This window comes from Amblyomma mixtum, chromosome 9 (genome assembly GCF_055824585.1).
Source record: "Amblyomma mixtum isolate Tamu chromosome 9, ASM5582458v1, whole genome shotgun sequence".
NCBI classification, from domain to species: Eukaryota; Metazoa; Arthropoda; class Arachnida; order Ixodida; family Ixodidae; genus Amblyomma; species Amblyomma mixtum.
Genome location: NC_143020.1, coordinates 6,409,724 through 6,553,902, shown reverse-complemented (window position 1 = coordinate 6,553,902; position 144,179 = coordinate 6,409,724). Strand labels below are relative to the sequence as shown.

At 46.8% G+C, this 144,179-nt stretch overlaps 2 protein-coding genes and 1 pseudogene across 2 annotated transcripts; 1 reads left to right on the top strand and 2 right to left on the bottom strand.

Moving 5' to 3' along the window:
• Positions 1 to 45,261: 45,261 nt before the first annotated feature.
• Positions 45,262 to 79,371, bottom strand: LOC149328177 (uncharacterized). The gene is made up of 2 exons (XM_089558918.1): positions 79,149 to 79,371; positions 45,262 to 45,983 (listed from the first exon to the last, which is right to left on the bottom strand). The coding sequence occupies exons 1-2, from the start codon at positions 79,369 to 79,371 to the stop codon at positions 45,262 to 45,264; spliced, it is 945 nt and encodes a 314-aa protein (XP_089415044.1).
• A 6,445-nt stretch (positions 79,372 to 85,816) lies between these two features.
• Positions 85,817 to 109,352, top strand: LOC149328176 (uncharacterized). The gene is made up of 9 exons (XM_089558917.1): positions 85,817 to 85,850; positions 96,905 to 96,951; positions 97,656 to 97,703; positions 97,837 to 97,872; positions 98,044 to 98,146; positions 104,077 to 104,231; positions 105,139 to 105,192; positions 107,317 to 107,352; positions 109,171 to 109,352. Exons 1-9 carry the CDS (start codon positions 85,817 to 85,819, stop codon positions 109,225 to 109,227), a joined length of 570 nt encoding a protein of 189 aa, XP_089415043.1. The 3' UTR covers positions 109,228 to 109,352.
• A 1,187-nt stretch (positions 109,353 to 110,539) lies between these two features.
• Positions 110,540 to 123,639, bottom strand: LOC149328175 (uncharacterized; annotated as a pseudogene).
• Positions 123,640 to 144,179: the final 20,540 nt, after the last annotated feature.

Genomic DNA, 144,179 nt, shown 5'->3' with positions numbered 1-144,179 from the left:
CGCAGCATCCAGGTGCCTAGTATCACCACAAGGAAAGGTAACAGTTACAGTAAGAGTAAGCCTGAGTGTAGGCCTAACACAGCGATCAGGAACGGACGCACATGCATGAACAAACTTACCCCTGTTTTCGTTTTCAGCGCGGGATTCGGCTGTAGAGGAAGGCTGTTGCTCTGAAAAAAAAGTGACAAAATGTTGGCATGTGTCGGTACATTTTCGTTGCGCAAAGCAGTCTTTCCATAGAGAGAATTGACAGAGAAAATGCGGGATCGATTATCCCAAATACGAACTGAGGCTTGTGGAGATCCCAGAAAAAAAACATCCTTACAAAGCTGTCTTTCATCATTGTTTACTAGTACGTAAGTAGTCACGTTTTAACGAGGGCCAGGACTAACTGTTCTAGACGGAAAACGTTTTGGGGCTAATTGCTCGAAACAGTAGTGCCACATGATGGCGCTACGACACGCCAAGCAAGAAGGAGGTCTACCGCAAGCGTAATTTTGTACTCGGTTAATTGCGACATCTGTGATGTACGTGCTCATAATTACTCATGCACGCCTCAGTACCTATCTCAAAGATACTTGCTAAGACAACTGTGCGTTCACTAGACGCCGCTTTATTCAGCTGCAAGCGTCGAACCGTCATGGCGCAGTCCGGCAATAAAGAAAAGAAAAACCGTTGTGGTGTAGTGTCATTGTCCCCGTCTCGCACGGTCGATGCCCGGGTACTGTTCCCTTCTAGACCCAACTTTTTTTTCCTTATTTTTCTTCACTGACAGCTCGTGCGTAATTGGATTCTGAATTTTATTACAGATTGGATTGTGTATTATGGTTTAGCTTGTCGGATTTAATAATGAATTGGGTTGTTGGATGGCTACGAATTGGATTGTGAATTGGCTATAGATAGACTAAGGCGTGACGCATCCTGCCCACCTTTTCGCATTAATAAACCCAGGCTGTCATGTTAATAAGAAATGCTTTTGCCTTAATAGGAAGACGTTTCAGTCGCCGCGGGAAAGGAAACGGCGAGTTTTTTGGACGTTTTGCTGATTTCTTCCTAAAACGCCAAAAGTGTGAACTGGAGTTATATCAGCGAGAATATTAGATTAGTTTTCTGTGCTATGCATGCAATAAAGGTGTGTTGAAAATTCTTACGCAATAAAAGAGTAAAAAGAAGAAAATTGCTCTGCGAATTACACTTTAAAACACACCAGCAAGAGATTTCCTAACGTTGAAGTTTAAAATTGCAAATTTGTATTTTGCGGGCATCCCACCGCGGAGAGATGGTTCTATCGAGAAATGACAGAAAATTTCTTGATGATAAATAACGCTATAAACAATCAGCCTTATAACCAATATTTGCGTGCCCTAAACTCGTCTATAGTACACCGCACTGTTGGTTATACGGTAAGATAATCGCTGGAAATTGTATTGCATTATGTAACTATTACGGGTTCACCTCTCGAACAATTCCCAGTGCTCAAGGCACCAGTGGCAGGCAAAGTAAGCAGAATGCCTTGAAACAATGTCGTCGCACTTCAGATCAACAGCGGAAATTCCCGCGCCTAGGACTGCGTTCAACAACGCAGATTACGGTTTTATCTCTTTCTAAGCGGACAAATAATCATAAGAACACCATATACTGAAACGCCTATAATACACGGTGCATGGTTTACCGAAACCTGCTGTTATAGAACTGTTCTCAGGGTCACCTCCCAGGGTCAGTCTCTTCAACGAGAGGCCACTACATTTGAACTGGTTGGGCAACTCACGAAGAGGTTGCGTTTATAATTCCGTAAACATACATGGTACTTAAAGTAAATGAAATAACGTTATGTGCACGGCGTGAAGCACCAAATTCCAAACCTTTACTCAGCCATCAGGCGTGCTTGGATAGCAACATTCGCGTGGAGCTTCTTAAGTTCACACGACACACACACGTCACACGCTGTCCATATTGCTTTTGGGTAACAGGCGACGGCTAGATTGCTCAGCCGTCGTAATGCGTAATCGTAATGCGAGGCCGACGCAGTGTCAGTTGATACAGTAATTAGACCGCGAACGATCGTATGCAACAAACGTTGCACCAGGCGGTCGTCAAAGCCTGTATTTCACACGGTTGATGCCGCCTAGCAGGGTCCCTGGCCCTAGAAAAAGCTCGTCCTGTAATAAAGAAATTTCGAACTCACCCATATTAGCAGGACGGTGCTTGTGAAAGGCAGACCGAAGAGCTCAGCGACTTCCACGGCTTCTTGGTACTTCTTCTTCTGCCCCTGCAAGCCAAAGCGCGTGCTTCCTATTCCTACGCGGCTGCTTGCCACTTCATTACAGGGCAAGTAGGTATGAAACACGGACGTCTTATTTTTAAAATAAGTGGAAAAGTAAGTTTTGAGAACATAAAAAGTATCGTGGAAAACTGGATGTGTAATTCTACGTGCCCATCCTGCTTGAAAAACGATGTAAACGAATCTCCTTTTTTTTTTCGCTGTAAGTGCCGTGCCTTCCACGGCCACCATTGACTCATTTTTATCTCCGGAACAGTACATCTGAGTGGCAAAATTATTAAGGCGGAAGCCTTTAATGCCTCATCGTTGTAAGCAGGAGTTTTCGACAGAAATGTCACGCTTTTCAATTGGTCGAAATGGTCGTGACGTCACAGTGCGCGAATTTCAAACGAGGTGAATTGTACTTTGGGTAGCAATCTTGAAACCAATTAAAGGGATGGTATAGTGATGCCCCAAGTAAGTGGGACTTAGTTTAGTTAATTAGTTCATTAACCAGTTAGCCTAATTAACCTTTCCAGTCAGACCAGATAAATAAATAAAACCGAGTAGGAAATTAGTCGAGTTGGGGAATCGAACCAGGGTCTTCGGAGTGCGAGACGGGCACGCTAACCACTCCGCCATGCCACCTCGATGGTTTGGGAATGAACAAAGGCGCGTCCAGCTAATATGGCGTCTTCGTTCACTCCCATCTTCCTCCCTTCCCTTACGGCGAGGTTCAGGTGACCACCGAGATATGGGAGGCAGATACATTTCCTTTCCTCAAAAACCAACTTGCCGACGAGCAAGGCGTAGAGCCGGACGGGCGATGGCGTTCTGTGGACTTCCTGGCAGCGTTGCAAGACGCTGTCGAGTTCCACTCCTCGAGGCGAATCTAAGCATCTTAACCACACACAGTGACACAAGCTGCAATACCGCTCTTCCGCCTCACCGCAGTTTAGGCCAACAAAGTGCCCCCCTTAATTTTGTTAACCCCTGCAAAGTGTGTCGCAATCTCGGTTTTTTGTTTATTTTTTCGTTTCGTTCTCGCTGCCACCGGACGCGAATGGCATGGAGGACGATGCAAACAATGCTTCTCGGCGGTTTCGTTCTTAAAGCATACCCTACTCAAGGGCAGGAGTGGCAGAAAGGAGGCTGCAATAAATGGGCTGTGGTTTAGCTCTGGTTAAACCTGGAGTGACGCGAGAGCTCCGCCGAGCCGCCTACTTATGCAGCTGCGACACCTCTCCCCCCCCTCCCCCTCCCCACTCGACCCGGCGCATGCGCACAGCTCTTGCAGTTCGGTTTCACCGGAGCGCCGCGCCGCCGGCCGTAGCAGCTGCTCCGCACCACGTGACCAGCCGGCTCAAGGCCACGGCGCCGCCACGGAGCTCAAGGCGCGTCAAACTGAAGTCTCGAAGAGCTGGCGTAGTGTAGCTCTCGCTACAAAAGGAAACTTACAAATCGCTGCCTCTCACCTTTTGTGAAGTCGCTGCTGCGGCTTTCTTGCGGCCTCACAGCGTTTGGTGGTCCTTGAATCATAATAATCGCCTGAAGAAAGTAATACTGAGAAAATTGTGAACACCTGATCATTGCATAATAGATCGTTACATACTAGCACTATTGTAGACGCAATGCCCATGCCTAGCGAGTTCTTTGGCGGATCCACATTTTATGGTAATCTACTAGCATGTGTGAATGAAAAGTTACAAAAGCGTTGTTTTTATTCAGTCGCCCCAGCCCGCTTGTTTTCACAGTTCCGGTCTACGATGTGAAGAAACAGAGATAGCTCTTCCCTATATCACACCCTGCCGGGAATGGTATGCACACTTAGTATTTTTTTCAGCCGCAAATAGTGCTGCGTTTTCCCACGACCTGCTGCTACTGCATCATTATAAATTGTCCCCCCGATACACGACCTCAATGCTAACAGTAAGTTAGTTGGTTAGTTTTTGGGGTTTAACGTCCCAAAGCGAATCAGGCTATGAGAGACGCCGTAGTGAAGGGCTCGGGAAATTTCGACCACCTGGGGTTCTTTAACATGCACTGACATCGCACAGTACACGGATCGCAAGAAATTTGCCTCCATCGAAATTCTGCCACCGCGGCCAGGATCGAACTCGCATCTTTCGAGACAGCAGCCGAGCGCCATAAGCACTGAGCCACCGCGGCGGCTGGAATGAGGAATCCACTCCTATTCCACAAACACGTTTTTTTCAATCGTCGGTGTTGAAAATTGGGCTAATTGATAAAGGTGCATTTTAGGTGGAACTGTATTTTCTGTATTCCTTGTTATTTTTCTGCCCTCCGCGCGTTTGCGTTGTTCCCCTTAAAATGTTTCTTTCAGTTTATACAATATGTGGAATCAATAAAATTTTTGTTTTTGGGCAATTTGAACGAAGTAAACGTTTTGAGGAATATCCCTATTAGCATTTAATGCGAGGCATCAGGAAAATTAAATCCTGTTCTTCTGAGTACCTCATTCTGCGCCTAGCTCTAGAAACTTACATATAAATGCCAGCACAAACCAGCAAGACACACGACGAAGAACGAGGGCACACAAGCGCTGAACTTCCAACTGACGTTTAATGGATGAAAAATGCGCTTAAATACTGATTAAAAACAACAAAAAGAAAATATATTTGCTTGTCACTTCTATCACCAACTAGCCCGCACTTTTACCCTACTAGAAACTTAAACTTAGTTTTATAAATGTATTTGGGTGCTAATAATTAGCCAGATAGCGCTTTTCCTTCTCAGATAGTCAATAAGCTTGAAGTTTGGCTATGGGTCGTTGTCAAAAAAGTGACGTCAGCCCTGTGGTTCAAGCCACCGAATTGATTACCCACAACTGGTTAGCCGCGCACGACTATCCGCGCACGAGATAGAAACGCGATAGAATGCGATAGGAACGCGACGAAACAAAAGATGATAGACGGGCAGTGTTAATGTGCGTTAACACGATCGCATTCACTCCTGTGTGCAGCCTGCCTGTGTGTCGAGCGATGCCACTTCGAAGTCATCAGTACACGCTGGTCGGGATCTGCGCGGAACTCGACTGGAGGCCGCTGCGGTTCGTCGAGCTTCTTCCACAGAACAGTGTGTGCGACACCTGCGGACTGGTGCGGCCCAGGACAGCTTTGCTTCCGTGCGGACACACCTTGTGCGAATGTTGCTACGAGCAGTACGCCTTGGACAGTATGTGCGTCTGCCCTCACGACGGCTGCGAGTGCCAGGATGAGGACGTGGGCTGGAGCGACCTCCCTGTCGAAGAGCTGCTCAACAGAAAGGTGAGCTAGAACGTAAAGAAAGGGCCTAATTGTTTTAGCAGCGACAATAAAAGAATTGCAGTAATCATCACCAGACTAACCATGCGCACTGGAGGACAATGCATCACACATTTGTCTTCAATAGCCCTTTTTATTTCACTCTGATGCCAGCCCGCTTCGGCAACCTGCACTACCTAATCTGCTGATGTCACTGTTTCGCCGTCTTCCACTTTTGCCCTTCCATGAAATCCATTTCGTCACCTCCGTAGACCATCCGTCATCTGCAAATAATCTCAACTGCCAACTAACCTCAATGCTGTGTTTGAAGCGCTAGTAGAAATAACAATCGAGCACGGAGACTCTTCAAGCAACTAGACTATAACACTAGGAACTTTTCTGTGAGTTGCGGTTGTAAGGCAATTTTAAAGGGTTGCGACTAAAAATTGCGAGCACACTTTGGCAACTAAAGTGTTAAGAGGCGTAAGCCGAGGACACTATGCCGTGACAACTTCTGGTGTTTGTGATGTCACACCGTTTCCGTGCCTATATTGATACCCAAATTATACATCTTTGGGGGATCTTAAGTGTTAAGTATGCTTGATGACACATTTTTCCTTCTTAATTCACACAAATTCGCTGTTTTTCGACCGTGGCTATGTAGACGTCTGCGCTATTTCGACGCAATTTTAGCATTTTTGACTATAATTAATTAACTGATTGTTCTACAGTCATCAAACATGGCTTCTAGGTTTATATTTTCCTCCTCTATCCGTAGCAACCATTCTTTTTCTTGTATATTTTTAGTTCCCGAGTTAACGCTGTCAGAGGTGTGACACCCTCTGCTAACGGTCGACAGTATGCGCCAGTAAAGGCTCTCGCCTTAAAATATGTCTGCTAATCTCACTGGGTGCAAAACCATTTTAGTCGCCGGTTCCAGGGCTCAGTAGCAGGTAAGGAGCGTAAACGATAATGACTGGGTTCACTTTGCGTTTGCAAGAAATGGGGCTGGAGATTTCTTTAAAGGCTTCCCCAGCATTCAGTTAGATATACGTTAGATATACGCAGTTAGATATACGCTACCTCCGCCGCGGTGGCTCAGCGGTTATGGTGCTCGGCTGCTGACCCAAAAGACGCGGGTTCGATCCCGGCCGCGGCGGCTAGAATTTCTTTGGAGTAGAAATTCTAGAGGCCCGTGTACTGTGCGATGTCAGTGCACGTTACAGAACCCCAGGTGGTCGAAATTTCCGGAGCCCTCCACTATGGCGTCTCTCTTAGCCTAAGTCGCTCTGGGACGTTAAACCCCATAAACCAACCAAACCAACCAGCATTATGCATATCTTAAACAGAATGCCGTGTCACGCAAGATCCGTGAAAAACGCTTTTGACATGAAGCTCTAAAAACCACGCGTCGATGATGGCGTTGCTGCAAGATAAATGCAAATTTTGCGGTGCATTACTTCACCCAGCAAAATCTGCGCCGCTCATAACAGTGAAATAGGATTAAAGGTGCCGTGCAATGAACACAAACAGTAGTGGAACGCGCGCTTCAGTACAAATTAACCTTGGATCATTCCAAACTCGCCCCTGACACCTTTCCGGTTGCTATAGGCACCAACTGACCGTGGCATATCAAAGTATCGAAACGCCTGGTATACCCTACCGTCACAGGATGGTGGCAGCGCAACAGGTCTCATTGTTGGCACTCTCATACGCAGCAACCCTTCTTCGCATGCTCTGCTCTCTTTCCCTCGATGCACAGTTTCTTTGAGAGGCCAGCAGTGCTACAACTTAGGATATTGATTGTGACCGGTAATGAAAAAGAAATGTGCGTCTACGCTTAGCCTCAGGGGATGAAGCATGAGGGCCAAAAGCAGCTAAGCCATACAAATTAACGCTGATAAAACGCGAGCAGCCGTGAATATTGAAGTCAGATGACTGTACATACAGTCATGAAATTTATGAGCGTGAACACGGCAGCGCGTGGCAGATAGCCTCGAACCCTACTCGTGACGATACGCGACGGCCGCCTTCATAAACAAAGTGGAAATGGAGGTGCGTCCTTCGGCTTGCTGGTAGCAGGGAAGGCGTCATAACCATTTCCACCACGTTGCTAAAAACAGCCGCCGCGTATCGCCAGCAGTAGGGCTCGAGGCTATCTGCCACGCGCTCCAGAGTTCACGCTTATAAATTTCAGGACTGTACACATTCCGTCTCGCCGCTATTGCTATTACAAGCCGGCACGAAATAAATTTATTTCATAAAACAGAGCCTTCTTTACTAGGCAAGGTAGGTGCCCTAGAGAGAGAGAGAAATGGGCGGAAAGGCAGGGAGGTTAACCAGGCGATGCCCAGTTGGCTACCCTACACCTAGGGAGGGGAACAAAGGGGAAAAAAGGAAAAACAGCGGCAATGAAATGAGTTTTCTAAGTGTCCAGCGACTACCATGTCACGGGGACAGAGGGCGCGCCCTGAAAACTTAAAGATTATAGGCGGCAATACAACCCCGCTTCTCTGAAGAATCTCAGGAGCGCTTTCACCGCTTTCCTTTGTGAGGAAGGTTGTGCCCAAGGCCCCAGAACGTTGGACTCTGTTAAAGGACGCGAGTCCAAGCGGTACAGAGTAGCAGTCAGGAAACCGCCACAGTAGCTTTCCTGAGCCTGATTAAAAACCTTGATACCTGATGTGACGCCGTGGTGGCTCAATGGTTATGTCTTTCGGCTGCTGTCCCGAAAGACGCCGGTTCAATCCCTGCGAGGTGGTAGCATTTCCATGGAGGCTAAATACTACATGCATGTTTAGAGTAAGATGCATGTGCACTTTAAAGAACCCCAAGTGGCCGAAATTATCCGGAGCCCTCCACTACTGCCTAACTCATAATATGAGTCGCTTTGGGAAGTTAAACCCCCCTAAACCATCAATTCGTAGCCTCTAACACTATTCCATGAAGTGGCAACACCTTCACCGTATTCTAGAGATATAATTATTATTGCTCTGCAAATGATAGCTGCTTTTTGATTGCAGGTGCAGTGCTGGAACGCGGAAAATGGCTGCCAGCACCTGACGGACGCCTCGATGATCACCCGTCACTTCCGCCTTGAATGTGGACACCACAGCATATCGTGTCCCATGTGCACTGACGAAGTTCCTTGCTCCGGCGTGATCGCGCATGCGAAATCCGGACTGTGCAACCCTGCGTTATCTCCCACACCTGATAACGATAGGCAATCAGAGCGCGACTGCGAGAATGGTTTCCCTGCTTCGTTCAGCGCAACTTTCGAAAGGAAAGTAGATGAGGTGAAGGAATTCCTTGGGCGAATAGTCGCGGATATTGAGGCTTACGGTGATCGGCTAAACGAAATCTGTCATAGCCTGAACAGTTTAAGGGAAACCGTTAGACAAAAATTGTCAGTTGGGGGCAGACGTATTGATGGCACTGTGATGTCAAGTGAGCGCGAAATCACTGCACATATCGAGAGCGCCAACGAGTGTTTGTCCGCAGCCGTCCAAGCAGTTCAAAACCTTTCTGAAAGCTTAACCAGGTTGCAGCGAACGCTGAAATATGAAGGGGCTAATGCAGCTAGGCAAAGTCGAGATAGCTTCAGACAGATAGCATCTGCAATCACAGAATTAAAAGCCGCTGCGGAGAAAAACAGCGGAGAAGCTCTCTATCGCATGAAAACTATCTAGCGACTAATCGAACTAGGAATAGCGAAGTGCGTGTTTTTTGTGGAAAATGTACAATCACTTCACCGAACCGCGATGAGGCATGGCAGCTCTGTGTATGAGAGCGAGAAGGTATACCTGTGTGACTACTCTGTGACGCCTGGCGTCATGATCAGGGAAGAGGATGAAGCTGTGAAACTTCACGCGACATTGCGTTTGCACAGCGGTGAGATGGACGGTGCGGTTGACAGGCCATTCGAGCAAACAATCAAGCTAGCCTAGATTCATCCCAAACAAGGGGAAGAACGGGTGTTTCAAGGGAAAACTACCCGTTCTCTTGGGTATTGCCATAGACCCACTGAAGAAAGCAGGTCGACTGCTTGCCGGAGTAAACAGTCGCTCGACGTAGCAGATCTTAACTACCAAGAATACGTGGAGGATAATAAGCTTCGTATGCCGCCGCGGTGGCTCAGTGGCTACGGTGCTCAGCTGCTGGCCCGAAAGACGCGGGTTCGATCCCGGCCGCGGCGGCTGAGTTTCTTTGGAGGAGAAATTCGAGGCCCGTGTACTGTGCGATGTCAGTGCACGTTAAAGAACCCCAGGTGGTCGAAATTTCCGGAGCCCTCCACTACGGCGTCTCTCATAGCCTTAGTCGCTTTTGGACGTTAAACCCCATAAACCAGCCAACCAAACCAACCTAATAAGTTTCGTATAAAGTATGAGCTGCTTCCATAACGAGCGCATGGAGAAAGCCAGGTTTTATGGCGTTTAAATTCTTGACAGAAGTATTTCAGGGTTGTGTGTTACAGTGCCTCTGTTTGGGAATCATTCTTAGCTTTCAGCCGCTTTTGAGGACGTCAGGGTTTAGTATTTTTCGGTGTGCCACATATTGTCAAATATTTTTATTCTTATAGGTGTGAAGTTCTGTTACGCGACGCGCTCTAGCACCATGAATGAAATGTGCTGTAAAAACCGCCTCGTTCTTTGATTAGCCAATTCGATACCTTCTTTTAATAGCCCCCAACTTCTCCAAACTTGAGCTTCTAGAATTCATACTAGCATCTACCGATTGGGCACTCTATGGTTAGCCCCCTAAATTTTATGGTTCTTCCATTCTTAAGATTTTCCTTTCGGAAATTATAAGCAATTTTGCAGCTGTGAAATAACATTGCAGAACAATAGCCCTCACGGATGCTAGATTCAGAATATTTCCCCGGAAGTCTGTATGTTGACAATGCTTTAAAAATAAAAGGGGCCTATTTGGTACTCCCGGAGTGAATGGAACAAGCTGGCCGTTGTGTTGTGGAATGCCGGTTCAAAGCAATAATCCGAGCTCTGCTGTCGGACTTGTGACATGCTTAGTGCTGAGTTGCTCTTCCCAGCTTTTTCTTGTTTCGTTTATAATTTTTTTTTTGTCGGAACTCTGGCTGGTGTGAATGCACAATCGACTCTCTTTTTTTTCCCCGCCGTTCATTTTGTCTTGTTCAAATCTTTATAGCATGCATTATTTTAGTCTTGTGTGTGTATGTATCCCCCCTGAAGGTATGCCTTCACGGCGCAGCAGGAATTGTAAAAAACAACCGGGGGCACTTCAGTATCCTCACGTGCTACGAATGCAAAAGCATTGTACACTACTGCTGTTTACGTTGGTGCGTTTGAGGAACGGTTGTCTATGGTAATTTGCGCCTTTGTGTAACTAAGATCGCGTTGGCCACCAAAGCGCGTCATTCGGAGTTCCGAGGGTTAATGCCGATATGTGCAGAATTGGCCATTCTCGACTTAGCATTCATAGATTACGCGAGTCTTCATATAGCACTACCAGCGCAGTGGCGCAGCGGTTAAGCGATTCCCCACTGCATTGGCAGGTGCCTGTTCCTGTCGCAGCCACCGGAATGGAGTGTACATGGAGGAAGGAAAGAACTAAGGAGGGGCCCTGACGTCACTTTTTGTGAAGCCGCCCCGCAACCGGAAGTTGGCTCGGCTCTCCTCACTATCTTCTTTCTCCACCGAGCTACGGGGCGGGGATCGCGCGCGGCTCGCAAGCGCTTCGTAAGAGAAAGGTATAAAAAAAACCGCGCCGCTAGCCGCTACACTCCTACACCTCCCTCCCCGTAAACACGCACCTAAACAAAAACCGGAGCACAGGTGCGGTGAACCTTTTCCGACGCCAGGCGAAGAAAGACAGCTCACCATCCTCCTCGGCCTACCTTTTACCCGCCGTGTGGCCTTCGAAACACAGCTCAGCATCGCCGAGAGCGGCTTCATGTTTCTGTACTGTTTGGTGAGGTGCGAAAGTTCGCTGATCAAAACAATCAACGCTTCTTCGCGTGTCGAAGCGCGGTTCCGGAGTGCCACCTTTTCGCGAGATTCATTTCAATACATCGATAGCTCCGCGTAACGACCCCAAGTATGACGACCAAATATCAAATGAGCGGTTATTTGCTGCATTTAAAAGCAATCTTAGATGCGTGCGTAACGTCACGACGCCAGGCATGTAGACTTTAACACGCAAGGCCGAACACACCGTGCCGAAAGCCCGTCCACCGCCACCGAGAAACACTCGGGCCCCTAGCAACAACGACGCTAACGACGCCGTACGCCGTTGCTAGTGGCCCGAGTTTTCTTAGCAACAACGACAACGTTGCTAGTGGCCCGACTTTTTAAGCCTAAATTTTGACGTCACTTCCGCCACATTCTTGCGAATGCATTGGGAATACGAAGGGCCTCTCCTTAGTTTTCCTTCCTCCATGGGAGTCTACAACCCATGTTGCTCTTCCCGAACAACTTCTCGCGCCGCTGGTGCGAAGCTCTTCCCAACTGACCCGAGCTTACTTGAGTTACCAGCTGAGCTTACCCGTGCTTCCTCCCATTGGCTACAGCTTACGAGGCGCTTATGCGCAGTTACTCGAGCTTACTCGAGCTTACCCATGTTACTTTGTGGACAAGAAGTGTGGGCACTTTTATTAGGCCTGCGAATAAATGCACAAATAAAGAAATAAACAGATAAATAAAAATACAAGATTACCTTATGCAGTTCGGTTTCGGTGTCTGTTGGCTTCTGCAACAAATTCTGTGGCCTCAGATCATGAGAGGTCCTAGTTTCAGTTCGGGACAGAAATACCTGAACATCATGCATTTGTTGTGCCTCTAAAGCGATGGCACATATTCTAATCCGCAGTGTCTTCCCAATTATAATCACGGGCCAAGGTTACACAAGACAAATTGAGGAAAAATACTGCCCAGACAAGCACTACCCAACACAAGCCCTACCTATCGCAAGCACTTAAGATTTTTCAACTCTGAGTGCTATCTTAAGAACTTCTTGTGTAGGGTATGGGCAAACTTCGCCCAGAGCCTTCCTTACCACGGACTCCAATTACTATATGAGTACGCATCCACGGCAGCTTCCGACATCTGTGAAGCCGATCATGCCCCAAATGTGAACGAAAGAAGCTACTGCCAGTGAAGCTGACAGCTAAGCGGGATAACAGAGATGGAGAGGTTTAATGGCGTTACTGCAACAATTATTTCGTTCATCCTTCAATCTGTATCAACCACTGAAAGCAGACAGATTACTACGTGCACTTCTGCAAAAACATGTGGCGATTCTTTTTCCCACGGATGAGGCGGATCGATTTTAAAACCTTACGTCAAAGACTGAATTTTAAGTCTATCGCAGTTTGGCAGCATAGATATGGTTATTGTGCTCGAAATTCTTGACGGCATCATAAAGCAACAATATGGTGAAAGCAAGATCATTTGACAATAATAAATAAACCGCCAGAACTTGCAGGGTAGCTCCTTTAAAACAGAATTCCTGCAGATTTAATTAGGGCCCCATTCAAAGACCAATGCGCGTCATTTCAATGCACGGCTGCTAGTCTATAGGCGACAAAGATTCAAACGCATTCCAGTGTAGTGTTTTTGTGAGTTCTTTAAGAAATATTCGTTCAACACTAAGATTCGCATTTGGTTGCTGAATATGGTCAATCAAATGCGACAATAGCTCCATTTTAGCTCGGTTTCATGTGAAATGTTTGCCTTGGGAACCTACTGATAGTCTGTTTACACCGATTGTATAAAATTGTTGCCTGTCCTTGTGCATGCGGGCGCTGTATTCATGTGTTGGGTCATTGCGCATCGACGGAGTTCTATACATAGCACCTAAAAAATACCTGACGCCAAAATTCAGAGTGCGCTGCCCCCCCCCCCCCCCCCCCTAACACACACACGTTTGCTCATCTTTCTTGCTACACAGTCTTAATTGATACATGCGCATGGAAAGGGAACGCAGCGGCGCATAAAAAAATCCCCACATCAATATACATCTCGCGCGGTAGACGTCAAATTGGTCTGCCTAGAGGTGGCGCTCGCGTAAGTCTGGCTTTGCTGGTTCTTAGAAGCCTCAGCCCTGAGAGCTTGGGAGGCACTGGTGAAGTCAGTCCAGCGTCTCGTGGTGTTCACCAAGTGCCACCGAGTCTGGTGTTCAGCTGTCTCTGTCCGGAGACCTGCTGCGTCCTTCTTGAAGTCAGTTGGCGTTTCGGTGCCGTTGTAATACAGCCTCATTGGCTGCTCAGTCAGGCGACGTGGATGCTTCACCTTGCTCTCGCAGACGCCCACGCACTCTTGCATAGTGTCGAATCTGCATTTAATTCATCCAAGAGCAGGCGCTCCAGTTAGTGCTGCGCCAAGGTCTAAAAATACGCAGATGCAAATCAAGCCCTCAAGATGTCGCAAGATGTAAGCATTTTCGGAAAGAGAATCAAAATACCATCATGCGGTAGTTTTGCATTTTCTTTTTCTATTTCACTGTTTGAAACGATCTTACGCAACATGACGTCGCTCCTTTCCTACTGTGTCCAGCCGGGATAAGGCGGGAGGTGTGTCAGCTCCGGTTATATGGGGAGAGAAATGTAGAGCCGCTGTGTTAGTCTTTGCGCATAAAATTTGCTGCTGGAGTGGACACCTTACCGTTGCGGCTTTGAATTGAACTTGGCCGTTGCTTCTATGCTCCAGTTTTGTGCGGGATTCTCGTGGGTGATGGTGTTCGCAGGGTAGAAGTGGAAGGATGGTTGGTGGGTAGGGGCTTCTGGTGAGCGGTGTCAGGTGGATATTGGTGGCCGCGCTTACGTTGAGTGGGGATAGGTTGCTTGGTGGCGGAACGCAACTGCTGGGCGATGTAAGTGCGTGATGGGCAAGGATGGGTGATAAGTGGCAGCCGCTTTTTAGAGGGTCGAAAGGGATCGGAAAAGGGTTGGAGGTGGCCTTGAGGGTAGGGGAATCACGAAAAAACACACGGATATAAATGTAATGCGCCCTGATAGATTGCAATGTTTCCCGTTTCGGGAAACAGTGAGCCTAGCGTGTACGCTAGATGCAATTGCATTCTTTCGCTGAGCATCAATAACGACTTGAGCTGTTATGTGGGTATCGGTCTACTATAAGCCCGAGAGAAACTGCGGAAAAAGCCATTATACATTGATGCTGCTGGAAGAAAACTAGGTATTAGTTGTTTACACTACTGGTGTTTTCAACTCGATTAACTTCAAAAGCAGATGCACATAATAGCTAAAATACAAATCCTAGAGCATACCTTCAGGTGTATTTTCATTGCCGCAAAGTACTACTTTCCACACGTCAATAATTATAGTCGCTAATTTGGGCTATTTAATCAAAGCGAAGTTAAATATTAGTACTCCATTCTAAGAGTGAACAGCGTCCTCATATATCTGTTTTCGTATAGCTGCGTGATGCTTTACGTAAACTGTTTTGCTGCTTCACCTCTTTGCTAATAAAGTGCGCTCATGTAGCATCCCGAAGCCTTTTTTTTACCAACATGGATGTTATGCAGGGAAGTGAGAATTGTGAAACTAAGCAAGTTTTGTTTGGGCTTTATGGTTAATGTGGAAGTAATGTGAAAACGGTGGGACCAACGGGAACGGAAAAGACAAGCAAACGATACGAACAGCGCTGTTCTTATCTTTTGTGTGTCTTTTATGTTCCAGTTAATCGCTTCGTCTTCATATTACGATTGTGGCGCCATCCTTCAAGTTAAAGGAGAATGCAGAAGGCGAAATTTCAGCACCGCTGGAAAGATCTCACAAGGTCCGCACAGGAAGGAACTAATGGGTGAAGGCAGGATCACCAGGAGTACACCTTAACTGCGATCAGGGATGTTTCACGTCGCTACCAAAAACTTCACCGAACTGAAAAAATCTCCTCTTTCGGCCATCTTTCCTTCCCTCGGTTTTTGTAATCACTGAATTTTTGTGGTGTTGTTTTGTGGATTTTTTTAAAATACTTGTTTCATGGTCGTTAATCAAGGAAAACGTGGAGTAATTTGTGAATTCAATTGTGTTTTTGTTTTCTCTGTCTCCGTAATCCATGAATCACGTATTTTAAGCAGAGGTCAGCAGAGATAAAATATCGTGCTCATCAACACTTAGAGCTCATAAAAATAAAGCCGGGAGGAGTCCAATTTCTTACTTTATTGAGACGTGATCTGCTCCTCAGTGAAAGAAAAGAAAATATGCATTTAGTTCACCTGCATGAATTTTTACTTTATACCTGTACTTGCAGAGTCAGCTCGAAACGGCTGCCGTCTTTCCAACTTAAATAGCCCATGTATCTTTATGCCGCCACCATTAATTGAAGAGCAAAGTACGAAGCATCGTTAGTGATGTGTTGCCTACATTTTTTTTCGCACGGTTTGCCATTAAAACATGTCAACCAGCCAGGCCTGCTGTGAAATCCTGCAAGTTTGTTTATTACCGTGGTCCGGCCAATGAAATCATGACATACGAAAATCTGATCCCCCCCCCCCCCCCCCCCCCCCCCCCCCCCACCGTATCGTACATAGCTAGTCTGCGACCTACTGATCGATTCGCGCTAAAAGGCACAGACACACGAAAACACAAGCGGACGAAGCGTGTGCCTGTGCCTTTTAGCGCGAATCGATCAGTATGAAGCACCAACTAGCCCCCGCTCTTGCATTGTTAGTAGCCTGCGACAAGTTGATACACAAGCCCTGGTAGACAACAGGGAATATACTCAGAGCTCTAATGCGCGCAAAACAAATGACTTTAGGATTGCTAAAAAAAAACGAGCAATGAAAGGGTCAGGGTTCGGGCTAGTGGGTAGCCAACATAAGGATCCATAACGCACAAAATTGAAGGGACACAACACAAGCGCTTCTGTTGTGTCCCTTCAATTTTGTGCGCTATGGATCCTCATGTCGAGCAATGAAACCTCCTTTCTATCCCTTTTTTTTCTTTGTAATAAAGTTCGGCAGACAGCCTAAACATCCTCAGCGTCAATGCTGCGGTAAATTCACGGCTGCAATGTCGAGTAACTGAGCGCTTATCGCGCGAACGCAATTTAGATGCCGCAAAAGCACACTGGAGCTCCGCGCAGTTCGTGTCATCGGAGCGATCTTGGAATATTTATTGCGCCTCTCGAAAAAATAACCGGCGCGGTAAACAACGCCGAGATGCAACTGGCTCTGGCTGTCGCGCTCTGGGACGGCGCCAAGTTGAGAGTAAGGAAATTGTGTGTGAGATGCCACCGATAGCGGCATTTTCTCCGTTTCCTGCGCTTGTTCCTTCCTCACCGCCTTGCCCTGGATGATAATAACCGACAGCTGGAAATACTTTTGGGCGTAAAAATTTAACCAACTCGCAGAGAAACTCGTGGCGAACGGGAAGGAAATGCTAACTCGAATATCTCTTCGCCTGATTTAGAAACACCAAGTTTCCAGATAAACTGAATAAAAGATTGGAGAGGACCTTTAAGCTCCGCCTTAAGGGTATGACGCGATACCGTGTTGGGTTAGCCGCCGCTGTGGCTCAGCGGTTATGGTGCTCGGCTGCTGACCCGAAAGACGCGGGTTCGATCCCGGCCGCGGCGGCTAGAATTTCTTTGGAGGAGAAATTCTTGAGGCCCGTGTACTGTGCGATGTCAGTGCACGTTAAAGAACCCCAGGTGGTCGAAATTTCCGGAGCCCTCCACTACGGCGTTTCTCTTAGCCTTTAGTCGCTTTGGGACGTTAAACCCCATAAACCAAACCAAAACCGTATTGGGTTAGGCTATCCATTTTCAGCAGTTTGATACCTTTGAAGGCATTTTTCGCTTTTTATTTTGTTTCAAATAATCACTTCCTTAATTACACACCCTAAGCTTTCCTACATTTCACACCCCGTTCCCATTTTTGTCTTTTTTCGTTCTTTAATTATTGAGTCAATTACAAAGATTTCATTAACTGCTCACCGCCTCTCACATAGCAATCAACATCGATCACTAGAACCACAAATTACCATAGTTCGACTTTTTTTTACGCAGCCCCCAATTATTTCCGACCTGCGGTACAGACCACAACTACGCCGTCAGCTTTCCGACCGAACGAGCTGAATACGCTATCGCGTGTGCGAAGTGGATGTAAAAAATGCGTTTATATGCTTTAAAGTATGGATATCCTTTTTGGCATAGAGCAGCGCTGTGTGTAGAGGAGATATGAAACTACCTTTTGCTTTCGTTGACGCAACGGTGCTCCTTGAGATGCTGGAACTCCGACTTGTGGCACCGCCTCACTCCGTCAGAATGGACGTGCACGAAGTAGGGGTCGTTGAAGATATCATGAGGACAGACTTCGCCGGGCCCTTCTGGAAAGCAGCCCGGTAAGGGTGCGCGGCGGTTCACGCAGTTTGCGATGCACTCGTTCTCATCCCGGTTCTGGTGACGCCCGCTCGGGTTGCTGGGGCATGTGCTGTTCCTGAAGTACCACTCCACGCATTTGGTGCTGGAACGCCGAGAAACGAAGGAAGAGTGAACATTAACACGCTGCCATGCTCGGGTACTTTAGGTCGCTAGAATTTATGCTCCGAAAGACAAAATTCAAGCCTGCCCGTAATGAAACCAGGAAACTGGCATGCCTCTTGATGGAGGTGTAAACTTGTCCTATTCTTGACAGCATGCGGTACCGAAACGTCCCGTGCCAACTGAGTTCAACAGAAGCTGTTATGATATATTCCAGTTTTTGTACTGACAGGTTTCGAATGCGCAGTGTATACCAAATATGGCACTGAACAAAATGAAGCGTGAAGCATATAAATAAGTTCACCACCTCCAGTGCCATCTCGTTGGAATGGGAAGTGAGCAAATTGGCAGGACTACAAGTGAACAGTCAACAAAAGTACGACATAAGAAAAGGAAAAGCCCGAAAAAGTAATTCCAGTGTTTGTGTCCTTATTTTCGGGTTTTGATGCTCCTTCCTTTAGTACAACTATCTGGAAGCACCTTCACGCGAGAAATCATATTCTAGGGCGACTACTTATGTCTCCCTGTTGACGAACCACCACTTCTTGAAGAAGAAAGTACTCTTGCAGGGCGCAAATAGGCGATTCACTGTGCATATGTGTTTATGCCGTGGAATAGGTGCACAGTGTAGCTGGCACTGATTGAGGCTGGGGAACCGATTACCATTGGCGTAGCACACGAAGTGCTCGTCCTCGTGCGTCGAGACACACTTCATTTTCTTGAGGTGATAGATGTACCCGACGTTGCTCTTCTCGCAATAGTGAAAGGGCTCGTACACAGGCCGGCACTGCGGGGAAGCAAGCGAAAATTCTTCGTAGCTGCAACTAGAGCGTAGACGATGGGAGCCAAAATATTTTGCTCGCTGCGCCGTAAACTTCCAAAACTCAATAATAAACTTCCAATATGCAAATCCGACAAGTAACGAGTGCGTTTCGTATTACTCACCGGCATTTTTGGTTTGGTTGTAGTTGTGGTTGTTTTTCTGGTTGTGGTTGTAGTAGTTGTGGTAGTTGTAGATGTAGTTGTGGTAGTTGTAGATGTAGTGGTTCAGGTGGTAGTTGTGCTGGTTGTAGTAGTAATGGATGTAGTAGATGGGGCAGTTTTCGTGGTTGCAGTCGTAGTGGGTGTAGTAGATGTAGTTGTAATGGTTTTGTCGGCACTGGTGACGGCCTTCGCGGCACTGCTTGTTGTAGCAAGAGTGGGACATTCGGATTGTGTGCTCCCTGGTGGCCTGGACACTTTGACCGTCGAAAAGGTAGTGCCGTTCCCTGCGAGTCTTGCCTCCAGGGCGGCCCGTGCAGCCATCGTGCCGATCACGAAGAGCACGAACAGCAATAGGAGCAGTTTGATCAGCAGGCGGATGCAGCAGGACTGCCAGACGCTGGACTGTTGCTCTCCACGGAGCACTGCAAGCGCGAATGAATATATGCAAGTTATATGCAGCATTAAACACAGTGTTCTCATAACAAGTTGTAAGAGCGCATATTACAAAGGCAAGGACGTGAAATTAACTTGTGCCGAATACACGTGAGAACAACGCTGAAGCGATTGAGGCAACTTGGTCGGGAGAATGTGCAATAAACCTGCTTGAAGCTGTGTCTGAGCTTTGAAAGACAATTAATATTTGGGAATGGAGGTTATTTTGAACAGTATTGAATTTTAATTAAGTATTTCACTCATTCGTTTGAAGATTGCCCTCTCATTTCGCTTGCGGCAAAAACAGCTCTCGAGGCCAGGTTACAATTCCATGACGGCTAACAGGAGAACATAGTGCCTTCTTCAGAGGGCAAACTGAACAATTTAAATACAAAGCTCTAAAAAGCTCGCAGGATTAAAATTTGCCGCACAGCATAGCCCTTTTTTGCTCGGCCGCAAAACGATTCAAAACCGAAAAGTGGTTTTATCTTTCGTTCATAGCATCTCTTTACGCGACGCAAACGGGAATGAATTGCAGAAAAACTTTCGAATCTAGAGTATAATAACGGCTGATAAGCTTCTTATTCGAGTCTAACTTAAATCCCTAAATACAAATCATGCAAAGCGCACTCGCGCCACTTTTTCACGCCTTTTCCGACAGAACATTCCTAAAGATATCTATTCACGAGTCTTTGCAAGCTCCAGGAACGTGCTCATTTTCCCCCATTTCTTCGGCGTAGTATATATGCTCCCTGCCCCCCGTCTACACTCCCGTCCCTGACGAAGACTATGTCGCTTGCCCTGTCACCGCTGTGATTCTGCATCGTCAGGTGGTCTTTCCCCACACCGTCGTCCACATCACCAACATCTGCACCAGCCTCCCTGTCCTCAACTTCAGCCTAACTCCTCAGGTACTTTCCGCCGGCATTTCACTTGCTTACCTGTCCCCGTTAACCGATTGCACAGTTCCTGATCTCGCTCCTGGCCCAACGACCGCCATCTCCAACGTCCCTGCATCGCAGCCCTCACGTACGGATCCTATTTACAGGATGATCGCGGCCGATCTGCGCCCTGCTGATTCTGCAGCTCTTCACAGTCTCTTGTCCTCCTACAGCGATATATTTTACTTAGGAGGCCGTCCCTTGGGTCAAACCTCGGTTGTCGCCCACCGCATTGACACCGGCCAGGCCAGTTCTATTCACAGACGGCCCTATAGGGTCTCTCTCTCTGAGCGTCGTGTCATTCAGGCGGAGGTGGACAAGATGTGGGCCTCCAACATCATCGAGTCCTTGGACGTCCCCTGTCATGCTTGTTAAAAAGAAAGATCAAACCTGGAGATTTTGCGTCGATTACCGTCGTTTGAATACCGTGACAAAGAAAGATGTCTACCCTCTGCCTCGACCTGACGACGCGCTTGATTGCTTGCACGGCGCCACCTATTTTTCCTCCATGCATCTTCGCTCAGGATACTGGCAGATCGCTGTCGATGAAAGGGATCCCGAGAAAACCGCATTTCTCACCCAGGGATGGCCTGTATAAATTTAAAGTAAAGCCTTTCCTCCTCTGCAATGCCCCTGCGACCTTCGAGTGTATGATGGACTCCCTGTTGAGAGGCTTAAAATGGACAACCTGCCTACGTTACTTGGATGACGTTATAGTTTTCTCGTCCACATTCCAAAGCCACCTGCACCGCTTTTCTGCCGGATCATCCGCAAATTTACGGAAATCGCCCTTCCTCTTACCACACTCCTCAAGAAGGGCGTCCTGTTCTCTTGGTGGCCCACCCAAGCGCCAAGGAGAGGGGGGGCGGGGGCATGATACGGACGCTGGGAAGACGGCGAAGTGTTTTTGGGAACGAAGACGACGCTGAGGTGAGTGCTTCTATGCTGTGCGACTGTTTCAAGCCGTCGATCCATTGCCTAGCAGATTACCTCTGCTGCCTACAGCTATCACGTAACAATATATATGCCTCAACCTGCTACCTTTGTTGAGCGCACAATTTTCATTACCAACCTATGTAACTCTTCCAGCATACGTTCCAGGAGGGTCTGCAGTGTGTGTAAATAGTAAATATATAAATATCTCAGTATTATTTTTGCCTGGAATGCGAGAAAACGTTTCTGACGCTACTTTTTCATTTTTGTTAGTTTGATTCAAAAATTCTGGTGAGCTGATTGGCTTCTGCTCAGAACAAACCGCGTTGTGGGCGTCAACCGTGATTCATTATAACACCTTGGCTTCCGTTGCCTTTGGCCTATTGGCCATCGCCGTAACCTCTCCACTACAAAGAGGCTACGGCTATGGCCGTAGCCTCTCCAATAAATTGCCTGTGCACGTGTTCGGTTCGTCTTTTAGCGGGAATGCAAGGCTTTTATAGCTATAACTGTTGTAATTGATTGCCACTAGAGTGGGATAGCTGGCATCAAGGTCTTTTATCGAAAATATGGGACAGCTAGAAATTAACATCACATAAAGAAGAAAAATATTCAGAGATTTTATGCATGGACGTGAAATTCAAGGGCCATCCGAATGCAATAAAACATTATATTACTGCGCTTCCTACTCTTTTCTTTCGTCGACTTATTTCGCATAAAAAAAAACGACAAGTTTACGGACATGGCCGACCCGTCTTCAATTTCTCAAAAGCCTCCCTTAGGAGCGCTATACTTTTCAACGAGACAGCAAAAAGACAGGGAAAACATTGGCATAAGAATGTTTAGGCCAGCGGCATGCGTCAATTAGTAAAACACTTATAATCGGTACTGCGGGAAAATCGCCACGCAGGGTGAAAACGATGTTTAAGAACGTTCCGCCGTAGAATTCGGGAACTAGAAAAACTCGTAGAAATGAATTGTTTACGTAATCTGCTTGACAGGTACCTGTCTGTTTCTTGCTGTGCGAAGCTTATGCGAGCCATGCACACTAAATTCAGATTAAACCTTTCAGTAGGACTGACAGATGAGAAACTACTTCCATTTTACGTAACTCAACTTGGAGCATGTGTCGAAGAGAGCTTCGTTTTGCGATTAAACCTCTTCCAGCAGAACGTACAGAGTGCCTAATGAAATATCGTCAGGGTTCTGTTTTGCGAGAATTCTGCTTTGTTTCTTTCCTTCTGTTACTTAAATACATTAATTCAGCCGCCAGTGAAGTCACAGGTAATAGCTTGCAGCAATGTCACTCACCGACTAAGTATGAAAGCTGGACTTGACCAAAGGTATTAGAGAAAGGATAGAAAAAAAAGAAAACTTACGAAATTGACAATTGACCATGACCATGTTGCAGCGAAAGGCACTCGTGCTGTGGGCATGTTGCGTAGATTAAGCAATCCCCGGTCTGGAACGCGGAGAGATGCACTTTTAATGATTTATGTTATGTACGTCCGACCAATGTTAGAATTTGGATCAGTGCTGTTTTCTGGTTGAGCTGCTTACAAAATTTGCCCGCTTGTTCTTTTAGAGCGGGAAGCTCTACGGTTGTGCCTTGGCCTCCCTAAATTTGTAGCTAACGACGTGCTTTACCTTGAAGCTCGAATTCCACCTTTAGTATCTAGATTTAAGTTTCTCACTGTTCAGACGTACCTCACGATATATGACTCAAGTTTACACCGTTCCTCGTATGTGTTTTGTTGACAGCCGACCTTCTTTTTTGGAATCTACTGGCCTCGATTTCATACACCGCAGGTGGTACTGCTACAAACTTTACTCCACCAGTTAAATGTACTCCTGTCTGACATACTTCCGACACAAAACAGTGGGCCTTCCGTGAAAATTGTCTATGATGACATTTTCCCGAAGAATGCAAAGCATTTACCATCAAGCATTTTAAATGGATTATTAGAAGACCATTTACAAAGCCTACCTGTTTCCGTCATGATTGCTACTGACGCCTCCCAATCTGATGAAAAGGCAGGAGTGGGAATATAATGCCCGCTTCTGGATTGGTCTTTTTCTGTGCGTCTTCCGGCTTTCACCCCAATTTTCCAAGCGGAGTTTCTGGCGGTGGTGCTTGCTCTTCGCAATCTAGACCCTTCTTTCTCCGCAGTGGCTGTCATTACAGACTCCTTTTCTTTGTGCTCGTCCCTTGCCTCAGATATGGATTCTCCAATCCTCAACACCTTCTTAACATTACTTCCTCCCCATTTGAGCCTGTTACATATGATATGGGTACCAGGTCATAGCAGCGTGGCAGTCAATGAAGTGGCTAATAACCTGGCAAAAGCGTCCCTCAATGGCCCCGTGCTACCTATTCTCCCGGCTACAGCGTACATCACAGCAGCGAGGTTTCGGAGAAGCATTTTGTTAAGCATGACATCTGATTCAATTTTAAGATCTGATGATTTCCTGCATCTTCAATATCCGTGGAGCAGGAAATCATGCCATTCGCGACAGCGTGAAGTCACTCTAACTAGGCTGCGCTGCCGGATCCCCCCCCCCCCTTAAATTTTTATTTGCACAGGTCTGGTTTGGCGCTTTCTCCCGTCTGCGCATTCTGTGGTGAACAAGAATCAATAGACCATTTTTTGTTGTTTTGTCGACACTTCACCGTGATGAGACGTCGATATTTAGAGCAACCACTGCAACAGCTTGGCCTCAGTTTGAGCAGCCCGATCATATTGTCATTTGGGGCCACCATTCTCGATTACAGCCACAGGTCTGTTTTTACCGTCATTCAAAATTTTTTACTGGAATCTAAACGGTTACCTTGCTAACATTTTATTCTTTATTTATTTATTTAATTTTTACACATCATTACATTTTTTTCTATCCGCCGTTACTATTATTATTATTTTCATTCATTTATTTATTAACTCCTCTGCTAGAGATCTTGCTGAGTCCAGCTCCTGCGTGCGTTGTGCTTGTCCTGTTTCTTTCTGGTCTTTCTCCTTTCTCTTAAAGATTCTCTACCCGAGCATTCTGCTATTTCTACTTGTCACTTAATTTATTTATTTTTCCCCAGAAAACAAAACCAAACAAACAAACAAAAAAATCTAAAAAACTCCCTATGCACCCCTCTTCTTGGCCGAACCCCCTCTGTTGGTATGCGTCATTCTATGAGGTGAACAACAACAACAACAACATAGTCGGGGCGCGAAGAGTAATTTGCGCTGGCTGTACGATGATGGGCATATTTTTTGGTTGAAGTAAATCTGAACAGGCTGCAAACATCGGCGCCTAGGTCTCTGGATAGCTACAGACCTCCCGCATACCTTTCACTCATCTTTCAAGTGAATTGCGCCTCAACCCGCACACCTGAAATTACTTCTGGTCTATGGGACTGGACGGACACACGTGGCGCGCGAACTGCAAGCAATGGCTCAAGTCGTGGAAATAAAAGGCTTTAAGAGGTCCAAGCGAACGCTCACCAAATATGTTGGGGGTGCCTGACGACTGGCTGAAATCCGCTGTCCCAGGGCGTGCGCTATAATCAGCAACTAAGTCGCTCTCCTCGTACTCCACGCTCTACCCCATGCTTTGCCGCCTCTGTCCACCTCCTCTGGCTGGAATAGCGTGGCTGGCCACGTGGCTGGCTACGAACTGCCCGGCTCCGTCCGCGGTGGAAGGGCGGACGAGGTAGGGGTCCTCTCCGTCCCCGTATGAGGGGCATCGGTTGCTCATGTTGAAGCTCCACCCACTGCTGTGCCTTCTCTGTCCGCTTCCTGTGGAGGGTCTGGCGTGGCTGGCCATGAACTGCCCTCCCTGTCCACGTCGGAAGGGCGGCGGAGATAGGGGTCGTCTCCGTCCCCGTAGGAGAGACGCCGGTTGCTCATCTTGGAGCTCCACTGGAAACGTCGACAACGCTGGGAAGAAAGCGTAGACTAGCGGGGTACAATGGTTTGTTGGTGTCCTGTGGTCCCCGTGTGTGTCCTGTGGAACCCGTGTGGTCGTGGCCACGCCACGACCACACGGGTGCTCAGTGAGAAAGAAGAAAACAATTGGAACCAGATTATTGCAGGTCAAGAAAAGCGAGATAAACAGGAGCTGCACAAAGAATCTGGCGTTTAGAGATAATTAGTATAAACTAATGTGTAGGCCCTAGAGGACAGCTCCGGTGATTTTTGGCCGCATTCATTTGATGGCTGATTAATAATGCTGTGAACGTTCTCATCAGATAACCCCAGTTGACGGGTCTAAAATGCGGAAATAATATGTTACCCGTCCAAAACAAAAATTGGCGGGAAACCAAATATCTCACGCGCTATCATTACGGAAGCCCATGGAAAGCGAGCTACCATTGCAAGGTGTTACATATGCGCTGCATAGCGATGCACCAGGAGTGAAAAGGGCCCGGAGGAGGACCTACCAAGACCGATATCAAATTAATGGTGTTTACTCCATTTCCTCCAATACTACAAAAGAAGTTGGCGGAAACGTTACTATAAATATTCGCCCTTTACAAAACACCCAGAACCCAGAGAAACCAAGCCTTACCAGGGTAAATGCCTGCCGGCAGAGCGCGTCCCTTTTTTCTTGTTTTCTTTTTTTGAGAACGGTGCACTGTGCCACTCTGGACACCAACGTTAACGATGCACCAGGAGGTCATCAATCGTCATGTGGCGCATACAGGGCATGTGGCATGGTACAGAACTTAGAAAGGGTGGGTCACTTAATTTGGGTCAGATAGTACATGCACTTATGCAGATTATACATAGCGCACTGATAGCGCATGTGTGCTCCCAGCCACTATAAAAAAAAGGATTAACTTTAACGCGGAAACCTTATATGGCACAACGACTATGAAACCCGGCGTTGGCGTTCAACAGGAGCAGAGGTTCTAAATTTCCATTTGACGCCAACGTGGCAACAAAGAAAAATTGAATTTCTTCCGATGGTGCGGTGAATTCAAATCGGACTTTTAGACCGTGAGTCGAGGGTATCCTTATATTTATATCAACTTCTCAAAGCAGACAGATCAATCAATACACACATTTTTGTGAAAAGAATTGGAGGGCAGATTTTTTTTCTCGTGTTAGAGTGATCAAAGAGCAATGCTGTTTGAGTTTGGTTCGACTAAGTTAACCGTCATTATACTCGCCGTTTAAGTCCCTTGTCGTCCATATTACCCCCCTTCCCCCCTCCCCCATATTAAGATCAACGAACGCTCAGTCATCACTACATGCAAGTTTTTATTTCAGTACCACTCACGGAGGCCGGACACCCTCTGTCGGAGCGGACGACTATACAATATTTGTCGTCCGCTCCCACAGGGGGCGTCAGGCGTCCGTGGGTGACTTAGTTGCTGCGAACACCGCTACCACTGCGCACAACGAAAGAACCTCCGGCTTAAACAGCATCCCTGTTAAAACTTGTGGCACTTCTTCCAAGGGATAAGGCGGATCGATTTTAATATGCTACGGTAAAAAATGAATCCCGCTAAGCGGACTAATTTGGCAGCATAGCTGTGATTACAGATCTCGAAGTTCTTGACACCGTAATAAAGCAAGAATGTAGTGAAAACAGGATCATTTGACAATGCTAAGAACTTGCAGGCTAGCTCCTCTAAGAGAGAATTCTTGCAGGCGTAATTAGGGCCACATTCAAAGGCCAATGCGCGGCATATCAATGCATGGCCGCTAGTCTATAGGCGACAGAGTAAAACGTTTTCCTATCACGCACTTTAATTACAGCTTCTGTCGACTTCTCTAAGAAATATTCAACACTTTAACCTTCGTTGATGAATAACGTCGTTGATGAACCTGGTAAATCTTATGCGACAATAGCTGCCCTTTAGCTCGGTTGCATGTGAAATGTTTCCCTTCGGAACTTACTCATGGTCTGTTTACACCCATCTTGCAAAATTGTTGCATATTCGTAGGCATGCGGGTGCTGTCTTCTGTGCTGGGTCATTGCGCATCACTTGAAACATACACGACGCCAAAATTCAGATTGCGCGGCACCACCCCCTCCCTCCGCCCTTCTCCACCCGGTTTGAAGGTCCATGCGCAGGGAAAGGGAACGCAGCACCGCATAAAAAAATCCCCATATCAATATTCATCTCGCGCGGTCGTCTTGAAATTGGTGGTGGCGTTCGTGTAAGTCCGGCTTCGCCGGTTCTTGGAAGCCTCAGCTCTAAGAGCTTGGGAGGCACTGGTGAAGTCGGTCAAGCTTCTCGTGGCGTTTACCAAGTGCCACCTAGTCTGGTGTTCAGCTGTGTCTGTCTGGAGAACTGCTACGTCCTTCATGAAGTCAGTTGGCGTCTCGGTGCCGTTGTAATACAGCCTCATTGGCTGCTCCTTCAGGCGACGTGTACGCTTCACCTTGCTTTCGCAGACGTCCACGCACTCTTGCATAGTGTCGAACCTGCATTTAATCCATGCAAGAACAACAAAAGGCGCTGCAGTGAGCGCTGCGCACACGCAAATCAAGCCCGCAAGATGTAAGCATTTCTGGGCACCCAATAAAAATACCGCGATTCGGTAACTGCATTGTTGAAGCGAAAAGCTTCACTACGAGGGTAGCAGCCGTGCTTCGCGTAAGGGCCGTTTCACATGCACGCGATTCTCGCCTGCGACGCTGCGAATTCTGTCGGTCTTCGACTGGGGAGGGTCATCGGTGTAGCCGCAGACGGCCTGCGACCAAGACCGTCCGGTTGGAATTCAGTCGCAGCGTCGGTGTGTTCGCTATGCGACCGACCAATGGGCGGTTCCGAGACGGCGCGTGACATCACGTCCCGCGCCGTCTCGGTGGGGGGTCACGTGGGAGCTGTTCCCGTGGCGTAAGCAAAACTGTTTATTCTAATCAAAACATACGAAATATTGCCTTGCATCTAAAAACACGCTGGCCACAACATCATCAACACATTCCGTGCAGCGTTTCTGTCGCGTTTAATCGTGGGTTGCCTATGCGAAAATCGAGCAACCTTGCGTGTCCCTCCGACCGAATTCGCTGGGTACGCGTTGCATGTGAAAGCACTGTGCGAAAATCGCACTGCGGCGTCACCGACTAGGCCGACTATTTTCGTTCTGGTCGCAGCATGTGAAACGGCCGTAATACGTATACCTTATACCGTGACCGCGTGACGTCACGCGCATCGCAGGTGCGGCCGCGCGCTACTGCGCATGTGTGCCGCCTTCTCACAGCCACTACAACTGCGTGCTTCGCCTCCTCGCCCACCGTTTGACCTTTCTTTGGAGCCGCGCGTTGCCCACGTCGAAGACGGCAACCCTGCTCTCGGCATTCCTGCGGTCAGTTTTAACCGCGCCGATTTCCGTCTCCTCCTCCGCCTCCGTACAGGCAGTGTGTGTGGACGGCGGAACGCCGTTACCGTTATCGTGGTGCTCCCAGTGCATTGCGCGCGAAGTGCGACACCAATGACGTCAAAAAACGCATAACCAAAGCTTTCAGCTTGTATATCCAGGCTTAACCAGAGGTAAGCCACTACCCTTATTTTTTTTCTATTTTACTGCTTGAAACAATCCTCAGCAACCGCATACAACTCGTTCCCTACTCTATTCAGCCGGGATAAGGCGGCAGAGTCCCAGCTCAAGATAAAATGACGAGAGAAATCTAGAGCCTTAGCCGCTGTGGAAATATTTGCTGGTGGAGTGATCGCCTTCCCGTTGCGGCTTTGAATTGAACTTCGCCGTTGCGGGCTTCTCGTGGGTGATGGTGTTTGCAGGGTAAAAGTGGGTGGATAGCTTGTGGGTAGGTGGTTAGCTTGTGGGTAGGTGGTTCTGGTGAGTGGAGGTAGGTGGTCATTGGTTATCACGTTTCCGCTGAATGAGAACAGGTCGGATTGTGGTGGCAGGCAACTGCTGGACGGTGAAAGTTGGGGATAGGCAAGAGTGGAGGAATAGTGGCCGGCCATTTCTTGAGGATCGAAAGTGCTGGTGAAAGGGTTGGATGCGGTCTCGAGGGCCGCGGAATCAGGAAAAAAACACATGGATAGAAATGCATTGTGCCCCTAAAATGTGCAATATCTGCAGATTCGCGAAAACAGTAGGCCTAGCCGGTGTGCTAGATGAGATTGCTATGTTTCGCTGATTGCGCTTAACATCTTGAGCTCTAATATGGTTATCGGTCTAGTATAGCCACGTTTATGCAGACGACATATGCGCAAGAGAAACTGTGGAAAAAGCCATTATATATTGGTGCTGCTGCAAGAAAACTGGTCTTTACTTGTTTACACGACTGACGTTATTAACGCGACCAACTCTAAGCTTGCAAGAAGATGCACATAATAGCTCAAATAGAAAGCATAGAGCAGACCATCAGGTGCACTTTCATTACAACGAAGTACTAGTCTTCACATGTCAATAATTCTATTCGCTAATATAGGCTATTTCACCGATTTATGGTTTACTGGAATTTAACGTCCCAAAGCAACTCAGGCTATGAGGGACGCCGTAGTGAAGGGCGCTGGAAATTTCAACCACCTGGGGTTCTTTAAAGTGCACTGACATCGCACAGCACACGGGCCTCTAGAATTTTGCCTTCATAGAAATTCGGCCGCCGCGGCCGGGATCGAACCCGCGTCTTTCGGCACAGCAGAACATCTGAGCCACCGCGGCGGGGCGCTATTTAACCAAAGCGAAATTGAAGATTGGGACTGCATTCTAAGAGTGAACAGCGGCCTCATCTATGTGCTTTTGTACAGCTGCGTGCTACTTTACCTTCTTTGCCGACAAACGAGCACCTAACTGCAAATAAAGTGCGCTCGCGCGGCATCCCGAAGCCTTTATTTATCAACACTGATGATATGCAGGAAATTGAGAATTGTGACACTAAGCAACTTTTGTTTCGATTATTCCAGTCACGGAGAAAGTAAAGTTGACATGGTGGGACGAACGGGAACAGAAAAGATAAGCAAACGACAGGACGAGCGCTCGTCTTATTGTTTGTGTTTCTTTTCTTTCACAATTGAACGCGTTTACTTGCGCGCAGATGCAAGTGTTGAAATAGCAGGTTTAAAGGAATTACTCCGGCACGTTTCACTCTAGCAAATTTGTCTGGTATTGCAGTTATACACTTCTGCGGCTTTAATGTTACTTAAGGCGTTAACAAGCAACCCCGAATCTTCCGTGACTGCGCGGTGACATTTGGGCATGCGCGCTTAAAGACGGAACATGTCTTCACAGGCGCACGCTGCAAAAGTGACGTTCACCGGATTCCTTCTGAACAGCTGCTGCTTCTTACAGAATGACAACACACAAACACGAATGTGCAAAGCAACAGACTGAGGAACTGGCTATCCGGCAACACACGAAATTTGTGCATTGTTGATGCCGCCCGCGATACAGCTTCCGCTATCATGCATATTACCTGCATGGTTGGCGTCATAGAGCTAATATACCAATTGGCGTGGGCAATTTAAATGCAAATTAACATTGTGAGGACCACGTAGACAACGTCAATTAGCTATATCTTATGACGCCGCAAAGCTACTTTCGCGCAGAAGGTATAGTTGATTGGAAACTGGCCATCAGTTGTGACAGTTTTGACTTTCCAGCGCAAGCGAAAAAAAAACCGAAACTGGACGTTGTTGGCTTTTGGTTCCGATGTCGCACTTGGCCGGATCGCAATCCTTGCAGGCTTTGAATTTTATAGCCCGCTTAACTTGTATGTACGACGGTTTATTAGTGCTAATAGTGCGTAAGCACTTAACGGATGGGTGTCAACCCGAGCTAAATCGTCCCTTGTCAGCCTTAGCAACTGGCCTAGCCTGAGCGCTCCGTACCGCGGCACTGCCTGTTCCTCGTCGTCGTTACATCTTGACAGTGCAACGCCGAAACAAGCGTTTCAACTCACAAAGCCTATTTTTAAAAACTTTGCAAAGTCTTAGGTGCAAGACCCTATATATGTCATTTACTTGAACCTGAATAAATAGCTTGACGGCTTATGGGGGTTTAACGTCTAAAAACAGCTAGTCTATGAGGGGCGCGCCGTAGTGAAGCGCTGCAGAAATATCGACCACATGGGATTCTTTAACGCACACTGACATCGAACAGTACACGGGCCTCTAGAATTTAGCCTCCATCAAAATTCGACCTTAGCTGTTGACATAACAGTCAGACAAAACGCTACTCCTCAGGCAAATAGCAAGAGCTTACATTTTACAGTCTTTGAATTAAATGAATCAGACTGGGACCTGTGTCTATGCCTCCTGGTGCTGCCCACAAAGAAGTAGCTGCAAAGGAGCAGGCAGCATATGCAGTGTAACTGCGCTTGAGTTTCACAGAATAAGTGCAAGACATGGGGAGGACTGCATGCACAATGTACAACAAAGAAAAGCGGGGGTTATTTAATTTGAATTCACAGAGAAAGTTCTTCAATATTCTTTATTAGAACGGATGTATGCAATGGCATGTAAATGCATGGTTGTTGAGAAAATGGGAGGTTCAAACTTTTCTACAAATTTTCAACCAACAATACTACCAGACATTGTCGTGCATCTGGTAATGCAATGTCATCACAGAATAACTTTGTTCTGGGGAATAGCCCTGAGTGCTGAAGAGAGTGCCCAGTCAAAAAAAACCATTCAGATTTCCAATTGGAACCAGTTGATTTTTGGGCACTATTGGAACCAATTGGCTAGAAACTATTGGAAAGACCAATTGGTTCCAATGGTGTCTGAAAACCAATTGGTCCCAATGGTTTTTTTGACTAGGTAGTGCCAATCAACATTTTTATACGGAATTGAAATTAACATGCTTTTATGGATATCAAAGCCAACAGACACACATCACACACAATCAACACTGCACATTCAGGCACTAGTAGCATACATTAGCTCATTATGTACATCCAGAGAACACAGTTCTGCTCCAACTTATATACCCAATTTATTAGGCTCTCATGCTGGGGCCGGTGGTGCTTGCCCACTGAGCGCAGTTACTTAATTTAATTTCAGCTCCAGTGGTGGTGTAGGTGATAAGTACAATTTATTAGGCTAAGCTGCTGATAGCTCTTATTGTAAGTACCATATTAGTTCTACCTTTTTCGTCAAACATGCAAACATTCGTTGGATAAATTGGGCGCAGTTCGGCGGACCAATTGGATGCAATGGGTAAGATCAATTGGGCTCACCAATTGGAAACCGAAATGGTCCAATTGGATAGTCCATTTGGACCATCCAATTGGAACACCATTCCAATTGGAAACCCAAACGGTCCAATTGGATAGTCCATTTGGACCGTCCAATTGAAACACCATTCCAATTGGAAACTGAACTCGTCCAATTGGAACCAATTGGAACCCATTGGAAATCCAATTGGTTCCAATGGTTTTTTTTGACTGGGTGATAGAAATTCTTTGCTGAATGCAAGGCATAATCATGTCTGTGGATGCTTCAGGTAAAATTACGGTAAAAAAAAGACCAGTACTTTTTTGAAGAACTGCCCTGATTTTCAATTTTATTGCACGACATTTCAAGAAAGTGAGTCTTACAAATAGTCAGAATGCATTAAACATTTTGCAAAGGCAACTGTAATAAAATACTCATGTGCGCTAAGCAATTTCTCAAAATTAACCAAACTACGAGCTTTACAGTACACTACAAGATAACAATGTTTTTCGCAGGCACCAATCACGGTATTTCTTGTTTCTGTAATCATAAATCTTGCAGCTTATGAACACTCTTAAAGCCTGCAAACTAACACAAGATGCATCATTTTGAGGCTGAACACCTTTTTGTCAACACTCACTCCTGCCACTAACACTGCTGGAATAAGCACACAAAGATAATCACAACAGCACAATTTTCCATCATGTTTTCAATTTCAGGGGTACTGTTATGAATTTGTTAATTTATAATGAACATGGCAGTAGGCTCCCACACTATGTCAGAGCAATTGTTTGTTTGGGCTGTCTATGGGTAAAAGAAGTTCCAGTTTCTGACAAGTTTGTCAAGATGAACAAAACTTACAAATGTAACTAGCATAGGGGTTATGGGATATTCTGCTAGAATCTCGTTCGCTTTTACAGAAAATGGCAGCTAACAAAACATACTGACTGGGGTCATCACGGACCGCTGCTATTCGTTGTCTCTCGTCTCCATGTGGTTTTTCAAAAATTCCCTCCGAGTGAATACCTTTTGGCACAAGTCACATTGGAAGGGCTTTTCAGCCTTATGGGATCTCCCGTGCCTCACAAGACCTAAGCGTCCTGTAAAGGCCACGGAACATAGCTGGCACTTGAATGGTTTCTCGCCCGTGTGGGTACGGATCTGTGCCACTAGGTTACTCTTTAATGGAAAGCTGCTGCCGCTATCTTAACAGCAGTAAGGGTACTCGCCTGTGTGAGTGTGCTGGTGTTTCACTAAGGTGTTTTGTTGTGCAAAGCTACTATCACAATAGTCACAACGGTAAGGACGCTCGTCTGTGTGAGTGCGCTGGTGTTCACTAAGGTGCTCTAGTGTGCAAAGCTACTATCACAATAGTCGCAACGGTAAGGACGTTCACCACTGTGAGTGCCTTGGAGCTACTCCAGGTGGGCCTTTAGTGCACTGCCACAGTCATCAGAATGGTATGGGCGATCACCAGTATGGACTCTGAGATCCACCACTAGCTGGTATTTGTTCTTGAATCCCTTGCTGCAGTGGGTGCATTCATACAGCATCCTTCTTGCAAATTTACCCACGCTTTGACTGGTTGAATCTTGCACAGAAGGTGTGCCATGATCGCTCTGTGTGATGAGCAAAGATGCATTTTAAAGATGAGTATTCTTTCAATAAAATGCGAGAACCTACGATGTACAGTTTCTTAGGAGTAAGGGTAAAATTATGAATGTGGGGGACACACTCAACAGCTCTGGATGCTTTTGGTGGCATGTTCTCTTCTCTATAGTGTTGCGGAATACAATACTATGCATGAATCACCCAGTGGCATTCGCGTACGACCGCTAAGTAATTGATAATAGAATTTTTCTTTCACGCTGTTTCGGTTTCAACAGCCAAACGATGGCGACATCAAAGATACGTTATAGGTGACTTGAGTTCCGGAAAGAATGCGACGTAATCGCTGCTTCTTCGTTTTAATTCACTACAGTACAGATGCCAGCCTTCTTGAGGAGCTGGAATAGCAGTGTATGCAGAAGCACCGATTATATTGCAGTTTTTTTATGCCTGAAGTGGCCTGTAGCCACACACTGATGTCACAATCATTGTTCGGATGCTGAAACAGAAACCAAAAGAGAACGAGCAACAAGTTTGATCAACAATTATTCAGCGGTCGTAAAAGAAAATCATATGGTAATCCAGGTATAATAATGCCTTACGCGTCATTACAAAGACGAAAACACGCACCCAAAAGTTAAATGCGTATACTCATTTAAGCATGCGGCAAGTTACAGATAAAAAAGGAAACTGCGGGCTTTCGCGTCATGATTGATGATCGGCCATCTTGTTCCCATCTGATGCGATATCCGGAGTAGCCCACCAACAGGATTCCGCAAAAAGTCCTAGTCTCGCAGTGTCCAAATGTAACCTGCCCACAGAATAAATGATGGAAAGAGGATGCCTTCGTACTTTTTTCCTAACATTTAGGCACAATCTTCAGAAGAGCAGAAGGAGGAGGTAGAAGAGGAAAGGCAGGGAGATTAACCAAGGGAGGTTAACCGAAAGGAGGGAGGTTAACAATCTTCAGAGGTCCCAACTTCTCTCTTGCTTTGTGACTGCCTGCTAAATAAAAAATTTAGTGGGCACTTTGACTGCCTAAAGTGGGTAGAGGCGGAAGCGTTTTACGCACCACCTTCGCTGTTTCTGTGGCACCGGTGGCGTCACATATAATTGAGTACTAATTACTAAGTGATGACAAATCACTAACTAATGATTAATTACTGATTAATGCATGAATACTAATTAACTGCTAATTAATGAGGCTTAAGCTTCGCCTTTAGGAGTGGAACGCGACAGCGCGTTGTAGCGCTGCCAGGGAGTCCACGGAACACCACCCGTTCAGCGCGATGCCTTGCCCTTTGAACGCAACGCTTTTTGAGTCAAGGAAATGGCGCAGTAATTCTCTGTCATCTCGGTGGACACCTGAACCGCACCGTAGAGGAAGGGAGGAAGTGGGAGTGAAAGAAGATAGATAAAGAGGAGCCGTAATGAAGAAAATGAAAATTGTATTTGAGGAAAGGAAATTACGCAGTAACTGTCTCACAAAATTCAGGGGGGCACTTTTTTGACCTAAAGTGTGGTCACTGATGTGTGGTTAAGATGTTAAGCTTCGCCCCTAAGAGTGGAACGCGACAGCGTCTTGCAACGCTGCTAAGGAGTCCATAGAACGCCATCGCCCATTCGGTTCTACGCCTCGCTCGTCGGTAAATTGGTTTTTAAGGAAAGGAAATGTATCTGTCTCTCATTTGTCGGTGGACACCTAAACCTCGCGGGAAGGGAATGGAGGAGAATGAGAGTGAGTGAAGACACCGTATTCACTAGACGCGCCTTTGTTCATTCCAAACCATCGAGCAGGCATGGCGGAGTGGGTAGCATGCTCGTCTCTCACGCCGAAGGCCGGGGTTCGATTCCTGAGCTCGACCAATTTCTTAATCGGTTTTATTTATTTATATGGCCTGACTAGTGAAGCTAATTAGTCTAATTGGCTAATTAAGCAATTAACTAAGCTCAGTCCCACTTACTTGGAGCATCACTATACGATCCCTTCAATTGGTTGCATGGTTACTAGCCAAAGTACAATTGGCCCGGTTTGAAATTCGCGCACTGTGACGTCACGACTGTTTCCACCAATTGAAAAGCGTGACATTTTCTGTCGACAACTGCTGCTTACAACGATGAGACATTAAAGGCTTCCGCCTTAATATCTGTAAGAATGTCTCGACTGGTATTTATTACTAAAGAATTATTCATTGGTTGATTGACTGATTCATTTATTGACTGTGATTGCTCGGATGTAGTTTTTCTACACCCGTAATAGAAAAAAAAGAGCTATCTTTTTTGCGTCGGTTAGCAATGCCATGATCGACCAGCACAAAGCCTTCCAGTCCCTCCAGCAATTGCATGATTCGCTGCAAAAATACAGCTCTAAACTGCACGGGAAGTCCACTATACAGAGCAATGCCTGCTCATACAGATACAACCAAGCAACGGTGATCCACCAACGCACATTGTCACGATTCAACATACCAACATACCAGAATGCACATCCACTCCAAAACTGCGCCCGTAATCATGTCTCATCTACTTGTGGACTTCACATCAATGATAAATAAAACCTGCCCCATAACTGGTGTCGGGCACAAGTTGATGGCCTTAGACAGCAAAGAAACCGATTTCAACATACATGTAATGCAGCATAAACACCCTCCCACTGTAATAGCCCTGCAAGAAACTAACACTTCGCCGAAGATAGTCGGCTACGACACCATAGTAGATGAAAGATTTAAAAAAGTGGCCATTTTATGTCAGAAGGGGGTGACTACGCACAAGCACACGACACCAGAAGAAGATATAGAACACCTTTTAATAGAGGTAATACCTAAGAAGCGCGGGGAGAAGAGCCTATTCGTACTTAACATATATTCACCACCTCGCAAGAAGAGACCTGACTTCAGAGAAATCATTAGAGCGGTGATCGGCCTGGTAAAACAAAACCACCTTGTGATTGTAGGAGATTTCAATGCTCCGCACAAAGAGTGGGGCTACAAGATGAATACAAAGAAAGGAAAAACCATCCTAGATGGAGTGGACACGCACGGGCTGGAAATCGTTACCGATAGCAGATACCCTACTAGGGTCGGAAACAGCGTTTCAAGAGACACTAGCCCTGATTTGACCATCATAGGAAATATCCTAGACTACGAATGATCTAACACCGGGGAGCAGTTCGGAAGTGACCACTACGTAAATCAAACGCAAATTAAACTTACAAGGTTCAGCACAATCCAGAGAAAGACAAAAATCACAGATTGGAAAAAATTCCGTGAACAGTTGGAGAATGAAGCCGGAAGAACTGCGATAACGGACATCGAAAAGTGGACCAAACGACTACGGGAGGTCCACAGAGACAATACTACAGAGCTAGAGGTCACCGATGAATTTCCACGTGCGGATAAACGATTGCTACATCTTTATGAGGCTCGTAGGGGACTGACGAAAAGATGGAAGAAACAAAAACATAACAGGAAATTGAGACTCAGAATAGCTCAGATCAATAAGGAGATAGAAGACCACACTGCAAACTTACTTAGAGATAATTGGCACTAAATTTTCAATGAACTAAACGGCAACTTGGGTAGCGCTAAAACATGGGCACTGCTCAGGCACCTCATAGACCCGACAAAATCGAAAAGAGAAAACAGCAAAACGATAGAACGTATCACGCACAATTTTCAGGGAACGGACGCCCAGATTACAGATTTTCTTTGGTCCAGGTACGTCGGAAGCACGCAAGTGCCACCCTGCACCATGGTATATTCAGGGACAAGGAACTCGAAGCTGGATGAGCCGATAAAAGACTACGAGGTATACGCGGCTGCCAGGTCATTCACAAGGAACACAACACCGGGAAAAGATCAAGTAACAAATGCAATGATCAGAAACCTCAGTGATGACCAAATCGAAAGCCTGACTGGACTAATCAACGAGCACTGGGAAAGGGGCACGGTCCCGGCGGAGTGGAAACACGCTGAGATTATCGTGATACCTAAACCAGGGAAAACACCCAGTTTGGAGAACCTTAGGCCCATTTCACTAACTTCATGCCTCGGTAAACTATACGAGAAAGTGGTCAAGACTAGACTGAGCATTTACATGGAGGACAACGGTCTGTTTCCGGATACCATGTTCGGGTTCAGAACGGGGCTCTCCACGCAAGACGTGATGCTCCAGTTAAGAGACACGGTACTAAAACAAATATCGGGCACTCGAGAAGGCGTAATCTTGGCCGTAGACCTCAAGGGGGCCTTCGACAACATCGGCCACAATGCCATTCTCACAGAACTCTCGGCAACAAACTGTGGGGAAAGGATCTTCGCATACGTAAAGGCCTTCCTGTCTAACAGAACAGCAACGATCGGCATCAACAACATTAGGTCAGAAAAGAAGACGACGCCAAACAGAGGGACGCCACAAGGATCCATCATCTCACCTTTGCTCTTTAACATAGCAATGATTGGATTAACTAGGAGACTGAAAAACATCAAAGATGTAGAACATTCAGTTTATGCGGACGACATCACAGTGTGGACGACAAAAGGATCGACGGGAAACAAGCAAGAAATACTGCAAAGAGCGGCGGTTGAGATCGGTCAATTTGCTTTATTTAGCGGGATGCAGTGCTCCCCAGAAAAATCAGAATTTATTAGACTTACAAAAAAAAAAAGCACAGGGGAACGATAGAATTAGAGATAGATGGACAACCCGTAAGAAGGACAAATAAGCTTCGCATCTTGGGAATGTGGCTGCAGGAGAAAGGCAAACGGGACCATACCATCCAGCTCTTGGAACACTCCACGAAACAGATATGCAGGATGTTAAGCCGGATTACGAACAAGAGAAAAGGGGTGAAGGAGCGAGATGCGTTACGGATCACTTCTGCGCTCATCATACCGAGGATGACGTACGCGCTTCCGTACCTACAACCTAACAAAGGGGAAAAGAACAAAATGGAAACATGCATCAGAAGGGCGTATCAGCAAGCCTTAGGCGTCATGACCTGCGCCTCGACAGAGAAGCTGATGAACATGGGGGTGTACGGCACCTATGAGGAGCACAGCGAAACCATGCTCAGATTTCAAATGGAAAGACTTAAAAGAACAGCCGCTGGCCGCGCACTACTGCTCAAGCTAGGATACCCGGCAGAAGACGAGGGCGAAGACAAGACAGACATTGACAGCCAAATTAGGAGCACTTTCTTGGTTAAACCAGTGCCCAGAAACATGGACCTGAAGAACCACGAAGGAAGACGGGCGGCGAGATCATTGGAGTTGGACAGGTTCCTAAAGAAGAAACAGATGGTTCTGTATGTTGACGCGTCCAAGTACAGAACGAAGGAAAACGCTAGGGCGGTAGCAGTAGTGAACGCCAATGGGAATATAGTTACTGGTGCATCAGTGCGCACAAGGACAACACAAGCAGCGGAAGAGAGATCGCCATAGCTCTAGCCCTGACTGAAGCCAATCGGCAGGGACTGAGTTACTGGATATCCACGGATTCTCAGGCTGCAGCAAGGGCGTACAGAGATGGAAGGATCGGCCGAAAAGCCGCGAGTATCCTCTTTGAACAAAAACAACACAGATATGGATCAAACAACACAAACACTCAACACACCATCTCATGGCAGACACCGTTGTCCGAGGGTTCACGAACCGGAGGGCGGGTTTGCCGGTGGAACCCTTCAGCACGCCAGAATCTTACGGGGAGGCAATGAAGGCGTTGTTGGGAGCGCGCAAGAAGTACTCGGCTCCGGCGGATATCCTCGACAGAGAGCAGGCCACCACGCTCAGACGACTACAAACAGACACCTGCCCTAGCAGAGCCATGTATCACAAAATGTGGCCGAACAGATACGCGAAAGAGTGCGTGTGGTGTGGGGGCTACGCCACAACGTACCACGCCACCTGGGGCTGCGAAAAAAGCCCTTTACTACCAAAGGTAAATAGCCCTAGTCTAGAGCAGTGGGAGGCCCTCCTGGCTGACTCCGACCCGAGCACTCAGCTTATGCTGGTGACGAGGGCCAAGGCAGCGGTGGAGGCCAACGGTATCCTGGACTAGGGAAGACCGACCACTGTAGCTCCACATCTATCTATCCCCATCCCCCTACTCCCTAACTCTTCCTTTTGAAAAAAAAAATAAATGTTTTTACTACTACTACTACTTGCGCACTATCACACCGCAATATACCACAGCACGCAACTACCATGGTGGTCAGAGGCCGATAGTGAGATCGCTCTCCTTTGGCTCTGTAGTACAAAAAATGTGCTTGTGTGTGTGCGAGCACTCACTCAACATCACCTGTCATGACAAAACATTTCAAGGTTGTGTATTGTACACTGAAAATATTCAGTCCTGCATTGCGCAGAGTCTAAGGTGATTCTTTTGTCCATTTAATTTAAAAAAAACTGCTGGAACCCGCATAAGTGAGAAGCATGACCTTAATGCCTGGCTTACTAGCCCTTTCTTTAATCATGAAATCATGAGCTAGAAATGGAAAACATGCGAATTGCTTTTTTTTTTCAGTCACACAGAAGGCATATTGTATGAAAAAAGTTGGGTATGCAACCGTTACGTGCTTTGTAATAATTTCTTGAGGACACAAGGTACAGTCTTTGTCAAAAATATACAGCCCAAGGGGTTTGCATCCAAGCCATCTAGCAGGGCTCTTTAGCCTATCTGACAGTCCTAAGCTTGGGAGGGTTGAGGGCTTGAATTCCTCCTTCCTTCGTCAGATTACAGTCCCCGAGTAAGCATGACGAGCTCCACTGCAGTGCTCAGAAGCAGACCTCTTAGGCTGTATACTTTTGACAAAGGCTGTACACATTCTCCGAGTGCACAGCTTAACCAGTATGAAGCGAAACTTCAGAAATATGAGAAAATTTGGAAAACAATTTGATATAAAAAGTTTATTGCACTTCACAATTTAGAATCGTGCTTACATTGGCGGCAATAATTTTCTCAACATCAAATCACAAGCTGTCCTACAGTGTAGGATACAAGGCAGACCTGCTACTTGTTAAGTGCGCTAAACCTTCAAACATTTTACATCAACTATAAAATTTCATTTCTCATCACGCGTGGTGGTTCCCTTATGACAATGCAAAAATATTATGTGTTCCTCTTGCAGAATTACAATGTAGTCAATGGGGGTGAACTTCAAAACTGGCCTCCAGAGAAGACAGTGTGATCTTTCAGAATGCATGAAACACACAAGACTCAAGGAACGCAATGCGATCATTGCATAGGAAACGTTTAAAGCCTCTTGACCCTACGTTGGCATGCGCAAGATTTTACAAAATAAACTTTGAGTTTATGCACATAGAAGAGCGGTGTACTACACATAGGACACGAGGCGTACATGGGTTAACTATGCTTGACCTTAAAAGAATGCGAGTGCGAGACATGGAAAGGGTTTCCCAACATGCAACGAAGAAAAGCAAAGGTTATTTAATTAGAATTCACCGAAAAGGTTGTTCAATGTTTCTTATCAGAATGGATGCATGCAACGGCATGTAAATGCACAGTGCCCGAGAAAAAAGAGGTTTAAAGTTTTCTCCAAAGCAACCAAAAAACTACCGCCCATTGTCGTGCCACAGAAAATGCAATGACATCAGACAGGATAGATTTGCTGTGGGGACCAGAACCAAGTGCTGAAGCAAGTGACGGTAAAAATTCTTTCCTGGATGCAAGGCACAATGATGTCCGTGGATGCTGAAAGCATAACGCTAAAAAAAGGAAACGTCAGTTATTTGAAGAGGCAGGATAACACGAGAATTGCACTGCTTTGGAATTTAATGCACAATATGTCAAGTAAAATTTACAAACAGCCAGAAGGTATTCAACATTTTGTAATGGCAACTGTAATAAAATAGTCATGTGCAATTTCACCCAACAAACCTGCATTACGAACATTACAGTACACTACCAAATAACAATGCTTTTCATAGGCACCAATCAAAGCACTTTTTCTTTAAGCTGCCACGACCCTTGCAACTAGTTATCATGAACACCTTACAAACAGCCAGAACGTATTCAACAATGTGTAATGGAAACTGGAATAAAATACTTCTGTGCACTAAGCAACCTCACAAAAATGACCCAAATTATGTGCGTTACAATACACTACAAGATTACAATGTTTGTCTTGTGCACTAATCACAGTATTTTTGTTTCAGCAGCCATGACCCCAGCAGCTTGTTATAAAGAACACCTTATGTAAAAAATAATGCTTCCTCAAGTAACACCAACACAACAATGAAGCTAGCACAGAACGAAATGGTCACAATGGTCACGAAATGGCGCTGAACTAGCAAATGAATTTAATGGGCATTTCTTATCTGTTTTTCCGCCAAAATCAACTGATGGTCCACATCAAGATGCCTCAGTCTATATAACCAGTAAACAAAGTAATTCCATGTTTTTGTTACCATGCACTGACTCAGAAATAATCACCATTATTCACTCCTTACGCAGTAATAGTGCTCCAGGTGTCGATGGCATAGCTCCAGTCCCGATCAAGAAAGTAGCAGATGTCATTGCGATACCATTAGCACATATAGTTAACCTAATGTTCACGACAGGCACATTTCCACATCAGTTGAAAATAGCTCGTGTCACTGCCATTCACAAAGGGGGTGACATTAATGATTTAAATAATTATCGGCCGATCTCCATTCTTTCAGTTTTTTCTAAGATTGCAGAACTTGCAATCAACACACGTCTTTCTCAATATCTCGACAAAAACCATGTCATCTCCAAGCAACAGTACGGATTTCAAAAAAACAAAACAACTGAGGCCGCCTTACTGGAAATCAAAGAAAAGCTAATTGAAAACATAGAAAATAAACTGCTAACAGTTGGCATATTCCTTGATATGAGGAAAGCGTTTGACTCGGTTAACCATAAGATATTGCTTGAAAAAATGCAGTGTTATGGAATACGCGGCGTTCCTTTAACCTTATTTGCTAGCTACCTTGACAACCGATCTCAAACAACTATCATTAACGGTATTTCATCTGGGATCGGTCAGATTGTGTCTGGTGTGCCACAGGGCTCCGTTCTAGGACCAACGTTGTTCTTATTATATATTAATGATATCGTCAACCTTCGTCCAGCAGACAACATTATAATCTATGCAGACGATACTAACGTATTTTTTTCAGGGCAAGATAGTAATATTTTGCAAGCAGCCTCCAATAGTTGGTTATCCCAATTGTCTGTTTGGTTAAAATCAAATAGGTTAGAACTTAATGTCAGGAAAACAAAGTACATACTGTTTAGAGCCAAAAATAAGGAAGTTCCGAACAACTTCCAAATTCACTTCGAACAAGCTCCTATAACTCGTGTGAGCTCTACAATGTTCCTTGGAGTCATTTTTGAAGAACATTTACTCTGGACAGATCATGTAAACTACGTTTGCACTAAAATGGCTCGCTCTGTTGGTATCCTAAATAAATTTCGCACAATACTGCCTCGAAAATTCAAACTACAAATTTATTTCTCTCTAGTCTTTTCGCATGTACAATATTGTTTGTTGATCTGGGGAACGACTACCTCAACCAATCTTGTGAAAGTACTTACTTTACAAAAAAGAGCTGTACGAGCGATTGATAATTTACATTACAGTGAGAGCACAGGTCCTTCCTTCCTCAACCATAGACTGCTAACCATCACGGCGGCTTACCACAAGAAGCTTGCTGTTTATATCAGAAACCTTATGAAAGGAAACTGGCAGACTTTCGAGAGCACATATTTAATTGCCCAAACAGCATACAGTCTTAGGCACCCTCAATACCATGCATCAAAATCCCGTACAAACTATGGGTTCCAAAAACTAACTCACATAATTCCTCATACATTAAACACCTATCCATATTTAACAGAATTGTCGCTACAAAATATGTCCGAGGTCAGGTTTAGGAAAACTGTTCATGAATATTTTTGTTATAGCTAGTTGTGATGTGTTTCTACCTAATCAGTTTCTGTCTTTGTTATGTTTTGATCTTAGTTTGTTGTGCTTAGCTCTATGCATGCTTGATCTCTGTTTCGTTGTCAATATATCCGCTGCTTTTCTAGTTTCTGTTACTTATGGAAACTTTGTACCATTGCCAAGTGCCACTTTGTTTTGTTTTTTTTTTACATGGGGAGGGCAGGCCTCTGTCAGGCGCTACTAGGCGCCTTTAGCTTGCTCTCCCTTGTTTGCAGTCTCTGTACTGGCCAAACAAAACCAATAAATGAAATGAAATACACCTAATATTCTGACAACCACAACAGATAAAAATGGTGTGAATATAATGCTCCACAAATATTATGCCATTTATATCCAGCAGAGAAAGCGGTCTGAGAAATGGTGATGTAGATGTTCGTAAACTCTTTGTTGGCTTTGATACCGAAGTACAGAGAACTGTTCTAAAACGTGCACACTAACAAAAGACACATCAATACGAGGTCGGACACTAGCCGTTCGCCCCCTCATTCCAGCCACTAGGACTGCCAGAATAAACACACTAAGATTAACACAAGAGCAGGTTTTCCTGTGTTGTCACACAAACTGAAATCGGTTCAATCGGTTCATAAATTCACTCATTAATAAATGAGTGAATTTATAATGACCATAACAAAAATACGCCCACTCAGACTGCACGAATAAAAAGAATAGTTGTGCATGTTTTACCCCCTTGAATCTTTTCACTGAAGCAGGCAGATAAATGGCATTAGCAATAGAAAATTAGCGCAGTGGAGACGAAGTAGCGTAGATGTAGACTGGTTTACTGAACGCCGGCTCCGAATGCGCAGTGCCCTGCCTGATTGTAACCATGTCACTACGCGTGCATAGTCAATTTGCGGTAAGCTGGCATACGTCTATGCTATTACATCTCTGGTATGCTACATCTCTTTGTAATATTGGGAACAATGTTTTTAAAATCTCCCTCTAACGAGAAGTGATGCCATCCACGTATGACCGAGATTTCATTTCCATTCATGCGAGTTTACAAGCATAGCAGGATTACTCTCTGTGTTCAGGAAATACTTATCGCGAGAGTGTGTCTAGCCTAAGGGAACAACAAATGTATTTTCCTGAAAAAAACTTTAAAAGTGAACAAAACATACAAATGTAAAGAAAGACGAAGGTTAGCTACCACCACCCATCATAGAGTATTCAGCTAGAATCTCATTAGATCGCACATAAAAAGGTAGCTAGGAAAACATATCGAATAAGGAGCATTAGAAACCGCTGCTATTCTTTGTGAATCCTCTTTTTGTGGAGTTTTAAATTTTGTCCCTGAGCGAATGTCTTATGGCACAAATCACATTGGAAGAGCTTTTCGCCCTTATGGGATCTCACATGCCTCGCAAGAATTGAATGTTGTACAAAGGCCATGGGGCACAGCTGGCACTGATACGGCTTTTCACCCGTGTGGGTACGGATGTGTGCCACCAGGCTGTTCTTCAATGTAAAGCTGCTACCACAGTGGTCACAACGGTAAGGACGCTCACCTGTGTGAGTTCGCTGGTGGTGCACTAAGGTGCTCTGGTGTGCAAAACTGCTATCACAATAGTCACAATGGTAAGGACGCTCGCCTGTGTGAGTGCGCTGGTGTTGCACTAAGGTGCTCTGGCGTGCAAAGCTCCTACCACAGTGCTCACAATGGTAAGAACGTTCACCAGTGTGAGTCCGCTGGTGTGTCTCCAGGTGGGCGTTTTGTGTAAAGCGCTTTCCACAGTCACCACAATGGTATGGTCGGTCCCCAGTATGGACTCGGAGATGCACCACCAGCTGAGATCTGTTTCTGAATCCCTTGCTGCAGTGGGTGCATTTGTGCACCTTTACTGCAGGTTTACCCCGGTGGCTACCACTGCCAGAAGGAGTAGATTCCATGCAGTGCCTCACTGGCCGCCTTTCACCAGTTGAATCTTGCACAGGAGGTGCACCATGATCGCTCTGTGTGGCGACTGAACCTGTGTGGTAAAGGAAGAATACTTTCATTCAAATGCAGGAACCAGCATTGCACAGCTCACCTGGAGCTATGGAAATGAAGATCAATGTGCAGGACATAATTGTCAACAGCTGTGGATGTTTATGAAAAGTTTTATTGAATAGGTCGGCCTTAAGAAGAATTCAGGTCTCAAGAAAGATATCCCTAGAATGAATTCTGCAAGCAGCTGAAGACATTTCAGCTGCAATAAAATGTCATCTTTGCCAACAAAATAGGGTAGCATTTGAAATCCATTCTAAGCACTTGCATTACTGCCATCATGATAGACGCTGTCCTAAGCCCACCCAAGTGGGCCTAATACCCAACAAATGGCAATTAGTTAAGTTTAGCACATTGCCACTTTTGTTTTCTTTACTTGCTCCTTAGACAGGGTACAAGAGGAAGCAAAAGCTAAAGGCTAAAAACCTGATGAGGCCTTGGACTCCTGCACAAGTCCTAACATCAATGCATAGAACTCACAGGGGTGACAGTTTGGTAAACAGTTCACATATTCTGGAAAACAACTTTCCAGAATATCAAGGGCAAATATCATCATAATTCACCAGAGCTGTATGAACTGAAGCTTCTGTATTCTTCACACTTCTCTTTGAAAGCCAACCTTCAGGAACAGCTTAATGAAGAAAAAGTGAAGATTCTAACCTGATGAGTTTTGTCCAGAAAATACACCGTATTTGCGGCCTCTGGTGGTCAAGCCTGCAAGTGAAAGACAGGTTACATCCATAAGACACAGGATTACATGTGCAACAACTCACATGGTGTTATGTGGATGAGACGGTGAAAATAGCAAACCATCTCATACAAGTGTTGTGCTAGGTCAGGTATATTGAGTAGGACAGGCTTAAAAGCAATCAAGTTCCAAAGCAAACATTCCAAACTTTCAATTCTGCCTCCAGACGAGAACTATAATTATGCTCAAGAAAGTAACACAGTTACCTAAAAATATCAGAAAGCTGTTGCAAGCAAACCAACAGCCACTTTATAGGCCTGTTCGCTAGCACAGTAACTGGCTTCATGGGAAGGACTGTACAAGTCTGCCTATGTAGGCTTTAAAACTAACGAGTGTGAGTTATGGTTAGAGACAAAACAAATTGGGACAGGATTCCTCCTGTTATTTGAGACCTCTTACACCCTTTGTACAGCACGTAGGAAAAAATTTTCAGAGCTTGACAACTGGTAACAAATTGTCAGGAGGCTTGCTTGCAGCCAAGATTACAGCCGCCCACAAGTGTAGCCAACATGCCCAACACGGTGTTTCCCTTGCAGGAGCTCCAAGAGTGCCATTAACCAAACCAGTAGAAGCACATCTGAAACAGCACACTACTGCGTGTCAAGTGCAGTTAGAGCGTAACATATTTACTCGTGTAAGGCCCACGCTTCGAATGTGGGATGAAAAAGTGTAATGAAAATGAAAGCTGATGACAATAGGTGAGATGCTGAAAGGGCAGTTTTGGCTAAATAGGGCCATGGCTCAAGGCACTTTCTTCGACACAGGTTGGGGTTAAAGGCCCATTTCCAAGCACTGCACCCAGCACAAGCTAGGGGGTAAACTTGCTTATTGCATCACTGGTGGGTATCCAGTGCTAGTACTGAGATTACAACCCTGCACATCCTACATGCGTGGTGCATCCTCCACTGACTATGAAACTGATGCGGGGAGAGTGAACTCAGCAAGAAATAAAGAATAAATGTACACCTTGTCATCACTTATCAGAATCGCAGCAACACTAAATCAGGCATTTTGCGAGGCGTGAAGACCTGCCACGTGTCAGGAACTCACTCCGGCAAAATCAGAAAAAAAAGACAAACAGTGTGGTTCTTGGCCGAGTAAGTCTGCTACAGCTTGCATTGCCTTGGCCAACACGGCAAAGAGCACTGCGTCAATGGGTCAGCACCGCACAAGGTAAACAAGGTCAACAGAGCAAAGAGCTATACAGAAAGACTGGGGAAGCAAAATTTTTTCAAATGGCTTCACATCATAACAAAAGAATTTCCTCCTCAAAGATAATTCAAGGTACATACAATCATCATGAATTGAAGTCCACACCTGATGAATTACAAATGCGCACAACAGCACTAAGCATTAGAAAACTAAAAAAAAAGATTGTCGCCCCGTACAGCCAAATGTCGAATGCTCTTAAAAGAGCCTCAAAACAGAACGGAAGACGTCAGAATGCAGGCTAAATGCACACAGCAACAAACATAGCTTGGAAAGAGTAAGGAATGCTTCGCACCTGACAAAGTGAGGTCAGTCACGTGTGACCAACCACAAGGAATCATAGCGTACTCTACAGCAAAGCCATAAAAATGCCCATAAATCAGTGAACGGCAGCAGATACGATACCATCTAGAATTCACGACACAATACTGACAGCAGGGTTTCTGCAGAGCCCCAATGTTCATAAAGCCCCACCTAGCGGACAGAGCAAAGTGAAACCTGGTGGAGTCACACCAAATGACGACAGCAAGCATTTTTAAAATATGTGTGGCTGTACAGAACAAGAATCAATATAAAAATTGATGTGTCAATCACACATTCATCAAAAGGGAAATTCTTTCAATGCATGCACTATTCACACGATGTTTCGACTTTCAGTGAAAAACACGAAAGAAATTGGCATAAATGAAATAATCAATTTGCACACTTATTACAGCAACCACAATGTCCAGCACAATTACATTGTTTTCTTTCGTGTGATCTCGCACATCGTCTTGCGCAATGACCGTCTCTTCAGTTCCAGAGATCCTGCTTTGATCTCGGAATAATAGAATGGAGTCAGATTCACCCCACTTTGCACCGAAAGTAACGGCGTCATTTTCTGCCGTTTGTATGTTTAACCGAGTAAATGTCTTGAAACCAATACCTCTCGTTTATTTAAGATGGGCACCAGCTGCTTATCTTTTTCGACTCTCCACATCGCTAAGTTAATTGACAAGCTGACATGCAACACCCTACAGAAACCGGCACAGGCCATCTTCCAAAAATATGCGAAATCATCTGAATATAATAACTGCCCTGAAACATACCCCAGTTTCACTCACTGTGTTGTGGAATGCAGGACGACCACTCAGTATCGTCCCATCCCCTATCCACCCCTTTTTATGTGGAGTGTCTGGCTTGGCTAAGATAGCTGGAAGACCAATGTCCTTTGCACGACAGGCATAATCCTCTCTTGGTGCTTGGTTCTGAGTGACCACATATCATGATTCTAATACTTCTACTACTGAGTGCACACCGCAAGAGTACAAGGTAATAGGCTGCGTTCAACTTCAGGTGTTCTCTACATACCACGACAGAAATGGGAATCTCACCGAGAGCTTAATTTAAACTGGTCAACCATTCCACAGCAGTGATTTCTGCTCAACCACTATCGAGTCAAAACGAACAAAAAGAACCTTGTGCCTCGTCAACAACAGTAACAACTGTTAGCGACAACTATGCTGCCACTCGTTATTCCCTCCTTCCTTCTCCTTTAAGCGAGCCTGTTGTGATTTCAGGGAAAGAACCATATTGTTTACGAAACAAGTTCACTAAACAAACTTTTTGTTTTCACGGTAATGCCCACTTTTCTCATTAGTAAGATCCCTGTAATTAAAGCAATTACATCAAAACTATTTCCAATCCACTTTGTGATAGACACAATGCACTGAGATCACTGCACATGGAATTTTCCAGGTTATAAGCATGAAGCAATGGAGTCATGAAAGGGTGGCAGGCGTGGAACCTTCTACGCATTGGCTTTTCTGTCATGGCCTGCAAAATAACAGAGAGCAAAGGAGTGTCACTTTGGAATGAACACAAACGCCACAGGCATCGGAACATGTGCGCTTTTGTGTAGACGGCAATGCACAAAAAGCGCATTTAACAACACTTTCTGTAGCCTTTCTTCTCTAGACACAAAATGTGAACAGATATGGATAAGAAATAGAAGAGCAACTTGCAATGTGCTGTTAACTGCGAGTGAAAAAATATGAAACTGACGTTTTCCACCAGCTGAAATGCAATGTCAGTTACGGTATCTAACAATACTTGTCACTTCGGCCCAGCTGGTCAGGCTAGTTCTCTTGGCAGATCCAGGTGGATTCTCATGAACCTAACTTTGCAGATGCAAATAAGTGAAAGTAAGGTTCTGCCCGTATTCGCAGCAGTACATTGCTTTCGAAGGTTCATCCTCAGGCACATTTTACCCTTGCCTCGTAATACTGGTCCTTATGTCTGAAAATCGAAACAGAGCACAGTAGACAAAGCAGGAGTCTCCAAAGCCACTACAGCATTGTTTATACGCTTTGTATATAGAGCACATATCATGCAGCAGGCACCTGCCTATTTTAAATGCATCTGCTTGTGTTTGTGGCATGATGAACTTGCAATACAGTAGAGCTCACTTATAACTGCCACAGACACAACAAACAATTGCTTGACACGAACAAGTGCGGTGCCACCATCAAAGTATGTCTTGGGCAATGGCAATATGTTTCAGATACAACTACGGCCGCATCAGTCGGTTATAGCAAACAAGGAGGTGCCGTTAATACCCCCAAATATGAAGGGGTTGCGCTTCCAGTATGCGCGGAGATCGAAGAGCATCTCAGCCCTCGCGAGACCGCCCCGGAAAGAGCATGTCGACCTTAAAGAGAAATAAAAAGCAGCTTTGAAGCCGTAAGTGGACGGCCTACAAGGGCCTGTGCGCTCACCAAATGGGCAGCATCCAAAGTCGAAAAAGAAGAGAGCGAAAGGGAAATTGTTGAAAGCGAACCGTCTCCCCATGGCTACAGCCTCCATGAGGGAACCCAGATAACCACATACAGCCTTTTGACGTATCAAATACAGCACTTGCTGGACATTGTGTATGTCCGATAGATCTCCAAATATGTCTGCATAACATTGAGGGGATATCCACAGGATTATCAGAAATGCATCCGTACCTCTAAAATAGTATGTTGTACAGATGTTACGGCTGGACATTTGTCGCATATAATGGATGTGCACATAGGGCAGTTAGATATCTATAGTACTTCCTATGCATTACAACAGATGCCTCATTGGCAGTATATAGATCTTTCCAAAAAGGGCTCGCTGTGCGCTGCCATATTGTTCCCTGGACTGCAGTGGGCACCTCGCGCTAGCATGGTGGAAGCGGCGAAACACCTCCTCTCTGGATTGCTGGAAACCGGTTCCCCCGTCGCTTCCACCCTGCTAGCGCGAGGTGCCCACTGCAGACCAGGGAACTATATGGCAGCGCCCAGGGAGCCCTTTTTGGAAAGGTGTATAGCAGCTGGTATCTACCTGAAGCCTCTGTATAAACTGCATTTAGGCTACCTAATACACATAGCATGTAGGTTGACTGACAATCGCTGTAGTAAAAGTAAACTATAAGATTTGAATGATGTGCAATAATTAGGATCTCAATCCTCTAGGCTAGCTAAGGTCAAGAAAAAACTTACACCAGATATTCATTGTACATCAAGCTTTCCAGAATTTTCGCAGCCGCGTTAAATTGGCATCAATATCTTCATTGTTTAGTAAAATGTCTTACAACAGCATATAACACATTTTAACAGTAAGCAGCAAAACACTCGAAGAAACCCCAAATGGAAAGGGATTGTCTTTAGTGTTTATAAAATGAGCATACGAAATACAGCTACTACACTACAGAAGAACTAAACACCAAAATGGTCACTTAAGTCAGTCAGCTCAATAACTGTGGCTATTGTGCTTGGTAGGTGAGTATATAGAGCACAGGTCTCAGCAAAACACTACTAAAACATGCTAACAGTGGCTACTCTTGCTGTCACAATTAAGACACATAGCACTGTAATAAAAAAGGCATACTCAAAAAGAATACAAAAAGCAAGCAGAGTGCTACTTGAGTTCACTGTGAAATGTGCATACAGCCACTGCAAAAGACTGAACACAACGATGAGTTCTTATATCGGCTGCCGATTAAAAACAAGTCATAATAATAACACAGAAAATGAAACTAAAATGAATATGCACACAGTAGCTTGTAGACCAAAAAAAAAACAAATTGCTGTCCCAAAAATACAGCATGAATGTGCAAACAGGAGCTTGGTTAGTAGATACTTCTTTCAAAATGAATAGAAAAGGAAGTAATGTATATGACAACATCGATGTTAAATTATAAGAGCCGGAACGAAAAGAAACACAAAAATTCAAATAAATGCGGACAGGCTAGCTTTGCTCCTAGCCAAATGAATAGAAAACAAATGTTTGAAAAGTAACAAATTCAGTGTTTACTGTAAGTACAAAACAATCACTTAAGACAAATGCCAAAAGAAATGCAAATAAACATAATAGCTGTTACTGTTATTTGCAGACAAGGCGCAGCACTGTACAGAAAGGACTAAAACTACTTAAGTGAGTGGAGCAGTGACAACTTAAAGCAGATAGAAATTGCAGTAAAAAAGCACATTTTCAAAAAAAGAAAAGATGACATGAAATGCTATTCACGTTAGCTGTGAGGTGTACATAATAGAACCACTGTACATTCGCCGCCAAAAGTAAATGGAAGGCGACTTTGTCAAAAAAATTTAATTTCTCTAAATCTAAAGCATAATGGTCCATGCTTGTTTGGGCACAGTGCAATTCGCACAATCACAAATGGGCTGCGCATATGTATTCAAGGATGCATGAACTGGGGGCCAATGATCAAATTTTTTCCTGAATATTGCCTCCCGTTTACTTTTGACGGCACCTGTACATATAAAAGTCCAAATGAATGAGGACCATATGGAATATTGCTCTGCTCTCTACCATAAGAAATAAATGCTGCGTTGAACAAAAGAAAGCTGAAATGAATATGCAAGCAGGAGCTTGTAAAGACTAGCAACAGGAGTTGTCATAAAAAACTTTATCATAACACTTCATAAGCAACTTTAGCTGTGTTGGTGGATATTCAATTACCAGCTTATTCAATAAAATTTTGTTCTCAGTCCCTGCCAGCCCATTCACTGTGATTTGAATTGTGATGCTAGATTTTTTTGTGACAAGTCCTGTTTCAAGTCTGCCTACAAGCTTTCGCTTGCATACTGTTTCGAGTTTCTTTTTTCACGCATTTATAACTTTTCAAAATATGCAGTCCCGTAAAGACCCCTTGGCAGCTCTTGCTTCAGCAGGTCCTCACAGTACAGCTATACATGGGCCACTCCAATAGGCAACAAATGCGACGAGGCCTTGCAGCTCTTGTTCTGGCTTGAAGTTAGTAGGTTCACTGTTCAGCTGTGCATAGGCCACTCCGCTGGGCAGCAAAAGCGACAAAGAATCTTCAGCGCTGTGCCCAAAATAAATAAAATACCTTAAACTTCTAGCATGCGGAAAATTTAGTTTCCTGAAACTAGCTGTGTGCATCCTAAACTGATTACAAATGAACAGGGTCCATGGGCATGCTTGGACTAACTATAATGCAGCATCAACGCTAACTTTTACGCTTTTAGAAATGAACAATGGAGCCTGTTTCCTCATGTGATCTTTCTGTCCTGCTTCGTTGTACAGTTTCCGAATGCCAAATTAATAGTAAAAAATGAGAACACACCACCACTGGTTTCGAATTTTTCAGATGTCCATTCACCAGACATCACACACACAAAATGCACAACATAATCTTTAGTTAGTTAGTTATATTGATTTTTATGGCGCAAAAGCAACTGAGGCTATGCTGCGCCAAACACAAGGTTAGAGTTTTTGTTAATGGTGAAGCTTTTTAAAAATACTTACAGTTTGTTTAAAACGTTGGCTTCCTTGAGAAACCTAAAAATACATGAAATATCAACCAGTGCTCGATCACCTAAGAGTAGCATAGGGTGTAATGGGATGCTTTCCCTGTAAAATGTTGTGAAATATTTCTTTCTTAGTTCTTCTAGTTTTATGCATGAAATTAAAATGTGGTTCACTGTGAGTTCAGCACCACACATTTCACAGAGAGGTTTGTTTTGTTTGGCTAGCAGAAAGTTGTGCGTGAGGTGGGTGTGTCCAATGCGGAGCCGACATAAAATAACTTCGGTAAAACGTTCTTGATGCCTACATGATTGCCATTCCCCTAAAATTGGTTTCACAGGATTTAATTTGTTGTTTACGTGATCTTGCCATGCGGCCTGCCACTTATTTCTGAGTTTACTGTTGATAAACTTTAAGCAATCCCTGTGCGGTATGCTCACTTGTTTTATTTGGCCATTCCGGGCTTGTGCAGCGCATACATCTGCTTTTACATTACCTACGATTCCAACATGGCTAGGAACCCAGCAGAATTTAATGTTATGTTTTTGTTTTGTGATTTTAACAATCCTATGTATGATGTTACCTATTATGGGTTCAGCAGCATTTCTGGAGTGCAGTGCTTTGAGCATACTCAGGGAATCGGTGTAAATGATGCTATTTTTGATATTCTCTCTTACTATTTTTTCCACAGCTACAAAGATGGCATAACACTCAGCAGTAAAAACCGATGCGAATTCTGGTAGTCGCATTATCTGTTTGTTTTTTCCTTGGATTACTGCACTTCCAACGTGACTTTGTTTTTGAGCCATCGGTATAAAATTCAATGTAAGTGTCATACTTTTCTTTTAGTGCAAAGAATTCCTGTAATATGTACTCATTTGGCGTTTGCTTTTTATCTAAATGTGTCATTGTGAGGTCACATACTGAAGGCAGGCTGTACCATGGTGGTAAATATTCATTCCTTTGTGCAATATTCGGTAGGGCATCTAGTACTGTTAGCTCTTCACATTTATCTTCAAAGCGCAGCAGTAATGGTCTGATAGAATGTGGTTTGTTGATGAATAATCTTTTAGATGGGCACTTGGTTACAACTGGATGGCAGAGATGTTTCGGAAGAGAACGGATTTTTAAGACATATGAGCATGTAAGGGCGATTCTTCGATCCTCAAGAGCGGCTTCATTAGTTTCAACGTAAAGGCTAACTACTGGTGATGTTCTGTATGCTCCGGATGATAGGCGCAGACCAAGATTATGAATGGGGTCTAATCTTTTTAAGTAGGATGCTCTTGCCGAACCATATACTATGCACCCGTAGTCCAGCTTGGAGCGCACCAGAGAGCGATATATTTGTAAAAGGCTTGCTCTATCGGACCCCCACCGCTTCCGTGAGAGAACTTTTAATATATTGAGGGCTTGAGAAGCTTTCTTTTTAAGGTTGTTAATATGTGGTAGAAATGTGAGTTTCTTGTCGAAAGTTACGCCTAAAAATTTGTGTTCTAGTTTAATTGGTAGCGCAGTGTGATTCAAGTATAGATTGGGATCGACCTGTAGGCCTCGTCGCAATGAAAAAAGAACAGCTACTGTTTTTTGAGGAGAAAATTTAAACCCATTTATGTCTGCCCAAGCACCTAGTTTATTTAGTGTGATTTGTATTTGTCTCTCACAGGTTGATATGCTGGAGGACATGCATGCTATTTGTAGGTCATCTACATAGACTGAATACATTATGGACTTGGGTATTACTTTAGCTAAGGAATTCATTTTTACTATGAAGAGTGTCGTGCTTAGAATGCACCCCTGGGGTACGCCGTTCTCTTGGGTGAAAGTCATGGAGAGAGTTGCTCCTAGGCGGACTCGGAATGTGCGGTTAGCCAGGAAGTCGTTCAAGCAGTTCAACATCCTGCCGCGGATACCTAGCTCTGCTAGGTCACGGAGGATGCCGAACTTCCACGTAGTATCGTAGGCCTTCTCCAAGTCGAAGAAGACCCCAATACAGTGCTGCTTGTGGATGAACGCCTCCCGGATGGTGTTTTCTAGACGGACAAGGTGATCTGTGGTTGAGCATGCTTTCTTAAACCCACATTGGTGTGTATCTAATAGTTGCCGAGATTCAAGTATGAAGGTCAATCTAATGTTTATTACACTTTCGAAAGATTTAGCAATGCAGCTGGTGAGGGCTATTGGTCTGTAACTGCTAGGACTTGTTGGTGGTTTTCCGGGTTTGAGAAAAGGTATTATGACTGCTTTTTTCCACTCGTCAGGTATATTGCCAGTTATCCAGATTTTATTAAAGAATTTTAACAGTGCCTCTACAGCAGCCTCGGAGAGATGTGCAAGCATAGCGTAATGCACGTTGTCTGGTCCCGGTGCTGTCTTTTTGCCAGAAGATAGTACCTTATTTAATTCTTCTAGTGTGAGAGGCTGGTTATAATCCTCATGAACACCTGCTCCAGATGGGAATCTTTGTTTCTCAGCTATTGCTTTGTGTTTTTGAAATGTGTTTGTGTAGTTGGATGAGCTTGAGATCTCAGCAAAATGCTCGCCCAGTATGTTGGCCTGTTCTTCTAAAGATGTTTGTGTTCCGGGTGCTGTCAAGAGAGGAAGTGTGAAAGGGGTATGGTCACCAGTAAATTTACGCACTTTTTCCCACATTTTCTTTGATGTTATTGAACTATTTATTGAGGAGACATATTTCTGCCAAGAGGTTTTCTCTGCATTTCTTCGCACATACCGCGCTCTGGCTTTTGCCTTCTTAAAGGTGAGTAGGTTCTCTGCAGTGGGATATCGACGCAGAGCGCTCCAGGCTTTCTTTTGTTGTTTTTTTGCTAATGTGCATTCTTTTGTCCACCACACTTTGTGTTTCTTTTGTGCAAGTCCTGTTGTTTGTGGTATAGCGAGTGTTGCGGCCGATATTATGCATTCAGTAAACTTCTCATTAATTTCATCTGTGCTAAGGTCGTCACAAAATTCCTTTTCCAGAGTGGCACTTTTTGTAAAAAGTGACCAGTCGGCGAGCTGAATTTTCCAGCGCCGTGGCCTTGTGGGGATGATTGGAGTGGACGATGAGAGCCTGATGATGGTAGGTAAGTGATCGCTGCCCATGGGGTCATTTAAAACATCCCATTTAAAATCGTTAAAAAGTAATGGTGATGCGAAAGCTAAATCGAGAGAGCTCATTTTTGCTGAGCTTGGACAGCAATATGTGGCTTTTCCCGTATTTAAAAGACAGACATTATTAGAAAGTATAAAATCTTCGATTGTTTGTCCTCTAGAGTCACAGCGTTCGCTTCCCCAAAACGGAGAGTGAGCGTTAAAATCGCCAACTACCAGAAATGGCTCCGGCAGTTCATCGATCAGGCCTTCTAGATCTTGGCATGTTAATGTGATGTGTGGGGGAAGATATACGGAACATATTGTTATGGTTTTGTAGCTGATGACGCTAACCGCAACCGCCTCAAGTTTCGTTTTCAGTTTGATTTCTTGAGCCGGGACGCCGCTTTGGGTGATGATTGCGACGCTTCCTGACAGTCTATTTGCATGTTCGCGATCACGTCTAAAAGTTTTATAATGTTTTAAGATATTTGAATGTTGTGGACCAAGATTGGTCTCCTGGAGACATAGAGCTAGAGGCATCACTGACCCTAGAATATGTGTTATATCACTGTAGTTCCTCAACATTCCTCTACAGTTCCATTGTATTATGAAAGCCATCTTAGTTTTGTGTTTGTACTGATTGAAAAAATTAGATCAAGTTGTTTATGGCCCCGTGACTCAGGGCCTGTCTCTTTTTGACCGATCCAGGGAGCTCCGCCGACCATCCGACGTGGACGGCGAGGGGCTGCCCGGGGTCGTGTCCATCGCCTCTGCGGAGGCACTGGACGACCGTGCAGGAGGCACATTGATTTTCGAATTTGACCTCGACCTGTGGGAAGAGGTCTTTGGGCCCGCCGACCCGGGGGTCTGCGTCCCCTCCTTTGGGGTAGGCGGAGTAGCGTGAGCTACTCCACCAGACGGCGCGGATGGCCCCACCACAGGCTCACTACGTGTGGCCTGGACAGGTGCCGAAGCCTGGTGTGGTGCGCCGCGCCCACGCACCACATCGGCGAAGTTTGTTTTTGCAGTGAAGGTGAATTTGTTTGTTTGAGAGTATTGCCTTCTTGCTTCTTTGAAAGAAATGTTTTGCGTAGTCTTGAGAGTAATGATTTCTTTCTCTTTTTTCCAGGACGGACAAGCCCTGGAGTAGGCAGCATGGTCGCCATCACAGTTTGCACACCGTAGGTTGGCAACACATTCTTCGGATTGGTGGTCCTTCGAAGAGCATTTTGCGCAAGTTTTGCGGCAGCGACAACTCTGGGAGCCGTGGCCAAATCTCTGGCAGTTGAAACATCTGCGTGGGTTGGGAATATACGGTCTTACATTTATTTTCAGGTAGCCTACTTCAATGGATTCGGGTAATGTGCTCATGTTGAATGTCAAGATCAGGTGTTTGGTGTCCACTTCTTTGCCATCCTTCCGGATCTTGATCCGGTGGACATCTATAACTTCTTGGTCAGTAAGTCCTTCGAGCATTTCCTTTTCAGAAAGGTGGACAAAATCTATTTCAGAAATGACGCCTCGTACAGTATTCAGAGACCGATGTAGGGTCACAGAGACAGGGATGTCCCCAATGGATACAATTGTTGCAACTTTTGAGTGTTGTATGCTGTCGCGCAGTTCAAGAAGTAAGTCGCCACTGGCCATTTTTGACACCTTGTAGCCAAGGCCTAAGGCATCCGTCAAGCGTTTTGAGACTTGGAATGGGGATATTATCCTTGCTTGTGTTTCTTCTGCTTTACTGTGAATGACATGAAATTTTGGAAAGGATACTTTTCTTTTCTGGAAAAAGTCATCTGCTTCGGTCCGCCCTCTCTTGAGAGAGCGATCAAGTTTTGAAAGGGGGGGAGCCATAAAAAAATGTAGTTTTTCGGTCATGATGCCAGCCACCCACCATGGAGTCCAACAAGGGGACGCGACAGGTACTTGAAAGAAAGTCCTGCCCACACCAGCTGTACACCTTAACTATAACCTAATATGACTCAACTCAGGGTAGTTGGTCACACACGGTTAACCCTCGCCGCCAGGAAAAAGGAAAAAAACAAAGATGAGAGGAGGATACAGGAAAGTTGTAAGAAAGGAAATAGGAAAGTGAAAGGTAGAGGGGAGGACAGGAAAAGGCGACTGCCGATTTCCCCCGGTCGGGTCAGGCCGGAGGTGCCGTCTACAGGAAGCTGGGGCCAAAGTGGTGTGTTGCCTCCGCCGAGGGGCCTTAAGGGTCCAAACGCTCGGCATCGGCTCAACCACCAGGATCCCCTTTTCCCCGCACACGGCGATGCCACGCACGGCTAAGCGCGGATGCTCGGGTCCGTGGTGACGCATTGTTCACCATCATCCCCCTGCGGGGATGTCCCTGCGGATGCTCGGGTTAACCCCGTGGTGTCGCAAACATAATCTTTACATCTATGTGGCACTACAGTAGAAAGAAGGTGGAAAGATTAGATTCTCGACAGCATAAAACGAACAAGCCAATCCAAAAGGAGCCTTAATCTGCTGTAGCAGACACAAACATCTATCCTCTCCTCCAGCTTGCCCCTTGTTCATTATATGCCTTATCTCTGGGCTTCACTGTAAAATAAAACAGGCAAAATATCTCGCACCAGTTCACAAGCCAGCTATTTTGTAATGGCAGTTTGGCTGAAGTGAATAAACAAATTTTCAACATGGTTATGTGTCACGTAGGCACTCCAACTCATAAAACACTGCAGTAGACTACACAAAAGTTGTGCTTCAAAATCAACTCTGTCATGACATAAAACCTTTTTTTTGTTTTCAATTTGCCCGCTTAAATGCAACTGTATTTCAGTTGGGACAGACACTGCAATCATCTAATAAGCTGAATGGCTTGCCTTCTGGACTGCCGCAACACATGTAGGCAATCATATGCTTGCACCTAAACAGAATGTTCCTGTAGCTTAAATTTTCAGGTATAAGAGTAAGAGGCATGTGAAAAATTAGGGTGATGGCTAAGCTTCACCTTAACAGTAGACAAGATAGCGTCCACACTAGTAGACACTAAGAGCGCCATCACAAGTGCTCCCCCAGTGACCAGTAGTACTAACTGTTTATACCTCATGTGATATGTCAACACTCCACAGTACCCCCAGCTGCAAGGACACCTGATGGAAACTTCATACATCATAAGAGCCTACTCCTTCCCTGATGGCCTCTGAAAAATTGACACTTTCTGAATTTATCAATTTTCAACATTGAATCACACCATTGATTAAAATTATCGATTAACAATCTCTATAATCAAACAACGCATCCGCTAGCTGGTCGCTCCTGTAACGCGCTCAACCGACAGCACATAATTGCCTTTGTGTTGCATGCCCACCTGGCACACAAAGGGCCTGAGTTTGAGCTGCAATACACGAATTTAACGAATTACCTCAATTTTACGAAATACCCCCAAGAGCAACCTCCTCGCTAATTGTGCCTACATTTGGACCCTCCCCTACCTTCATTTGAAATTTTTGAGATTTTTTCCAGAGTGATGGAGGGGTTTGCCGGATTTTCAGCAGAACGAGCTCGTTAACTATAGTGTAAAAAGGCGGATTCTCTACATGTTGAGGCAAACGTTTTGTAGTCTTAGGTAAGAGACTTCAAGTTCTGACAATAAAAATTGGTTATCACAGTTGCACTAGTACAAAATTCATGGGACACTATCGAGAACTTCCAAGTAGAATCTTCACTGCTATAAAATGAGCACAATAGCATTAGATTGGCGTATGCCCCACGCATGCAAACTGGATGCTCTGCTCATTTTCAGCTTTTGTTAGAACAGCTGAATGATCCCTTGCCTAGGCATTAAAATGTTTCCAAAGTTCTATCAGAAAATATCACGCGCCATGTCAGATAGTTCCACTACTTCAACCCATGCAAAAATATAGCACAAATTTGGCAACAAAATGATAATACACAATGAAAATTTTGAAGCATAGGAAAACTGAGTGAAATACCTTTCCAAAGCATCTCGACGCCTCGCAGGAGCATGACAAAGCCAATCTCTGAGGGCAGTCTCAACCACGAATTCACTGCAGTTGTGCACAGCAGTCGTGGCAGCTACCAAAGACCACATGAAAATTAATGAGCATACCAAGAATGTCTGCTTCATGTCTGTACATTCAAAAACAGCCACACAGCAATGCTGAGCATTCAATTACAAACTGCACAAACGAAAGGCAATACGAAACTTTCTAGCGTCAGCCAGAGGTCTACATAAAGAGGCTGCTTTCGCAGCCCACATCGCAGCCCACATTTCCTACATTTACTGAGTAACATAGAAAAGCAAGGCAGTATAACATATGTAAAACAGGGCAAAATAAGGGCACACATAACGGGGAAGAAATAAACTGCAATGAATCGACTGATTACAGATATGTACCTTGTTGCAGTTAGGTGGTGATTGGCCCTTGCAACGGGTCGACGCAACCTGTGCGACTTTCCACGGCTGTAAAAAGAATAATCAAATGAGATTTCCAGGATAAAACAAAGCGTTAGACATCTTATTTCAAGGATTACAAAAAGGTGGTTCGTTCCGCATCTGCACTCCACGTTTGGGGGGCACAATAAAGTGTCCACCAAACATCCGTCTCTGCAGAAAATTATCTTATAAATTTATTTTATGATTAAGTTATGCCTTGCAGCACTTAGGCGGCACTTCGTTCTTGCAACACACCGATCGAAAATATCTGTGGCAAATCACACTTCAATTGAGGTAAAAGAGAATCCAGCATCAAATGGCGGGCTACTTAATCCTCTGCGTGAATTACGGACCGGTGGCTATTTAAGCCGCTAATATTTCCCGCCTTTTCGAGTAATCACGACAAAAGCAAGGAAGGTTATGTGGCCGGCTTCGCGTACGCGATACAGGTTACAATTAAAGGCATTCACTCAAAACGGCACCTTCTCTGGAGAGAATATCCTGATATAACACTCGTTGTTTGATGTCTGAGTACCAATTGCTGCAATTGACCATACGACAGAGCAATTAAGCAGCTATCGATTCATTAATTTTGCAAGACGACGCAAACCGTGGCCTTAGATATGGCTCTGGGTATAACAAAGAGCAGTAAAACTTACTGCATCAAACGGGGGGTGACAGAAACTTCCCGCCTTTTCCTCACACGAAGCCAACCTGCACAAAAACAATTACCGGGAACTCAGATGTACTTGCAGCAGCTAAACGGCAGTTCGCGTAGCCACGTCCCGTACGACGCACCTCAGGGTGCTCCGGCTGCCAGAGCTGCCACTACCAGCACAGATTCGCAACAAAGAACGACGGCGTAACGCCAGTGCTACCGCATATCCTCGTCGCTAGCCCAAAATGGACCCGCCGTTACGATGGTTACGAGCTAAAGCCAATAAGCCCCTCTGGCCCCTCGTTACGAGCGTGTTAACTTAACATACACAAAAACAATTACGCACGCCCCCAGATGTAATTGTACATACAGTACTTACCCATAGAGAAAGATATTGGTAAAGAGCGGACACTCCCATAGGTCCCAGCGGCCCATTTGACTGCAGCGCACCAAGCGGGCGGCCAACGGCCGGCTGATGGCTATCTCTGGTTGCTTGGACCATCCTGTAGGCTAGGAGTTCTGAGCACTAGAACTACCGCTTCAAGCATTTCAAATAGCAATGCTTTCAACACATTGCACCCTTTCCCCTTTCATGCCCAAACTAATATCTGTGTAGCTTTTTTAACAGTTTTTAAAACTTTTTACAGCCACTCTCAAGCACTGGAGCCAGGAAAAGGGCGTGGATGTGCAACCAGTGGCAAAAAACATCAATCGAATATTGGCTGAGAAGATACAAGGCGATGTAAAATCAGCACAGAAATGTGGGCAATGAGGCCACGAAGTATGAAGTGATCGCAATGATGAAAAACCACAAACGACGCAAGATGGAGGGTGGCAACAGCATCGGGCAGTCTTGTGTTGTTGCCGCGCTCCATCTTGTGCCTTTTACGGTTTTTTATGATTACAATATGCCTTGCCGACTGGCCTGCATGCAGCCTTACCCTCCACAGTCAAGAAGTTGGCTGGTTTATGGGGTTTAACGTCCCAAAGCGACTAAGGCTATGAGAGACGCCGTAGTGGAGGGCTCCGGAAATTTCGACCACCTGGGGTTCTTTTACGTGCACTGACATCGCCGGGATTGAACCCGCGTCTTTCGGGCCAGCAGCCGAGCACCATAGCCACTGAGCCACCGCGGCGGCCACACACAGTCAAGAAGTGATGAACCATGAGGCAAATAAACAGTCAAATCTGAAGAGTACCTATTCCTGTCCTGTCCTGCTCCTGAGGAACACGGAATGCATAAATATGCCTCAAAGCAGCAAGTGGCATTCAGTGAGCTGTGTTTGCTTGGCAAAATTCAAAATGGTCAGAGCTAACAAGTGTTTTTGGGACAGCCTATATTCCTCGAACTCTGCACAAAAAAAAAACTAGCACAGTAGAATGAACAAAAATACCTGAGGCACAACACTGTCTTTGGAATTTTTCTACTGATCTTGTTTTTCATGCAGATTTGGAGATATATGAGCTGGTTCCATTGCCTGCTGCTGTGCCCAGCAGCAGCTGGGCCCAACTGCTCTTGGGACCAACTGTTCCTGGGCCCAACTGTTGCTGGTCCCAGTTCTATTGGTTCCAACTGTGTTGGGATTCTGCTAAAAAACCAGCAGTGTTGGGTCCAGCAGACTCCCAACTAGAAATTTTCACCCTGGATTGTAACTCTGTAAACAGTGAAAAGGTGCGAAAGCGGCGAGGGAATGAAATTACGAGTGGAGTCGACATGTTTTTGCGAACCTCGCGTGCTGAACACCGTTGCGCAAAGTACACCCTCCCACTTTTTTAACCTGAACGCACGAGCGTCGATTGCCCAGTGCAGCGGTGCCGAGGCGAAGCATAGCGGAAATAGGGAGAGGGAACGAGCATGCGCGCTGATCATGTCGCTGTAGCTAGCGTCGTCTGCTTCGCTGTTCTGCTTCGTGCGAAGCAACCCCTGCGAAGCAAGTTTTGTGGCAGAGTTCTGCGATTTTGTTACGTGTTCTATCTGCTGTGTGTTTGTCACTCCGGGCTGGCGGAAACGCGTAGCATTCCAAGCATGACTCCAGGCACTGGCTGCATTTGCCGGCAGCGCCTCGAAAGCGTTTGCTTTAGCGAAATTAACGCGGCTCTAGCGAGGATCCCCTTCAGTCACTTTTTTGTATGTAACGATTGCAACTGGTTTCTTGGGCATGCTAGGCTGTCCCCAAACGTATGCTCTTTTCAGAATCACCCGCGCTATAGGCAGCGGTTAAAAACAATTAGTCTCAGCTTCCTGGGGCGCCGATGCTTAACAGCCGATTATGGGAAGGGGTTGCTTCGCACTAATCAGAATAGCCTAGCAGACGACCCTTAGTCCAGCAGCACGATTTGTGGGCGTGCCGCTGCCCTCGCTCGCTTTCTCCTCTCCTTCTTCCGGCGCCGCAGCGCCGGGCAGTCGACGCTCGCGCGTTCAGGTTAAAAAAGTGGGAGGGTGTACAATACACATACCCTACTACACGGCAGATACCAATCAACTTTTGTCAAGCATTTCTACATTCCACAACATTTTTGTCTACCTTCTAAAACCTAGGTGGACAGCAGAGTACGCGCTTTGTTCGAGAAAAATATTTCGTATACGAACGGCCACAACATGGACTACGAACCACAAGTACACAATGTGTTAGGAGCACTGAGAAATACTCGGGTGCAACGTATGGTTTAAGAAGCATAGAAAATTAAACTATCGGCGCAACAGTTCTTGGTTTTCAAGCTCTTTAGAGTTTAGAAAGGCCGACGCGTTGCCTTTTTTTGCCGGTTTTCAAAAGCGCATTCCTTTGTTGTCAATGCACGAATGAAATGTGCTTCTCCACGAGCGCAGATAGCGGAGTCTTTCACACGTATACATAGATACGTACAAGAGTCAGGTTTTTGAGCTTTTCATGTGTTATCTTTTTTTTTTCACCAGTCTTGAAAACTACAGTCCCGTACTTGCTGCGCGGGAACAATCGTCTTCGCCGTTCGCCCACTTTCAAAAAAGTATACATTTTAACCTTACACCGACAAATGGCACCAAAAAGAAGTTACATATTGTCGGGGGGGGGGGGGGGGGCATACAAAAACGTCACGTCCCGAGAAACTCAGCACGAAACCAAGCAAAACTAACCGCTAGGCACAGCGCGTTGGGCCACAGGCCGTGGGCAGGTTTTTTTTTCTACGCATTGACCGGCGAAGTTTCATCATGCACCATCATTCCTCCCGCCGCACCCGCCCACGGCGTAGCATGACACAGCGTGCGCGCGCCCTTCACAACTGCGCTGGCGTACTAAGCTAGAGTGCTTGAAATGCAGCGTAATTTTGCATGAAGTGCTTGAAATGTAGCGTACTTTTGCAAAAACAAAATATTCCTTCCTTGACTTTGTCACAAACTGCAATGCCGTGAACAACAGCCGGCAGGCCACAGAGCGAGCGCGCCGCTTCGCGAACTGCACCGGCGGCCGGCGCGGCCGCCTAAATTGCTTGCAATGCAGCGTACTTCCACAAATAAACATTACTCACCTTGCCGCCGTCATAAACAGGGGGAGTTCTGCGTCGAAGGGCAAGAGAGACGAAAAAAATTGCGGCCTGCCAGCACGAACGAATACGCCGCACGCTTTCACGCGCACAAAACTGCCCCCACGATGCTCCGTCGTCTGCTGCTCGGATGGGTCTGCCGCCGCGCCGGCCATCCCCTAGGCGGCAGAGTATCTATTGGAGGAGGAGGATTGCGCGTCATTTCCTGGCGCCAGATTTCGCCGAGTGTCCGCTCTTTACCAATATCTTTCTCTATGACTTACCTTGCAGCTGCTTAAGCGACAGTTCAAGTAGCCACGCAGATCATGTTGTTTGACTGACTGACTGCATAGCCAAGGCCAAGGCCAAGCCCAGCCAAGCCTGTGGCCCGTCACGAATTTACGCTCGTAGTTCCCGTCTCTCTTTCGCTTCCGCGGCCGCGGTTGTCGTCTGCTGCGGCGCCAGCGCGGCGGCGCGGGAGGCGCTGCCGCAATGCATCACGTACACAAAACTTTTCTCAAGTACCTTACTTTCTAATACTTCTTAGTATTTAAAATTCAATGCAAAAGGCGGGAGGGCTGTCAAAAATCTGTCTCGCAACCACGGTTTTTCTCCCGCACTTGCAACCGTGCTTGAAACTTGAATACAGTTCACAATATTGACCAAAGGTGGCAAGACATTCAGCAAAACCCGCAGTTTGGTTCACTTACACTGACGTTTTTTTTAAACTGGAAAGCTTACATAGAGATATAGATAGAAATAGATAGAACAGATAAATAGATAGAACAGAACAAGCACCGGAGGTGGACAGGCGGCTACTCGGGCTATGGGAGGCAAGACGCGGGCTCACCAAACGCTGGAAAAAACAAAAGCTAAACAGAAAACTCAAAAAGAAGATTGCGGAAATCACGATGAAGGCAGAGGAGTATGCCACGCAACTGGCCAGGCAGGGATGGCAGCAGTTCAGCAGCTCACTGAACGGCACGCTCAGCACGGCCAAGACGTGGCGCATACTCAAGGCCCTCATGGACCCAACCAAGACAAAAGCAGAAAGTGGCAAGGCGATTCAGAAATTGGCCTACGAGTACGAAGGATCGGACGAAGAACTGCTAGAAGCAGTCGGCATCAAATGCTACGGCAAGGACAACCCCCAGGGCTACAACGGGGAGTACCAAGGAGCAGACAATCCCGCAATGGACAGGCCGATCACAAGAAAGGATGTCCAGGCGGCGATAAGCGCGACAACAAGAAATACAGCAGCCGGCACAGACAAGATCAAGAACGCCTTGATCCGCAACCTCAGCGACGAGGCGATTGACCAGCTCACGGCGTACCTCAACACGCTGTGGGCAGAGGGAGTGGTGCCGAAGGAGTGGAAGCACGCTGTCGTGGTTATGATACCCAAACCCGGCAAGAAGCTTCAGAACTTGAGACCCATTTCCCTCACGTCGTGCCTTGGCAAATTGTACGAGAGAATCGTCACCAGGCGAATTCAACAATACCTGGAAGACGAAGAACAGTACCCGCACAGCATGTTCGGCTTCCGGGCGAACCTGTCGACGCAAGACGTCCTGCTGCAGATCAAGGAAGAGATCATAGACACGGCACCTAGAACTGGCGAAAACATTATCATGGCCCTGGACATCAAAGGGGCCTTCGACAATGTTAGCCACGAGGCCATTATGGAAGGCCTAAACAACGCCAACTGCGGAAGAAGAACCCACGACTACGTAAGATCCTTCCTGTCAGAACGCACTGCGACAGTGGGATTGGGAGACCTGCGAAGCGACACCTTTACCACCCCACGTAAGGGCACGCCGCAAGGATCCGTAATCTCACCAGTGCTTTTCAACATTGCAATGATCGGACTGGCCAGAAGACTCAGCAAGATCGATGGCATCCAGCACGCGATGTACGCCGACGACATTACGGTCTGGGTGAATCGAGGCTCGCTAGGACAAAAGGAAGAGAGACTGCAAGAAGCAGCAACGTGTGTAGAAGAGTACGTGAGGGAAAGGGTCCTAGCCTGCTCCACAGAAAAGTCGGAACTTCTTAGGGTAGGGTCCAACCCTACCAAGGAGGAACTGACAGTAAAGTTAGAAGGCCAAAATATACCAGAAAGGGATATGATACGCATCCTGGGCATGTGGATCCAAGGAAGCAGGAGATGTACCTACACAATTAGCCTACTCAAGAAGTCAACAGAACAAATAAGCCGCATGATATAGAGGGTATCACAGAACAGAAGCGGGATGAAAGAAAGCGGCACGATCAAGCTCGTCAGAAGCCTGATAGTCAGCAGAGTCACATACTCGTTGCCATACCACCGCATGACCAAGAAAGACAAAGAACAGACGGAGGCGCTGCTAAGAATGGCGTACAAGACGGCACTCCACCTGCCAAGAAACACATCAAATGAAAAGCTGCTACAAATGGGCCTAAACAACACATTCGAAGAACTAACGGAAGCCCAGCTAAGTGCCCAAATAGCCAGGCTCCAGCAGACAGCCACCGGCCGCAAGCTCCTAAACAGATTAGGGCACAATGTAGAAGGGATCGCAGATAGAACAGCTAGCATTCCAGACGAGGTCCGCCAGACACTGGACATCAGCCCTCTGCCGAGAAACATGGATCCCAACCTCCATGCCGCTAGAAGGCAGGCCAGGGCAGACTATGTGAAGCGGAACCTAGCCACAATGGAAAACACAGTATACACAGACGCGGCCCTCTATCCATGGGACCACAGGGCCAGAAAGTTCCGAGTCGCGGCAGCAGTGGTAGATTACATGGGGGAACCAATTAGCAGCGCGACATTAAGAAACTGTACGGTAACGGAGGGGGAGGAAGCTGCCGTAGCTCTAGCGGCGGCCGAAGGTTACCGTAGGAACAAGTCTTTGATAATCCTAGCAGACTCCAAAGCAGCATGCAGGAACTACATACAGGGCAAAATAAGCAAGGAAGCGCTGAGCATCCTCCTCGAAGCAAAGCTTCCAAATAAGACCTTAAGACACAGTATTTTCTGGATACCGGCACACACCGGGATAGATGGTAACTCGAGGGTAGACAGCCTAGTTCGCGAGATCACGAGCCGAGCAGGGCAGTCAGAAACCCTGGAGGACCCCATGACGGTGGAACCAACGTATGCAGAAATATTAAACTACTACAGAGGGCGGAGATTCAAATACCCACCACCCCACACATCATTAACACAGCACGAGGCGGTCTGCTGGCGGAGACTGCAAGCAGGGACTTTCCACAATTTATACATACTACATAAGATGTTCCCTACACAATACAGGGACACATGTCCGTGGTGCGGAGCAACCCCCACTCTATATCACATCACATGGGAATGCGAACCTAACAGAGCATTTCACAAGCTAAATGACCCGAATGCGGAACAATGGGAGGGCCTGCTGACCAGCAGCGAGCTCACGGCCCAAAGGGCACTGGTGCAGCACGCCTGCGAAGCAGCAAGACTCAGCGGTGCCCTGGAATAGGGGCGCCGACCTTGTGAAGAGGCCGAAGACATGACGACATCGGCCCACCACTAAAACCTGATTTTTGGAGCAATAAATGTTTTTCACTCACTCACAAAGAGTTGGCGGAGGCGCTCGAGACGCTGCGCGGACATTTTTGGTTTTGGTTTTACAGGGTCGGCTACTAAATGGCTATGAGGCCGCCGCAGTGGATGGCTCCAGATGATTTCGAACATCCGGCCGGAGATCATTAAGGTGCATGGACATCGCACAGTACACAAGCGAAAGCTTTAGTATACAAAAAAATTCAAGGTATAAAAGAACAAATTAACGAAAATTTCCTCAATGAAAACTATAATTACAAAAACAACAAAAACGCAAATGCAAAAGTAAAAGCATGACCAATAAAAAAACCGTAACTGAAACCAATTTAATAATTCTGAGCTGCCTGCATGCATGCATGCAGGGCGTTGCCCCTATCCCCCTTTTGCGTGGACAGCGTAGTGCAATGTGCTCTTAGTGCTTTGTGCCTCCAAGGTTTCCGCAGACAGTGATATGATTTCTCCATTAAAAAAATGACTGTGGCTCAACTTGGTTAAGCCGGGAAATCGCGAAAGCAATACCCATGGCTACGCCCTCGCTCACATGATAGTGGTGCTGTTGTGGTGCTTGTGTGAAACTTGTTGTATACATTGGTGCTGCTGTGTTGATCACTTGGCTATTCTATGTACAACTAGTAGTGAAACTATAATCGCTGCGCTGTGATGATATACTTGGTTGCTGGTGATGTTAATGCAGACTGTAGAACTGCTGTTCCTGCACTGGCTACAACGGCATGCTTGGCACTCATGGAAAGTGTCCTGGTAAATCCAAGTTGAAAGGCGAAAGCCTGAGTGCTGCATTCTGCTACGCGATTGTTCACTGCTCATTTTGTTGGTACATTAATTAACTGCCAATTAATGACGCTTAACCTTCGCCTTTAGGAGTGGAACGCGACAGCGTGTTGTAGCGCTGCCATGGAGTCCAAAGAACGCAACCACCTGTTCGGCGCGGTGCGTTGCCCTTCGAACGTAACGCTTTTTGAGGAAAGGAAATGGTCTGTAATTCTCTGTCATCTCGGTGTACACCTGAGCCGCACCGTACAGGAAGGGAGGAAGTGTGAGTGAAAAAAGAAAGAGAGGCCGTAATGAACGAAATGAAAATTGTATTTTAGGAAAGGAAATTACTCATTAACTGTCTCACATATCTGAGTAGACACTAGTCGAAAATTTTATTTGAGGAAAGGAAGTTGCGCAGTAACTGTCTCACATATTTCGGTGGACACCCGTCAAATTTCGCGCGCGGTGACGTCACGACAACTTGGGTCAATCTGAAACGCGGACAAATACGCCTTGCTCGTCGGTGAATTGGTTTTTGAGGAAAGGAAATGTATCAATTTCAATTTCAACTTTTTTATTTTCGAATTTCTTTTACAGGAAATACAAACACTTTTTGGACCCATAGCCAGCGGCTAGTTCGGGTCCAAGTACACGAAACACGTAAAAGCAAATTCAAAAACGGCGGACATATACAGAAAAGCGTAAGCGTTGTACAAGATTAAAAGCAAAGCAGTCTAAATAACACTGGTAGATAACATTCGGCGCGGCAAAAGAAAGAAAATAGCTTTGAAAACATGACATGCAAAAAGAACTTTCGGACATCAAGTGTTAGTAAAAACTATCGTGTTACATACAAAGTACATAATAACAGAAAACTGTGACGAAAAAAGAATTTCAGGTTAAATCAATTATTTCAATTAAGTGTTTTTTAAACATACCAGCAAAATTGTGTGAGTTTTTAAGAGAAATGGGTATCGCGTTCCAAATTTTTACCCCAGCAGACTCCACTAAACGCTCACCATATACATTGCGGATGGTAGGGAGGTTGAAATTGCCGAAAGAGAGGTTTCTAGTGGACCGAAGCGGGAGATGTAGTATTGATGCATGAAAAGGGTGGTTGTGTCTTACTACGTTGTGAATACATACAGAGATTTTTAATCGGTACAATGAATCAAATGGAAGGATCATTGACTTGCGGAATAACGGTTTGCTGTGCTCATAACGGTTGGACTTGTTTATTATTCTTAATGCACGTTTTTGAAGACGGATAATAGGATTTAAATACATATGGTAAGTTCCACCCCATGCTTCGACACAGTATGATAGATGGCTTTCGATGAAGGCAAAATAAAGCATTCGTAATGTAGAGATGTCAAATAATTCCTTAACCTGATGAAGAGCATGACATCCAGATGCCAACTTCCCGCAGACTGCCTCAATTTGGTGTTGCCAGTGTAAGTGGCTGTCAAATGTGACACCAAGATATTTAAATGAAAATGTGTGTTCTATTAGTGCATTATTTACAAGGATTCTGACATCAGTTGGGGCGATTAGTTTTCTTCTTGAATGGAATATCAGGTATTTAGTTTTTTTCGTGTTTATTGTCAGCTTGTTAGCTGAGAACCATTTCGCTATTTTATGGACTTCTTGATTCGCTTTTTCCTCTAGCTCTTTCATTGTATCTGCCGTTATAATTAAACATGTATCATCAGCATCTGTCTCTCATATCTCGGTGGACACCTAAACCTCGCCGTAACGGGAAGGGAGGAAGATGGGAATGAACGAAGACACCGTATTCACTAGACGCACCTTTGTTCATTCCAAACCATCGAGCTAGCATGGCGGAGTATACTTCCAGACGCGAAAGCAGACGGTCGCAGAATCATGGGCTCCCACGGAGCGGCGATAGCGGCCGTTGGCGGCCGCGGAAACAGGTTTGCCAGCGACGCTGATAAGGGCTACGAGATCGTTCTGCCTACCCTGCCCACCGGACGTGTTGTTTTAAACACGGTTTTTCTGCACGGTGACGTGCGTGTGCGACCTTACCGGGTCGAAGACTTCAGGGACGCCCTCGCAAACGTTGGTGCGCTCTCCGACGTCGTGGCGTTGGGGGCGTACCAGATAAACCATGTGTGGGCGGTGACCTTCAGCAGCGCTGACGCCGCAAAGAAACTGGCCGCCATGAAGGAGCTGGAAGTCAAGGGACGCCGCTGCATCATCTTCGACCCAGAAAACCACCAGGTGAAGCTGCACCTGCACTGGGTGCTACACGGCGTCGCCGACGAGGACATCCGGACAGCTTTCGCGGCGTTCGGCAACGTCACCGAGGTCACCCGGGAGCGTTGGCGCGTCGCCGGCATGAAGGAGAAGGGGTCCACCACGAGGACCGTGCTGCTAAAGATGAAGCCTGGCATGAAGGTGGACGACCTGCCCCACCAGGTTCGTATCGCTGGCGAGTTGGCTCTAGTGGTGGTGCCCGGTCGGCCGATGCAGTGCCTGCGCTGAGGCGGCACGGGGCACGTGCGCCGTGATTGCAAGGTGCCCAGGTGCTCGAAGTGCCGACGCTATGGACACTCCGAGGCTGACTGCGTGCGCACCTACGCGTCGGCTACCGGGCGTGTAGCGGCGAGCGACTCCGCATAGCTCATGGACGTCGTCGAAGCGGAGGAAGCAGCCAGCGGCATCGACGACACGGGCAAAACGGCGGGGGTTGAGCCTGCTGTTTCGAGCAGCAACACCGACGCTGCTGGCGCACAGGAGAGCGGGTCGCCAACTACAGACCCATCTTCGACGCCTGTGGAGACGCTCGAAGTTGCAGCAAGCCCGCCAGCGCACGTGGACGCAGAAACAAAGGTGGCCAGCGATAACCACGACGAGAAGGTTCACGCCCGCATGAACACCGGCGTGACTACCCCTGCTAAGCGTCCGCACGCCGAGACCAAGGCCGACGGGGAAAAGGCAGCAGAGCCCAGCGTCGAGGAACCGCCTGCAAAGACGCCGCAAGCACGACGGGCCAGTCGGCGGCCGCGGCCAAAGGTTCCGGCTGAGAAGTGTGGCGGCGACAAGGCGCCTCCTGACCAGGAGCACGTGCTCGCGCCGGATGACACCGGCGGCGACGGCATCGTATAGCGACATGCTAGGCGCGGGAGGTAAGCACCATGCTTTCGGTCTCTTCTTCCTAAGTTAAAGTGGCTTCTGCGACTCCGTTTAAAGTCCCCACCCTAAACGTCAGAGGCCTGGCAGGTAAAAAAAAACACAAAGCCAGCTGTACCGACTTATAACGGAGCAAGATATTGATATACTGGCAGTGCAGGAGACTAAAGTCGACGGTGAGGAAGAGACCGGGAGCATGGTGCGACGTTTCACGTCTAGATATTTTGCTGTTGTTAGCCATGCGGTGGGCACATCGGCTGGTTTTATTCTGTTTGTTAAGAAGTCGCCGGGGACACGGTCATCATTCGTGCTTGTCGGGTCGGTACGTGTCGATAGATTTTTCGCTGTACAACACTAACTGGCGCATTGTTTGCCTGTACGCACCTAATGCGGTTGATGGCCGAGCCGCGTTTTTTGAAAGTGTCGAAGAACGGCTTCGCACGGACAGAGAGCTCATTGTTATGGGCGATTACAACTGTGTCCTTAGTGCGCGCGACAGGTCAAGCGTCCGAAGTTTCCGAGATAAGAGCACTCAAGTGTTGTTACGAATGATTGTTAATTGCAACCTCGAGGATGTGACCGAGTGTCTTGAAGGAGCGCGTGCTGTAAAGTACACACGATTGGAGGGCTCAAGCCACGCACGGCTAGACTGCATTTATGCATCCGCGGATACTGTACCTAAATGCAATAGTTATGTAGTACTGCCAGTTTCTTTCTCTGACCACTGTTTGGTTCAATGCTGCATAGGAATCGTTAAGAAGGGGAATGGTTTTTCGTCAGAAATGTGGAAGTTAAACGACAAGCTACTTCAGGACGAATTTTATAACCGAGCTGTAAGGGAAGAAATAGCAAAAATAGAACCAAGTAGCAACATGGGGATTTGGCAGCAGTGGGAGCTCACTAAAGAAACTTTAAAATTTAAAGCCATAGAAAGAGCCACCTGTATACGTCATGAGGAAAAAAAACAGGAAATGGAGCTAAAGGCACTGCTTCAGAAGATGATAAAACAGGAATGCCGAGCGCCTGGTAAATGGATAGAAGACATAAGAAAAACCAAACAAAAGCTAGAGCTTATCGAAGAAGAACGTTATCGGGGAGCATTGGTGAGGGCAAGGGCAGAAGACATGGCTGCAGGGGAAGCGCCAACGAAACGAGCGCTTGGTTTAGAAAAGGCCCGTGCAGAAAGAAATCACATTAACGAAATAGAATGGGGAGGTGTTTTAAAAACGGACATCGACCACATCAAAGCAGCTTTCTTCGAGCATTACCAGGCGCTCTTCGCAGAGATACATCCGGTAGATGCTATCACATTTAAGGAGGCGTTTCTAGTCGAGATGCCGCGTCTGGACGACGAAACTAAAGAAAGATTAGAGCAGGAGATAACTCAAGGGGAAGTTGCGCAAGCAATAGACAGTTCGAACCCAGGTAAGTCGCCCAGACCCGACGGGTTCAGCACGGTATTCTACAAAGAATTTAAACTTGTAATTTCCCCGATCTTGAAGGTTATCTTTGATGAAGCCTTTAAAATAAAAGCACTGCCTCCATCCTATGATTCGTCCCATACTGTGCTGATTCCCAAAACGGACGACATAGACAGATTACGATTGGGAACAGCATACCGACCGATAGCACTCACGAACGTCGAGTACAAAATTTACATGAAGGTTCTGGCATGAAGGTTGCAGACCGTGATTCATTACTTAGTTGGTCCGCATCAGACCTGCGGGATTAAAGGGCGGTCTATTTTTACAAATATTCACGTTGCGCGCAGTGTCTTAGAATGCTGTGATGACACTAGTGGCCAGTTTGCAATTCTCCAGATCGATTTAGAAAAGGCATTTGACTGCGTCGCCCACGAACTTTTGTTTGCAGTATTGGGCCATGTTAATGTTGGTTCTGTTATTCGCGAGGGTGGGGCCCTGGCGTACCGGAACTGCACGACGAGATTGATCGTTAACAAGAGTCTGGGGGCCACCATTAGCGTGCAGCGTTCGGTGCGCCAGGGCTGTCCCCTCAGCCCCCTTTTATTTTGTATTTATGTGGAGACCCTTTGTTCAAAGATACTGAAAGACAGGAGTATAAACGGATTCAGTTTGCAAGCAGCTGAAGTTAAGCTCTTAGCGTACGCTGATGACATTGCAGTGTTTGCCGTGGACGAGGGAGGCATAAGCGAGGCAGTTAAATGTGTACGCGATTTCAGCCAAGCTACGGGAAGCGGGGTTAACTGGTCGAAGTGCCTCGGGCTGTGGCATGGCGGGTGGGCGTCTACGCCTGAACGGTTCGCCAGTGTGCCTTGGACGACGACACCAGATAAGTACTTGGGGTTTCCGCTCGATGCGTACCGTGACAGCGAACATTATTGGACGGGGCAGGTCAAAGAGATACGGGAGAGAGCGGATAAGTGGAAAGGGACGACCTTGTCAAATTTCGCCAGAGCCACTGTTTGCAACCTGTTCTTCATCAGCAGGCTCTGGTACGTCATGCAGGTGTTGCACTGTTCACGGTTAGGCATTCAAAAGCTGCCCAGAATTTTCGCCGTCTTCATCTGGTCGTCTGACTGGGAGCGCTGCAGCCGGACCAACCTGTTCAGACGGGTACAGGAAGGTGGGCTGGGACTGGGCCATTTGTTTCTTCGGCAGCTGGTGAATCGTTTCTTGTTTTTTCGGGACACAAGAGACCCGTTTTTGCGCACCGAATGCCAAGTTAGGCTGCGGCGCCTGCTGCAGGCGCCCAAATCTTTAACTGGCGTGCGCGAGCGGCGACTTTTCTGTGCGTCAGCGCCATATGACGGGGCGAAGTTGGAAACAGGATGAGGCTAAGCGCATGCTCACAAAGCACGCTCGGCTGGGGCCGTCGTCTGCCAGGCTGTTCCTTCTTAAGGACGTCACCCTTTATTATCGCGTTTCGACGAGCAGGCAGGTTGAGTAGACGAATGGTTTTGTTCGCATTTTACGTTCCGAAGTACAGCGTTGTAGCAACCAAGCGAGGAAATAAAACTGAAAGATAGGCCGAACACTCCCAATCATGCGATAAGCCGGAGAACATATATCGTTCATGTGTTACTTGCTGACGCGAAAGCTTTTTTTCATCTGCACGAAGGGCGCTTATCAACAATCTGCGTGCTTTATGCTTCAGCGTGGAGACGAAACTAAAAGGCCGCTGTGAAAGTGAAGTGCAGCTGCTCTGCAGCCGTACTCGCAGCAGCTCGGAACAGTTACCAAGATGCCACTCCGTGTATGTCAAGCGACAAGACTTCGAATTATAGGGATGTCATTGGGTGGCTCATCGCAGAAGGAGATGCTAAAGCAACTGGAGTGGCTGGGACTTCAGTGGGCAGAATCATACGTGCCTACTGGGACGAAGGTCGGATCGAAGATGCTCCTCGCTACCTCACCCGGAAAACAAAAGAAGGACTTGCAGATTGTTGCCTGAGCTAGTGATAACCCTTTCATAACGATAATGACCCATGTTCTCCATTCATAATGATAACGACCCATGTTCTTCGGCTTATCGCATGATTGGGCGTGTTCGGCATATCTTTCAGTTTTATTTCCTCGCTTGGTTGCTACAACGCTGTTCTTCGGAACGTAAAATGCGAGCAAAACTATTGGCCTACTCACGCTGCCTGTTCGTTGAAACGCGATAAGAAGGGGTGACGTCCTTAAGAAGGAACAGCCTGGCAGACGACGGCCCCAGCTGAGCGGGCTTTGTGAGCATGCGCTTAGCCTCATCCTATTTCCAACTTCGCTCCGTCATATGGCGCTGACGAACAGAAAAGTCGCCGCTCGCGCACGCCAGCTAAAGATTTGGGCGCCTGTGCGTACTCGGAACTGCTGAGGTTTACAGTAGGGTCAGCGGTTTTTACCGGGAAATCGTTGCCAGTGTAAGGTTTCTTTCCGCGCGGTTTTCGAATGACTTTCTGTCCACTGTGAAACGAAAGAATCTGTACCGTGCTTTGTGCGCTGTAGTTTTCCCCGTGCCCTTGTACAGGGCCTTGTACAGTGGAGGCCCAGGAAAAGATGTTGTAAAGAGAGTGAAAAAAATGCGGGTGCCGGCAGGAACAAATACCTTCTTTTTTAAGCTGCACACCGGAACCGTACCGGTTAAAAAGTTTTTAGAGGGAAAGGAGTTCTTTTTATCCTGGGGATCTCACTATTTGATTTGCAGGGAGCCGGAAACAATAGACCATGTTTTTTTTACTGTTGGGAAGGGGTTTATTTTTGGGATGTGTTGCAGCCAACCTTAAAGAAAGAATTTCCGCTAGACCCGTACGGCATTCGGTACTTATGTGTTGAATATGAGGATGGGGTGCCTTTCGACTTAATAATGCTGGCAGGCCTCCACTGTATATGGCGCTCCAGAATGGCAGGCTACCATTGTGACCGAGACGCAAGACTTGCCAGGATTTACTTTCGCGAAAATATGGACATGTTTCTGGCCATTCAGAGGGCAGCTTCGGAGCCTCCGGAGTGGCTCTCAAAACTAGAGGCGCTCTGTACATAGCCTGAATTTTAATTAGACGAAGCCAGATTCATGCTGGCTGACCACGAGTAGTATGTACATAGTGTTTATTGTGTTTTGTTGATCGTTTGTTTTGTCCAATTTTCTTCGCAAAATCCTGGCAATAAAGAAAAAAAAGCTGGCATGGCGGAATGGTAGCGTGCTCGACTCGCACTCTGGAGACCGGGGTTCGATTGCCAAGCTCGGCAAATTTCTTACTGGGTTTTATTTATTTATCTGGTCTGACTAGAAAGGTTTGAATAATTGGTTAAGTAGGGAATTAATTAAACTCAGTCAAACTTACTTGGAGCATCCCTAAACGATCCCTTTAATTGGTTACATGGTTAGTAGCCAAAGTACAATTGGCCCCGTTTGAAATTCGCGCACTGTGACGTCACGACCGTTTCGACCAATTGAAAACAGTGACATTTATCTCGACAGCTCCTGCTTACAACGATGAGTCATTAAAGGCTTCCGCCTTAAAAGCGCGCTTCGATCGCGGAGGCCACGCCGTGGTGGCACCGCCGCGGCTTGCGACGGCGCGAGTCTGTCGCCCTTCTCTTCGGCGTGACGTCTCAAAGCACCTGTTGCGCTCCTAGCGGAGAGCGCAGGCGTTAGGCGCCGGTGGTGGTGGCACCGCCGCGCCACGCCAAAGGCTGAAAGTGCAAGTAGTAAAGCTTTCGCTTTAAAAGATTTTATTTTTCATGTAGACATGGAATGACTCATACGATGGCGATCTGCGAAAAGTGACTCGCAAGACGGTTCAAAAGCGCGTTTCTTGCCTAAACCCGATTAACCGTGAAGAAGGTATCCAAAAGCGTCGGCTTTGTAATCAATCTGTGGTTCCAGTCGGGTTCGGTTATTATCTGGATAATGCGTAGCGCTGAGCTGAGCTGAGATGTATATATATGTGCGATATTGAGGCGGCATATATCATGCGTTGTGTGGCAAGTTTGGTCGGCCACGAGTAGCCAGACATTGCACATCCCATGCTCGTGGTTCGTGTATGTGCGAAAGATGACAACATCATGGCATATGCTACATACAATGGATGTCTGCTATGAAGTGACACATACTGGTAACGCTCAGTGGACGTTATATTTAGACATAGACATTTGGATCTATCTGGTACGAGGTTTGTGGTTAACTGGGATGTTGAAGTTGAGCAGAAGCTGGGAAAACGCTAGAAGAGGGGAAAGCTCGTGACCGCTGCTGCCGGCGGCGCGATGAAAATGCAGACCGCCGCCGCCTGCCTGCAGCATGGAGCCGACGGCCCACGTGCGAGAAACTCATGCGCCGAGAGAGATGCGGGGTTTACCGTTTCCTTCGGCTGTTCGAATGAAACTGCTGTTTCATCTCACAAAACGACGAGTGCAAGAGCAAAACCTTCTCTCCCCGCAGCTTGTGGCGCGAGGGAGAGAGAAAAGAGAGCGAGGAGTCGATTTTTATTTCTTGTTGAAAACCATTTGTCCCGAAAACGTTATACCCAGTTATCTTTCTGGGACCAAAATGTATAATTCATCTTTGTTGCTGCTTAAAACTCTCGAAAAAACGTGTCTACACCTTTAATGGGAGCACTGTCTTTTTCCTTGTATTTCTATGTCTTGCCTCTATGGTCCGGCAACGTTTGATAAATGCTGTACTGGTGCTGGGACATTTCATCCTTTTGGGCGCACATGGGGAGGTCCGCTGCTTGTTGGGCACGGTTACGAAACCATAGGTTGGCAACGTCTGTGAGGTAGAAGAGTATGTTGCTCAACTTTACAGAATCGTCCCACCGATTGTAAACGGTGACCCGCTCGTATGAGGCCAGCCAGTCGTCGACGTCGTGGTCGTCTGTACCACTGAATGGAGAAGGGTCGCGCTGGTGTTGCACCCCGGAACAGACGGTGGCTCTGATGGGCGGCGATGGCTGAGTTGGAGCGTCTGGCATTGTGGGTGGGGCGAATAAAGTTCTGCTCCGAAGTTCCAGGTTGAGGACCGGACGGAGATAGAGGCACCTCCACCAAGTGTAAAGGTGCTCTTTCAAAGCGCAGGTCGGTGTTCGTTGACTGAAGAGCGTCACTAACAGCACACTCCCAGGCATCACTCAGGATCCAGCACTGCACTTAGTCGACCTCTTTGTTCCACCGCAACGCGATCCTTGCTTAGGAAAAGTTTAGACCCTCTTGAACCTACTTTAGCAGCCGCAAGCTTTCACAGAATGAACTTCTATGGCTATGCCACTGCTGCAGGGAGCGTGAATGCAGCAAGAAATAATGAATAAAAGTATAATTTGTCATCACCTATATTCCAAACAGAATAGCAGCAACTCTAAATCAGTTTTACAGGCATTTTGTGATGCTTGAAGACCTGACACGTGTAAGGACCTCACTCTGGCAAAACCAGAAAAGAAAAGAAAAAAACAGTGGGAGACTAAGACGAGTAAATCTGGAAAACTTTGCATTGCCTTGGGCAACAAGGTAAAGAACACAGCATCTATGGGTAAACACAGGAAAGGGTCAACAGGGAAGTACAGGGTCAACAGGTTCAATAGAGCAGAGAGCTACACAGAAACATTGGGCAGGCAAATTTTCTCAAATGTTTTCACATCATAATAAAAGAATTTTCTCCCCAAAGATTAATCAAGGCCGGTACAATGATCATGAATCAAAGTCCACGCATGATGAATTACAGATGTGCAGAATAGCATTTGGTGTCAGAAAACTAAACTAAAACATTCTCACGATACACCCCATACAGCCAAATGTTGCCTGCTCTTAAAAGAGCCTCAAAACGGAATGGCAAATGCCCGAATGCAAGCGAAATGCACACAGCAACAAACATAGTTTCGACATAGTCAGGAATGCTTCGCATATGACGAAGTGAGGTCAGTCACGTCTGATCAACCACAATTAATCATTGCGCACTCTTCAGCAAACCCATAAAAATGCCCATTAACCATTGAACAGCGGCAAATATGATATCATGAATTCGCCACACAATACTGTCAGAACAGATTTCGCAGAGCCCCAAGAGTTCATAAAGCCCCAATTGGTGGACAAAGCAAGAATGTAACCTGGTGGAATCACATTGAATGACATAAGCAAGCATTTGAAAATATCTGCGGCTATACAGCGAAAGAATCAATATTAAGATTGATACGTGAATCACACACGCACCAAAAGACAAATTATTTTAATGCTTGCGAAATTCACCCTGGATGTTCCTGCGTTAAGAGAAAAACACGAAAAATTATCTCATAAATCACATAATCTAGTCGCACACTTATCAGAGCAACCACAAAATATCCAGCTTAATTACACATTATTCTCTTTCGTGGAATCTCGCACATCATTTCGCAATGATTGTCTCGTTAGTTCCAGAGATCTTGCTTCGATTTCTGAATGTAGGATGCAGTCAGATTCACCACATTTTGCATCAAAAATAAAGGCGTCATTTTCTGCCGTTTGTATTTTAACCGAGCATAGTGGTTTCGAACCAATGCCTCTCCTTTATTTGAGATGAGCACCAGCTGCTTATTTTTTTACAATTCTCGTAGTTACAAATTTATTTGACAAATTGGCATGCAACGTCCTACAGGCACCGGCACAGACTTTGTTCCGAAAATATACAAAATCACCTGAATGTTATAACTGCCCTGAACCATATGCCAATTTCATTCATTGTTTTGTGGAATGCAGGACGACCATTCAGTATCCTCCTATCCCCTATCCACACCTTTTTCGTGAAGTGCCTGGCTTGTCTAAGATAGCTGGAAAGACCACTGGCCCTTGCACGACAGGCATAATCTTTTCTTGGTGCTTGGTTTTGGGTGACCAACTATCATGATTCTAATAATTTTACTACTGACTGCACACCGCAAAAGTACATAGGCCACAAGCTGCGTTCGACTGCTGTACCTGGTCAGGTGTTAAGTTGGTACCACGACAGAAATGGGAATCTAACCAAGAGCTCATTTTAAACTGGTCAACCATCATACACAAATGGTTTCTGCTCAGTGACTATCAAGTCAAAACGAACAAAGCGAACCCAGTGCCTTCTCAGCATCATCAACAACTCTTAGAGACCACTAATATTCCCTCCTTCCTTCACTTTTCGGCAAGCATTTTGGCATTCCTGTGGAAAGAATTATATTTTTTACGAAACGAGTTCACCAAATGAAATTTTTATTTTCAGGGTGATGCCCATTTTCCTCTCTATTAAGATCCGAGTAATTCAAGCAATTACATCAAAACCATGTCCAACCCACTTTGTGAACGGACACAATGCACTGAGATCACTGCACATGCAATTTTCCAGGTTGTAAACATGGAGCAATGGAGTCGTTAAAGGGTGGCAGACGTGGTACTGAAGGTTTCTTCCTCTGGAACCTTGAACACAATGGCTTATGAGTAATGGCCTGCAAAAAAACAGAGAGCAAAGGAGTGTCACTTTAAAACGAACCGAGATGCCACAAGCATCGGAACTTGTGTGCGCTTGTGTAAATGGCAATGCACAAAAACAAAGCCTGACAGCACTTTCTCTAGCCTTTCGTCTCTAGGCACAAAACGTGAAAGGATATGGATAGGAAAAAAGAAGAGCAAGTTGCAATGTGCTGTTAACTGCAAGTAAAAATATTTGAAACTGATCTTTTTCTAGCAGCTAAAATGTAATGACTGTTGCGGTATCTTTAACAATGCTTGTCATTTCAGCCCAGCTGGTCGGGCTAGTTCTCTTGGCAGATCCAGGTAGATTCTCATGAAGACAACTTTGCACATGCAAATAAGTGAAAGTACGATTCTGCCTGTGTTCGCAGCAGTACATTGCTTTAGAAGGTTCTTCCTCAGGCACGTTTTACCTTGTCCTTGTAATATTGGTCTTCATGTCTGCAAATCGAAACAGAGCACAGTAAACTAAGCAGGCATCTACAAAACCACAACAGCATTGTTGGTATGCTTTGTATATAGAGCACGCATCATGCAGCAGGCCCTAGCCTGTTTTAAAAGCATCTGCTTGTGTTTGTGGCTTCATGCACGTGCAATACAGTAGAGCTCACTTATAACTGCCACATACACACCAAACACTAGCTTGGTATGAACAAGTGCGGTGCCATCGTCAAAGTATGTCTTGAGCAATGGCAATATGTTTCAGATACAACGAACACCTTTGGACGCATCACTCGGTTATAGCAAGCAAGGAGGTGCCATTAATCAACCTGAATATGAAGAGGTCGTGGTTCCAGTAAGCGCGGAGATCGAAGCGCGTCTCAGCCCTCGTGAGACCGTCCGGAAAGAGCATGTCGACCTTGCAAAGAAATGAAAATGCAGCTTTGTAACCGTAAGCAGACGGCCTAGACGGGCCTGTGCGCTCACCGAAAGGGCAGCATCCAAAGTCGAAAAAGAAGGGTGACAAAGGGAAATTGTTGAAAGCGAACCTGCCCCCCATGCCTACAGCCTCCGTGAGGGATGCTTCCGAAGGAAGGTAGGCCTGCAATGGGACGTTGCAGGCAACTACTGCAAGTGCACACATGATAATCGTTTCATCGAGAACTTTTGCCACTTCTTAAGCGAGGCTTGTTTACAATCTTTTTTTCTAATTTTCTCTACCTTTCTCATGATGCCTCATAGCAGATGTCTAGAAATAAAATTAAAAAAAGAAACAAAGAGCAGGGATTTGAGAAGTTTGAACACCTTGCTGTTCATGTTGGTCACGTGATACGCTTCGCAATTCCAATCCACTGCTCCATTTTTTGTGCTGCTACCACACACAGGCAGCGTCAGAGAGCGGACAGTGCAGCTGATACATTCTGTGCCACGCGTGCTACGCTACTTTAGTCGCTGCATGGGCACACGGACTACAGATGAAACTTGAAAACACACGTGATCAGACGCATGGAGATTTGTGGCAACGCATCATTGATGCATTGCTGGCCAAATGTATCCTCGGAGGACTACGCTCCGGCGGACCACATCTTAGCGCAGCTGTGTGCAGTGACGAAACTGTTGAATGCAAAGTAAAGAATTCCTTTACTGCTAGCAATCTGATTAATGTGGTCAGTCCATCACCACATGCTGTGGATGCTTGAACTACGATCTGTTAATGCGATACCATTAAGGAGCCAGTGTTGCAGAAGAACCAGCACTGTTATTGGTGTCATTGGCCATGAGCGAAAAAGCTACGAATAATCTCCACAGAAGCAACTTATGTGGCAGATGAGCCAGCTGAGTCAAGTGACCTTGCGATGCTATCACAGCCTGCCTACCAGATTGTGAGCAAATTGGCCGCCGTGGCAGGAGGCATTTAAGTGAATGCTTGCTCGTGAGAGGGTACTGGTCATGGGAGGTTACACACACATATATATGTGGCATAAAATTATGAGCAGATTACCAACCATGCAGGAGATATGAAGCTGTGAAATAAACTCTGAATACTGATACATTGGCGCTGCTGGCTTTGTAGAAATATTAAATCCTCTCTCAGAATTTAATTTAGGGTGAGTAATCAGAAGCTTACCATCTTTCCTGGCAACGTATGCTGCTGCAGGGATTTCAGGGGATAACTGGGGCTTTCAACATTAAGGTTTTCAAAACACGCTACTGCAAGAATGGCAGCTTACAACGCGAGCCTGTGCTTTTCCACAAAAACATTTTCACTATTTGGCCTATAGTCGCCATCGGGACATATGACAACACAGTACGTAGGTCAGGAAGATGTTCTCCATTGTCACTTTGGAGGTATTACTAAACATAAAAATATGGCAGTACTGATAGATGACAACCAACCAGCCAAACCAAATTCAAAAGAGTGTTTTGGTCTGGTTTTACAGCGTTTAACGTGCCTAAAACAACGCAGGCTATGAGGGACACCACAGAGGAGGGCTCTGGACAATTTTGATCACCTGGAGTTCTTTAACGTGCAATGGCATTGCACAGTACACAGGCATCTAGAATTTCGCCACCATTGAAATGCGACCGCTGCAGCCGGGATTGAACTCGTGTTTTTCGGGTCAGCAGCTAAGCTCCATAACCACTGCGCCACTTTGTTGACTAATAGATTATTTTCAATCTGGGAAGTAACAAACGTGAATGACAAACCATAAGATTTGCTCAACCAGAAAAAGATTGCTTCAGTTGCAATTTCAAGCTGAATACCCTGCTGCACAATAAAGATAATTCCTGTGCTTCTTTTATACGGGCTTTTCATCTGAAACTTCTAAGCACAAATGTTATGCCAAATAGCAGACAAAAAAGCAGATAGGAAATAAATACAGTGATAGAATTACAAGGGGCATAATGATAGTCAAGGAAGGGAGGACAATTTGTGAACCTAGAGGAGATAGCGGGTAACTTGCAAGGAATTCTTACAAAAGCACACAATGGCTAACGACCCATCAGACTCACACAAACATAATCAAAAAACTGCACAGACATCACTGAAATTGAAGGTATATAGGGCAGAATACAAAAAAGTAGCCTTGAATGGGGAAAAAAAAGCAGACGCAAATTCAAAGCTTCCAAATAAGGAAAGGAGAGTAGAAAAGTAAACCAATTCACCACTTTAGCTCCCTAGGTGAGGTGGCACTCGCCACAGGCTTGATACAAAGGCTCTGCCAACAGTTATCTATTTATCTAGGGGAGATATCTTGGTGTGTCGTACAAAGACATGTCCCTCAATACATTGTTCTACAGGAAAGCACAGTCAAGCTGTGGGTCAACATCAGTTGGCAGAAAACTTCCTCTGGAATGTTCTTCCCATGGCTACTGATACTCATCGAATGCCTGCAAAACGAGAACACAGAGAACAGGCAGGCAGGCAGGCAGGCAGGCAGGCAGGCAGGCAGGCAGGCAGGCACACACACACACACACACACACACACACACACACACACACACACACACACACACACACACACACACACACACACACACACACACACACACACACACACACACACACACACACACGCACACACACACACACACACACACACGCACACGCACACGCACACGCACACACACACACACACACACACACACACGCACGCACGCACGCACGCACGCACGCACAACGAGAAACGACGCCAGCATTGCTCAACAATGCAGGCAGTGCTGTATTTTAAAGCAGACCATTTAGTGCAATGCTAGGGTAACATGGACTTTTCATTCTTGGGTGGCGGCTATTAGGACCTGGAAAAGGGATTTTATACTTGCATGCTATATACCAGCATTAACAAGGGTAGAAAATTGGGGAATCGGTAACTGTGGTTCATGGTATGTGAGGTAGCGCCAAACGGGACAAAGGACAGAGAAAATCGAACACAACACCGGCGTTATGTTGTGCTGTTCTGTGTTCTTCTTTCTCTGTCCCTTGTCCCGTTTTGCGCTACCTCATATACCATGAACCACACCAGCGTGCAGAGGGTGACCACCTGTATATAGAAAAAAGAAGACCGGTGAGATGCAGAAACTGGTGGCTGTTTGCACCAGTTTTTGGCGTAAACTGCTGGCTACAGGTACCTCCTTTTTGGATATGGTCCGCCAGCTTCCACAAGTCACCACAGTCAACCGCGAACGCTTTTCATACATACCACCGAAAGAACTAACAATAGCATTTTCCATTTGATTACGGACAGAGGAGAACGCATACATCGATCGCCACAAACGTGCTGTCTTTGCTAAAGCCCACTACAAGAGAAATAAGGCGTGGAAAGCTCACCAGTGACCGAGTGAGCGACACGGTCACGGCAGAAGAGACACACGGAATGAATTTAGAGAGGTTAACGTCAGTTACAACCCTGTAACCTGCTGCGTTTACTTGCCCGCAGATGCAAGTGTTGAAATACCAGGTTTAAAGGAATAACTCCGGCAGATTTCATTTAAGAAAATTTGTCCGGTATTGCGGTTATACACTTCTGCCGCTTTAATGTTACGTAAGGCGTTAACAAGAAATCGCGAATCTTTCGTGATTGCGCGGTGACATTTGGGGACGCGCGCACAAACACGGACCATGTCTTCACACGCACACGCTGCAAAAGTTGCGTTCACGGGGTTGCACGAAGTTATCCTTGTTCTGTAGGCACGTAGATTTCCTTCTGTAAAGCTGCTTCTTCTCATAGACTGACAACACACAAACACGAAAATGTAAAGCATTGAAGAAGTGGTACAACTGGCAACACACGAAAAGTACGAAAAGTGTGCGAGTGTTGATGCCGCCCGCGATGAAGCTATCGCTATCATACATCTTACCTGCATTGTTTCGTGGGCACATTTAAATACAAATAAACATTTTCAGGACCATGTAGACAACCAAAATTAACTATATCTTACAACGCCACAAAGTTTGATTTGTGCAAAAGGTATAATTGATTCGAAACTGGCTGTTAGTTGTGACCTTCCAGCGCAAGCGCAAGAAAAAACGAAAGTGAACAATGTTGGCTCTTGGTTTCGATATCGCCCTCCGCGGATCGCTATCCTTGCAGGCTTTGAATTTTATATCGGACTTAACTTGTACGTATGACGATTTATCAGTGCTATTAGTGCGTAAGCTCTTATGCGATGGGTGTCAACACTGAGCAAAATCATCCCTTGTCAGCCTTAGCAGCCGGTCTAGCGCGAGTGTTCCGTACTTGTTTTTTTTGTTTATGTACTTATAGGTTTTTCAGCAGATATTACAATCCATGTTTGGCTCGAGAGAGAATAATTAAATGCGTGAAAAAAATTGTTTTGCTTACGCAATGTTTCTTTGATCGCTAGATGGCGCATATTATGCAAGCATTAACAAGAAAAAAACTACAAAAAGAATTTTCAGTGCGCACATATTTATTGACATGACAATTAAATTTAGATATTTACGCAATTCGCGCATGAACAAAACCATAACATAAAACAACAGTTCCCAGTCAAAAAATACCATTGGAACCAATTGGATATTCCAAATGGAACAAAGTGTAAATTCCCATTAGTTTCAATTGAATTTCCCAATTGGAACCAATGGTTCCAGTTGTGTTTTTGGACACCCGACCAATTGGACCCAACTGGACTGGCCAATTGGACCCATTAGGCCAGGCAGTTATTTCACCCAGAAAATATTCACAAAATATGTTATGTTCATCGAGAGAGGTAGCTAAATGTTTGTGAATAATATGCTCTAGAATCTTGGATAAATATTTCTACACCTGAACATATTAATATGCGAAAAGAAAACTCATTTATGAGGACTGCTGTGCTCATAAATGTGTTTTCCTTTTGCATATTATAATATGTTCAGTTGTAGAAATATTTATCCAAGATTCTAGAGCATATCATTCACAAACATTTAGGGAGATGTCGTGCCTAGTGCCCATTAACATTGTTGTACGGAATTGAGAGTAACATGTTTTTATGGAAATCAAAGTCTACAGGCGCCAATACATCACACGCAAGCAACATTCGGGCACTAGTAGCATATATTAGCTCAATATGTTCATGCAGAGAACATACTTCTGCTCCAAGATATATACCCCATTATTGAGGCTCTCATGCTGGGGCCAGTGGCGCTTGCCCACTGAGTGCAGTTATTTAATTCAACTTCAGCGGCAGTGGTGGTGCAGATGATGAGTACAATTTAGTAGGTTAAGCTGCTGATAGCTCTTATTATAGGAACCAAATTGGTTCTACCTTGCTTGTCAAATGCAAACATTCATTGGTAAAATTGGGTTAAGTTGGGCGGTCCAATTGGATGTAATGGGTAAGACCAATTGGGCCCACCAATTGGAAACCCAAATGGTCCAATTGGAACACCATTCCAATCGGAATCAGTTGGAAACTCAACTAGTCCAATTGGACCCATTTGGAAATCCAATTGGTTCCAATGGTTTTTTCTGACAGGAAAATTTAAATACCACAATACAAGCAAACGCGCTACAGTACATGTATACAGTTACCAATAATCAATCCAACAATATTACTCAAGCAGGAGACATTTCGGACAGTGCTGCTCTTTCTAGGTGCTTTGGCGGGACCAAAGGTTGCTGCTCGCTCCGCTGTCTGCACACAGCAAACTCCCTGATGACGTCGTCTAAACTAAGGAGCGCTGTTATTTCTTTGTCTGTATGCAAAATCAAAAGGGCCGATAACCTCTCTCGAGTTGTTCGGTTGCGCAAATCTGTTTTTATTCTGCGCAGAGCACTAAAAGCGCGTCCCCCAGAAGCGACAGACGCTGGTATGGAAAACAGAAGCTGAACATACCTCTCCACCTGATTCATCAACTCACGCATGTTTTGCGATTCCCTTTGTAGGATCTCCAAAATGCCCAGAGTTGTAGTGGAATCAGCACCGTTTAGAACAGTTGGTAATAGCGTAAGCTGCGCCGAGAGTCTGCGCAAGTCAAAATGAACTGCTTGCACTCCCAAAGCTGCCTCTAGTTCTGCTGCATACCGACTACATCCAGTGGCGTTGGTTAAGATGTCTTCTAGTTTTACGAGCTGCTCCATGCCCGGCTGCTCAAAACGCATGTTTTGTTTCACTGGGATAAGGTCGGCAGCAGCGCAATACTCCTTGCGCAGCGCGGCCTTAATGTCCAACTGGCTGGACAGGTCTATCACTCGTCTCATACCTCGCAGGAGGTTTTGTAGGCCTTGACATACGAGGTTCCTTCAAGCCTAGGCGCGCTGCTGCTGTGCTCGTGTGCTGCCACAGCTTCTCAAACGCAGTTTCAGGGCACAACTGGGAGATCGCCTCGCAGAGAGTCTCTGCTGCCTTTTTTGCACCTGCGGCGCAATATGTTGAGCTCTGGAGAGCCCTTGCTAGTTCTTCACAAGGCCCAAAAAAGGCTACGCAAATGTGGATACATAACAAGATTTTAAAATTCTCCAAAAGCCGATCATAACCTCTAAAAATAGCCTTGCTGCTTTCGGTCACTGAACCTGGTGCTTGCAAGGGTCCTTGAGTGTCTCTTAGACTCTGGCGTAATTCTCAACGAAACTTTGCATCGACTTGATTCTAATTAACTGTCCATCGCGTCGGGAAAAACGGCGGTAGTTATTTGACCTTGATCTACTCTCCAGAGCTGACTCGCGTCCTGTAGGAAGTACTATATGTTAGCGCTTAGTAAACTTTTGCGTTTCTTGGAGTCGAGGACTGCGCTGGAAACTTCCTTAACAGTGCTAAGAGCGTCTCCAATTATGTTGCAACTCCTGCTAGCCTCTTGCAGTACCAGATCGAAACAGTGATTACTAATGACCATGGCTCACAGTCACTAAGTCTTTTTTCCACAGCCGAAAAACGACCGGACGTATTCGCCGCTCCATCAAAGCAGTGGCCACGTACACAGTGAAAGTCTAGGCCGAGGCGCAAAATCATGTCCTTGACGGCCCAGTACAGGTTCTCATAACTACTGTCAGGCGCATTACCCAGCCAACCAAGTAATGTGCAGGGGATATCCATATAATATAATTTATAAAATATCAGATGTCCATATAATATTCTCACAAGTTCATATTGTTGCGGCCGTCTGGCCGTTGACTGGCCGTCGACTGTAGCACTGTGCTGGGCTGAAGGGGGCGTGTAGTGGCTGGGCTGTTCGTCGTCGCGGTGGGAGCTGAGAGGACGGTATGTGCTGCGACGGGACCAATAATTTCGACAGTGGCGGGAGATGTGGCCAATGCGGTGGCAATGGAAACAAATGGGCCTGTCGTCGGTTATCCGCCAGTCGTTAGGGTTTCGGCGACGTGGAGTGAAGTACGAAGGTCGTCCAGGAGCAATCGCAGTGATTTCGGGTGGTGGTGAAGATCGTACAGGGCTGACGGGCTGGAAACCAAGGTTGGCAAGCTCTTGGCGGACGACAGCTTGTACCAGAGAGATGGTAGGTAAGCGGGTGTCGCCATCATGTAGATGCTGGGGGGCAGGGGACATAGCTTCGAGCTCGCGTCGGATGATGCGGGTCACATTTTCTGGGGGCGCTGGAGTTGCCCGGTGTCGCAGGTCTTCACATGAAGAAGTCGCAGCCGTGTTGGGGAGGCGTGTGTACGGCTGGCTAATACGCCTGCTTTTGGCTTCCTCGAAGCGTCGACATTCCTTTTAATAATTCCGTCGACTGTAGTGCAGCTCTTGTATACGAGCAAGTTGAAGGCATCGTCGGCGATTCCCTTCAACACGTGGCCGACTTTGTCAAACTCGGGCATGTTGGCGTCAACTTTGTGACAGAGGGCCAGCACATCTTGAATGTACGACACATAGGACTCCGTAGATGTTTGAGCTCGGGAGGCGAGGTCCTTCTTAGCGGCAAGCGTTCGTCCAAACAATTCGCGGAGTTTCTCTTAGCACACGTCCCAGCTGGCCAGATGGTCTTCGTGTGTCTCATACCAGACCCGGGCGCGTGTTCGCCAAATGCAGCCGGTACAGCCGGCGATGACAGCGCCGCCCACCGGCAGGTAGCAGCCACATTAAGGCTGGTTATAAATATTCAGTCAGAACGACGGCTTGACATCGCCGCTATGGCGCAGTGGATTAGAGGCACGTGTTGCGTATGGAAGGTCGACCGTTCGACTCCGCTCTCTGTACTGTAATTTTATTGTTTTTTTAATTTCATTTTTTTTCCATTTTTTCTCTTTTAGGTCGCAAATCGTGATGCTTAGTGGCATATAACGCCATTTAAGAGGATTTATTATCCCTTTTAGGTAAGCCGTTCTGACAATCTTCAGTCACCGTGATCAATTCACCGTGGTTTCAAGCCTTGTGGCTGTACAGGCTGCAGTTGGCGAATACGCGACCCGGGCGGTGTCTTTTAGATAGAATATTACATTTGCGAGCATAAGGGTCGGATCCCAGCGGTTGTAGGTACTCACTCACTCGTACATGTTGATCCAGTCGTCGACGTCAGTGTTGTCGGTACCAGAAAATGTCCCAGGGTCACGAGGGGGAGAAAGAACGAGTGATGTCATGGCCGGGGCTGAGGTTTCCTGGGTGGCGTCGTGGGTTATGATGAGTGAAGGCAACTGGCGGCCGCTGCGGAGCTCCGTCGTCGGTAGACGTAGGGGAAATCCGCACCTCCACCAAATATGTTGCGGGAAAGAATATATTTACAGATATTTACAAATAGACAAGAACAGCTGCGAGCGGCACCAAGAACACAGTCCGAACTTCGTTGTCGTCTTCTACTCTTCGCACTCGTGCCGTCGCTCTTTGTCGTCGTCGTCTACCCGCATCAATATTATGGCCAGAGAATATCCATATGAGCTTCATTTTGATGACAGTGGACGTTTATATAATGCCCCTATTTTGGCCACATACGATCGCTCTCAGATATTTAAAGGGCGCTGAATAGATGCAGAAAGTTGGGCGAGTTGGTAATACATGTTGAACTTAGTAAAGCGCAATTAAAAGACAGGGACAAGAAGAAGCACACAGGATGACACCGTTGATGTCAAGCGTTTGTCCTGTGTGCTTCTTCTTCTTGCCCCTGTCTTTCAATTGCGCTTTACTAAGTTCAACAGCTGAATAGATATTCATCCAATATCTTTGTGGGTTGTGGAGGGAGGTGCCGTAAGTTCTACGCTGAATGTAATAATGCTGTGTAAATATAACAAAGCACTGGACAAGACCACCATTATTCTTATGTATCTTTATTACCTAATCAGGTACCCCACCACTGTGACAAAGGCAAGGAGCAGGCACAATCCACGCAAAACGAGGTATGGCGGACAGCTACTCTGGAGTGGTCCCCACTTGATTTCGATTGGCCTGCGAATATAACAGAGCACAAAACATATTAAATAGTAGTCATGTAACTAAAAAATGCACTTTGTGGAGAAAAACGTGCATGCTAAAGCAGTTTCTGCTTGGAAAAAATTAGCTCCAACTAGGAATCAAAACCTTCAATGACGTGCTATTTGTACTAAATCATAGAACTTTTCAGAAAGTGACTGCATATAGGCGCCATTTATCGCATGCTGTGCGATGTCAGTGCACTTTAAAGAACACCAGGTGGTCGAAATTTCCCGAGCCCTCCACTATGTCGTGTCGCATAGCCCGAGTTGCTTTGGGACGTTAAACCCCATAAAACAAACTTCGATTCAAAACAGTTCTTATCATTCCAGCCGAGAAAGAACACAAATGGCGAACGTTTTCTAGGTAAGGAAACTGCTAAAAAATTGGAAACAAAATTTTTAAAATCCGGATTTATGAAATTGTCACCCTAGGCATCTGCAAATCATTTTGAAGACAGATGTGATGTAAGGCTGCATGGGCTCTAACCAATCAGTGGTTAGGGCGCTCGACTACTGAGCCAGGCAATCCAAGGTTTGATCCCGGCTGTGGAGGCTACACGGCATGTAAGGTGCCTGCGTATAAATGTCAGTGCATGATAAAAAGAACTCAGAGTGGTCGAGATTATCCACAGCCCTCCACTACAGCGTCCCGCAAGTCGCTTTTTGACGTTAAACCCCATGAACCAAATCAAACCGAATTCTGAGAAAAAAAATGACATCAGTTATAGGGCCAAAATCTGTCGCCAAACCATTGGAGGTCACAGTACCAAGCTAAGGATTTTGTGAAATATATTTGCTATTTCAGTTGAATACAAAGCATCATATCTGCTACATTAGCCTTAATTGAAACAATCTAAGCTATGCAGACTACACTCCAAGCTTTGTGAATTTGCAGTGCACCTGATTGTGTACTAGGGGACTAAAAATGTTCGGCTACATGAGGCAGCAAACCAAAAAAACTATTAGTGTGCACACAAATGCCCACAAAAATCAGAAGTATCTTTCTCCATAAAAGTGGATAACACGAGGTATGTAATATAATCTTTGGGTATGCCAGGTATATGCAGGCAAGCACACTTTTCGTCATCACTGTACACATAAAAACAGTCCCAAGCTCACAAAACGTAAGCGTACGCAAACAAGAAGCTTATCACAAGCAAAAAATTATGAGCTCCAGAATTTTGATATTTGGATTGTTTCATATAGTCAAACATTAGAAAGCTGATTTTGTTTACAGTTGCAATTGGGCACCGAAGTAATACAGGACGCAGCGGCCCAGTGTTCGCAACTGCTGTCTTTTTAAGTTGTATCGTACTAAAGATCGACATTATTCCAGAACCCTCCATTGACATTCGCTCATCCAAACGATGCTGCGAGTGCCGTTGCAACGGTTAGTTCCGGGATCATCGCGCAAAAATTGATGTCGACTAAGTATATTTCGCTTGTAAAATCTGCCGGTGATGGCGGCACCAGTCTTTCTTTTCTTGGTCTTCTCTGGATTTAAAGAGCTTCGTTTTCGGTGAGAGTGCATGGTCTCTTTTTGAATTGGAGCGTGGTACATAAAGTTCTATTTGCCCTCAGCGACCCGTCAAGGCTCGGTGCCACCAAAATTACCTTCAGAGTGTAGACCAACTATTGTACAGTCGCCCTGATTTTTAATAATATAGCGCGAGCGTCGACCGAACTGCTAATCACCGCCTTATAAAGGCGATAAGCGTGCAACAAGGCGAGAGTTCGCGCAGGCGCACGAAGGCAGAGCGTCGTCTGCTACGTTGTTCCGAGCACGAGGACACACGCTCTGCCATAATATCAGTTCGCAAGACCCCGCCAAGTCGTTGAGCGCATGCGCATGATTAATATGTGATACTGCATGAGACATGATTTCTTTCTCTCTCTCTTTTTTTGCCTATGACGGGAGGCCAGCCTGGCGATGCAAAGTTATGATAAGAAAAAATAAAAGGAAAGAAATATAGCAGCACATTAAAACCATTGCCTGGATCGCGATAGACGGGGTTCCAACCAGCTCTTTAATCAGCCTTGCAGTGTCTCGACGGTATAAAAAGGCATCGGTTGGAAGCCCGTTTATCCCAATCCAGGCAAATCGTCAGGCTGGCCTGCCGTAATAGGCTAAAAAAAGAGAGAGAGAAAGGAATCACGTCTCATGCAGTCTCACATATTAATCTTGTTCATGCGCTCTACGGTTTGGCGGGATCTTGCGAACTGATATTGTGGCAGGGCGTGTGTCCTCGTGCTCGGAACAGCGTAGCAGACGACGCTCTGCCGTTATGCGCGTGCGCGAACTCTCGCCTTGTTGCCATGCTCCTGAGTCAACTGAGGTATGGTGACTATAACTGAGGTATACTTCAATTCCCAAGCAAACAAAACCTTCTTGTGCTTCTTAAAGGAGCAGAGACACCAAATTTTTGCTTGGGTGCTTTCTTCTTTCAAATGACGCGTTAGACGGTAGTGTACATGATCAGCCCGTGGCAGCCACCTACGACCGCCAAATTGTAACTACTTGATGCTGTTTCTGTTTCGTTTTCATCAGCTGAACGATAGTGTGATAGTTGGTGTGTAGGTCACGTGAGATATGAAAAAAATAAACAGCAACATACCTACTGATAAGTCGCTTATTGTCATTCCAGCTCTTGATGCAGGTTAGTGAATTAGAACTACGTATCAAAACTATTTTGTGTTTCCTTTTCTCTCTCATGTGACCTACTACGCGTCACAGCCATCGGCCGGTTGATGAAACCGGAACCAAAAAAAAAAGCATAAAGAAAATAAAGTATAAATTTTTAGTGCTTGTAGCTGAATACCACGTGGTAAAATATGCATTTTAATGGCTAACACATCATTTGAAAGAAGAAAATATTCAGTTAAAGTTAGTGTCTATGGTTCTTTAAGAGGAGTGTTTGTAGATCTTTACTTCCGTCTCATCAGGGATCGTCTACAGGCTTTTGGTAGCAAAAAGTCATTTGGCATCTCACGCACAGTGGTAACTCTTATGAAATTGAAGCTGGCGCTAAGGAAGACCACAGAAAGAGGACGACACAGCAAACAAGAAAGCTGAAAGCTGTTCTTTGTAGTCGTTCTTCTTTCGAGATAACAAAGCGTTCTTTTTTGTTGCGTCGTCCTCTATCTGTGGTCTTCCTAATAGCGCTAGATTCAATTCAAAGAAAAAGTGACCAAACAGCCTAGCACCAAGTTCTACTAAAACTCCGATGAGCTAGAGCAAAGCGACATCTTCCGGTTGGTTATGTTGTGCGTGCCCATCTACCAAATGGCTCAGCTCTAAACTTTTCTGAGCTGATAGCTGGCTATTCCTTGTTCTTATGTCGTTGCCGATGTGTATCGGCTGATACCAACGTTTTTAGATCCCTTTCAGGTGAAAAGCTGCGGTGCGCGGATTGTCGCCTTTCCGTTTCCTTCCGTGCGGTGGCGCTCGCCACGCTGTTTGCCCGACCAGCGTGGCCCTTCGCGTCTACGCCATGGTCACCGCCGCCTGATTTGGAGCAGCCAGCAGATATCAGCATGGAAGATATCAGCTGTCCTGTGCCAGTTGTTGGCAGTGACGCTTATCTTAAAGTATAAAAAAGCTTCAAGCAAGGGTGCTTAAAGCATCCCACCAAAAAGATGCTATAGAGTTTACCAACATTGTAAACAAAGCAATCCCGATTTCTTTGAAGGAAGGACCCGTTTTTGAAAGGGACGTTTTTTGGGAGCTGCTAGACGAGCTTGAATTGCAAAACCTTGTTCGGCTTGGATGTGCAGAGCATATGGCCACTTTTACATGCCAAGTGCTGCATTTTGTCATAGTGACATGCATCCCCTTCTAGGCGAGAGACGTGAACCGTCGGCTAGAGAACAGAGAAATATTGTCATTGCAAATAAAAAAGCTCGCCTTCAAGTAGCCATTCCCTCCGTGCTTCCGACTTAGTGTGTCTGCATTTAATGCTTGTCTGTGTTCAATGAAATTAACATTCTAAAAATGAAAGTGCAGTACGCTGCTCCTGTCTGTGCTATCATTGCAAATAAAAAGCTCTTCTATAGTTATTCCCTCCCTGCATCCAGCTAAGTGTGTCTGCATTTATACTTGTGTTCTCTGAAATTGGAATTCTAAGGAACGTGCAAAATGCTGCTCGCATGTGCGGTGCTTCGTTGATAATATAGCGCGGAATTTCGTGACTGATCTAGAAGCGGAACATCGCTAGTTTTATTCTTTCATTAATGTTTCGTGCATTCTCCCGAAGAAATATTGATAGCTCTACTCCAACATACGCATATCATCAGCGCTAAACGTCGCAAACGTGATGCGATAAAGCGCAATGCAAACGATTGGTTTTTTGCGAACTGGCATCAGCCTGCTCTTTATCTCACCCTTACTAGCCAGGTGAAACATTTCTTTAACCATGAGGCTGCAGTTTCAACGTGACAGCTCCAAAAGTACAGCAAATTTGAGTTCGACGTGTTCGCTCCCAATGTTATCGCGGATGAGAACAGGCTGTCAAAGCAACTGCCAAGCGCGAGCGCTCCGGCGCCTCCGGGCCGACAGCGACAGCAGCGCCGCGTGGTGAGTGGAAGCGGACGAGGGCCGCTTTCTCGGGCGCGGCGCGGGGGAGCTTGCAAACTGAAAGGGATCTAAAAACGTTGGCTGATACCGCCTGACACGAATTCCGCACGCGTTTCCTAGACACTTCTATGAGATTATAATATATGCATACGGTTCCTTTTCTTTCAGCTCCTCGCCTTACCATTACTACGCCAGATTTCCTTACGACCAACGCGGTATGACCATTTACGTATTTAATTTACGCAAAAGCCTGAAACTCTTCCTACTGCGCAAGAAATGACCAATCTACTGGCTTTTATTTTTAACTTGGGATCTAGCATTCTGTCTTCCACTGACTATTAATAATGAGCACAAAATATTAACCCGAAGTATTGAACATTTTAAACGCCGCAATGTGACTACGACTGTTTCAAAGACAGCAATTTATATTCAAAAATTCACTTATGCTTTCTAAAATAAGCATGAGAAAATATAGTCATTATTACAAAGACTAAGCGTCTCCTTTTTTAAATTAAATTGTTTTTTTTTTGTAGAAAGGAAATGACGCAGTATGTGTCTCACATATTTCGGTGGACACCTGAATCGCGCCGTAAAAGAAGGGAGGAAGGTGGGAATGAAAGGAGAGAAAGAGGTGCCATAGTGGAGGTCTCCGCAATAATTTTGATCACCTGGGGATCTTTAACGTGCGCTGACTTCGCACAGCACGCGGGCGCATTTTCAGTTTCGCTTGCGTCGAAATGCTGCCGGCGCGGCCGGATTCGAACACGGCTACAGGAGCTCAGTAGCCGAGTGCCTTAACCACTGAGCCACCGTGGCTTGTCGTCTTCTTTTGCATGTTCCATTTTCGGAACATTGGCTTTACCCATATACAGGATGCAAATGTGCTCTCCAACCTAACGAACTGCGTTTTTTCTGCCAGACACATTGTTACGAGAACCAACCCATCGATATTTGTACCCCATTCAACGTAAGTGATTCTGTTTCTTTATCGCTAATTCTGACAAGTTTTTCTCCGTAATTCACACCGCAAGAGGCCGGGTCAGCCCGGAGGTATTTAAAATGTGTTTAATTTTTTTCGCATAATTGTCTTGTCGTTTCAGGAGAATGACACAGAGAAAGTGCGCGAACTGATAAACGTAAGTTCTTTGAAAAAAGGCATTGAATTTTGTACGCTAATAATGCAACGAAAATTGAATCTTTGCACGCAGATAATGGAACTTTATTCACAGGTTACGAACATTTATTTCGAACAAGTACGACATGGGTAAAATAAGAAATTTATCCTCAGTAATTCTTTTTTTTTTCAGTGCACCAACTTCGAGGCAGAGTACAAGGTTCTAGCTCTGACGTATCAGTTAAACGATGCCCTGGCATCTATACTTCCTGAAGAGGAGCGAAACCAGAGCTTGTGTACGTACATTAGGCAGAGATTTTTACGAATTAATACCTATATATCTTGTGTGTAGTACATTTGCCGCAAGGCTATGCTTAGCCGTTCAGCTAAAGGCTACATCGACTGGCGGAGTCAAATATTGCAGTACTCTCCAAAGTATTCCACGTGACAGTCTCTATATAACGTCATTTATACTAATGACCCGCCGCCCTTAGATCATTTCTTCATACCCTAAATATTCAGTGCAGAAAAGAACGCGAGGCTACGAATCGCACGTAACAGGCAAAAGAGGCATTTGGAACACCGACAATGCTTTTCTAACCAGGGAGCTGTTATCTCAACAAAATACTTGCTAAGCACTCCGAATGCCACCGTACGAACAAATTGCGAATCACACTACTGCAATTGCTATTAGACAAAAAAGAATAAGTGGAATTAAGGCTACAGAACCTATATCATCAAAATAAAACACACTACAAATAGAGGAGAGAGAGAGAAAACTTTATTACAACAGGAATTCGGAGAACGCCCCAGGGTACCCACACGAACCCACTCCACTCAAGTGTTTATGTTCCTGAGGTCCATAACGCTGGCAGCCCGGCCGGTGGCGATGGTCTGCACGGCCAGGTCCTCCGAGCGCAGCAGGGTCTCCCAGTCCTCCCAGGTCTTGAGGTTCTCTAGGTCCCGCGGGGGAGGGTCCGCCGGGCAGAGGTAAAGGATGTGGAGGGAAGAAGCGAAGGGTTCTGGGCATAGGGCCATGCCGGAGTAGGGAAGGAGGGATGATAGTGGGCTAGGGTAAGGGGCGCGGGGAGAGTGTGTGTCTGTAATCTGCGCCAGAGTGTTGAGTGTCTGTTATCTAGGGAGGGGTGGGGCGGAGGGTAGAGCTGGCGTGAGGCTCTGTATACCTGGGTCAGCTCGCTGAATGAGTGCATGCGCTCCTTCGTGAATCCCCGATCCGAGGCCACGTGAGCCCGGTTTAAAGAACCTCGGGCTAAAAGGTTGGCGGCCTCGTTTCCGGGATTCCCGGAGTGCGCAGGCACCCATATCAGCTCCACTTGGCGGGGCGGGGGTGCATCGGGCGAGTCCAGTATACCAAAAGCAGGGACATGGATTCGGCCTCGAGCAAAATTTAGAATCGTAGTTTTTGAATCACTGAAAATGTACCGGGCTTCTGTGCGGGTGATTGCGAGTGCAATGGCGGCTTCCTCTGCAGCCTCTGGGGAGGTGTTGGGAGGGAGAGGTAGTGTGATGAGGGCAGATAAAGAGGAGTCCGCCACAGCTGCTGTCGCTTCATCACCCGTGCAGGCAGCGTCCACCCATACGGCGTCCGGCTCGGAGCCGTACGCTCGATGGAGTGCCTGCGCACGGGCTCTGTGGCGCTGCTCATGGTGGACGGGTGCATGTTCCTCGGGAGCGGCCTGATGAGGAGCTCCCGGTGAAGGGATCGTGGGATGGCGAGGAGGGTTTGTCGTTGGCAGGTATTCTGATTCCGAGGGAGTCCAGGATATACCGACCTGTGGAGGTTTTTGTGAGCTTGATGTATTGGGCCTGTCGGTGGGCGTCCACCAGTTCCCCGATCGTGTTGTGGAGGCCCAAGCATAGTAATTTGTCAGTGGGTGTGTTGAGAGGAAGATGAAGTGCTACTTTGAATGCCTTGCGAATCAAAGCATCCAAAGCGTTTATATCATGTTTGGATAGTTGTAAGTACGGGGTAGTGTATAGCACACGGCTGAGGACAAAGGCATGAATGAGGCGACACAGGTCACGCTCCTTCATGCCTCTATGATGTCCCGAAACCCTGCGGATGAGGTGCGATATCGCGCCTACAACCTGCTTGAGTTTCTTCAGAGTGGTGGTGTTTTTTCCATCGTTCTGGATGTGCAGGCCCAATACACGGAGGGTGCCAACCTAAGGTACCGGTGCACCATTCAGTTCAATGGCAATGGGGGAGCGGGGACAGCGGTTGTTCTTAGGGCGGATGAGAAGCAGTTCGGACTTCTCGTGGGAGCAAGACAGTCCGATGGTCCGTGCGTAATTTTGGGTGAGGGTGGCTGCTTCCTGTAAGGTGTTCTCTATGTCGCCGTCACTGCCGTGGGTGGTCCACAGGGTGATATCGTCGGCATAAAGAGTGTGCTTCAGATGGGGAATAGTTGCCAATTTTCGGGCGAGGGAGATGAGGGTAATGTTAAAGAGAAACGGGGAAAGGACGGACCCTTGAAGGGTTCCGATAAACTTAAGCGTGTATGAGGGGGAAGACAAAGGTCCGAAGTGTATCTCAGCCGTGCGGTCAGTGAGAAATGCTCGAATGTAGGCATACGTGCGCACACCCACATTCAATGGGGATAGGGCAGTCGTGATCGCCTGATGTTCAATGCGATCAAAAGCTTTGGAAAGATCCAAAGCTAAGACTGCCTTGGTGTGACCTGGAAAAAGCGGGTCAAAAAGGTCGTGTGTGAGTTGCAGCATGGCGTGCTGTGCGGATAGATGGGGGCGGAATCCCACCATGCTATGCGGGTAAAGATTGTTGTCCGCCATGTGACTTGTGAGTCTCGCTAACACAACATGCTCGAGGAGCTTCCCGAGGCATGAGGTTAGCGAAATCGGGCGAAGGTTTTGAATGGTAAGTGGCTTGTTGGGTTTGGGTATGAATATTACCGTCGCGTGGCGCCACGACTGCGGGAGGCTACCCTCCCTCCAGCACTGGTTGAAGTATTTCGTAATCTGGGTGATCGATCGGTCGTCCAGATTACGGAGCATGGAGTTTGTGATTTGGTCTGGACCTGGTGCGGAGTTGGCGCGGAGAATCACGAGGGCCGCTCTGACTTCCGTCTCCGTGATATCGGTGTCGAGTGTGGGATTTGCTTGTCCTGTGTAGTGGGGTAGAGGTGTGGGTGCACCTGGAGAGGAGTACATGGTTTGAAGTGTGTCTAGGAGGGTGTCGGGATCGTCAATGTGTTCGTGTGTGAGGCGTGTAACGTGGTGCTGTGTGGCTGATTTGGTGCGTGTGGGGTCAATGAGGTGTCGGAGGAGTTGCCATGCGCGTTTGCTGCACAGGTTTCCTTCGATGCCGTCACATATCTGTCCCCAGTTGGATCGACAGAGCTCCTCAGAGTGTTGTTGGATTTGTGTCTGCAGCGCGGCCAGCCGCTTTTTAAGTGTCCTGTTAAGTTTGTTGCCTTTCCAGCGTTCCAGGAGGCTGTGATAAGCTTCCCAGAGGTGGGCTAGGCGTGTGTCGAGTGTAGGGGTTTCGGTTCTAGTTTCAATGTGTCGCGTGTTTTGGTGAACGTCATGCTTGAGTGATTGCACCCATGCGTCGATGTCCGCGATGGGAGTGTCTGGGAGGGCGGTGCGTACAGCGCGAAAGGCATCCCAGTTAATGAGTTTGTGTGTTGTATTTGCGTGACGGGGTGGTTTGTACGGGACAGTGATTTGTATAATGTAATGATCACTGCCCAGTGTATGTTGTGTTCTGTTCCCGGTAACGCCGCGGATACAGCGGCTCAGCGTCAGGTCCGGACTGGTGTCCATGCTGACACTGTTGCCGATCCGCGTAGGCGTCTGAAACGTGTTGTGCACAGTGAGTTGGAGGTTCTGCAGGAGCGGCCAGAGCCCGCGACCTCGATGTGTCGTGGTTGTGTATCCCCAGTCAGTATGCTGACTGTTGAAGTCCCCGCCGATGAGTAGGGGATGTTTCCCTGCTAGATGATGTAGGTCTCGCAGAAGTGATTCTAGCGAGGCGATCGGCTGGGACGGGGGGTGGTATATGTTTGCTATAAATATAGAAGGAAGGGAATGTGTGTGATGTATAAGTTCAGTGATCACGCAGGGCGTCTCAGACGTGATGTGGTGAGTTTTGTAGGTGAGGCTGCGGTGGACAAGTGTGGACGCCCTGGGTGTGTTAGTGGTATCTGAATGTGTAGATGTGTAGCTGGGGAGGGTTGCCCGGTGCGCAGTCTCCTGGAGCAGAAGTATGTGGAGGTAAGTGTTGAAAACTGTGAAAAAATGTGCTTTACGGCAGCTTTCGTCTTTTTCCCCCTGATGCGCTCTAAATGCGCTGAAATAAATGAATTTGAAATGAAAAGCACATATCTGGCTGCCTGAAAGAGTGCAAAGAAAACAAATTACTGAAAGAAAGTCTAGTGAAGCACCGAAGCACGGCTTTCACCTGTGCTGGCAGACCGCCACCGCCCGGAAAGCAATATTTGCTTACGCTCAAGTCAGCTCATTCTCCCATGGCATTCATGTAGTAGGAGGGAATGAGGAGATGGGGAATAAGTGAGCAGGCCCACACAAAAGGCTAAAGTATGGGAATGGTGTCTGCAGCGCGGATACTGAGGCAAGCCCTTTAAATCTCGCAAATTATGAAGGACTATAGAGGTTCAGTTACTTTTCGAGGCCGAAGGAGGTCTGCCGGCCTGTGTCGTGAAAGCAACAGATGAGAATGCGGGTAGCTTCGCCTAGCGAGGCTAAACTTAACTTGTAGACAGAAGTTGGTTGGGCAAAGGGACCTGCGGCTTGAAGCTACTTTCCTGACATAATGGGAAAACGTTAGTAAAGTAAGCTAGAAGGAGCTTGATGGCTTCACTGCACACTAGGAAAGCCATGCAAATAAAGATTGTTTTGATTTGGTTCGGTTTATAGGGTTTAACATCCCGAAGCGACTCAGACTATGAGGAAGGACGGCGTAGTGGAGGGCTCCGGAAATTTCGACCACCTGGGGATCTTTAACGTGCACTGACATCGCACAGCACATGGGCCTCTAGAATTTCGCCTCCATCGTAATTCGCCCGGAAAAACAAAATAAAATTGAGCTGACCGCGATAGCTTGAACAGTGGGGATAGGTGATCGGGAAGTATGTAGCGGCAGGCCAGCCGTTAGTCCACAATGATGTTATTCTGATGGCAAAAAGATGGTCACATATGAGTATTGAGCAGTCGCCCTACCGCATTGGTTTCTATATTTGTAATGACGCCTACGTTTAGTTTCATGCTGCATTAGATCTGCGCGGTTGTGGACTCAAAGCCTCCTTCGCTACGTTGAGGCTAGCATCTTTGCATAACGAGTCAGTTCTCTTCGGTAAAATGCAGTTCATTGGCTTTCACACATTGGTCGTCGTCATCGCTTCAGCTTGATCGATGGTTACGACGTGTGATTCTATTATTTTCCTCCGTTGACGTGCACACATTGGTCGTCGTCATCGCTTCAGCTTGATCGATCGCTACGACGTGTGATTCTATTATTTTCCTCCTTTGACGTCCCCCACCTCTGTGCACGCGGCAAAGTTAGCGGCCCAGTTGGTGCCAGTCGACAAGGAGTGGGATGCTGTCGGCGGTGGTCACTCTCGCCCTAGTTAGACTTGCTGCCCGCGGGATGGGACAGATGACCAAGCGATAAAGCGACCATTGTAGAGGACCAGCAAATATGCAGGCCACATTGCTGCTTATATAAAACTTTCTCTTCCCAACTGAAGGTCGTTACTTCAAGAAATCGGTTCTCATCTCCGCGTTTTGTCCTCGTGGGGACTTTGGAAATAATAGAGGTGTTTCGAGTCTTTCATGCTGCCTTGACGGAATTTGTACGTTCCCCGATGAATGCTTTCACAGCTGAGTGGATGCCGTTGTGCTCCAGTGTTTGAACTGAAGGGGGCGGGGGGACTGTAGACGTCGAAGGGGTAGCAGCAGTGTAGAATCTCTGCCATCATTAGTCATATAGCCCTAGGTGGCCCTAATTCAAAGGCGGTATTGCGTGTGTCTATGGAGGCGGAAAGCTTTGAACAGGATCCCATTTCCGGTCATCTGGGTCACTAGGGGACACGAGGAGGCGCACTCACGGTGCCGGGGGTGAGTGCGTCAAAGGAAACCCACTCATTATGCCGTTAAGGGCATGCTTGCCGCAGTTTTCTTCCCAGTCGAACTTGTTAACTTGAAACGATCTGATTTCATGCAGCTAGGACTGATTTCATTGTGCGATGGTGCTCCACGGGAAAGCCTCTGCCAAAGTACCTCTACAACTTGACGTGCGAGGACTATCTGGGCATGGTCCAGGTTACGTGTGGGAAATCCGTTACATTTAACGCTCCCGACGTCAACGACTTGAGCCAAGTAAGTGCAGAAAAGGAAGTTCTGTTTTTAAAGCGGTAGCATAAAAGCCTTATCGGGACAAACATGTGCTGTCGGTAATAAATGCCGCCCATTAAATGAAGTGCCGTCCACAGACCGCGTTATTCCAATTAACTGCAGCGTAGTGGCGTCGCCAGACCGGAACTGATGTCACTTGCGAAGAATGCACCAACAGTTTCTTGCTATCACGTTGCCAACACTATGGTCAATAGGTATCCTGTGAACATGTTTGCAGGTCTCACAAATAAAATGAAATCAGAATTTCATCCCGGCATATATAAACTAGAAAACGACGACTGCGGTTATCACATCCGCAAGTTCGTCCACTTGGCTTTCGCATTCTAGTTACTGACTTGCATATAACTGCGTAAGCAGGTTCACTGGAATAGAGCATCGAGGCGCCCTAGGCCTGCGTAAAGTTAAAGGCCTGAGCTTGTAAAGCTAGGGCCTCCGTCGTTAAGGGTTCGTGTCTCCGAAGTGATATGGACAGAATGCGAGACCGCTGAAGGGAGCCATTGAAACTATCGCGCCATATCCTTGAGGCGCAGCTGAAGTGACCCTCGTATTTTCGCAGGCTACGGATGATGAATTTTACACTTCCGTTTTTCTGGCGCTCAGTTAGCAAACTATGCACGACTAATGTGCTTTCACCCTGATTCTTAAAGGTCGATGCGGATGCTCATTGTTGATATCACCGATGAGATGGCGGTGAGAGCGTGCTAGTAGACGCTGAACAACATTTCTTATCTGACTAAATAGGTTGGTAATTAACACAAGCTTGGAAAATCTCCACTTTTGATTGCCGTGTACAACATCTTGTTTTTTTTTGGATTCATCTTCGTTGACCAGAACATGACCTGAACGCGTGTGTGTTTTTCTTATTTTCAAGTACTCCCAGAACCATGAAATCGAGCAGCTGTGTACGGAAGGACAATCTTTCACAGTAAGTACGGCCAGTTATTGCCGTCTGTATACACTTAGGAACAGTTGCTAGAACAATAATATTCAACACTTGTTTTATCTCTTGTAACAAGTTTTCATTTTTAACATGTCGCAGTTGGCGGCTAAAAAGCAGTTAAGAGTGGTTTTCTATATCGAAATGGCAAATACTCATAACATAAGCGTCGCTACAACGAAATGCAGAATTATGTGCTCTGAAAAAGCGGAAGTAACTGCCACTTGAAGATTGTTCCTCCTTTGAACCATATACAGTATCTAAATATAGAATTCAGTTGTTTTTTGCGGCTTCGATAAGTGTTTAGCACTGCTCTTAAAAATTTTTCCTTGTGAGAAAAAGCACATTTACATTTACCGCATTGCATGGAAGCTGCCACCAGTTCTGTTTAAATATTTAGAGCAAGATTCATGTAAGTATAATTAAATACATTTGATATAAAATGAACAGAAACGATTGCAACGGTGCAGTATAAAGTACCACAGTCTAGAAGCTATTCAATTTTGTGAATAAAAAGCATTGTATGTGGTTGATTCCTGAGCCTTAAATAACACCCATCAAAATCGCAAAGGACTTCCTTGGAACTATTTCAGCGCAAAGATAAGTTTAAAAAATTCAGTAAAAAAAGTGATAGGATGGTTATCACTGTGTAACGCGAGATTCAGTGACAGCTGACAATGCATCTATATTTAGCGATATATCGAGGTAGTAACTATGAAAGGGAATTCATGTCTTCATAGTTCTAGAGAGCTCTTTTGGTTTTACACGCTTACTTGCTTTTTGACTGGCTCTCCTCTCCAGACCGTAGCCCCATAACAGGCACGCAGTGCCGCCGATGCTCCCCCCCCCCCTCTAGCGGCGCGTTTATCAGCAGTTACCAGAGATACACCGTGCTACAATCCTCCGCTCTCACTCTACCCTCCTTGTTGCACGGTAATCGCCTGCCGTACGGCTCTGGTGGTAATCACTTGCCGGGTACGCATTACTCCGCTCACGTCATACCATCCTCCGTCCATAGTAACTGTCTTCCGAGTGGTTTCCATGGCAACCCACTGATTCGATATGCCAGGGACTACTACTAGGCCGACGTGTGTCGCTGTAAAAATAAGCGATCTCTCCTTCTGCACCAGAACAGCTTAAAAAGTTGTCTCTAGATATCATCATCTTTATCATCATCATCAGCCGGACTACGCCCACTGCAGGTCAAATGCCTGTCCCATGTCTCTCCAATTAACCCTTACCCTTTGCCAGCTGCGGCCAACGTATCCCCGCAAATTTCTTAATCTCGTCCGCCCACCTAACTTTCTGCCGCCCCCTGCTACGCTTGCCTTCTCTTGGAATCCACTCCGTTACTCCTTAAGGACCAGCGGTTATCTTGCCTTCACATTACGTGCCCTGCCCAAGGCCATTTCTTCCTCTTGATTTCGACTAGGATATCATTAACCCGCGTTAATTCTCTCACCCACTCTGCCCGCTTGCGGTCTCCTAACGTTACACCAATCATTTTTCTTTCCATAGCTCACTGCGTTGTCCTTAAGTTAAACCCTTTTCGTTAACCTCCACAAAGGAGATATATCTAAGGACAAAGTATGGATATCCGTCACCTGTGACGAAAAGGTTGCAAAGCGCATCTGCAGGAGATCTTGAAGTGAATATTGCGAAAAAAAATCCTAGGCGACCCTCGGTGAACCGTTGGATGCGTTAGAAGCCAAACGTTCGTTATATCCGAGGCGGTACACCTACGTTTGTTATATCCGAGATGAACGCACTAAGTACGTTACATCCTAGGTCCACACAAGAGTTCGTTATAGCCGAGGTAAGAACGAAAGTTTGTTATATCCGAGATTAACACGTCAAAGTTCGTCGCCACCTGCCACCATGTATACGGACAGACGCAGGTTGCCGTTCCCATTTGCATTGACCCTTTCAATATTAACTTATTAATAACGTTAAGCTGCATTAGACAGCAAGGTAAATAAAACATTCCGCTCAAAATGCGGAGTCAGGTTCAGATACATCGATGCTCGCACTAAAAAGCCAGCTGGACGGGAATATTCGTCGAAGCATTGCTATTCGTGACCGCTAGTCATAAATGACACGCATTATTTGCAGCGGAGAACCTTCTCTGACTTGGTTAATAAACTAAAGGTAAGTAATATTCTTGCTATACATGTTATATGCTACAAACCACGCAAATTTGTTGCTATCATACCCTAGAAATTCTGGAGAAAAGCATTTTTTAGCGGGAAATATGTTATGAGCGCAATTTTTATATATATTGTAAGATATTACTATAACACTCAATATATATTCAACTCTCCCGTCAGCACACTGGCAATTGTTTTGCCATTAATGTTTTTGCTGTCGTCAGAAATCTTCCCCATTGTCTTTCTATGTTCTATGGCGATCTCGACTGCTCAATGCAAGCGATGGAAAAACCTTGAAAGAAAGATTTTGCTAACATTCGAAGAATGAACTATTGCCTTCAATAATTAGAAAACAGCACATTACAATATTCCAATACTAAAAAATGTGGTCCAAGAATGTTGGACACGGATAAACGGGGACGCTCAAGTTTCGGCTGCTTCTTTTAGAAAAAAGGTCCTGATACGGTGTTTCGTGACGATTACTTCAGATTATTCCACTGGCATGAAAAACATTAATTACCGCTAAATTAGCCTTTTGACCGGCGACATGAAGATGACACTTCCTTATGATAGCGATAACTAATAAACTAATGTACCTCCCGAAATCTGAAGTTAATCCAAGATAACTTCTGGAAGAGAAATTTTTAACTACCTTTTTCTGGGTGGTATAGAATAAGGTTGCATTTTACAAAAAGTCGCGAACGCTGTTGTCGTTGCTAGCGATGGCGTAGGACTACTTCTCGTCTACCGTTCCACTTTATGTAGACGTCACTGCATATGGGAGATTGGAAGAGAGAAATACTCTTTTTTTTTTTATTCGAGCTGTTTGCCGTCAGGCATAATGAAAAAGGAAAGAAAGTTATAAAAAGGAGTGCAAACAAGCCTCGCTTAAAAAGCGGCAAAAGTTCGTGATATAGCGATTATCTAGAGTCCACTTGGTATAGTCGTCTGCAACGTCCCATCGCAGGCCAACCTTTCTTAGTAAACGCCGTCTCACGGAAGCTGTTGCCGGGCAAGTCCATACTGAAGCAGACAACTGTCTCAGCGAAAAAAAAAGAGTGTGATGAAAAATACTCTTTTTTTTTTCGCTGAGACAGTTGTCTGCTTCAGTATCCGCGGAGAAATGTTGCCAGCTGAAAGGATCTTACGATACTTTTCAATAAAACACACGGTTAACGGACGTTATTGCGACATCCCAGGCGGCGCGGGCCGACTGCCGACCATGGGCTGTTAAGTGGCTCCTCGTCGGCAGCCGACTAAATCGGCAAAAGAAGCTCGGAAAATCATCGCACCGTGAGCACATGCCAGGCTGCTTGGCTCAAGGCTGGCGTCCAAGGTCAGGCCAGCCTTCAGCCCTGACATAACACCACCAGGCATCCCTTAAAGAGCTTGGCATATGCAGATGGCCCTATGTGGAGCCTACATGCACCATTTACCACGGCACCTTAAAAACTGCGCTTTGGTTTTATTCAGGACTGTTGGCGGTACATTAAGTTCTTTTAGCGGTTTAATATCGGATTAAAAAAAACATTGTCTTTTTGCCAGCGTCATTATATCCAGAATCCCTGGCATCCTACAGTGTGGGCAATTTCTAGAAATGGAATGCGCTTGTTCCTTCATGGCTACCTCCACACACTGTTCATTAAATTACATAAAGGTGTTTTTCTACCTACACTGAACTTGCACAAAAAACGTAGCACAAGCGTTGGTTCATGTGTAAGTTATCCGAAGCCACTGTTTTAAAGTAAAATTCACTGGATGCACCGATTCACGAATACAAATAGTTGAGCCTACCAGTGATAACTCTGTTTTTTTTTAGTGCATTCACTCCAGCATCATGCCACTTCTGCCGTTCGTGGAATACTACCACGCCTAATTACTTTCAAGATCTTGGAGTGGAGAAAGTACGAAACTAGCTAGTAGAGTACAAAAGTGCAAAGAGTATAAAAAGTAGTAAGTCATAGAAAATTTAAGTTGTCGGCTGTTTTTTATTTTTAATTGTTTCTAATTAACCTGGCCATGCACTGCTAATGGACCTAAATTCTGTGGCACCCAAATGAAACACAGGGAGACACTCGCGACTGAGCACTCATGCATTCATTCATTCATTCATTCATCAATTTTGCACCATGGAGGAGCGAAATAACTTAGAAAACGCAGTTACGTCACATTTTTTGAAGCCCGCTTCTGTTGCGTCTTCTGTTGCTTTCGCGAAGGCTTAGACAGCGGAAGTGCGCAGAGCACCTCGCATAGATTTCTTCCGCCTCAACGGCGATATACTGTTGGGCGCCACATTTAATGCCTTGCCATGTTGAAGGAATCATGCAGGGACTTCGGCGAGGTGATTCTGTCTGGTGCCACAAACACAAACACAAAGGTTGGGCGCCAAAAGCTGCTCTATTATGACGGCATACGACTGTGATTCTGTGTTGCCATCGGCAGAACAGTTTCTCTCATTTATTTCAAATATAGCAGTGAATCTAAAGCGCAACTTGCATTCGTGGAGCTAAAGTAAGTCCCGCAGTACCTGTGACAAAAAAAAAAGAGCCCGAATAACTGTTATTGCTGGATTATGGCTGAGCCTCACAGATGCTCGTACACACGCTGGCCTCAGCACGCGACGATCACAGAGCAGAATAACAGCACGTGGAAATTCCACACACGGCAATATTAATTTGGCGTATTTAAAGCCCCATAAGATTTCTGATCTCTCAAGCTTGCTCCTCAGAACATTTATAGTAGAAGAAAATTACACGTTTAAGTGTCGTTAAATGATGCATAATTTTCACGCTCATAAATGGTCAAAATTGCTTGGAGTGATATTTGTTCACTTGATGGTTGGTGACGAAACCAGGTAAATTTTTGAAACCCCCTCAGGTGGCGGAAGAGCTCGTAACGTGAAATATGTCTTTGAACCTTCGTGGATATAACAAATTAGAGATGCCTCCAAAGCGTAAAAAGCTAAACCAAGCTAAGCCGCATACATGAACAGGAAAGAGCAATTAAGATTATCATCAGATTTTAGATTTCTACAGTCCAGTGGCCGCACATCTGCAACGTAACCTACTCTAAGAGCCTCTGCAAACAAGACCAAAAATAAACGATAAACAAGGTGGGAACTGAATAAGATCCAGCAATATAACTAGGCGCGTATGTCCTTCACTACCACACATTCAGATAGTTCTATGTTAATCATTCCGCCTAGTAATGTTCACGAAGTCACCGTAATCAACCACGGGGCACTGAAACGCTGTGGCAAAGTCGGCGTTGTCCCTGACAAGTTCGTTCACTAAAGCTCTAGCCTGCGAAGCGATGCTGCAACGGTAGTAGGCGAAGCGGGCGTAGAAGAACTGGGCTTCGGATATCCGGTAGAGGCTCCAGGCGTCCTGTACTGTGTACCAGCTAGCTCTTGCGTCCGCTGGTCTGACGGCGTCACCACGGGCTGTGCCCGCAGCCCCGACAATGGCGGCGATTTGTAGCCCCATCTTCAGCCCTACCACACGGCGCATGTCGTCGAAGTACTCGGCGTGTGAGGCACTCAGCACGCATTCCCTGCATGGAAAGTATTGCTAGAAATAACCTTAAAATAGGAATTACGAGACTGTTTTAATGCGAAATCATTAGACGACTCACTTTCAATGTCATGTCTGCAAGAAACGGCACCATGTGACGTCACGAGCTGAGAAGTCTCGCGATGAAGATGACGTCACACCTAAATAAATCTAATTAGGTAACGCCAAGACTAATTGGTAGGACCAGTGACGACATCCTACGAGTCTGTCGTGATGACAGGTCACGTGACAACGACGTAATGTGACGTCACACTAGATCAAGGGACAATGGCGTAATGTAATCACATACCTAGACACGTGACAAATATGTAATGTGACTTCTTACCAGGTCCCCACTCAACCCCCTCTACAACCCCTAATTCATGAAGGTCTAGATGAAATCCCAGCGATCATCCACCCCGGTGGCTTAGTGGTTAAGGCGCTCGCCTACCGAGCCGGAGTACCCGGGTTCGAACCCGACCGCGGCGGCCGCGTTTCGATGGAGGCGGAACGCAATAGGCGCCCGTGTGCTGTGTGATGTCAGTGCACGTTGATGATCCCCAGGTGGTCGAAATTATTCCGGGGATCTCCACTACGGCACTTCTTTCTCTGTTTCTTCCTCCAATCCCACCTTCCTCTCTTCCGTTACGGCGCGGTTCAGGTGTCCACCGAGATATGCGAGACAGATACTACGCATTTATAACTACGAACAGCGCAGAAAGCAGTACTTCAAAAACTACACAGAATGTTCACTACACTCGCATCAGTGAGAAAGCAACGATTTGTGCTACGTAAACGATGACGATCAACCGGCAGTGCGCGGGAAGGAGCGCTCACGCCAGGCCAACTGAGAACAAACAATGTAACAGAACGAACGATTTTGCCCGGGGTTGCTACCCATCGGATAAGTGCTCACACACTAAGTTTCTTTTGAACACTTCGCTTGTTATGACGATAAAATTGGTTGCTATTATGCAAGAAGTCTGAAATTGCACTCCCAAAGTCCAGCGAAACTTCCAGCACAGTAAAACCAATTTAAATTCTGCTGTACGCTCAGCGCTATTAACACGTACACGTTATGGGGTAATAAGAGGGGGAGTATCGTGTTTTCTTGTTGCAGTCTGGTAGAGGCTTTTTGACGAAACCAGACCAGCTTTATTATTGCGGTATATATCTCAGCCGTTAGCGAACTGTGAGCTCTATCAGTTGCAATCACTGCGACCCTGAATGTGATCGCTGCTTTCTAAGCGCATGTCTCGTGTGTAGCTGTGTGCCACGCTACACAAAGGCCAGTTTTCTGTTGTACGCAGTGTCTAGTCCTTCGGTCCTTCGATCAAGGTGCAAAGCATTGCAGGCAGTTAAGCACGAAACATTGTGCGAAAGCAGGTTTTTGCAGGTGGACACCAAAGCCACGTATACCTGAAAACTTGATTGAAAGCGCCTTTCTTTTCCTTTCGTGACTTGCGCACATGATGATGATGATGATAACTTTATTTTCCGCCAGATAAGGAAGCCCCCTACTCCCCGGCCCCGGCACACAGGCCTTGGTGACGGGGGCCGGGACCTCCGCGATTAGAAGCGGGGGAAGAGGTCTTGATTCCTCGCGGCTTCTTCCGCCAGGCGGATGGCTTGCTGCTGTGAAGCAGGGGCCTCGCTCCGCAGCAGGGCTTCCCAGGTTTCTTTACAATTTATGTTTTCGTTAGCCCCTGGGGAGCTAGCGCATTCCCAGATTATGTGGTCGAGAGTCCCTCTCGCCCCACAGTGCTTGCACTTATCGTTTTATTTATCTCTGTGAACATGATAGGCCCAGACCGGATTTACGAAGTACCCAGCTTGGAGGCGTCGCCATGCGATTGCCTCCCTGTTGTTTAGACTTTTATCCGGTGGTGGCACCAGTCTCCTCTGTAACCTATAACTTTCGATAATTTCCGTATAATTTTGCAGACGCTCGTCCATGTTCTGGCAGTCGGGCGGCTCCACAGCTAGCCGGAAGTAGAAAGCTCGGGCTAACTCGTGGGCCGCGTCGTTGCCAGGAATGGACGCGTGTGCGGGAGTCCAAATTAGGCTAACTTTTCTGTTCACCTGTCTACTGGCCAGAATCCTTGCCGCTTCCGGCGAGATCCTGCCGTTTCCAAAATTATAGATGGCCGTTTTGCTGAGGCACGATGATGGAAACCGTCGAAGGGACGCACATTGATCCGAGCGAGCTAAATGTGCCCGGGCAGTGGTACACTAGCAAAAAAACAGGCAAAGCGGCGCCGAATGAGGCTAATCCTAACCTTAGCCCCAACCAAGAGACGCGCATCGTGGAGCGGTGGCAGGCTGCCGAGAAGCTCGCGAGAAGGAAAATGGCGGCGAAGTCGGTGGAAAGGCAAAACATCAGGCTCCCCAGCGACGCCGAAAAGATAATCATGAGACCCAGCGGCGGCGTCACGCTGCTGACGAAACACGGGAACGCGCACTTGGCGAACGCTATAATCCAGGCTGCCGGAGTCGACCAAGACGCAGCGGGAGAGGACATCGTCTCCATAAATACACGCCAACAGTCTATTCTCGTGGCGACGAGAGACGCCGGGCGAAAAAGAAAATACGTAGAGCTGAAGCAACTCACTTTCGAAGGGGAGCGAATAGATATAACCACCTACGTCGCCATGCCGGAGGACTGCGGAAAGGGCGTAATTCACGACGTCCCCCTCTACTTCTCGGAGGCGCACATATTGCACCGTCTCAAGACGCACGGCAACCCTCCGGTGCTGGGGGTCCGAAGATTAGGCAAGGAATCGAAGACAGTCCTGATACTGTTCGAAGACAGCAAAGTCCCGATGTGGGTGCTCATCACGCCATTGGCTCAACGGTGCGCGCTCTACCGGAAAAAATACGAAGTGTGCAACGCATGCGGAAGAATGGGCAACCGAGCCGATCTCTGCCCGGACCCTAAAAACGTAAAGTGCCGCGGTTGTGGGGCGAAAAACCCGCTCGAAAATCGTCAATGCGAGATCAAGTGTCAGCTGTGCGCCAAAGGACATCTGCTCGGCGATAAGAAATGCAAGGAGCTCTACCGCACGCCCTACGAGCTGAAGAGGCGGTGGGAGCAAAGCGGCGGCAGTTCGCCAAAACACGGGACCCGGCAAACATTGGAGATGAATTCCACCCGCCAAGGTCGCTCCAGAGACAAGCGCGGCAACAACTACGAGGGTTTCCGTGCCGAAGATTTCCCGAGCCTTGAAGAGACCACGGGAAGGCATCCCGGACAGCACCATCGTCGGGGCAGTACGCGCTCCAAGAGCAGAGGGCGCTCCGGATCCAGAGGGCCTACGTAACCTCCTGGACCCAAGGAGGAGGACACTACAGGAAGCAAGCCGCAGCAGCGCGGCCGCTCGAGCTCCCGCACCAGGGGCCGCTCCGGATCCAGACCAGGGGGAGATCGTGTTCCAGAGACCCGGCGAACCCATGGACTTAGAAGCGGAGTCCGAGCGGGGACCGTAAAAGGGTGAACTTTGACAGGGGGGCTTCCCAGGCTAAAGACAAGGACGAGGAGATCGATAAATTAAGGAAAGAGGTTGGGGAGCTTAAAGAGATCATTAATAAGCTCACTCAGGAATTGAATAAACCAAAATTGTAGGCGCGTACGCAGTCCCCCTCACCCCACAGCGCGCCACCAAAATTGGTTTCGAGATCAACATCCCCGGCGCCTAAGGCGGTGACTCCCACACAGCCTGCGACACCGGAGGAGGAAAAAATGATTGTAGAATCGGCTAGGCCGCCTCCTACTAAACGAAAAGGGGAGGACGCTAATTCGTTGGTGGCACTAGAGAAAAGATTAGAAGCCAAAATGGAAGCTAAATTTGATTCGTTCATGGCCCAAATTCTGGGAGCAATAAATCAGACGCAAAGCCAGGTACAAGCCCTTACGGTTGAAGTGCAAAGGCAACGGGCAGAATTAGTTGCCATCGGAGTATGGCAGCAAAAAGCAGAGGAGCAATTTGACCAGCTCCAAAATGGTTAGAGGCGCACCAACTGAGTCTTTAATCTGGCAGTGGAAATGTCGAGAATTCCAACGCAAGCGGGCGTTAGTGCAACAATATCTGACGCTATTACATGAGAAACCGCTAGCTATAGCCCTGCAGGAGACGCGCAAAACACCAAAACTGTCGGGATACCAAGCTTTTTCAAGTGACAGAGGTGAGAGATCTCGCGTCACAACGTTGATTAAGAGGAACATTGCGGCAATTGAGCACGAAGTCAACTCGAGCGAAATTGAAGCAGTGCTATTAGAAATCCTTACTGGACGAAAAGAGGAGCCGAGCGTGTTCCTCTTAAATCTGTACAGTACCCCACAGCAGAGAAAGGTGATATTCAGGGCCCTCTTTCGCAACGCGATTAAGGCAGCCGAGACTAACCCCGTGAAGTGACTTAAAGTCAGTGACTTTAATGCCGGGCACCCGGAATGGGGTTACGCTAAACAAGATCCTAAAGGCAGGCAGCTATGGGAGGACGCGCATGAGCTGGGACTCACCCTACACACGCACCCTAGTAGTCCATCCAGGGTGGGTAACAGCGTGTGCGCAGACACCTCCCCTGACCTGACGTTCTCTAAAAATGTGACATCTAAAATGGCACAATTCAGAGAAACATTTCGGCAGGGATCTTTTCATTTTGGCCTCGATCCTTAAAAAAGGAGTTAAGACGCGTCGTGCGCGTCAACCGCGAGTAACGGAATAGGAAATATTTAGGAAGAAGCGAGAAAAAGCTGCCACTGGGAAGATCACTAACATAGAGAAATGGACGGAGACCCTCATGCGTCACGTTGGAGATGCAACAAAGATACCTGAAGGGGTATATGCCCCAAAGATAGTTGATAGCAAACTGCTTCACATGTGGGAGGCAAAACATGGCATGGAGCGCAGACTAAAGAAGCAAAAATGGAACCGTCATCTTAGAAGGAGGGTCGCTAGACATAGCAAGGAAATTGAAAATTATGCGATCAAATTATGGGAACAAAACTGGTGTAGCAGATGTGACGAGATGGAAAGGAGCATGAGCCTTTCCAGAATGTGAGGTCTGCTGAGACACCTGTTAGATCCGACCAATTCAAAAACCCAATCGGGAATTGCATTATCAAAAGAGGCACGCATTTCAGGGAACAGATGCGGAATTTACGCACAAACTAACCGACTTGCGTACATATGAAAGTTGATGACGCCGACTACCAATCCGCAACGCGAGTGTGTGTTGCAGTTTAACACGAGGCCTGATCGGCTGCGGCGATGGCACAGCGCTCTCGGGCAGTGGCCAGCGAAGCTGATCTGTTCGCGCCGCGGCTGTTTCGAAACTCACTCACGGCAATTTTATTTCTCCGCGTTCGTCAAGGTGACCCTCTCTCAAAGTCGCGTTTATTTCCGGCAGTTTTCCGCATCGCGTGACTAACTTCAGAGCCTACATCACAAAACTGCATTTTTCAGGTTAGAAGCCCGACAGTGCTTTCCCAAAGAAACTTCGTACTATGGTCTACACTGCCGAATTACAGACGCGCGAAAACTAAAGGACAGAAAGGAAGAACGGACTCGTTTTACTGCCACAATTTGTGAAACGAAGTGTTTTTTTTTGGTTTCACGGCACATAAGCAACGGAGGCTATCGTAAGCGATTAAGGCTTAGCTGTTACCAAAGAAATGATAATCACTGGTTTCATGTCAACCATGTACAATCATGAGTACTGGTCACTGTCCAAGGTAAATAAAGAAGAAAATTTTGAAGATTCGGGAGCACTACGGCTCCCTTGTTCATTATAATTGTTCACTGTAATTGTTACGATAGTGAACAAGGGAGCCACAGCGCTCCTGAAACGTGCAAAAAAATTGCATCTTTATTGACCTTGGCCGCTGACCAGAACTCATCCCCATAATACCTGACCAGACGGTAGGCCGTCAAACTCTCGACTAAAGCATGTGCAATTTGCCAGAAGCCGTGCCCCAGAGGCGTCTGAAAATACGTTCGCAGCGAAGGCGAATGCCTCCGACGCCGCTTACTCTGTAACCATTTTCACGCCACTAGCGTGCAAGGAATAGAGTAAACTTCATCTCGAACGTGACGGGAGCCGCAACAAACACAGTCTGCTGCATGCAAGAACGCGTTCTTTCAGGAGCGATCGCTTCCTTTCCGTATTAACTTCACCTGTGGGATTGTAGAGCTGTCTTCGTTTCTCGTGACCAGTCCTTCCAGCTGATCAGTTTGAGCCACATCAAGGCGGCCATGCGACTCGCAATGACCGCAGCGTCGGCGAGCAGTGGGTCAGTAGTCCCGGAACTCAGCCACCCGTAGCTCAGTGATGACACGTACAGACTGGTCTCATTGGCAAAGAACATGCGGTCCGCCGTTCTGCTGTCCGGGTTGTCACGAAACCAGGGCACGCCCCGTCGAAATGTCTCCTTTCTAGCTTCGAACTCGAAGTTCAAAGACAAGAACAAGTTCCGGGGGAATCCCTGGGAGGTCAGGTGGGGCACGGCTGGCTCTCTGAAGACCAGGTCTCCAGGTAGCATGAGCGTTACGTTGGCGACTACGGCCCGGAAGTGGTCAGTGTCGTTTCCCGCTGCCATCAGCCGCCGAAGTGGGTCATAGTCAATGAACCGTCGCCGTGTGGCTTCGAAAATTTTGTGCAGCTGCCGGTCTTTCGCGGGAGTCGCGAGTGCCGCGACGTACGTTATGCGCCATAGGTGGTAGCTCCGGCGTACGTGCTTTTGACAGACGTCCTCGCTACGCATATTAGGCGAACTTAGCGTGCTGTCCTGTGTAATGTAGAGCATGGCTTGCAGAGTGACAAGAAGCAACAGGTAAAATGACGCCAGCGGCTGATGGTGCGCGTCTATCAGAAGCCGAATGTCAGCAAAGAGGCCCGCTTTAGCTATGACATAAATTATTTTCGCACGGTCGACATGTATAAGGAACTCGAGCAATATGGTCTTGAATTGGGACGCTTCAAGATGTCCGAAAGCATCTCTAATCTTCTTCAAAGGCACGAATGATCGTCTTGGCTAGGCAGCCGGAAATTTCTGTTCCAACTTCGAGACGTCCGCGTTGGTATAATTAGTGCCAAAGTGGGAATTAAGGACGGAGAGAGTGACACCGTAGCAGGAAGCATCACAATTATTTTTGTAGTCGCCGAGTCGAGGGTTCCTTCGAACGAACATAACCCATGGTCTTTGGCTTACTGAGCTGAATACTTCGAAGATGAACGGCAGGCCGTACCGCTTATTCACCGCAAGGCCCAAACGAAGTAAGCTTGCGCCACTTGTTCGCGTGGTGGTGTTGGCGATTTCTAGCACGGCCGCCGCAACATCCCTGGCTCGCTGGTCCTCCTGCCATATCTCTTTGATGCACGATGTGTAAAGGGTGTGAAGTGCGGCTGCAGCCTCACTGCCGTAGTCCTGGGTGCCCTTGATGATTTCAGAGGTGACATCCAACTGCAAAAAAAATGGCTGGGATTCAACTTGGCTCGAAGCTAGTTATACGAGCGTAATCTCTGTTAAGTATGGTGTCCACGTCTAAAATCAAATTTCAAGGTCAATATCCAAGGCTAAGGTCAGGTTCCCAATGTTGAAAGCCATATGATCACGTGGTCGTACTAACATAGATCGGGACATACCACGACAGTTAGGGTTCTGTTTGAACTTGGGAGACATGGAAGGACATTGTCGATGTGGCGTCTACTGTATCATATCAAAAGTCAAGTCCGAGGTCATCGGTAAATGTTAAGGTCCGGTACCCAGTAGTCACAATAATGTGAGCACATACTACCACATCTTGGGATCATACCACCCCGCAGTTATGTTCGGTTTGGTTTGGTTTAATGGGTTTAACGTCCCAAAGCGACTCAGGCTCTGAGGGACGCCGTAGTGAAGGGCTCTGGAACTTTCGACCACCTGGGGTTCTTTAACGTGCACTGATATCGCACAGTACACTGACCTTTGGAATTTTGCCTCCATCGAAATTTTACCACCGCGGCCGGGATTGAACCCGCTTCTATTGGGTCAGCCGCCAAGCGCCATAACCACTCAGCTACCGCGGCGAATTGCCGTTATGTTTGGTTTGACCTTGTGAGGCATTGAAGGTCACTTTCCCATCCGTATCGCAATCGGAAGTTGTGCCACGAGGAGTAGAGCTCTTGCTCCAAAACTCAATAGGGGCATAGAGTTAAGCGCCTAATTCAAGATCTCTTTGGAAACTTACAACGATGCCCTCCAGGAACCAAATCTCCGAAACGCAGCCATTCAAGGACACTGGCGTTACACCATTGCGTCATTCACCGTAGTTAAGGACATCTAGTAGTAATCAAGAACAGAGTTGTCGGTAGCCACCTTTTGGGTGCGCTTTGTAGGCAGCGCAGTACTAACAATGTTGCAAGCTCGAGAAAAGTTAAAGCGAAGATAATGTTATTGTTCGCCACATGTCTTAAGTAGGACAAGACGCGGTGTCTCGACACTAGACCTTTTCATGACACAGCTGTCATGTGGAGCTGCTCCTGTTCGTAGCCACTGGTTAGTCCGTTGATGATACTTACATGCAGGTTGTGGTTGATTGATATTCAACAGGAACTACGCTGGCCAGTTTTTCCGGGAACTGCCCAGAGTAAAGCTGGCCTCGCCATTCTTACAGCTTGTCAAATGTGTAAACCTCCGCCTTCATTTGCTAAGAAATCAAAATATTACCTACGTAGTTAGGAAAGTGGGCGCTAGTTCCGACTGGTCAACTGAGGTCATGTGACTGAGTACGTTCGCGCACAGCGGCTTTGAAATGGAGGCTTCGAGTAAAGTGCAGCAGAAGTTTCGAGCTCGAGCGCTTAAACACTCCAGAAGTTTGCCTGAGCTTGCCTGCTGACAGTAGCACGGAACTCTCTTTTTCAATTTTAGGTGGTGAGAAACTGCCGAGTATGCCGTCGGCGGTACGCAAAAAAGAAAAATTAAAATTCTGAAAGCATCATTATCAGCCTAAATATACCCACAGCAAGCCAAAAGGCTGTCTCGTAACTGGCCACTTAACCTCATCTTGTGCCAGCTGTGGTTACATTATCCCCGCAAAATTCTTAGTCTCCTCCGTCCACTTAGCTCTCTGTCGCCCCCTGCTACGCTTGCCCTTTATTGGAATCCGGTCCGTTACCCTTGACGATCGTCGGTTATCTTGCCTTCGCATTACATGTTCTGTTCATGGCCATTTCATGTTTCTCATGTTCTTGATTTCGAGTAGGAATATCAATAACCCGTGTTTTACTATCATTAACCTACTGTGCTTTCATCGCGCCTTTAACTGTACACCTATAATTTTCGTGTCCTTTGGTCGCTGAGGTTTGCTGAATTTAAGTTAAGAAATTAACCCCCCCTCCCCCTTCCGGGCGGGGTACTCCAGGAGCTTGAATAAGACAGGGTGGCGAAGCTAACAGAAAATTGCTGTGCGCTTTTAGTTCTCCCCGATTATTAACCGGTATAGATAGCTGCTGGACCAACGAACAGTACAGTGTATATAAATATAGAGATGTCAAGAGTTGGCCAGTAGGGAAGAGTTTACAATATAAATAAACACATTGTGAGCAAATTGAAAGCTTGCATTCTATTGTCTCACGTAAAAGTACTGGGCTTCTACGACCGCACATCTAACTTGCTTTTGTCTAATGTGAGCTAATTAGGCTATAAGTAGATACCAATTCGAATTGTGTGATCACGCAAAACAACACTCACGTGTGTCCACTTTGCAATTGTTCATTCTTTCTCTCTCATCCCCGCACTTCGCAATTACCAGATTTGAGTATCTTGAGATATAAAAAACAGATGTGCCGAAATTTTTACAGGCCTAAAAAAAGTGCCACCCCCTTTTTTTATGAACCATGTTTTTATGCCTTGATAAGTTGTAGAGAGAATGCCAGCTGATTTAAAAATCCAGTCTTGAAGTTTACGCCTCCTGTAGCTGCCTTCTCAAGATGAGCAGAACTCCGATATAAGTTTTGCTCTGCCTTAGTTAGAATGGAATGAAAAAGGCAGCTTGCGAGAATACGGCACGCCAAATATTTCTTCCCGCATTCTTTTAAGAGTGTTATGAATTGACAACAAATCATGATATCATGTCTAAACTGCGAGTTATTTTTGTGCTCAATGATAATAACGTGCAAAGTAGGTAAGTTCACTTACTCACGTTTTCTCATCCCATTCTCACTGTTGATTTGAATAATTGCTGTCTGTGTTTGGCAAGGACTTATAGACCAGCTCCCATATTTATTTTCTAACCTTCCGAACCACGCGAAAAAACCTTAGAGAGCGTAGTTTTCTAAAGCTTTCGCCTTTTTTCTGAGACATTCCATCTCTGATTGAAACGAGTGCACTAATCCGACCTTTTAGTTTCTTGAGAAGCGTCTGTGAGTTGTCTTTGTTACATGTCAACTGCGAATGATGGGGTTTTAACGCCCCGAAGTACACATGGCCAATGTGACTCCGTAGCGGTGAAAGCGCCTGCACCATCGGCGCGACTGTCAGCTGCCGGCCATTGAGTTGCAGTCCGTTACCACGCGACGCTTACTGCGCATACGCAAGCAGGCTGAGAAACTTTTACACCCAGCTTCAAAAACATGTGTCGTAATCGCCTTCTGCAACTTTTTGCTCTCCCATGGATTCAGTGGAGCTAGTTGGCATACAAATTCTTCTCCGATAGAAAATGAGGATTCCCTCAACGAGGGCATTCTTCGCTAGGGCTCGCACCGCCGCCCTGTGAGTACGGATGGAGTTCAAACCTCCAGTTCCTTAAGGGGCGCCGACATCGAGCAGCGCGCTGACGTTTTTGAATTTTGCATATGTAGAAATATGGCCGCCACGGCCGGGATAGAACCCGTAACTTTGCGATCAGCAGATGAAGGTGTCTGTTGACTGCGGCCAATTGAATCTGACCAGAGCTTCTTTTGGAAAATGTTAGGCTTCTTTTCAAAAAGTACAATAGCAATTCACTATCCTATCAGGTCCAAATATAAACCGAACAGTTCGCAACACTACCCGTAATGAGCAAGCATGCTTTGATTATCTAACATACACATGGAAGTACTGAGAAAGGGAAGGCCTTTTTGAATAGTGAACGATTTCTCGGCAAATTTTACAGAAACACGGAGTTTGTTTTCTTCTTCCAAGTATAAAGCGCACATGGTTTCAGCTATCATAGTCTGAGAGCCTCAATCTCGAGAGTGTTAACAAAGTGGTGAATTTGATATCTCTCACGTCAGGCGGCATTTCACAAAACTGTCTCGTGCGACCACCTGGGCGGTGGGAGATTTTTATGGCGTCAAAATTCTCCAAAAATGAGCGAATCGATAAGGAATGCAAATTGTTTGCAAATCAATACCAGTCAGAAGTATTGGCTGCAGACTCGATTCAAAGCCATATTTTAAAATTGCCGCACCATAGCTCCCGCTGCGGTGGCTCAGTTGTTAGAGCGCTCGGCTACTGAGCCGGAGTACCCGGGATCGAACCCGACCGCGGCGGCCGCGTGTTGATGGAGGCGAAACGTAAAAGACGCCCGTGTGCTGTGCAATGTCAGTGCATGGTCAGGAACCCTAGGTGGTCGAAATTTCCGGAGCCCTTCACTACGGCTTCTCTCATAGCCTGAGTCGCTTTGGGGCGGTACACCCTTATATACTAATAAACCAATCTCATCCTTTCTTCTGTCACTCTCTCCTCTATTTCTTTCTTGCGGTGCGGTTCGGGTGTTCACCAAAATGTCAGACAGTTACTGCGCCATTTTTTTCCCATAAATCCGAAACAGTTTGTGCTATCTTCGCTACCGATACTTATGACAGGAGGGCTTTTGCGACTAGAACACCACAGCAGCCACTTCCAAATACCCGGGAAGGGCAGAAAATTGCAACGTATTTCTGAAGCAGGCGTTACTACTGGCGCTGCCGACGAAACATGAATATTGTAAGAACCGCCGTGGTGGCTCAGTGGTTATGGCGCTCAGCTGCTGACCCGGAGGACGCGGGTTTGAACCCGGCCGCGGTGGTCGAATTTCGATGAAGGCAACATTCTAGAGGCCCGTGTACTGTACGATGTCAGTGCGCGTTAAAGAACCCCAGGTGGTCGAAATTTCCGGAGCCCTTCACTACGGCATCCTTCATAGCCCGAGTCGCTTTGGGACGTTAAAACCCCATAAACCATGATATGGTAAGGCGTGCCAGACGTTGCTTCACTGGAACGGTATAAACCAGCAGGGATACGACCGGAAGCACTGTAAACCTGACGTGTCTAGTGCTTCGGACATAATTTTTCTCTTTTTGTGTTGCGGTTCTTTTTTTTTTTGCTAGTACACCCTCGCGGAAACTAGAAGTGTGGTCTCCGTGCGCAAGCGGCTCACCAGCAAGTCGCGTGCCACGTCGCGCTGGACGAAGCCTTCCTCGAGGGCGTTCTTGCAGATGTACGCGAAGAAATTTGTGCACGGCTGCTGGTTGGCGTCGATGGCGGCGAACAGCGTGGCTGCCTCGCTGGGGCAGCAGAACTTCGTCCCAGTGTCACTTGTGTTCACCCTCTTGGCAGCCCAGTGAACAGCGAGCCAGGCCAGCGCGGTGGTGGCGGTGGCTAAAGCGGCCCCAGATGCGCAGCTCAGGCAGAAGCCTGCCGATCGTAGATCCTTACTTCGCAAGATGGAAGTCCGAGTCGCGGGGCGACCGGTGCCAGTTGGCGAAGGCAGGTCTTCTCTCGTCGGCCGAGCTTCCATCGTAGCTGTCTTCTTCTTCTTCGTCTGGAAGAAGGCCTCGAGGAGCGCGTGCCGCTGTTGGGGTCCAGCGCCCTCTTGTGGAAGTGTTGTCTGCTTTACGGCTCGTGCTCCTGCGGGAGCTGCCCTTCTGTAATTTTCAAGGTCGGCTGAGAAAAAAAAAACAGCTTCTCTTAGCCCTCTGACTTCTCGCATGAAAGAAAGAACGACCTATTTCATTCACAGTTTTGACAGCGCTTTTAGATAACTTCCGCTAACTTCCGCTCTCTGAATGGAACCGTTGGGCGTCCACATTAGTTAAGTGTTTTGAGATCCAAAATTTACAGATTCTTCTAATGTCCAAGAAATTTATTTAAACCAGATTGTGGTAGTTCTGAAAAAATGGAAGTCTGTAGTAACGGCGACGTTTACCGCGTTTACTTGAGGAGTCGCACGAGTGCCTTTCATTGCTGCCTGACTTCAAGCATATGAGATGTGCGTTGCCTCGGCTCATTTTCTGTTTGGAGTAGGCGCTTATATAAGGTGAGTTTGGGGTTGTGGTCACAGTGCAGCTACTAATGTCGCTTGTTCGCCCACAGTGGGTGACTAGAAAGAAGAATTTTTTTTATCTCTTCGCAGTTGTCAGCGTCCGTTCATGCTACTAGTTGCAAAACTTCCCATAGGAAGGAAAAAAAAAAACGTTTATTCAGAGGGAAGAAGAAGTTGGTTGAAGGCAAGCAGGCGGAGTCCTGCCAAAGTCCCGCCATGGGTGTGTGCCATTAAGACTGTGGACATCATCACCATCAGCATCTTCAGCCCAAGACTCCTGTGCCTCTGGCCGGCGTCGTGGAGATGGCGATGAACGCCCCTTGGGATGCCAGGGTGGCGCTGGTGAACCGAACCTCCCACTGCATCAAGAGAGAGAAACGGAGAATAAAATTTTATTGTAAAAAAGGTGGCCGGAGATGATTGTGGGTGGGGCGCTCAGTTCAGGACTCAAGCAGCTTCCGCCGACGCTTTGGTGACTAGCGCCCCCTGGTTTCCCAGGGTGGCATAGGGAGCGTCACCTCCAACTTCTCCTGCGCCACGATGGGCTGCTTAAGAGGCTGGGGTTTGCGGTGCATGTCCATGTAATATGTGTGAACATATTAATAAGGCCACATCAGGGTCATGTATCTGCGCATAATGTAGGGTGAATGCGGTTTGGGTGGTGGAGATTCGGAAAAGTCAGTGTTTGGATGCGTTTTGGTTGATAGGAGTCCGCCGGGGAATGCTGTTTATGTGGCGAGGTGTAGAGTCGCTGATTTAGGCGAACGGTCTCTAGGCGGGTTGAAAAATGGGTTGAGACGCGGTAGAAGATGCCGTTTCTGTACGCCGTTCAGAAGTTATATTCTCGAGCTAGCGCGTCGGCCCTAATACTGCCTTAGACAAGTGCATGTCCTGGGGCTCAGGTGATGACGTGATTATGCTGGAGATGGCTGCTCAGAACGCGGAGAGTGGCGCGCGGTACACGACCACTACAGTGGGCTCCGCAGGTGGCTTGGGATCCTAAAAAATGTCACAGCTGTGTTTTTGGGTATTGCTAATTTTGATCGTGATGGCTATAGCGATGGCTTCTGCCGTCGCCGGGTCCGATTCTGTGAACGACGCTTCAGGATAGGTGGTTGGTTGGGCATACGAAACTGTAGCTCACCAGAAACGGTAGCTGACCCGGTGACACACCGACTTAAAAAAATGTGGCAGGGGAAATGCAGCGCCTGAATTGTGTTTGTTGCGCCGGATAAACTTGTAATACTGTAGAAAGTTGCTAATGACGTCTGCAATAAGAAAATTGCTAGTTGCTTAATTCTTCTAAAGCTACATGCCGGAAACTAACATCCTTTGAAACCAACGAGGAAAGGGATGTCTTTTTTAGTTTGTAGTTTTTAATCAAATGGGAGATTAATAAAAGCAGAAAAACAACAACTACATGCCGCCGGCGGGGTCCGAGTCCATGATCTCCGAATTTAGCTTCTGGTGCTTCACAAACTGCTAGGACGACGGCTGTCCAATCTGCTGCATTGGATGGTATTGATGTGTAGTGTAAGGGAAACTTTAGTGTGCTCACCAGCGCCGCCATCATCCCCAGCGGCGGACGTGGTACGTCCTTTAATACTACGAGCGCTGCGTAGGAACGCGGTCGAACGCAAAACTCGCAGGTCATGGGTTCAGATCTCACCGGCGGCATGTGGTTGTTTCTTTCTTCTGTTTTTATTAATCTCCCATTTGATGAAAAACTACAAATTAAAAAAAAGACATCCCCTGTTGGCCTACGTCATGTGTGCCATAACCAGTACCTCTTTTCTCTCGTATGCTTCGAAATCTATTCAGACAGAAAGAAAGCTCCATTACGCTTGGCTAGCTTGATTAGACGCTTGAAATGCCTCGCAGGCGTTTCAGCCACAGTATCAACCGCGCTCTCATTCATGTCAAAACGGCATGCGAGAGCGACGTCGTCTCCTTAAGCGAATGTCGAGTGAGGTGCAACCCCCTAAGGTTTGCCTCGTGCCATGTAAGGGGAGGCAGGGTTTGCCCCTTCTGCATTGCTTGCAGTAAATGTTTCAACCACCACCACAAGGTGCATAATCACATGACCGCATGTGGCGAAGCGGCGGTAGGCGCACAGCGGTCGGAGCAGCCGCGAGTCACGTGGTCTGACGTCACAGCCTGTAGAGGGTCTATGAGGGGTAAGTATGAAGGAAAGTGTGGAACCTACAGTTCTTGTGCTGCAGTTTAGCAGGGATGTGCTAGGACGCAAAGGGAAACTCTTCACAATCCGCATTTTTCACAAGACGTGGCGCCCTCTGGGAAGTGGACAAAATTCGTTTGCTACTTGTTGAAAACGCACGTGGAAGACGCCAGTTACGCGTGCGAAGTGGTAAGTGTGTGCTTGACAGCTGCCGCATGTGCCTTTCACTAACGTGATCTGCGCATGCATAGCGGTAGCAGGCGGTTTCATTTTTAAGCAGTGTATCTGAAGGAGGATACGTACGCATGCGCAGAGCAGCCTTGGGAAAAAAGCTTGTCACGATATACTCGGTAATGCGTTGTCAGATCGGAGTTGTTGCGGCCGATTTCTGCCGTGATAGACGTGAGCGCGCCCCTCAGCTATCTGCGAGTGATGACGTGATCTGGTTACTTCACCATCGTGTTCAACGCTGCCCGACCAACGAAGGCGTCATTAGCAGCTGTGCTGCATTACTTGCGGGATGGTCACCACCTGTAAAGCGGATTTCAGCGGCAGTTTCGGCGTAACTCGGTGCTGAATGCTATTGCCTACGTCACACTGCCGTACAGTCGCTGGCAGGTACATCTGATATTAGAATTTGCCGGAACTTGTCGTGCAGCGTATCTGCGGCTAGATTCAGCTAGAGCGCTTTCGCCCTCGGTTACACCCGCCGGACGTTTATGGCTTTTTTCCTCGTGCCCACGTGCAGCGTCCGGCTGGGCATCTCGGCTTCTCCCGTGCACCTTTTGTTGCTCCCATGCGTCTCGGTGCCCGTGTGCTGTGCGATACTGGGGCACGTTGAAGATCTCTATAGTCGGATACAACTTAATTCCGCAGTGAAGCACCGCCCACAATCAGCCTCCGCGCACAGAATTCCTCCTCGACAAAAAAGTAGTCCACAGCTTAAACGTTTCTTGTTACTTAAACAAGAAGCTCATCACAAGAAAAAATTACGAGCTCTAGAATTTCGATATCTGCATTGTTTGATATACTGAAACATTAAAAGCTAATTTTGTTTAGAGTTGCGATTGGCCACCGAAGTAATACAGGATGCAGCCGCTCAGTGTTAGCAACTGCTTTTCTTTTTTTCAGTTAAATTATTCTCGAGCGGTCCATCGACATTCGCTCATCAAAACGATGCTGAGAGTGTCGTCACAACGTTTGGATCTGGAATCCGCGCCCAAACATTGATGCCGCTCGATTGAAGTATAATTTACTTGCATAACCGGCCGCTGATTACGGCACCAGTACTTCCATTTCTTGGTCTTTTCTAGCTTAAACGAGCTCCGTTTTTGGTGAGAGTGGTCTCTTTTTAAATTGGAGTATGGTACCCAATTGGTACAGGCAAAATTCTATTCGTCCTGAGTGACCCGTCAAGAGTCGGTGCCACTAAAATCGCGTTCAGAGTGTAGACCGAATATTGTATATGTTTCGTAAGTATACAGTCTTTTTTCATACGCTTAGATCCCAAGGGCTTCGCATTCTGAGCCATGCTGTGAGGATATCGTTATCCTAAAAAATTAACTTTCTTGAAGATGGGAGGAACTCTCCCTCTTACCCTTCCGAGAGCTGATACTTCGAGTGTGTTGCAAATAAGAGCTCCGCTGCGCTCGTTACAACCAAACTGTTTCGGCTCTTTTATTTGGTCAAAGGCTGTACATTATCTGAAGAGTAAGCCCGGAAAGTATGAAAAAGGCCGTCACCCAAGCAATCTACAAGTTAGATGAAATATTGAAACAGACCTAAAAAAGTTGAAAAAAAAAGCCTACAATATTTCTCAACGAACCATTATTTTGCGGCAGCAATAAAATACGCATTAAGCTTGTTATGCTACAAATAATTTAGCACACGGCACTCGCATTGCTTTCGGGGCGAAATAATAGAGGAACGCATACTGCGCGACCTCAGTGCACGGTCATTAAAGAACCCCAGGTGGTCGAAATTACGCGCATCCCTCCACTGCGGTGTCCCTCATAGCCCGAGTCAATCCTGGACGTTAAGCGCCCTAGAACGAACACAGCATACACCTCAAAGAAAGAGTTGCTTGTTTTATTTTAAGATACCACGGGACTAACGCATTACAATATATACTGAACCAGACTTAGTGTTTATCTTCCTTTTTAACAGTATCAACAGTTATTTTCTGGAGTTATGCGTTTCCGTGTAAGACACCGGTACACAGAGCCATGCGCGCTGTAAGCAGTTACATGGCAAGTTGCCAATGGGAGTGGCAGCTGAGCGCACTTCGAGGAGCAATTCGGCCAAATGGGCACGGGCGTGATGATTTTTCCTCACTGACGCACGAGGATGAGCCGGCAGCAGTTAACTGTGCAGATGTTTTTGCAGGCTATCCTGCCACATGGCGCAGCTTCACCTTGGTGAGTTGTTCTGACAGAGAGATATAAATCGAAGCAGACAAAAAAGTATTCTTTCTAATTTTTATCCGGTTATCACTGCACCTGCTACGTTCGCAGCGACCCCCTTTAGTACGGACCACGTGATTCTATTTTTGTAGGACGTTGCACGCGGCTACGCGTGTGAGTACTGGAAGCCAGCGTCGTATGAAAGCATTGTCGCTATAGTTATTAAGACACCCTGTGTGCAGTCATCTTTGTCGACAAGGAAAGATGAGAACCATGTCTTCGTGTTAGTGTTCGCCGCTTTCATGCGCGCGGAATCCGCTTTCCAGGGTAAGTTACCGAAAATTTCTATATTGTTGCTGCACTTTCGAAGTAGATGTAGAGCATGAATAGTGCAAGAAAAGGGTGAACTTTTCTTGGTGAAAGAATATAATTTTTTTGCTCGTTATTTTTCCCATTGCAATAAAAACTGAAGTCACGCTTGCCTATTGGCCAGTCATCGATAAACCAAGTACCTGCATAAGTATAACCGCCATGCTACTGAGGCAACTGAGCTATGCTTCAATTCCCTAATAAACTAAAGCTTCTTGTGCTTCTTAAAGGAGCAGAGACACCAAATTTTTGCTTGGGTGCTTTCTTCTTTCAAGTGACGCGTTAGAGGGTAGTGTACATACGTGATAACCCCTTGGTAGCCACCTATGACCGCTAAATTATTTATGACTTCTGGATGCTGTTTCGGTTTCGTTTTCATCAGCTGAACGGGAAAGCTGCCCATTGACCCCATGCGTACTACCAGTGGGCAACGCATGAACGCCGCCATGATTCAACGGTTTGCGTGTGTTGCCAGCTGTTTCGACGCTTGCTAAATCTGGACAAAGAGCGGAGTTGGAACCTGGCAACGTAGTCCGTAGGAAGATGGCGGTATGCGGAGTAGCTCTCGATGGCGCTGAACTGCTGTAAACAACGGGAAAATCGGCGTGTTTGGATCATTTCCAATTACATGTAGTGTCGCGTACCGACCGTAATTTCATATAGGTGGCTTGTGTCTAGTGAATTGTTATTTGAAGGCAAGTACCGCGATTGTGACGCGCTTGGAGTGTATTTCGTCCGTAGAGCGCGCGGGATTTTGCATGTCCTCTGTTGCCGAGTGCAAATACACGTCTGAAATTTGCTTTTGCCACAAAAGGACAAACACAATTCGCAAAAAAAAAACGTATGCCCAAGGTGAATGGAGCAACTGATCTGCCTGGTTTGTTTTGAATGTTCAGCGTTCTGTTATATTAAATGTCGAAGGTTTGTTAAACTACCGCGGTCCTCTCGCATTTTTTTTATCTTTCTCCTTCACCGAGGAAAACTGTGCCGTGTTTTTTTCTGGCGCGGGACGAGCTCATAATGGGTTTTTTCGTACGCAGCAACGCTCAGAGCTTCATCACGAACGTGTGATACAAGGTGGAGGCAGAAATGTATGCAAGAGCATGTGCCGCTCGAGAAACTTCCCGTTTCATGTCTAGCATTGTGCGCACTAAATTGTGGGTGCTTGGTTGGTTGTTATGGTGCTTTTGTGTTGCGTGTTTTTGCTGCTAATGTATGGCTCTACGGTAAAACAATGACAAGAATTAAAGCGCAAAAAGACGGCACAAAGTACGAGAAAAAACGACAGGACAGGCGCTCTATGTTTTTGCTCAGATTTTTTTTTATTCCTCTGGTTGTAAAACCTATTTATGAGAAGCTAGTGCCGCTAGTGCTTTATACGCATGGGATAAAAAACGTCCTGCGATTACATGTATGCTGTCTTGTTTTCATGCCTATTTCCTGTCAAGCCGCCGCGGTGGCTCAGCAGTTATGGTGCTCGGCTGCTGACCCAAAAGACGCGGGTTCGATCCCGGCCGCGGCGGCTAGAATTTCTTTGGAGGAGAAATTCTAGAGGCCCGTGTACTGTGCGATGTCAGTGCACGTTAAAGAACCCCAGGTGGTCAAAATTTCCGGAGCCCTCCACTACGGCGTCTCTCATAGCCTTAGTCGCTTTGGGACGTTAAACCCCATAAACCAAACCAAACCTATTTCCTTTCACATGCTCTGTTCGGAGGGATAATGCGCTGTGTCACATGCTTGAGCTGAGGATCATAAGTGTGCCTCATCTCCGTATAATAAACATGTTGGTACAGTGCGCATGTGTTGTCTTTGTGCCGTTGTCGTTGCGCCGCCGTTCATTTCAACAGCGTTACCTCTAATCACCTCATGCATTAGTGCTGAAAAACGTAATAAAAAGCCTTTAAGCAAGAACACCTACATCCTTTATAAGTAGCACCAATGTGTACTCTGTAAGCAGACTGAGGCAATGGCGTTAAGAAAGCCGAATACCGTGAAAAAGTAAATGGCAGCAAGGTTCATTCGCCTGGTGTAATCCGCCTTTAAAGAGAGTCCAGAGAGCGGGAGATTTTCGTTCACACGCTATGCAGTACACAGTTGTCGCGAAACGTATATGTGTATCACTTCCTACGTTTACTCACAAATGATGCGAAATGCCCAATCCTTTTGGAGCTTTTGCCATGCGAAGCAGCGCATGAAGGTTGCAGCGCGGTGCACGAGACGCTAATTACTCCTTGTCGCATGCAGCTCCTTGCATTAAGTGCCTTGATTCCATAGCTTAAGCAACTTGTAATCAGATTCGAAAGCAGAAGTTTAAAACCGAAACTCCGAGAGCGTTCACTCTGGAACATGTTCACAATCGTCCGATATTAAAAGAAATGACCACAGCCAGTATGCTAAAGATTACAAAATGTGTTTAAAACATTGAAAATATGCGTAAGAGTGACATATAATTATTTTCTGTGCCGCACTTTTCCGAATTCAAGGTCATACTTCACCCATCCTTGACTCTGCGAGAAAAAACTTTACTGGCCACAAAGGTGTGCTGTAAGATGGCGTCCAAGATGGCGACTTACAAGCGTGGACCGCTTTGCTAGCTCAGCTTTACCCCCCTGGCTGAACATAGTAACTATATGGGCTGAACGATAGTGTTATAGGTAGTGTGACCTGTGTAACCTGTTTAGGTCCCGTCATATATATAAAAAAACAAACAGCATATAACTGATGACAAGTCGTTCATTGTCATTCCAGCTCTTGATGCAGGTTAGTTTAAGTGTTGTAGTGAATTAGAACTACGTATAAAAGGCTGTATTTTATGTTTTCTTTTGTGGCTCAAGTGACCTGCTACGCGTCACAGCCATCGGCCGGTTGATGAAAACGAAACCGAAAAAAGCGTAGAGAAGAAATTCAACTATATAGTGCTTGTAGCTGAATACCACGTCCTAAACTCTGTATTTTAATGGCTAGTTCATCATTTGAAAGAAGAAAATATGCAGTTAAAATTAGTGTCTATGGAGTGTTTGCAGATCTTTAATTCCGTCTCATCAGGGCTGGTCTTTAGGCCTTTGGTAGCAAAAATGTCTTTTGGCATTCCACGCACAGTGGTAACTCCTATGGTATTGAAGCTGGTGCTGTAAGGAAACCCACAGAAAGAGGACGACACAGCAAACAAGAAAGTTGTTCTTTGTAGTCGTTCTTCTTTCGACAAAAAGAAGAGTTCGTTTTCGTTGCGTCGTCCTCTGCCTATTGTCTTCCTAATAGCGCTAACTTCAATTCAAGAGAATGAGTGACCAAATAGCTCTGCACCAAGATCTACTAACACTCCCATGACCGAGAGCAAAGTGATAGCTTCCGGTTGGTTGTGTTGGGCGTGCCCATCTACCAAATGGCTAATCTCGCTACTTTTTTGAACAGAAAGTTGCCTATTCCTTGTGCTTACGTTGTTGTCGATGTGTATCTGCTGATACCGCCTCAAATGAAGTCCGAACATGCTTCCTAGACACTCTTATGCCGTTACAATATATGAATACGGTTCCTTTTCTTGCAGCGTTTTGCATTACCGTTACTTCGCCTGATTTCCTTACTATCAGTGCGGTAGGTCCATTTACGTATTTAATTTATGCAAAATCATGAAACTCTTCATTACTGCACAAGAAATATAGCAAATATTCACATTTAAGTTACGGGATCTTGCATTCCATTTTCCATTGGCTATTATTAATGAACATAGAACGATGACCTACAGTACTGAGTATTTTAAATGCCGCTATGAAGTAATGTTTAAAAGCAATGTGTCAATCAATTTTTAGTCAGTGTAATAATAGCTAGTCTCTTCTTCCGCATGTTTCATTTTCGGAACGTTGACGTTACCCATACACACAATGCAAATGTACTCTCCAATCTAACGAACTGTGCTTTTCTGCCAGACCGACTGTTACGGGAACCATACCATCGATATTTGCACCCCTTTCAACGTAAGTGATTGTTTCTTTATCGCCCATTCTGACAAGTTTTGCCTATAATTCATACCGCAAGATTTCGGAGTGGGCACGTAGGTATTGAAACTGTGTTTAATTTTGTCGCATACTGGTCTTCTCATTTCAGGAGAAGGATGGAGAGAAATTCCACGATCTGATGAGAGTGAGTTCTTTGAAAAAAAAAAAAAGCCATCGAATTCAGTATTCTGTCAACTAGTGCAACGAAAATTCAATCTTCGCACGCAGATAACGAAACTGGACCTTTATTCTCAGGCTGCGTACATTTATCATTTATTTCGAATGTGCACGAGCTGAGTAAACTAAAGATTTGTCCTCAATAATTCCTTTTGTTTTTTTTTCAGTGCATTATCTCCGACACAGACGACAAGGTACAATCCCTGGCGTATCTGCTAAACGATACCGTGGCATCTAATCTTCCAGAAGAGCAGCGAGGCCAGAGCTTCTGTATGTATATCGGGCAGGGATTTTTACGAAGGAGTCTTTATGTCTTGAGTGCAATTCATTTGGCGAAAAACTATGTTGAGAGGTTCAGCTAAGGGCTATACCGACTGGCGGAGTGAAGTTTTGCTGTACTCTATGAAGTATTCCACGTGAGAGTTTCGCAATAACGTCCTTTTATACCAATGGACTGCCGCCCTTAGATAATTTCTTTATAGCTTCAATTTTCAATACAGGAAAGAAGGCGAGGCTGCAAATTCCAGGTAACGGGCAAAAGGGGCATATGAAACATCGACAATGTTTTAATCTGGGAGCTGTAATAAGAACAAAATACTTGCTAAGCGCTCTGAATGCCGCCATACGAACAACTTGAGAATCACGCTACTGCAACTGCTACCAGACAAAAAAAAAAGAAGGAGTGGAATTAAGGCTACATATGTTAGACAGTCACAATAAAGCACATAAAAAAATAAAAACAGGAAAATAAAAGATGTGTTGAAAAATGCGAAAAAAAGTGCTTCACGGCAGTTTTAGTCTTTTCCCCTGGATTGCGTTCTAAATTCGCTGAAATAACTGAATTCAAAATGAAAAACACATATCTGGCTGCTTGAAAGAGTGCAAAAGAAAACAAATGGTGAAAGAAAGGCCAGAGAAGCACAGAGGCAAGGCCTTCACATGCGCTAGCAGACCGCCGCCGCCCAGAAAGTAGGATTTTTTGCAGCTCAAGTCAACTGATTCTCCCACAGCATTCCTGTAGCGGGAGGGATGGAGGAGATAGCGGATAAGTGAGCAGGCCCACACAGAAGGGTAAAGTATGGGAATGGTGTCTGCAGCGCGGAGACTGAGGGAAGCCCGATAAATCCCGCCAATAATGGAGAAGTATAGATGCTCAGTTGCTTTTCGAGGCTGAAGGAGGTTTGCCAGCCTATGTCGTGAAAGCAACAGATGAGGAGGCCGACAGCTCTGCCTAGCGAGGCTCAACTTGCAGACAGAAGTGGACACGGGAAGGGGACTCCGGCTTGAAGCTACCTCCCTGACAGAATGTGAAAACGTTAGTAGAGTCAGCTAAAATGAGCTTGATGGCTTCACTCTATGCTAGGAGGGCCATGCAAATAAAGAAAAACAAAATAAAAGTGTGCTCTCCGCGACGGCTTGAACAGTGGACATATGTGATCGGGAAGTATATAGCGGCAGGCCAACCGTTAGTCCACAAAGGCGTTATTTTGATTGCAAAAAGATGGTGACGTGAGTTTTGAGCAGTCGACCTACCGCATTGGTTTGTATGTTTGTAATGCCGCCTATGTTCAGTTTCATTCTGCATTTACACCTGCGCGAGGTTGTGGACTCGAAGCCTCCTTCGCGTTGAGGCCAGTATATTTGCATAACGAGTCAGTTCTCTTCGGTTAAAGGCAGTTCAGTGGCTTGCACACATTGGTCGTCGTCATTTTCTCAGCTTGGTCGATGGCTGCGACGTGTGTTGATACTATTATTAAAGCGATAGCTTCACTACGCCAGCCACTTCGCCTCGTCGAGCGTGGTCGCACCTCGGCCGTATGCCCGTGGCTGCAGCTGTGCGTCGGAGACGCCGCAAGAACCATTGCCTAGCAACCACCGCGGTGGACACCCGAACCGCACCGTACAGGAAGAGAGGAAGCGGGACTGAAAAAAAAGACAAAGAGGGGCGCAGTGAAGAAAATGAATTTGAGGAAAGGAAATTGCGCAGTACCTGTGGTGGTGGTGGTGGTGGATATGTTTATTGCCAATGATGTAAATCGTGGGGGCGAAGCCCCTACATAGCACTTGGATGCCTCCTCAATGTGAGGAGGAGGCATCCAAAATAGCGATTTTAAATTTTTCTCGAGGCCGAGTTCATGTCCCTGGTTTTGGAATACTGGACTCGCCCGATGCACCCCCGCCCCGCCATGTGGAGCTGATATGGGTGCCTGCGCACTCCGGGAATCCCGGAAACGAGGCTGCCAACCTTCTAGCCCGAGGTTCTTTAAACCGGGCTCAGGTGGCCTCGGATCGGGGATTTACGAAGGAGCGCATCCACACATTCAGTGAGCTGACCCAGGCATACAGAGCCTCACGCCAGCTCTACCCCCCGCCCCACCCCTCCCTAGATAACAAACACGCAACACTCTGGCGCAGACTACAGACACACACTCTCCCCTCACCCCTTAACCTAGCCCACTATCATCCATCCTTTCCCACTCCCGCATGTGCCCTATGCCCAGAACCCTTCGCCTCTTCCCTCCACATCTTTTCCCTCTGCCCGGCGGACCCTCCCCCGCGGGACCTAGAGAACCTCAAGACCTGGGAGGACTGGGAGACCCTGCTGCGCTCGGAGGACCCGGCCGTGCAGACCATCGCCACCGGCCGTGCTGCCAGTGTTATGGACCTTAGGAACATAAACACTTGAGTGCAGTGGGGTCGTGCGGGTACCCTGGGGCGTGCCCCGAATTCCTGAGTAAATAAAGTTTTAGAGCGCAGCTCTTTGGCGTCCGTTCCTGGGTTTCGCGTCGGCGTCGGCGTCGGCGTCGGCCTCGTAACCAGCTCCGCCCCCAATGTCATGCTTTTCAATTGGTCGAAATGCTCGTGACGTCACAGTGCGCGAATTTCAAATGGGGCCAATTGTACTTTGGCTAGTAACCATGCAACCAATCAAAGGGATCGTATAGTGATGCTGCAACTAAGTTGGACTGAGTTTAGTTAATTGCTTAATTAATCAATTAGCCTAATTAATATAGAGGAGAATGAAGAGGTCAGAAGAAAAGAAAAGAAAGACGCGCGCCGCAGCGACAACAGCGTCCGCGGAAGGAGACGCTGCTGAAAAAAAAAAACAGATAAGTACGAAGCCGCGTTCCCTCCACCACCACGCACTTCCCCACTCAGTAAGACGTTCCTCGTTTCATATACGTTGTGTCGAACATCCTAGACAGTTCCAACAATTGACAGGTTAATGACAGAACACGATGGATAGAAATACAATAATATAAATATGAAATAGCCTAATTAACCTTTCTAGTTAGACCGCATAAATCAATAAAACCGAGAACGAAATTGGTCGAGTTGGGGAATCGAACCAGGGTCTCCGGAGTGCGATACGAGCACGCTAGCCACTCCGTAATGCCAGCTGAATGGTTTGGAATGAACAAAGGCGCGTCTAGCTAATACGGCGTCTTCGTTCACTCCAATCTTCCCCCTTTCCCTTACGGTGAGGTGCAGGTGTCTACCCAGATATGCGAGAGAGATACATTTCCTTTCCTCAAAAAATAAATTTACCGTCCAGCAAGGCGTACAGCAGAATTGGCGATGGCGTTCTGTGGACTCCCTGGCAGCGTTGCAAGACGCTGTCGCGTTCCACTCTTACAGGCGAAGCTTAATATGTTAACCACACATCAGTAACACACGCAGACAGCCGATGGACGCGTCATTCGCTGGCAGCACTTGATTCATCATTCACAACCACATTCTTAACGTACGCTCCCTTGCCGCACATGCCAAGGACGTACACCACGATCACATTCTGCGCCATTCCTCTGTACTTTGCTTTGCTGAAACCTGGATGGATCCCGAAGAGCCTCTCGAAATCATAGATTTCCTATACTGCTGTGGTGCTCGCAGAGACCACAACAGAGCGGCGGGAGTCGCTATCTACTTGCGCACAGGTCTCTCTGCAATACCAGTCGAAATGTCTGGCACGTCACATGAAGTTGGCGAACTGTGCGCCGCAAAGTTGCCCAACGGCTTGCTGGTAGTAGCTGCCTACTTCGCCCCTACCGCACTCACGAAAGACGTCGTGCACTTCCTGCAACTCGCATTAACCGTCCATCGATCCACACCGATGTTAGTAGTGGGGGACTTTAATGTTGACATAAAGACAAACAGCAATTTCCAAACACTTATGCGGGAGAACATCCCGTTCCTCTCGCTCGTAACGCGTCCCACGGCTGTGACAACCTCGCGAGGCACTTGTATAGATCTCGTCTTTGAGAATCAAGCATTGGTGTACCAAGTCGAACATATATCAGTCTATTTCTCCGACCACAAAGCTTCCTTCATGACTGTCAAGAACTGTTAGTGGAGTCTTTGTTAAAGGAATACGTGTGAAAAATAAAAAAAAAAAAATTCTGTGATAGCGCATACATGTGTTGCTCGATTTCTTTGCCTCAATCTATCGAAAAGGTGAAACAGCTTATTTGCTGCGCTCAAATTTCGCATTAGGAAGTAACGTAATCGTCGGTAATTTTTTTTTTTTTTTCTGAAGCCGCCGCGGTGGCTCAGTGGCTATGGTGCTCGGCTGCTGTCCCGAAAGACGCGGGTTCGATCCCGGCCGCGGCGGTTGAATTTCTTTGGAGGAGAAATTCGAGGCCCGTGTACTGTGCGATGTCAGTGCACGTACAAGAACCCCAGGTGGTCGAAATTTCCGGAGCCCTCCACTACGGCGTCTCTCATAGCCTTAGTAGCTTTGGGACGTTAAACCCCATTAACCAACCAATTTTTTTCTCCCTCTCTCTCTCACCCTTACAACGCGAAGGATAGCCCGTGGAGCGCAATCCTTCGGTGAGCGCTGGAGATGATCCGGCGCTGTCTTGAGCGGACGAGCTGGTCAGAAGAGACTCCCAGTAAGACTCCGCCGCGGTTGGGGCTGGGGGATGAGGGAAGGTGGGGCATGTGAAGAGGGTGTGTAAGAAGTGTCCTGGTTTGCCGCAAAGTTTTCATGATGACGGGGATTGGTCTGGGTATTGTGCATGCAGCAGTATTGGGTATGGAGCTGTCCGGGTTTGTAGTTGTCGCCAATGTGCAGCCTGCGCTATGGTGAGGGATGGAGCTGGGAGTGCGTATTCCCTTCGTTTGTGTCGGTAGTACGACAGAATATCACGGAAGGAGAGCAGGCGCTCCGAGATTCGTTGAGGGGGCCCGACTCCTGCCTGGAATGTGAGACCTCGGGCTAGGGAATGAGCCTCCTCGTTGCCAGGGAGGCCAGCATGTGCTGGTGTCCAGATGAGGGTTATGAGGCGCCGGGGCTGCCAGAAACATAGTAAACGAGCAGCGATGCTGGATATGTAGCCCTTGGCATAATTTAAAATGGCAGATTTGGAATCGGAGATAACTTTTGTGGCAGATGTAGAAATGAGAGCAAGCGCGATGGCTGCCTCTTCTGCCTCCGTGGTCGAATTGGCAATGATTGAGCGTGAGGTTAGAAGCTTTGCTTTATTGCCGGCTACCGCCAGGGCCATACGGGAGCCTGTCGTATATTCCGCTGCGTCCACATAGACCGCCTCATGGTGCTCGCTATACTGTTTGTGGAGGGCCTGAGCCCTTGCTACTCGGCGTTCTGTCTCGCTCAGGGCGCATGTTCTTGGGGATGGGGGTTACGTTGGGGTTAGAGCGGAAGGGAGCAGAAATGGGGACCCCCTAGGTAGGCTCTGTAATTGGGGTCAGGCTCAACTGGGACAATAAATTACGACCAGCCGCTGAGTTGGATAGACGGGATATTTGTGCCTTAAAGGTAACTTCTTTGAGCTCCTCAAAGGTGTTGTGTACACCCAGCTTGAGGAGTCAGTCGTCGGATGTGCTGGGGGGAAGACGGAGAGCCGTTCTCGTGCAACTACGTAGGAGCGCATTAACCCGGTCTCTCTCCTTCTGTTTGAGGGGTAGGTATGGAAGGGCATATGTTGTGCGGCTTATGATGTAAGCCTGGGTGAGGCGAGTCGTGTTTCGCTCGTGTAGGCCAGCCCCGCGGTTCGCTATGCGGCGAATCAGTCGAGTGGTGTGTTCAGCGCGTGTTTGAAGTGTCTGCATGACTTCTCCGTGCGCACCATGGGAGTGTAAAAGTAGGTCTAGCACGCGGATTTTGTGTACTAGTGGGATGAGATGTGTACCTACGGTGAGGGAGATGGGTGTATTGACTGACTCGTGTTGCTTGGGCCGGTAGAGAAAGAGCACCGATTTTGAAGGGGAGCAGGTCAGGCCACGTTCTGTACATATGCGTCGATGGTGGTTAGTGCCAATTGTACGCATTCTTCTATTTCGGCATCACTACCATGGTTTGCCTAGACGGTGATGTTGTCGGCGTAGAGGCTGAAATGGATGTCGGGAATTTCAGCTAGCTATTGAGGTAGGTGAAGAAGTGCTATGTTTAATAAAATATGAGAGAGGACGGCTCCCTGGGGCGTACCTCGTGCTTCCAGCCTGATCCTTGGTAGGCTGTGGTCGCCGAAGGTAAGCGTGGCTGTGCGGTGGCTGAGGAAGTCTTGGATGTACCTAGTACATCCTGGCGCCGACTCCAATGGTCGTAAGGTTTTCTAGGACAGCTGAGTGTGTAACGTTATGAAATGCCTTAGTGAGATCCACCCCTAGGATAGCTGTAGTGTCGGTGGTCTGTGAGTCGAGAATGTGATGTTTTAGCTGCAAGAAGACGTCCTGTGTGTAAAGCCCTGGTCCAAATCCAAACATGCTTGTGGGCATGAGATTGTTGCTTTCTAGGTATTGGCAAAGCCTGCTCTGGAGTATATGCTCTATGAGTTTGCCAACAGAAGATGTGAGGGAGATGAATCTGAGGTTAGAGGTGAGCAGAGGTTTGTCAGGTTTCGGTATGAAGATGACTCTCGCCTCTTTGCATTGTGGTGGGACGGTGCCCAGTTGCCAGCACTCATTGAAGTATTCTGTAAGTGCAGAAATTGATTGTGCGTCGAGATTCCTGAGAGCCTTGTTATGTACCCCGTCTGGGCCGGGGGCTGAGGACGTGTTAAGTGTCTGCATTTCAGCCTGGACCTCTGCTTCTTTAATGGGTTGGTCAAGCTGGTCGTTAGGGGGGCCTGTATAATCAGGGTGGTTTGCAGGAAGGTATGTGGGGAAGTATTGATTTCGAAGTTCCTGGAGGAGGTCTGGGGGAGGTATATCGGAAGTATGAATGAGCTTGGTGAGGGCGTGTCTCTGGGTAGTATTAGACTGAATAGAGTCTATTAAGTGCCTAAAGGGGTTCCAGGTCTGAGGCAGACTCATATTGCCATCAAAATTGTTGCAGATTGATTCCCAGTTTTGATGTGAAAGTTTAGCGGCGTGTGTTTCTATCTCTTTGTTAAGGCGGGCGAGGCGACGCTGAAGTATCCGGTTCCATCGCTGCTTTTGCCAGCGTCGCTCTAGGCCTGTCTTAGCCTTCCATAAATGGAGGAGGCGGGAGTCAATTGTGTCGCTTGGGTGGTCTTCGGGTAGAGTACTAGTTACGGATCGGACATCACTTTTTAGCTGCTCGGTCCATTCGGTTATGTCCGTGATGGGCGTGAAGGCGCGAGCTGTTCTACATGAGCGGAAAGAGTCCCACTTTGAGAGAGTGGAGCGTCTGGGAGGCCTGAGGTGTAGTTGAATGTTTAAGAGAATCTCGATGATGAAGTGGTCGCTACCTAGATTCTCTTGTGTGTTGCACCATGTGGCGTGAGGGAGGCGACTTGAGAGCTTGAGATCTGACGCAGTGTCTTTACAGAGACTGTTTCCCGTGCGTGCAGAAAGGTGGGGTCTGTGAGCAGGGAGAGACAGGCTTGTTGAGCGGCTGACCATACCCGACGTCCTTTAGGTGTGTCGTGTGGGTAACCCCAGGCTGTATGTGGGGTGTTAGTCTCCCACGACGAGTAAGGGACACTTGTTGGCTATGCGCTTCGCGAGGGTAAAGAGGTGTTCGAAGTTACCTTGAAGGCACTTAGGGTGGCTATATACATTTAGGATGAAGATACTGTTCTCTCGAGCGTGTTGCGGCACAAGCTCAATTAGAAGGTGATCAATGTCTTCAATCCCTATAGAATAGGAGATGGTGGTGATTGAACGACGAATCCGAAATGCTACTCGAGGGGGTGTGGGAGATGTGGGCAGAACATGAGCATAGCCGGGTAGGGTGAGTGGGTTTGAGGGTGCCTGCTGGGCAAGGATGTCGGGTCCTGTAGCGCAGGACAGCATTTGGTGGACCACCTGACGCTTCTGGCCAAATCCCCGGCAGTTACACTGCCAGAGGGCAAGACTACGGATTGGAACTGCCATCATGACAATCTATAGAGGAGGGAGCTGTAACGGGGGGTTGGGAGCCCTGAACTATGGAAGGGATAGGGTTGCCCTGTTCTTCTGGTGCTTTGGGCTTTTTGCGTGTGTTTGGTGTGAGGTCACGCTTTGCGAGCCGGGACTCAAGATCTTTACAGCGGTCAGAGAATCCTTGCGTTAGCACGTGGAATCGGTGGTTAAGAACAGCGTTGTCTTCTGTTATGCGGATTACTTCGTCTTTGAGGGGTGCGCATTACTCGTTGATGCGAGTTACAGCGTCCTGCAATTTTACCTCAAAGCTAGCTGCAAATGGTTTAAGCAGGGTTGGTATGTTGTTTAGTGAGATGGGTGTGGAGGGAGGGGGCGTTGTGCACGGAGGTGAATTTGTAAAGGGATCAGTGTCAGCTTCTATTGCTAGCAAATCAGGAGAGGAATTAGGCTCGGAGTGGGTGGACGAGGTGTGGGCGGTAGGTGGGTTGGGGGGCGGAGTTTGGGATATGGTAGAAACGGGGGCAGGTGGATTGGTACAACTAGCGGCAAGCGCACTTATCTGGGCTTCCACCTTGGCGATATGTTGACGGAGGGCGGCGGCTTCTGCTCGTGCTGCTGTAGCTTCTGATTTAGACATCGCTGCCTCCTCCCGTTAATTTCCAGGGCTTGTTGTAGACTGGGTTGTGTGTCAAGGATGTCATGTGCCTGTGTGAAGAGGGGGAGGTGTCCCAGACTTGTTTCAACGGTACTGTCCACGCTTGTTTGTTTTGGTTGGGCTGGGTGAGTCCGGACGACAGCTGGGGAAAATTGTCTTTGGATAGGACCAAGTCTTGCAGCTGCGTTTGTAGGTGGTTTGACTGCTTCTGTGGCTGGTGGAGGTTTCGTCCTTGCAGGATCCCGTGCCTGTCAGGTGCGGGCCCTCGCACAGAATGCACTTGGGCGTGCAAAGAGTGCTTTGTTCGGAGTGTTGTGGTGCACAACGGGGGCAGATATTTGTCTTGGGGCTCGGGCATACGTCGTGGCGGTGACCCGGCTGTCTGCAGTTAGTATAGGCATCCGAACAGCCATGGTATGGGGTGGAGTGGTGGATGGCTCCCGTGTATTTGATGGAGGGGGCTACTGTGCTTTCGTCGAAGGTGATCGGGATGGAGTGTTTCTTTCCCATGCGTCGTGCTGCTAGTGTGGTGTATTCCGGATTTCTTTTGACCATGTCTTGGTAGAGTTGCGTTGGCGTCTCGTCGTCATAGACGTTCGTGGTGACTCCTCTGGCAGCTCCCGGTGGTGGTGCCACGTATGCCGCGCACGGATATGTTTTGTCTCCGATGGTGAGGGAGTCCAGCGTCTTGAGAGTCTCGACTGCTGGGAAATGTGTTGTTGCCATGGTGAAAGTATTGTTGGTCGGGTGGATGTGCAGGCAGAAGTCGTCCGGTGGAATGATGTTTGAGCTGGGTCTGCACTGTCTTCAAGAGCCGGAGTGCTGGGACATCTTGGAGCCGTAGTTAACCTCGCGGGCGAACGACTACTTGAATAGCGTTAGGTGGGAGCGGTGGCAGCCGCTTGCTGCGCTGCACTGCGAGGCGAGCGTCCTTAGTCGCAGGTGGTAGACGGGCCGGCGTCTTTCCGCTGCCGGTTACGGCTGCTGCGTCGCACGACGCGTTGTTGGCGTTCGGGTGAGCTGCGTCTGAGGTAGCGCTGTCGGAGCGTTAAGGTTTCGGCGAACTGGCCGGTCGGGAGGCGTAGGCTTTATATATAACCGGTGTCCAGTAACTTGAATTTTGCTATTCCGCGGTGATTGTGCGGCCTTCAACCGTTACCTCCATGACAACAGCTGCCGTCGCCGACGGAGTCGGCGGAGGGGAGGAATCCGAGTTCGGCCTTGCTGTACGGCTTGGCGTCTCGGCCGGATAGTCGCTCTTCTCTCAGAAAAGGTCCGAAGTTGCCCGTAATGGGCGGCTTCCCTGTCCTCCTTAGGCACTTATGACGATTTTCGAGCAGATTTGTGGCCGTAGGAAACATTGGGTAAGAGAAGCACGTGCCGTTTGCCGGAGCCGACATTGCAGGCATCCGCTCCCGTTGGCCCCCTAGCGGCGAATGCCAGTAACTGCGAATTCGCGTCCAGGGACGATAGGATAGGATAGGAAAGCTTTTATTGTCCAACAGAAAGAGGGTAGCCAGAGGGCTACCCGCCCAGACGACGGCCGAAAGGTCTTGACTCTCGGTGGCGGCTTCGGCCAGTCGGGCAAGTTGTAGCTGAGTCGCCGGGCCGGAGCTCAGTAGTAAGGTCTCCCATTGGTCTTTCGTGTTTTTACCTCGTCCATCCCTGGGGGCATAAGACATTCCCGTAGTATGTGGTCCAAGGTGGCGCTAATTTCGCAGTTTGCGCATTTGTCTGAAAATTGCCATGGGCACATAACACTCTAGATGGCCGGGTTTTGAAAGGTGTAAGTTTGTAACCAAGAAGTACTTGAAACTGGGCTTGTTGGTGCATATTCGTTAAAGACATGAGAGCGCAAAACGGGGACACGGACGAGGAAGGGAACAGGACGAGCGCTGCACTTTCAACAGGATTTATTCAGGGAAGAATGTTTAAATAGCCTTTGCTCTTAT

What these genes read in the sequence shown, in the direction of transcription:
- LOC149328177 (XM_089558918.1), bottom strand. Translation starts at nt 79,371, where the DNA reads ATGCCAGACGCTCCAACTCAGCCATCGCCGCCCATCAGAGCCACCGTC. An exon ending in CGTTGCCAACCTATGGTTTC is followed by an intron (nt 45,984 to 79,148) that starts GTAACCGTGCCC and finishes TTTACCACACAG; the next exon opens with GTTCAGTCGCCACACAGAGC.
- LOC149328176 (XM_089558917.1), top strand. Translation starts at nt 85,817, where the DNA reads ATGAACCACACCAGCGTGCAGAGGGTGACCACCT. An exon ending in AAGTGCGCGAACTGATAAAC is followed by an intron (nt 97,873 to 98,043) that starts GTAAGTTCTTTG and finishes TTTTTTTTTCAG; the next exon opens with TGCACCAACTTCGAGGCAGA. An exon ending in ACTTGGTTAATAAACTAAAG is followed by an intron (nt 107,353 to 109,170) that starts GTAAGTAATATT and finishes GTTTTTTTTTAG; the next exon opens with TGCATTCACTCCAGCATCAT.